This window comes from Megalopta genalis, chromosome 3, assembly GCF_051020955.1.
Source record: "Megalopta genalis isolate 19385.01 chromosome 3, iyMegGena1_principal, whole genome shotgun sequence".
Taxonomy (NCBI): domain Eukaryota; kingdom Metazoa; phylum Arthropoda; class Insecta; order Hymenoptera; family Halictidae; genus Megalopta; species Megalopta genalis.
In genome coordinates this window covers 20781427-20903322 of record NC_135015.1, presented here as the reverse complement: position 1 = coordinate 20903322, position 121896 = coordinate 20781427, and the positions used below count along the sequence as shown (strand labels likewise).

The window sequence follows — 121896 nt, the reverse complement described above, 5'->3', positions numbered from 1 at the left end:
AACGAGACCGAAACTCGCGAGATTCCGATGGTTTTAGCCGCGGCGACGTTAGCATGTTACATTGTTTTCCCTGCGTGACCTAGAAAGTGATATTCCTGTTTGAAAAGGCGACGCAAACGAGATCGGCACACGTAGGAAAGATTTCGTGATTCGACGGAGAAACCTTGAGGGCGAGCTCGTAAGTTGAAACAGTGTGTTGGCGCTTTGAATCGCTAGTACCCGGACGCCGCCGCGCGGCGGCAACACCTGCCGAGGCGTCGGCGAAATTCGCTCGTGCTACATCTATCGGCGGCAAGCTGAAGCAGCGGCCGATCAGTGCAGCACAGTATCTCTCTCGCTTCCTAGAGCGGCGCTTCGTCATTTTCGTGTCCGTGCGAGGTCCCGAACGAACGAGTGGAGAGATCCGCGTCGCCATCTTTAGGAACGGTACCGACTGCCTCCGCTACCACCGCCTGCTCCGTTCCAAACGAGCTCGAAGTCGGTTTACGCGAGTCGAACGAAACGGTCAGTGAGAGTTCGATTGCGACAGCGCATACACCTGTTCCTGCATCGCGGTGGGCGACGCGGCATTTAATCGTTCGCGATGTTCATTTAATACCATCGAGAGACACCGAGAAGAGAGCCCCGCGTATGTGCCGTGCCGCGTAAGTTTATTTCGCGGGCGACGATTATCGCGAGGGTTGAGAACGATCGGAAATCGAGACGTTTCCTTTTCTTTTTTTTTCCCCCGGTTCACTCTGCACTCTCCTTTCGTTTGACCCTCGTTTAAAACTATCGTGTCTAATTGCAGATTCTGCCGCTTGGTACGTTCCACCGTGAAACAACCAGTGTACAGTAAAACAGTGTTTTGATAAACGTCGTCGGGGAGCAAGTGGGAACGGGGGTACAGTGTCGTCTCGAGGCTACGGTAAATTACGCTCGTCGGACAGGAATTAGAAAAGAAAGAGGGAGAGGAGGAAGCGTTTGAGAGGTGGCTGTGAGCGAACGGACAGCGACGACGGGCAAGTACAATTGACAGGAAAGATGGCGCGAGGTGCGGGCGAGGATTAATGCTGACCCATTTTTCCGCGCGAAATCGTTCGTTCTTACTTCGCCGTGCGACCGATCGAAAGGGACCATTAAACTTAGATCGCAGATCGCGCGGGCCACCCTCGGTCCCTATCGAGTGCGAATCGATTCGAGTAGTACCAAGAGGGGTAACTCGGTTCGTTGCCTGCAGGAGGTTCTCTCTAGCCACTGTACGGTTCCGCGCGTGTGCCCGATTCTTGCGTAAGTGTGAGTGCCCTCCTAAACGTGTGTGGGGCTCTTGTAGGACCAGCATTGACAAATATCGTAACGGACTGGCTGCGGGAGATCGGAGACGGAACGGGGGAGGGAACGGTAGAAAACGCCGAGTACTACGCTGCGTGCGATAGAAAAACGGTGTGCGAGAATCGGTGCCGTGACACGAGTGTCCGTGGACGACGGCAAAATTTTCAACAACTATAGGTCGTCGGGGCCTTGGCAGGCTCGGCTGCGGTAGACAGCAGAGAGAGAGAGAGAGAGAGAGAGAGAGAGAGAGAGAGAGAGAGAGAGCGTCGGGGAGAAAAAGAGGTAGTGAGAGATAGATAGATAGAGAGAGAGAACTAAGACGAAGACGCGGTCTTCTGTAATCTCGTGGGCTGCGTATAGTCCTGGCTTGCTCGGGTACGAGCGCGGCTGCTAAGATGGGCAACAATGCCGCGACGTCGTATAAAAGGGTCGACGCTGCCGAGAGCGTCAAGGAGTTTCTCGACAAGGCGAAGAAGGAGTTCGAGGACAAGTGGAAGAAGAACCCGACGAATACCGCCGATCTCAACGACTTCGAGCAGATCAAGACACTCGGGACCGGCTCGTTCGGCCGTGTCATGATAGTGCAACACAAGCCGACCAAAGAGTATTACGCCATGAAGATACTCGACAAGCAAAAGGTCGTGAAACTCAAGCAGGTGGAACACACGCTGAACGAGAAGAGAATACTGCAGGCGATTAGCTTCCCGTTCCTGGTCTCGTTGCAGTTCCACTTCAAGGACAACTCGTACCTGTACATGGTGCTCGAGTACGTGCCGGGCGGCGAGATGTTCAGCCATCTGCGGAAAGTCGGCCGTTTCACGGAGCCGCATTCGCGTTTCTACGCGGCGCAGATCGTGCTCGCGTTCGAATACCTCCACTACCTCGATCTGATCTACAGGGACCTGAAGCCGGAGAATCTGTTGATCGACTCGCAGGGCTACCTGAAGGTGACGGACTTCGGCTTCGCGAAGAGGGTGCAGGGCAGAACGTGGACCCTGTGCGGCACACCGGAGTACCTGGCGCCCGAGATCATCCTGAGCAAAGGGTACAACAAGGCGGTCGACTGGTGGGCCCTCGGTGTTCTCGTTTACGAGATGGCGGCCGGTTATCCGCCGTTCTTCGCCGACCAGCCGATACTGATCTACGAGAAGATCGTCTCGGGGAAGCCGCGGTTCCCCTCGCACTTCGGCTCCGACCTGAAAGACTTGCTCCGTAACCTGCTGCAAATCGATCTGACCAAGAGGTACGGTAACCTGAAGGCCGGCGTGAACGACATCAAGGGCCACAAGTGGTTCGCCAGCACCGACTGGATCGCGGTCTTCCAGAAGAAAATCGAGGCGCCGTTCATACCGAAATGCAAGGGGCCCGGGGACACGAGCAACTTCGACGACTACGAAGAGGAGACGCTCAGGATCTCGCAGACGGAGAAGTGCGCCAAGGAGTTCGCCGAGTTCTGAATTCACCGGCGGATCGAAGATGGATACACGTGTCGCGTATTTATTCATATGCGATGGTTCGTCATACGTTGGTCGCTTTTATCGAGCGAGAGAAAAATGATGGATGAAGTAAGATGGTATACGTGCGCGGGGGGGAGGGCGGCGGCGGCGGCGGCAGCGGTGGCGGCGACGGCCAGGGCCGGGGAGGGGAGGGGGGCGTAAGAGCGAGCAAGAAAGTATACGAGAGAACGTATACGTGTGCGAGAGGGGGGAAAGAAAGGAATACGGGTATGATGGATGCGTGAGTGGTGGGCGTGTGATTGCGTGTGCGTGCATGGGGAAACCGAAACCGAAAGCGAAGGCGTGACGGATTTCGAGATTTCGGGATAACCAGAGACGCGGCGAAAGAGACAAACACGGAAAGACAGAAAAAGAGAGATGATAGGGACAGAGAGAAAAAGAGAGAGAGAGAGAGGGAGAAAGAGACAGACAGACAGGAAGGGAGAAATTGAAAGGAATTAGAGAACAGGAAAGGTTAGGATATAGCACGTTTTGAGGATTTTGCGCTTTATTATTTTGAGTCCGCGATCGTCGGAAACAGAATAGGAATGTGCGAATTGGGGCAAGGGGAAAACAACAGGAAAACGGAACAGAGACAGAGAATATAGTAGGACGGAGAGATAAGAGTTCGTGGAGGAGAGAAAGAAGTGTGTGAATGCGGTGAGAGAACGATAGAGAGGCAAACAAAAATATTAATATATTAACGAAACTTCCTTTCGGTTGTTGCATATACAAAGATCGTATACACGTACACGTACCGAGCATACGCGCACACATATACATACACACAAACACATACACGCATACATAGAGAACACACAGAGAGACATGAGCGCGCGCGCGCGCTTGCGCGTCCGCTCGATCACCATCGCGACACTACGATCCACTATAGTAGCAAAATACTTTACATGAGAGAATCTCTTTCTTTTCCAGTCAAATAATTGTCATATTGACGTGTAACGAACGACGATACATATGTATTACATACATATATATATGCGTGCTCGTAGAGGTACGCATGTATGCATGTAGCACAGTATATACGTACATGTGTGTGTTCCCTATGATGGCTTTAGTGTCCGGTTTACGGAGGAGGCGTGTGTAAAGTTTCTTCTCGATAATTCTTATGGAAAAGGTCGGTGACGTCACCGTGCCTCATAGTTATTTTGTACATAATAGTATCAACTATCTATATATGTAAATGTTCCCCCGGGATCCCTTTACACCACGCCCCTTCTTCTTCATCTCGTCCTGCCTCTTTTAGCACATACAAAAGTTTACACAGACTCGCCGTGAGGGTGAATGCGAGAGAGAAAGAGAGAGAGAGAGAGAGAGAAATTGGAGAGCGAAAGAGAGAACAAGCGCGTGAGAATGAAAGAGAGAACAAGAGAGAGAGAGAGAGAGAGAGAAAGAGATGGTCTAACACACCAATAAATCAATTGTATCACGTTGTGCATTGTTGTCTATTTGTCTACTCTGTCAGGTGAATCTTCTTCGTCATTGTTCAAAGCAAGAGGAAGAAAGAAAATGAGAGAGAATGTTCGAGAGAGAGAGAGAGAGAGAGAAATTTTGCCATAAATCAATATAGGGACCCCATTGACTGAGCCATAGCCCTTCTTTTCTCCGGAGGGAAGGGTCCTCCTTCTAAATGGGCATGCCCGGCAACCATAAATACCGTATTGCGCAGCTTCGGAGGACACTGACTCTCCATGTTCCTTCCCGTCTTTTGTTTCTTTTATACGCGCGGCTCTCACCGCCGCAAGTTCTCCAAATCTCGGATCCAAAAATCACGCAAAAGATAATACCCGTCAGAGGTTTCCCACCAGAAAGAATCTTCTTCTTTTTTTCCGCTCGAAGGGAAATTTCTTCGAGGTAGTTCCAGCCCTCGGCTCTTCCATGGCACTTTAAAGTAGACATCATCGTGTTTCTATGGGTTACAGATGAACGACGACTCTCGCAGGCGATTTCCGAGCCCTACGAGCCCTATGTAAAAAAAAAAAAAATAAAAAAAAATAAAAAAAGGAAGAACGGTATTCCGGCATCGAACGACGCGTTTTACGCATCCGCGATCCTTGTTATTGACTTCGAACAAGCTCGCGAACGCTCTCGTACGATCTTGGTACGAGGGTTAATTACTTTAATCTTTGGCTCGTCGTCTGGCTGCGCAACGGGGGGGCTTCTTTGGGTCGATAACTTCTCTAGAAGGGTCGTCTCAGCTTCGACGACGCCTTTTTCTTCTTCACCCTTTCCTACCACCGTGGTAACCGCTGTTCCCGAGGATTCTGTCCTATCCGATCGCGCGTTCTTCGAACTGCTAAGCCATGTTTCTACTTCTAAATTCGCCGGACGATATAACGCCCGATAATAACACCGTGGACCTCTGTTTCCACCGAATTTTGCCATGATACACGTGTGATTCGTATCGCTCGCTAGTCGTCACAGGTCGATTATTCCGTTCCAGGAATTATTTCTATATACGTTTTTCATCGCTCGCTCGCTGTGGAGAATACGAATGAAAAGGAGAGACAGAGAGAGAGAGAGAGAATGTGTGGGAGAGAAAGTGAAATATCTTTATTATAGTACATTGTGAATCTTATAAAAAAAAAGAAATACTCGTTATATACTGGCTACAGATGCTCGTTGTTGAATTATTGTACCTTACGTAAACGGTAGAGGCAGAAAGGGAGAGAGGGGGTCTGGAGAGGTAGAATAGAGAAAAAGAGATTAGTAGGAGAGAAAGAGATAGGCTAGAGAGAGGAGAGACGAAGTTAGAGAGAACAAACGCAGAATGGTTTTCGAAGAAGGGGGAACAAAAATACAAAAAAAAGAAGAGAGAGAGGGAGAGAGAGAAAAGTATTTATGAAGTAGGGATCGGCACGCGGGGGGTATGAGCAGGGAAGGGATTCATTTTTGGAACGTTTTTAATAGAGGACCACCGGCGTTCGTACATAGATACATATTGTAAGAGTATTCATATATTATATCGCCTTAAGTTGCTGTAAGCAAAAGAAGCAACGTTATCTTTTATATAGATCTGCACTTTTAGTACGGAATGTAAAACATACGGACAATCCTGATCGTGTAAGAGAGAAAGCGAAAGAGAGAGAGAGAGAGAGCGTCTGCGTATGTATGTCAGTGGGTGTGTTTAGAAGAGAGTAAGAGCGAGAAAGAAAGAGCGAAAGTGTGTGTGTGTGTGTGTGTGAGAGAGAGAGAGAGAGAGAGAGAGAGGAAGAAATAAGCTTAAAGTATAAAACGATGCACACACACACTCGAAACGGCCAAAATGGAAATCGTGCGTACACGTGCGAGAATCGAGATGGGAAAGGGGTAACGGAGATCACGAATCATTGAAGCGACACGGACACGACGGAACACCGTGACAGCAATAGCCAACACAGTAGCAGCGACAACGACCATTGCCAAAAATGACGCGTTTCCGATTTCGCTTCTGGAAGCTGGACGGTTCGCACGAACGCCATTATCCGATACGGAATGCTGTCCAAGGAAGATCGGCACTGAGAGCTTGCGCGCGGTTGTCGGAAGAGTCTCGAGCAGGTGGTAAGAGTTCCTATAAACAATTCTCTCTTACGCGCGTATATCGAGAACCGAGTGCTGCGACTCTAACGTTGAGTCATAGTTGCTCCGGTCGCGAATAGACTGCGGACTCTTCGCGAGCAATAAAAATTTCCATCGTCGGTTTCCAAGACAGTAAGAACCGTATAGGAATCTGTCTTTTGCATTAACAACAGTTGTTCCAATTATATGAAAAAATAGCAAGCTCTACGTTCTTCGATAGCCCTTTGACTCTCGTTGAGCGGCGACTCGAAAAATTCACGCGATATCAAAGTGATTCAATTAACCGTATTACCGAAATTAATATAATATCATTAATATTAATTAATATATTAATATATAATTAATTAATATCAATATAATAATATTAATATCGATGAAACCGAAACTGGAAAGTGAAAATTTACCATAGGAAATATTGGTTATCCGTTATTTTGCGTTCTACAAATCCTAGCAGCGTTCAGTTTGTTCGATATATTACAGTAGAAATGAATTTGTGAAGAACCCAGTGAAAAATTAGCGTCACGCAGGCACCGAACGTGTTAATGTTCTTTCTATCTTGTGCCTCGTGTTACCATTTCACTGGCAAATGCATCGAGTCCGCAGTCTAATCGCGAAGAAACTTTAATCCCTCCCCTCCGCTAAGATCTTGAGGAGGGAGAAGAGGGCCTTGTCCGGGACCGTCTCTCTCGGACGATCGATATTTTTCGGGCACAAACCGGAACGAATTGGCAATATCTGAGATACACGAAACCCGGGGAATAGTTCCCTCCGACCGGGTCGATCCTCCTCGCAGCTAAATGCGGTGTACATCCGAGAGTAAAACAACTCGATAGATAGATTGCTCTATATGTTTCGTGTACGCGGAATCCGCCGGGCCCCTTTCCCTTCCCCGCGCCTTACCCAGCCGTATGCAGAGACTCGATGCTCGAGTCGTACCACTCTCTCGGATAACTTTTCTCGCAAAATGAATCAATTTCGTACTGTTACGGAGTAGCTATCTGTGTGCAGCGGCCTTAGAGTGTGACTCCAGCCGCGGGACCCCGCGTACAGTTGGGCACGACGCGGAGAAGGGCGAGGGGCCTGGCGGGGCCCGCTTATACGAATTTATCGTGCAACGTAGAGAGCTTTAGTCCGCCTTAACTAGACACTTGTGTCCCATTTAATTGCCAAAAATTGGCTGACAAGGTTATTCGGCCATTTACGGTGCTTCTGGTCGAGCAACGAGAGTCGAAACAGGCCCTCCGTTAACGCGCTACGATTCGTCGCAGAGAAAGGTCGGCAGCCTTCTCAGGCTCGATCTTCAACTTTTCAACTCCTTCGGAAATTATCGCTTCTCTGGCAGAGCCTTCTCCGTGCATAGATCTCCCAACAGATTCGAAGACGCGTGTTAGAAACGCGCTTCGAAATTCCTGTACGAATCTAGTCGCCGAATTCAAACGGACAAATCCGCGTTTATTTTCAAATTATCGAAGAAAAATTTTCATTATTTTCTCTATCTCTCTCGTGGAGATTGGATAAAAACTTTTGAATTCTATACGCTGGAATAAAAATGGCGGTAGGTTACTTTCTCCGGATTAAATTCGAACTCGTCAATTCTTGTAAATTCTTGACATGCTCGACGCTTTTCAAGCTCGGCAGGTTCAGCGTTAACCCCTTGTCGTACCACTTTTTTTTTCACGGTTATGATGTACAGATGTTTTTCGATTATAATCATTTCTTAGAAGAAGAAGAAGATCATTTTTGTTTATCGCGTGCCTATGTTTCCTCGAATACTCGACACGTTAACCGTCGAATATCAACTCGAAAAATTCACGCGATATCAGAGTCATTTAATTGATGAACCATAGGAAATATCAATTCTATAAATCCTAGCATCATTCGAATTTGCTCGATATATTACGGTAAAAATGAATTTGAAAAACCTGATATTTATAATTATTATAGTAATAGTATTAAATATCGCGGAGAAAGGAACAGAATTTCATTTGAATTTAAAAGACCGGACTAGCATATTGTATTGGTAAATTGTTAGAAATCTTTTTGTTCTATATTATCATCATCATCTTTCTATCGTTAGAAATCTTAGAGTCGAACGGCAAGGGATTGATAATACAGTTTTATATTTCCATAGGAAATATCAATTCTATAAATCCTATCATCATTCGAACTTGCTCGATATATTACGGTAAAAATGAGTTTGAAAAACCTGATATTTATAATTATTATTATAGTAATAGTATTAAATATCGCGGAGAAAGGAACAGAATTTCATTTGAATTTAAAAGACCGGACTAGCATATTGTATTGGTAAATTGTTAGAAATCTTTTTGTTCTATATTATCATCATCATCTTTCTATCGTTAGAAATCTTAGAGTCGAACGGCTAGGGATTGATAATACAGTTCTATATTTCCATAGGAAATATCAATTCTATAAATTCTAGTATCATTCGAATTTGCTCGATATATTACGGTAAAAATGAGTTTGAAAAACCTGATATTTATAATTATTATTATAGTAATAGTATTAAATATCGCGGAGAAAGGAACAGAATTTCATTTGAATTTAAAAGACCGGACTAGCATATTGTATTGATACATTGTTAGAAATCTTTTTGTTCTATATTATCATCATCTTCCTATCGTTAGAATTCTTAGAGTCGAACGGCAAGGAGTTAATAATATAGTTTTACATTTCCATAGGAAATATCAATTCTATAAATTCCAGCATCATTCGAACTTGCTCGATATATTACGGTAAAAATGAGTTTGAAAAACCTGATATTTATAATTATTATTATAATAATAGTATTAAATATCGCGGAGAAAGGAACAGAATTTTATTTGGATTTAAAAGAATGGATTAGCATATTGTATTGATAAATTGTTAGAAATCTTTTTGTTCTATATTATCATCATCATCTTTCTATCGTTAGAAATCTTAGAGTCGAACGGCTAGGGATTGATAATATAGTTTTATATTTCCATAGGAAATATCAATTCTATAAATCCTATCATCATTCGAACTTGCTCGATATATTACGGTAAAAATGAGTTTGAAAATCCTGATATTTATAATTATTATTATAGTAATACTATTAAATATCGCGGAGAGGGGAACAGAATTTTATTTGAATTTAAAAGAATGAATTAGCATATTGTATTGATAAATTGTTAGAAATCTTTTTGTTCTATATTATCATCATATCTCTCTGTCGTTAGAAATCTTAGAGTCGAACGGCAAGGGATTGATAATACAGTTTTATATTTCCATAGGAAATATCGATTCTATAAATCCTATCATCATTCGAATTTGCTCGATATATTACGGTAAAAATGAGTTTGAAAATCCTGATATTTATAATTATTATTATAGTAATACTATTAAATATCGCGGAGAGAGGAACAGAATTTTATTTGAATTTAAAAGAATGAATTAGCATATTGTATTGATAAATTGTTAGAAATCTTTTTGTTCTATATTATCATCATCTCTCTGTCGTTAGAAATCTTAGACTCGTACGGCAAGGGGTTAATAATACAGTTCTGTATTTCCATAAATTCTAGCATCATTCGAATTTGCTCGATATATTACGGTAAAAATGAGTTTGAAAATCCTGATATTTATAATTATTATTATAGTAATACTATTAAATATCGCGGAGAGGGGAACAGAATTTTATTTGAATTTAAAAGAATGAATTAGCATATTGTATTGATAAATTGTTAGAAATCTTTTTGTTCTATATTATCATCATCTCTCTGTCGTTAGAAATCTTAGACTCGTACGGCAAGGGGTTAATAATACAGTTCTATATTTCCATAAATTCTAGCATCATTCGAATTTGCTCGATATATTACGGGAAAAATGAGTTTGAAAATCCTGATATTTATAATTATTATTATAGTAATACTATTAAATATCGCGGAGAAAGGAACAGAATTTCATTGGAATTTAAAAGACCGGACTAGCATATTGTACTGATAAATTGTTAGAAATCTTTTTGTTCCATATGATCATCATCCTTCTATCGTTAGAAATCTTAGACACGTACGGCAAGGGGTTAATAATACAGTTCCACCGTGTTACACGTACGGGTTCAATGTGTAACAAGGGCGCGGGGCGTAGGCGCGAAGCACTTCCGCCGTGCAATCGATAACGATTCCTTGGTAGAACAGTCGTTCGGCTAATTAGATTCGTTCGGATGAATGGACTCGTTAGTGAATTTTCAGTTCGGAGCATTTCCGGGAACAGGCGCCGGGCCGGCCGGCCTTCTCTGCCGCTGATTCTCAACTTCTCTCAGCGCTTTAAATTCGATTCCCAGCGTTCTCGGGGGCACTTCGGCCGCGTCGTTTCGCGGACGAAATAATCAAATTCGACGATCGCCGCGGCCCGCCGTCCGTGGAAACGTCGACGCGACGGTCTCGGAACGACGATCGCACGCGCGTCGATCGCGTGACAATAATTCGTTTAACCGCTAAATATACGCGGGACGACCCGCGCGCTCACACCGAACCGACCTATCGGATTTTTCCTTAAAAATTGAAAAGAAGATCGGCATTAGATCGGCCGATAGTTTTCCGTTTTTTGATAGAGGAAGAGACACCGTTTCGGTGGGTCGCCGTTGAAACATACAAACCAATTTCGAAACATCGTTTTCGAAGGAACCTCCGCTTCAATCGCCGTTAGCCAACAGTGAGGACAATAGGACAAATTCTTTTATCTTTTATCACAGCCTGTAAACGAAAACGGATCGTTTCGGAACATTTCCGAGTCTCTCGGCTCGTTTTTATGATTGGGGACGCTATCGGTCAACAGCTACAAGAAACGAGCCGCCTGCTTCGTCTACAGTCTATGCTGGTCTCCTTCGGGATCGTCCGTTTTTGTTTACAAGCTGAGAATTTTTCTGAACAGCTCGCAAAAAAGAATGTTATTAGTCCGTCCGATTTCTTGGAATTGTCTTTATTCGTTGTTTTTGGGTAGATCGCCTTTTCGTACAACTATAAATCTATAAATATAATAAATACACACGCGTATAGATTATATATATATATAATCTTTACGTATATTGTATTTTCACACAATAAAATCGCGTACTACATGCTCGTGCCTGGATATAAATGAATTGGCATCATCAGAACAAATTGATCAAAGAAAGGTGGCGTACACGTTCAAGGTGACTTGACTTACAATTTCATAGAATAACAGGATGTCTTGAGGAAACTAGATATTTTCTATCTTTACATAGACCACTGCACTCTGTCGCTCCACTCGTGGAGGAGTTAACCCGAATAATTTTTTATCGTTCTTTCGTCATCGCATGTCTCCTATGCCTCTTAGCGGTTCGATCACTCTCAATCCCGTGATAATGTCGTGCATGCACATCAAAGCATTACAGGCCCACTGTCCCATGTTACGACTTTGTGGACATTCGCAAGAATCCACAAATCAATACTCCCATCAAAATCGCATCGTAACATTGTCATGGAAGTATAGTCGTGTTTTGTAGGATAGACCGCTTGACACCAAACCAATAATTTTCGTTTTCCCCAATTCGTAACCGGCTGGGACAGCGAGCCTTTAAAATACACCAGGAGAGCAATCGAGCCGGCCAGAACGATTGAATGAAATCTTTTATTATCACGGTTCCCGATATCCTGAATACATCTCAATGAAAGTGTCTCACACGCATGCTTCTTTATTGAAATATATACTGCAATCTAAACCGCAAGATTTGAAGAACAGGAAGAATATTATGAATAATATATACCAATGTCATATATAAAGATATAATCTTATGGATATTTATATATCCATAGGATTATATAAATGCAGTTTTAGCACAAATACGGCTAGAGTACGACGGTTCTGGTTATTAAATGTAAGGCAACAAAGCATTAATTGTGTTCCTTTTCCTTACTCACATCGTACGTAAGGAAATGGTACCAATCCACTTTCTGGCTCGGAGGATGCATTACACACAAACAGTTCATTCTTCTCACTCTCATTTCGCACTGGAACTCCCGAATCAATCGACATGATCGGTCTTCGATTATTTCTTGAACAATTTCTGGCTCTATAACAATACTGTCGTCAGAAAGTTCTACAAATGTTTTCCTGCTCAAGCGAACGTCAGAACAAAAATTATAGGAAGTTTTAATGAATCCAAGCTTGTCATTGTTCGAGAAACAGTGAATAAGTCACGTTACATTTTCAAGTTACATTTCGTCAGAATTACACCGAGATCCCGGGGATACGAAGGTAGCGAGTTACATAGGTTCTCTCTGATGAAGTTGGTAAATTGAAGTAAGAATTCAGCAACGTGATCACGACAGAGACGAAAATCAAGATGCCGTCGAGGCAAACTGTTTGAGTACATGTGACGTTATATTATTCCTACATTGTAGTACCCTTGAGTAGGATAAGCAAAGTAGTGACGAACACGGATCATTTTAATTTCACGTGAAAACCGGTTCGCCAGTGGTAACGTATCGCGACAATGCCATTGACTCTGGTAGGTTCTTTCCGATCGCACGTCATATTTCGACTGTTTCGTGTGAAGACACACAGCTTGGGAAAGGAAAGTACAATCGTTCCAGCCTTCCGGCTTTGTTTCATAGTTATTGATTAACTATGAAACGAGCTGGAAATTCGAACGCTCGTGTCACTCCGGTCATTATTGTTTTAAAAACTATGCACCGATCAGAGACAATTTATGGCACTGTGTCTATCAGAAATGCCCGTTCGTAACATTTTGCGACCATACCCAAGCGTACCATCACAATTTTCCATCGTAACTACAAACATATGTATTCTGTTATACCACACGTAACACGCCTGTCCATGCGCAAGAACCTATCCGCAGATCTTCTCGAGTACGTATGTATCGTATTTCTCGATACAGTGTATATGAGTGCAAAGTGAAAGAAATGAAGTGTGCTGTATGCATATAGGAGAAATAAGCAGATATATATAGCATATAAACTGCAAATTTCTTACACGTGGCGGGTAATTAGCGCCGTCTAGAGTCTGAAAACAAGGATTCGTAATGGGACCCCCGTGGTGTTTATGAACGAGAGTCAAACGTCTCGAAATTATTAAAATCAGCCAACGACAGTGTTCGGGTCGATTTTTAACGTCAGAGATACTCAAACTATCATTTTCGCAGCTATAAGATTGCCGGTGTTTGTAGAAATCCCAGCAGTAATCGACAGTTTCTCTAGATATATTTTCGAAACAATTTTACACAGATTCAATTAGAGACATAGCTGTTTTCTATTCCCATGCCAAGTTTAATTGTACGCAGAGTCCTGCGACCAGCATCGAAAGGGCCGCTGTCGAAAACGCTGTTGGTGCAGCACGTAAGTTTCGTTTTGCAGTAGCAGTTATCCGGCAGTAGTCCTAGTATCATCCGAGCCGCATGATTCCACGTACAGTTAAAGAACTAATCGCGTGGTAGAGCGAGTTGTCTAGCGAGTTTCGCGTAATCGAAAGTATATGCAGAACAACTGTCGAAAGTTTGACGCACGGAAAATCATTGTAAATACAGCCGTTCATTACATTTAGTAGTCGATAATTGACAGACAAGATAGCCATTTAAACACACGTGGGGTCACAAAAGACTCGGAGGAGGAAATCTAGGGTTAACGAACAGTATTTGCGAGAACGACGATGTCTATGTCTGTTATCGCGGAAATTATAAGACGGCGTTTAGCTCGCCATCGTATCATTTTTTTCGCGACTACAGTGACTTTTTTCGAACCCGTTAATTTTTTGGAAGAAAAGCAACAAACTCGTTCGTCATTGTCGACCCGTTAAACGTTTCAATATTGCGCCGGCTAGAAATAGCAAATATCCTACTGACTTCAAACAGGAGAGATCCGTGCTCATACGTGGTAGCATTATTGTTAACAAAAATTTTTGCCGCGAGCACGGCTTGTTAAAAAAACTGTGATGGACTACCGTTTGATTAACGGATGAATCAGAAAATCGCTGCATTTTTTGGGAAAATATTTTTCTCTGAGCCTGAATCATCGTGTAAGATTTCAGCTTCGCGCCTGCATGATTGGTTCGACGAATATTTTATAGACATTACAATGGCACAGGATATCGAGAGAGAGACGCTCGTGTTTGGTTTTAAAAATAATCGAGAATATAACGGAATCGTGTACTGTAACGGATTTCTCATTTTCTTTCAATGTATCGTATAATGCATTCCACGCGCGCGGGGAGAGACAGTCTCAGATCGTCTGAACCCGGGTTATATAGTTCGCCCGGAATGTCCGATTTTTGAGTTACTCGATCGTATCGTGCATGTCGCGAACGAATGATACTGTGTGCGTCACGGCGCGACAAATTGACGGACAGAAAACAGTACGACGTCGGTCGCTTTCGTCACGTTTCGCGTTGTCCACAAGGCAACTCATTGTTACCAAAGCGAGACCACAAACGATCACATTTGAAGATCGACCTGCTGTTATACGCTAGACAGTGAATGGTGGTCATGCCGTTTCCTATTGCGCCGGGTATGCAACAATGTGACGCTCGTAGCACGATAAACGGTTATGAACCCTTCTCTACTATTTTGTCGATCGATTAGTTTGATTCCGCAGTACCGTGCATGTTTGAAGTTTCGAAACGTCCGTGTAAGATCAGCATTAAATATATGTAGGAACATAGTAATGTCCCAGTGTTGGGCTTCTCTAACACGAGTGTTTCTTTCGTACCTTCGTATCTTTTTGCAGAGGATGAATTACTTCAGAGAAAAGGAAAAGTCCTTCGAAAACTGTCGGCCGGAGTGAAAACAAATCGTATCGGACATAACGCGATATATGTTTGATGTTCATTTTAATCCGCCATTTCTATACGGCGGGGTCGGTGATCGGTACCATCCAGGTTTCCTTTTCTTCTTCATGGTTCACCTATACGCTGTCGCTTGCAGTGTGACGCTTAGACCGCGGCTCTACGCGGTACCAGTTACACCGAGCATTGGTTGTAATCGAAATTTTCTGAAACCAGGTCTTTGCACGCGTCAATCAATCATATCACGGCAAACGCACCAATGGAAAGCTCGTTCAACCGAATCAGTCTTAACGTAAATATTACCTAGCGCCGCTATTGCACGACATATGAAAACAATAACGATAATCGGTTTATTTATAATTTCTTTCTGACTACGATGCGTGCTCCAACGAAACGATTTATCAAAAAGATTATCTGAGAACCATCCTCGTGCCGTGTCAAGACACGCACGATTACTTTTACAACGTATGCTTGACCCGATACATTTTATGAAACAATATCTCGTAGAGGTATTTTCGTTGGATCAGCAATTGCAAAAGAAGATATAAGAACCGGTGATCTTGTGCTTGTTTTGTGATTTTGTTACTAAGTAGTTGGGACTCAAATTATTGGAGAATTTGAGTCTCTAATAAGTGTTCAGGATGATTGAGATAGCCCTTAACTTTCATTTGAAATTATGATAGCGGGCAAGCACATAGAAGAGAAGCACTATTGATATGCATGCTGCATTTGTTGATTTTGATTACGATCGATTATGCGACCTATCCGACGATGTAGCGAAGAATACGATCAATGGTACACAAAATATCTGAAGAACATGGAGCCACGGAGAAGTTATATCGATCGCGACTTGACATCGGATCGAAATCGTTTCCTGACATCCTATCCTGTGAATGGTCCGCGTAATTTTCTAGCAGAATTTTGCCTTTTCTGTTCGTGGTCGCGTAATTTTCATCTATGCATGTATCTATGCGTTTCGCACCATCATCTTCCTTTCCGTCGAAAAAACAGTATCGCGAAAAATTCTTTTCCGCAGCACCCGCAATCGTAGTATGAATTCTCTTATTTCTCCAGCTTAGACAACGCTGCAGCTGTTTGAATAAAGCTGCGCGTCGATTGTCTGCCACGAAAAGTGTTTATTTATCGTTGCGTTGTTCGGTTAGTCGAATGATTTAGGACATCTAGTTCGGGCAAATTTCCGCGATAAAAATTGCATCCGAAAGGACCTTCCAGGTTTACAAATTCATAGTGCGAACTCATTAAAGATGATCGTTGTTCCAAAACTCTGGGCTCGTTGAATTCGCAACTACGGTCATGATTCCGTTCAGTTTGGGAAATAAATCCAAATGTGACGGTGATAAAATCATCCGATCTTTCCTTTAAGTTAACTTCTGTGCAAGGTAAGATATATCGTTGCAGCTCCCAATACAGACAGACGACATTGTGGCGTGGGGTACGAAAATCGGCGGGCGAAAATTTTACGTATCGAATACGCCGATAACTTTTTCTACAGTTGTCGTCGTTTGATGAGATATCATTGCTTCCAAAATTATACGTTGCAGAATGAAATTTCAAAGCGTTACGTATCGCGAAAGCGAAGAGGTTACAATTGGAACAAACATTAAAAGGAAGTAGCATTTTGCGCTAGCGTTTTTTTGATGGTGAATAGATTTTTCGAAGGTCTCGACGTTCGTAATTTGTGCGATTTGGTGATGCGTTTTCAAAATTCAAGTAGAACTTTTAACGTCGGAGTTCTTGCATCAGTCGTATTAGCATGTCCTTTATTCTGGGCTTCCCAGAGTCTGTGCCGGCTACCTAATCGCTGCAAATACGAGTCGTGCGCAACATCAAAGATGATATATTCGCTCAGTTCTCACGAGAACATTCTAAACTTGACAGAAGCCGACACGTCTTACTAGTCAATGTTTGCTGTCAATTTACGCGATCTGTATCATAAGTACGGGACGAAAGAAACGTTCTTTACCGAACAGTCCTAGCAACTTCCGATCGATGTTTTCATTTTTCGTGCAGACGAGATTTTTATTTTTCGTGATCGAGTGATTTCGCTCCTTTTTTGCCTTCTTCATTGCGACATTGTATTACTTAACCCTTTGCAAATGTTCTTCCGTTTCAGCTAGCGGTACGTTCCGCGTCCAGTGCGTGAGTCGGAAAGCGGGCTTTGTGGCCACGTTATCATAGAAATCTTCCTGTTGCGTGCGCTTGCCAGTATGATTTTCCTCCTGGTTGGCCTATCCTCAGGGATCTCCGTGCAAAAAACAAAAATAATTGTTTATTAATTGAAATTGAAATTGAAGTTGAAGTTGAAGTTGAAATTGAAATCGAAGTTGAAGTTGAAGTTGAAATTGAAATCGAAGTTGACATCGAAATTGACATCGAAGTTGAAATCGAAGTCGAAATTGAAATCGAAGTTGAAGTCGAAGTCGAAGTCGAAGTCGAAATCGAAATCGAAATTGAAATCGAAATTGATATCGAAATTAAAATCGAAATTGAAATTGAAATTGAAATTGAAATTGAAATCGAAATCGAAATCGAAATTGAAATCGAAATTGAAATCGAAATTGAAATTGAAATTGAAATTGAAATTGAAATCGAAATTGAAATCGAAATTGATATCGAAATTGAAATCGAAATTGAAATCGGAATTGAAATTGAAATTGAAATTGAAATCGAAATTGAAATCGAAATTGAAATCGAAATCGAAATCGAAATTGAAATCGAAATTGAAATCGAAATTGAAATCGAAATTGAAATCGAAATTGAAATCGAAATTGAAGTCGAAGTCGAAGTCGAAATCGAAATTGAAATCGAAATTGACATCGAAGTCGAAATCGAAATCGAAATTGAAATCGAAGTTGAAGTCGAAGTCGAAGTCGAAGTCGAAGTCGAAATCGAAATTGAAATCGAAATTGAAATTGAAATTGAAATCGAAATTGAAATCGAAATCGAAATCGAAATTGAAATCGAAATTGAAATCGAAATTGAAATTGAAATTGAAATTGAAATCGAAATTGAAATCGAAATTGAAATTGAAATTGAAATCGAAATTGAAATCGAAATTGAAATAGAAATTGAAATAGAAATTGAAATTGAAATTGAAATTGAAATCGAAATTGAAATCGAAATTGAAATCGAAATTGAAATCGAAATTGAAATCGAAATTGAAATTGAAATTGAAATCGAAATCGAAATTGAAATCGAAATCGAAATTGAAATTGAAATCGAACTTGAACTTGTGAAATCGAACTTGGACTTGAACTTGAAATTGAACTTAAAATTGAACTTGAACTTGAAATTATCAATTATCAATTAAATCATTAATGATTAATTATCAATTAAAATGATGAACAATTCGAGTTAAAGAACTATAAATTTGATGAAAATATTTACCTTTCGGCAGAGTTATTTAGTTGAAACCGACGTCGCAGTGCATCTCAACTTTTCTGTCTTTGTTAGTTTTGCATTAGCCTGCTTTTCGCTTCATTTTCGTTGAAGTTGAACAGACCGCTATCTTTACATCGTCGATATTTCACCGGTGATATGGGCTTGTTCGTTTTCGCTTCTCTTTCTGTAACATATTTCCTTTTTCAGCCTGGATAATTCCTTTGGAAACACACGCGGCGGGCGCGCCGTTCGTACTCACCGTAATCGTTGCTGGTGCCCGCCTCGAATTTATATATCTTCAGGCCTTCGTGCTTGCATAATTAGATTGACATTATTTTCGATACCACTCTCGACAAGTTCGCGCCGAAAGCTGTTCGCGTATTCCTGGTCTTTTAGCTCACGCTATAGCCCTGCAATAGGGCTATATATATATCTTCTTATGCCAGTTTCATTATCGCGTCTATCTTGCTTTGGTTGTTTCCGAAACGAAATCGAATCGTTTCTTACGTATTGATACATACATACTCTTAATACTAACGGTGTAACTGATACTAATACTAATAAATATGAATTATATCAATGACAAATGAAACAGTATTTCTGATGATTACAATAAAAGTTATAACGGTAGTAACAATAATCGTGATAACAATATTGATGGTCTCTCGAATTAGCTACAAGAAGCTAATCGCATTGCAGACAGTAATGCTTCTTGAGCTCGTTTACCATATCTATTCCTCTAGTAATAAGATAAAAGTGGACCGCAGAAATTAGGTCTCCTAACGTAAGGTTTTTAATTCTCTGAAATTTTCCCCTGGACTTTCACAAAAGGGGGAATTGCGATAATGGCAATGTTTTCAATGAAAGCCTCGCACAGATTAAGAGAAAAATTCCGAAAAGGAGTACCAGTAAAGTAGTCGAAAGGATTTTTAAAACGCAGTAGAATCCCGTTTAATGCGGAGTCTGTCTGTCGGAGTTGCGGCGACATTCTCGGCACAATGAACATCAGTTGCAACGAACAAATCAATCTAGTCGCCGTTTTGTTATCATGGAATTTGACTTAAGAGCACGGTCGTCGATAGCATATGAATGATAAGGTTGGTTTTCTGGCTTGTGGATTGGATTGTTCCAGCAGATTTACTTTACAGGCGAACCAGGTGGCAAATGTTAAAGAAACGGGACTCTACTGCGATACAGGCGTCAGCTGTGCATAATCTTTGATTACATGTCCATTTGATCAGTCACTAACATGTTTAGTGCCGCGCCCTCCATATTTGTTGGAACACTAATTTGTTTCGTCAACGTTTAAAAGTAATTGTTATCGATGCAGATGGAATGAAACGAAACATTATTAGAACATTTGTAACGGTGGAAGCATGAAGTACAATCAACGATGGTAAATAATAATTTGTCGTTTCCATCTCCATTATAGGATCACTTCGATTTTGTGGGGAACTTTCCGAGAAATGTGACCTTGCGTTTAACTCGTTAAAATCGAGCAGGTCTAGAAAGTAAATTACGTTGGTTGGTAATGCTTAGTCGACATAATAATACACGTCATCCATCTAGAATGCGGCTTAGATCGCCTTTAGGCAACATTGACTCTCTGCAACGAGCTTATTATTTTGTTGTTAGCGGTTTTATATTAGATAAATCGGAATCGCTTAGTGGTAAACAGGCTAAAATCATAATTTTACATGCAAGTAATATCGTTAATTTAATCACATTTTCTCGTTTTTCTTCGCCATTGTTCATCGTAAAGTACTCTCAACTGACTCTCGTGCGATTTTTCATAAAATTTGGCACGGTCAATAACTATTGTACAAACATTTCGCTTCTCATCACAGGGTCATAAGTTCAACTCGCGAATGCGGAATGAGCCATTGATAAAGATTGCCCATCATGTTACGGGTAAAAACGCGTAATTGTTATCGTTCGGTTTTAGAAGATCACCTCTTTGGTTTGTCGATCGCGACAGGAGCATTTTCGCTAATGGATTATCTTCATTATCGAATCGTTTCCGCGTCTGTATACCATGTTCTTAGATACCTGCACCATGATAGGAGAACGTGAACGCTGTAGCTACGTTGTTTCAATAGAAAACATACCATTCGATCAGTCAGTAGTTGGATAAAAATAAGAGTATCGGTAACAGTGACGGTTTTCGGCGGTCCCGATAACAGGCAGCACAACGAGACGGCGTATAAAACCCATCGCCGTGTCATATTTTTTACGCACTCCAATTTTCATACGACGCATTCTGGTCTAGTGGCTCTCTATCTCCCAAAGAAACAACTTTTTTACGCTTGTATCGTGTTAACATCTGCTTGAATGTTCAGATATTGGTGACCGGAGAATAGAGCGCCGTTATTTACATGAACAAACGGAGCGAAGAGCGTAACTTTCGTCGTTTGAAATCATCATCGAAGAAACCGGTATGTTTAAGAACGGCGACGGGATAACGATCGCCCTGGCAAGGAACAAGAAAAAACTGTTCGCAACTGACAGAACATTTATTTTACACGCGATATGACTAAAAAAAGTTGAATAATTAAGCAATCGAGCATCTACCGAATCTCTCACGCGTTCCAAGGTAGATTGGATATTTCGGATACCAGGTCGTGGCAAAGAACGAATTTCAAAACCGTTCTAAGGTCTGCGACCGATGAGGGGAGCATTTCTTTCACGTGCCAGATCGCGGCAAGAAGTGATTAATTAAACAAGCAAATATTTCTCGATGTTCGGTACCAAATCTTCTTCGTGATTGAGCGAGCACTGGAACCGCGTTCTCAGCGTTCGAAAATCGTGGAAATTTCCGGTTTGGTGTGCTTCTGCTCTAAGGACGCTCATAGGTGGTCCAAAATCCCTCGAATCGATCGCGCGAAACGCCCGATTGTCTAGTTTTTCGATCGTATTATATTTTAGTCATCATTGTGGGCAGCTAATAGATGTCGGAACGAAGTAACACTCGGAGCGCTTTCGTGACGTTTCGCGTTGTCAAAGCCGGATATATCGTTGCATCGTTTGCCCGAAGATCGAACCAATGATAGTCTCTGAATTCTGCTGTAAAAATCAGACGTCGAACGAAACATGTTCATCGGCGGTCATCCAGTACCGAGACACTCGCTTTATCTCTATTTTATTTCTTTTATTGTAATACTCAATTCTTCTTCCACTGTCCTTTATAAAAGGTACGCCGGAATTCATTCGGGCGTAGAAGATCCAAGTGTAACAGCCTGTCCAATCCCTCGCGACATCAGATCGCGCATAGAAATGAACGTGTTGAGAAGGGGAAGCACATTTGTCCACGCTCCGCGGCTCGTTTATAGAATTACCGATTGTTCGGTAATAGTGAAATGAGACACGGAGTTTGTCTATCGCACCTCCCCTTATGCGTAACCGTTCATTTCCACGTACTATCTGGCGGCGAATTAATTATTTTCGAGCAGCAGGAAAAATGTTCAGGACGCGAACGTTTTCGCGTCTGTATTCGCTACTTTTCACTGAACGGTGGACTATGACCTACGCTGTACTAGACTCGATAAAACGAACCGAATCAGAGAATCGTTGATACATTAATGCCCCCTATTGACCACATTTTGAGCGACAATGCAAAACATACGATCCCGATTAATCTATCCAATATTCATATTTCGACGAGTATATGCCACCAACTTATCCATATCACGTCGATCCGCGATTATCATCAAAGTCATGCAATGATAAGGCTTTCGAGATATTCCGCCAGGATATCTGAACGTTCGTAACGATTGTGCTGAACAGTCACTTAAAATCTCATTTGTCGAATGGTCAGAACATTTCTGTAATTAACGCCAGCTTCACCGGCCAACCTCTCACTTTCCGAAGAATTTTGCCACGGTACGGTCAAGCTTATTTTATTTAGGTGCCAAAAGTGCCAATGACTTGAATAGTTAGAACGTTCCAGGTCATTTTCCTGGTCATGATGAAACGAAAGATATCCGCGCAAGCTATGGCCCAACGAGAGATCTGCACAAGCTACGGCGCAGTGACGTTGGTCGCATTAGGGAAGGCAAGACTTATTAAAACGCCGGTGAGAATTCATTATTCGCTGAACGACAGTTCAAGTGGAATTCTGGCCGTGTAATGCAGCGGTCGACTATGCTGCTTCCTCGTTTTACATTTCACGCGTCAGTTCGACTTCGACGTCCATTAATACCATCTCGAGACACACTCTTTTTCGAACGAACCAGTGCTTTTACCAAGTTGTTCACCCTCACCAAACAACCACTTTGTCCTGCATCTTTTCCTGCCAGAACGCGAACTGCATATTTCGAGCAGTTTTCAACGAAAAATCCATTCTGCCTTTCTCGAAAATTGCGACGGTCAAGGGGAAAATGATAACGTCGCCATAATTACCGCAATACGATCAGCGGTTCCTTGAATTTTTTAATGGTTCGTTTGTTTCCGCGTTCTATGCAAGAAAGACTTCACATTTTATTTCATCTAGCCTGCCTTTCATTGAAGTTGTCTTCCATTGGAACGTGTCTTATCCTATCTACTTCCTGTTCGATTAGTCATTTCGCATCTAGTGTATCAGGTTCTCGCCTCATCGTCCCCACGATATCGAGTACGAGTAACAACAATTTCGAAAAGTACCGGAAACAGTCTTCAGACAAGAGACAAAGCTGTCAAGCGTGATTTCCAAATTCCGTCGGAATTTCGGGGCTAGTTTCCAATCGTGAAACATTACGTTCGCTGGACTCTACGCTTACGTACTGCACGACTTTCTTCGCTTGCACATTCTTGTTAATAACTTGAACGGGATATTTGGATTTCATGCTCTCGTTATGGCTTCCGAAGATTCACGTATGCGACATATGTAGACCTCTACGTCTGTTCTCCCGAATCGATGTTAATCGATTTCTTTCATTTCAGATCATTCCATATGATAGCCTGTAACCCGTCACGGTTTTATCTCTGCAACAGGCCCGTACTCCTCGAGTCTGGAGTCTACCGTTCGCGGAAAAGAGCCCGCGATAATTTGATACAACGTCGTGACAGACGTTCGCAAGATTCCAAGCCTCGGCGATTACAACCAACGTCGACGGTAAGGAGCCATAAGAACTGGCACCGAGCCTGATGTCCTCACATGATTGACTAGTTCGCTGTAATGGATGAAATAGTTCCGCAACAAATATGGTCGCCGGTAGTGCAAACGGTGCAACGGGGATTATCAAGACAAATAAGTAAAGTGAGGACGGAGTAAAGATAGAACGAAACAGTTGATCGCCGAGGGCTTTTCTGTGTAATCTTTGTCGAAGTTCTGAAATAACAGGCGACTTCGGCAACATTATTAAATGTGTGTACATAACGCGTACATTGTCAAATGAGAATTAAAAGGTTCAAGCTACGATTGATACACTGCGAGTTACAATTGAGAGATGTACTCCGAGTCGGTATAAATTCGCCGATACACAGATCAACTGTACTGTAACAGGCCGAAGCAAAAAAGGATTCAAGACATGAAGCTGTGACACTGACACCTATATGCTAGGATACAACTCACCTAATGGGACCATGCATATAACTGATAACAATATAGCTACCATATGATGAAGTAGACCGCCAAATGCCCTGCCCGTATATATACTATGTCTGCCATCGCACCAGTGATATCAGTTTGTTATAAACGCGAGGACTGCATTATGTCAACAGCATAGACATTTTAATCCAAGCATGGCATTCTGTTGACGGCGATCCTCATCAGAGATACCGTCTAATCAGTTCGGGACCATTGCGGTGCCTATGCTATAAGTACTGTGTCCTAATGCTGATGTCTTCCGATATCTGTGCAATTGTCTGGTATCCCGAAATCGCTGTAGCAATAGAATCATAGTGCTACAAAGCAGCGATGTAATCATCCACAATTCGACTTCAGAAACAGGAGCCAGTGATCAATCCTTAAACATAGTACCCGATGGAAAATATTGTGCGTGGCAAGCAATTTCCCAAGCCACTATATTACACACGTTATCAAAATCAACGATAGATGATATCGGTGTGATCGATACACCTCAGAAATTTAGCATTTTTGGAGATCTAACGAACTTGTCGCCAATGACAATTGTCGTAATGCCATCTAACATCGTGGTGTTGTCCGCGTACTGGTTTGCAGACGGAAGCGCAGGGTTATTTCCTCTGCTCGATACATCAAGTTGGAAAACGTTATTTCGAGGCGAATCGCACCAGCGTTCTCAGACAGCCCTAATCTGTCCTCGTTATCCTCTGTGCTAAAACACATCGTTGCATAGATCGGAGTTTGAATTGTTGCTTGTTGAAGTATTTGATTGACCCCTAAATGTTGATAATGAGCATAATATCGCATTTATTCTCTCATACGAAGACTGAGATTCACTAATATATATATATATATACAGATTATGTTCATGCAACGTGATTATATTCCAAGGTCATTGCCATCGCCTTGGTCCTTTTGGTCGCAGGAGATACAACACATGCCAAGTCTAAGTCCTCGCAATGCTGCTGTATCCTTAGTCAGATGACTCGTGTACCTGCTGCTGAATTACCGATTCCGAAACGCTGAACGTTAAACAATGTTAAGCGGAAGGCGAAGTTATTAAAAATATTCTGCAAAGCTTTCCACTCATCCATGTTTACAAACGGAAGACATGTGAGAAGATAAGAAGTTGAGGCCGTTATTGCCTTATAAACATACAAGTATACAAGCAGGTATATAACGAGGTATATACACGGTGATACAACCGGGTTATGTAGCGAGATATAGATTATGGAGGTTCAAAAGAAAAATCTAAATAATTTGTGGAGATAGTTATGAGTCCGGTTGCATTAAGCTCGTATAACGGCTCGACTGCGTTTTCGATCAGCCGATGAGTGTGTGTCTGATCATGTTCAGCTCGTTTCGGAATACTCAACGGTAACATACGAAACGCGGTACATACGCCACAGATAAAACGTCAAGACCATATGTTGAAACAGCAGCATCGAGGTTAGAGTCAAGACATAAAATTAAAATGTATCCCAAGCTATACCAAAAATAATAGAATATAGTCAAGTGTACATAACGATATATTTCATCGTCGTATGAAAGCTATATAACTGAGTATAAGACCACGTTAAACTCAGTGGTACGTAATAATGTCCCAAAATAAATCGCTGGACGTAAATGATAAAAGATTGTTCGATTTACGATTTTCTTTTAGCTCGACTGTTGTGCTGAAAGTATGCTTCTTACAAATGAGCACGCACGTATAATTGCGTTTTAATGTGTTTCGGGGCACTGCGTAAGTGACGAACGTATGCCGGTATGCAATGTGCGACGGATGTCATCGAACGACGTCGACCATCTGCACATCATACAATGTCTTGTCTTCGTCTGTCCGTCAGCATTGTGCGCTTCGTCTAGCCCAGTTAAATATTTCTGTTCCTTCAGAACAATGAAAGCTCAGTCGCGTTGTCCATCGACTCGAAGAGAAAAACGGACCAGTTCGAAAAGCCGATTCCGCGACTCGACCTACGTGAGCCTATCACTTAGCACATATAAAAAACGAGTCGCGATTTCTGATCTTGTGAAAGGGCTTTTCAAGGTTTCATATCTTCCTATTGGACTTCGATTCGTAAGTTCTAACATAGACGGTGGCAGAAGTGCGTCTATGTTACCCGAAACAATACGAGATACTGAGATTTCTCTCATCGATAGAGTTTCCTCTTTACTTCGAGATGTTTGGTTGAGATCGCGACGGCATTCTGTTCAATTGCACAATCATTTGATTTCCTGGAGTGTCACGATATCGCTAAGGGATCGTTACCTCGTGTTTTCGTAGGTAGGACATGCAACCGAAGCGCGGGTCATTTACGATCTATTTCTGCGTGCCCGGTGTTCGAGCACGTGGAGACTTATAGGTCTGCTGGTTTTTGGACACATTCTGCGTTTTTGGTCAACAAGCAGTTCAGAAAAATCGTAGCTCACCCTACTTAATGAGACTCGCGGTGTATTCTAAGGTGTTGCTATCCGTTGCTCATCTAACATTTACCCTCATTATCTCCGGCTCTTAAAATCCGGATAATATTATGATTACGAATCACGCGGGGTCAGAAGTTGTCATTTATTATGCAGTCTCTACTTCCATCTTTATTTGCTGCTGCGCGTATTTTAATTGTACGGTTACCTGGCACAGTTTGGATTCATGTGCAGATTATTAGGACGGTTTGTGTGCGGATAGGCAAGAGACGCTTAGGCGCAGAGATATGCATGACGGAGTTTGTGCGGATAGACAAACCAACTTTGAGTATTTGAACATTAGATCTTTCTTGGAGAGCTTCAGTATGATTTAACATATACGAACGACCAGAATATGTCGAAATCATGAGCATATTGGTATTTATCAAATCTAAATTTTCTCCCGTAGGATCCGTATTAATAATGCTGGGAGCAATCATAAGTCATTTTTGATTCGACGCATACACCACAAAACTGGCGATAATCTATTTTCGTCACATCTGTATGATGCTATTAACACTACAATATTATTATCCATCTGATTTCGTTTTAATCTTATTACATTCAATTGCCCAATGATTGCACAGTCATCGCGAGAGACGACAACGTCGCGGGCAACATTCGCGTAATATTCTCTCGAGGAACTGGTTGATTATTGATTATTAGCGTGCATGGTACGACCAAACTTATCGTCGCGATGCTTTTGAGTTTTCCAGTAATATTATAATTGTACGCCCTTGTATTACTCAGCACATGCCTCACGGCATTTAGGAAGCGTGACTCAAAGAGCAGGTCCATATATTTGTGAACGAAACAAGAAATACTCGAGAAAAGATGTTCCGAAGTTTGTAGCGTTGGTTTGCAATTACTTTGACGAACGGTTACACGAATTCCTCGGTAAAAAGACTCGGGAAAGATTATCGAGTACATAAGAGCCTGTCACTCGATTGTCCACTGCAAAAAATAATTATGCAACAATAGTTAGTACATCGCCAAAGAACGAATGCCGTTAGCACGTCACCGAAGAACGCATTCGTCCGGGACACGAGTTAATACGTAATAAATGGGAGAAAGATAAAAATTATGAAAACAATCTTCGCTGAAACGTTTTAGGGGACCAATTGCAGTATACTGAACGTTGTATACAGCTGGCCATTGTAGTAGAAGATTGGTCGTATATCCTGGACGTAGGAAGTGGTTTTATTCGAGTCATCGTTCTGTGAGTCCACCTCCTAATAAGGGGGAGGATTGGTCTTTACTATTCTTTGACGAGCCTTGGTACGCTGATAGCGCTGGCAAAGCTGATTCCAACAGTACCTAGTTTTGGCGGCAGTCGCCTTGCAATTTTCGAGATAATCGATCCAGAAAGATTTTAAGCATGGGTCCCAAAGAACATCGAACGTCACGCAACCGGAGATAACGCGGCAGGGAAATGGGGGATGCTGCCTCGCGTACTTCGATCAGCCATACTGTGGCACGATTCCATTTGGCCTTCTGTCGGCAATCTTCGCGTTGATTATCCGAGAAACACTACAAGCCGTTCGCCACCAAAACCGGGCAGCTTTACCAGCTCCACCACCGTATCGGATCTCATCGGAAATGTGACTCTAGCTCTAGAAATATCACTCTATGAACTCTTTGCCTCCTTCACAGGATGACTTTATCGGAACGTTTCGAGAAAACCGAGGAGTTCGTTCTTAAGAAATGCTCTTACTAGAGTACAATTTCCCGATCCGAGGCTACCTACGGCTAACACTCTACCACTTACTTCGGATCCTCTAACCGTTTCTTATTGCGTTCTTGAAAAAATATTTTCGAACCGTTTCGGTATCATCGCACCGAATCACACCAGTGCTATAAATGGAATTAAGCGAGCCACTCGATAACTCCCCGACAAAACAGTTAGTATCAAGAAATACCCCATAACAATCGGTCATCGAATTTCCGAATGCCAAACGCATTTGCCACTCGGTTAACGTACGTTTTCCTCGGGCCGTGAGCTTTCTTTCCCTCCTAAGGTGTTGGTTTAATGTCAGTTTCCTGTGTTAGAAGAAGTGCGAACGGGCAACATCAAGTCGCTCCATGTTATAAGTCTCATCGGACTTCGTGTTAGAAATTTCGAATTCGATGGCAGTAAAATGTGACCCACAAGTGGCCGATCCTTATGACTCTTCCAGATCAGCCACAAATATCACACGTAGTTCGATTGTCAAGAATAACATTGATACGTTAAAACGTGATAATCCGATACGTTGCAATCTCGATTATGTTCTCCCTCTTACGTCTGTACACGGTAAGGCCGCATATATCGCAGCTGTATGTATTCGTTCAGCTAAGCCGGGCGCCTCTGTGATTAACACGTCGTATAGTTTATTACCAGGCTGTTCTTTCCCAATTTGCTTACATTTAAATGGCTCGCTAAAAGACCGTTGGATGTTGTGAGTACACCAGCAAAATGGACATCCACATTTCGAAACATCATAAAGACTTATGACCGTGGCTGGTAACGAGTTCTACTATGTACCCTTAAGGCTACATATTTTCTACTTGCTCGGTTTCATGGCGGCTTAACGCATGAATAGACATCAAAGAACAATTTTGACATGTTAACAGTTATATTTTTTTTGCTCAAGGAAAAATAAATAGGGGGACAATTTAGAGTTCACGCAAATAGATGTTTCTTTACCATATTTCTCTTCTGGTTAAGTTCGCTCGTTAATTCATGTTTTGCAATTGCGCATGAATTCGACTGTGGAAAATTTATTCAATTGGATAACAAAGAAATGCCATCTGTTAATATTTGTGATAGTATATTTAATATATTTATGTACTATATGATATTATATATATAACGTTAATAATATTAATATTACGTATATACTATTATTAATGTTAATATTATATATATACAAATAACATATAAATATATGCATAATAGATTTGCAATAAAGTCATTGATCATGTTTGACAGCTCCGATGAGAAGGTAGAAAACGACATTCGCGTACAGACTGTAAAGAAAACCTATAACGCTTCACATCAACAATCCCCCATTATTAAAATTGTCACATTCGGTGCCATTTATTATTATGATCACCGGTGTGAATTTTATAGAGTTTCATAAAATTCCAACTTGCAACAAAACATCGTGTTTTTTCCAAGCTTCCACAGTTTGTGGTCATTACGCTAGCATCATTTATCAAGCTCGTAACCTTCTGAACGATCAAATTCCTGATATTAAACATTTGTATCGAACTAATATTGATGTAAAAACGTGTATGATTAAGGACAACATTAGCAAGTAAATCCGTATTGTTTGGGTACTTAGTATTTATTATATAGCATTGTAATAGTATCATTGTTCGCTGTGGAATGCGATTCTCCGGACTATGTTTTCTCCTAGATGCTGCCTACACATACTGCATGCGCAGGTGTTTGTGCAATAATTTGAAGTGCAGGATGTGAAGGGCTGATACACGGATATCACGATGGGTCGGCATACTGGATTTTAATTTAGGATGTTAATGGAATGTCGGACTAGAATATGTTCTGGGTTTTCATTGTGTTAACATGTCGCGAAGGAATTTTGAAACTGATGTATCCAAATGTGTTCGAGTCCCTTCATTTCGCAAGAGGGTATGCGAGTCCATTTAGTCGACAGATGTGAGCAAATAAAGAAGATCGTCTGATAATTCTTAAAAATATCGATGATCGACGACGAAACGATAAATTCTAACGTTTTTGTGCTTCTCCGGGCTAGCGGAGACAATTACCATAAAATTATTACCATATTACAATGTACCATAAAATTATTGAAATGAATATTAAAAGGACGTAGTTCGACGAATTGGCCTGGTTGGTTTCAGCAAAGTGGGACTCTCTGGACTGTCTCTTTATTCTTGGCATTTGCAAAATGGAAAGGACAAAAATAACGACTGTGCACGTTGATCGCCATTTGTTGACGATTCACTCGAAAATAATTAATTTACTTAACGGCGTGAGGTGGAGGTTAACATAATTAGAAGACTCGTAATTAGAAGACGAAGACAAGTCGTGTCTGCAGTAAAAATATTGGAGATATATATTTTTGTCATATATTTTTTAAGTTAGGTTCACCTATATCGAGTAATAGATGTATTAACAAGATCATCGGTAGTGTCGAACATTTCTCTTTCACGAGAATGATTTACGAGGGCGTCACGCTTCACTACTCTTAGCGAATGGTTCACAATACTTTCATATCAATTGCGAGAAAATTTCAGGATTGATAATGAACGTTCCTCGAGCAAACTCAGTATCAGATGTTGAAGTAGAACTAATCTTCACGCGTACAAATATTGTGAATGGTACAAGACATGGTAAAGTGTATACCATGTAAATGGTATATACTTTAGACCGGTGGGTGTGGCACCTAAAACGGCACTTAATCGACAAAGTACACGACAGATCAAGGACCGTCCTTACCGCGAAACTGCAGTAAATTCCCCGAATTTTGTTTCATCTTTCGAACAGAAAGCGGCGATTTCGGAGTGACGGTCATGCAGCTTGGTTTATAAGAATGATCGTAGACGTCGAGTTGCATTCAGAAGAAGATAAAGAGAACATCTCTGAAATTCATTGTCGATCCGTCTTCGATAACCGGACGTAGTTTTTATAGATCCGACTATCTTTTTACGATCGATAACTCTAATCCCAAATTTGTTCATCACATTTCTTTCATCTTTATCAATGGCAGTCTTCACATGAATGCGCCGGTCTTCTTACACTTAGGATAGAAATGGTTATATCGTATTGTAAGTTGTCGGAACTTTACGATAATTTGACGATACTCTTACACCATTTACATGGTTTTTAAGATTAATGAAGAAACAAACAAATCCCTGTACAACGCATGTTGTACCGACGTAGGGTGGATTGAGGGGGGGGGGGAGGGTACCATTCTTCATAAACACATTTGTCGATCTACTTCAGTTAATTTTTCTCTTGTTACTGGTACGGGAACAACTTAGCTCTTTGAATTTGCGAACAACTGAACAATTCATCGAATAAAAAAAAATACTCCATGTAGGACTATAATAGATTTATTTAGATGGGTGGCTGGAGAAATTTAGGAATGACTGTTGTCATGACTTTGCTTTGCTTACAGTAGATACGAATTATAAGCCAGAATCTTACTTCTATTCGGGTCTTGAAATCAACGAGAGATTCATAATGATGGTACACGTCGATTCATTCGCGAAGCATCTATTTAAGAGAAGTAATGCATCTAACGGTGTCGCAGAGGCTTCAAATTACAAATTCGACCATATCTCGAATTTATTTTTCCTGTTCGTTTCGTGAGAAATGTTTCAAAAAATCGAATTCGATCGCATTACGGTTTACTTTGTATCCCTACTGCTGACGAATTAGATTAAGCGTCATCTATACGACGTTTTTATTTTCTGCAAATGTAGGACACGCTGACCACGGTTCTAGTAGAGGATGATTCTATTACGTTACCATCAATTTGGAGGGTTATTTGCGATACCGAGAAACCGTTCAGCTAAAAAGCGAAGGGATCTCACAAATGGAATTGAGATGAGAATATAATCAAGCAACCTGGATGAGAATATAATCAAGCAACTTCCCTTTGCCGTTGAATTTTCCCTGTTAATGAATCAATGCAGTCAATATTGTGCATATGCGTTGGGAGTAAGGAATGGGTTCATTATTTCAGAAACGCCTTTTAGATTTATTTGCGACAATCCAATTCTCAACAACAATTGAGTTCTAAACGTACGCAAAGATAGGCTCAGAGTTAAAGCCATAAAACACTGGCACAAGATACAACAAAGGAAACCTATGTCATTTTGCTTGGTTCAATGATATATACAATAGTAGTCACCTTAGCTGTAAAGTTAAATAGGCGCATTTAAAGGTTTCGTCGTACGAAATTCGCTGAATATAAAAAAGATCCAGATTAGCTTGACAAATAGAATCGCGATTTGGCAATCTCTCTCCGATAATAATTCATGCCATGCACCGGGTTTATGCTATTTCAAGTTCTTATCAGCCATGCTCGCGAAGGTATCTTTCGAGATATCTTGTTGCATTCGTGGTAGTAAATGGTCCCATCAAGTGTTCAATTCTTTCGGAACCGTTAAGATTGTTTGCTGTATTCTCTGCAAATTGGCCAATTCAATCGAAGTGCTACATCTGTTCGGGAAGCAAATTTTCTTGAAATGAATTGTAGGATTTTCATTATGCGCCAAGACACGTCTGTTAATTCTTATCTGCGGAATAGTGTTCAATTCTCTGGTATGTCAATCGACAAAATTATAATTCGATCCTGCTTATCATGTTCTAGAGCGTTCTGTCGTTCAGACTTGTAACAGTTTGTTTGGCCATTCTTTTACGATGTTCTTTCTTTATCGATTGATCGACTAGAGACTGCGGAGTATTCGGAACAAAAATGGTTATATCGTATACAGACGTAACAGATGGCTTTAGAGCCAGAAGGTACTGTTGTATTCTCCGCAAAATAATTTGAGTGGAAAACATCGCTAGAAGAAGTATCGGTGCAACGAATATCTTACGGAACAACAGGAGACTATTGACATACCGAAGAGAGAAACAATGTCATTTATTGGCCTTTCCATCGAGTCCATTACGACTACAATATACATTTATTTCAGTCTGCGAGATGGATATTCCCGCAAAATTTAAAAGCCCCGGCTGCAGGTGCAACTTTATGGCATAACCTCGGCATCCAACCTAGTATATTTGCTAATAGCATGCTGCTGTGATCGACAAAATCGTTTTCCTCCGTAGTAGGGTAACAAGAATGGACAGGAAGTGACCACGCAGTGGTACCTTCGAATTTGTATCGTTATGCCTTTTGCTATATTGATTCGGGGCATCAAGAAAAGAAAAGTGATGCTCGACGCGTACGCCAATTATCGTTTCAACCGTTCAGTAAACGCGAGAAAACTAAAGTACCGATTTCACATTGATCCGTTTCCTATTCGGATCTTCAAAAGTCGTCTCGAGGTGGAAGAAGTCGAATCTTCCACCGAAAAATTGATCCATCTGTCTGTATCGTCGATGTACAAAGCTGTATTAGTTTTTCATAAAATAATGCTCCTACGCTGATGGAACGTCAAGTGATCGTTCCTAATCCAATCTGTTGAGCAATATATATCTATTAGTGAGCAATATTTAATCCCTTTCAAATTGGCAACGAAGATATCTCACGCATTATACGGTTGTTTGATGCAGAACTATAACTGTCCGCAAACTTTGCAATCTGAAAAAATGGTGAACACGTCCGGACGGCGTGAATGACATTTAACAATCGTAGCGGCATGCTTTACGCCCCTTTCGCAGGGGGGCCACGATTAAGAAGATACAGATGATACAAGTACGTGCGTTGCCGGTTTCAATAGTAGAAACATTATTTAGAAAAAGTGCAGCTCGCGATACGGACAGTATATTTATTCATACGTTTGGGATTTGGGACAAACACGGATGAAAGATAATCGACGTATAATCGGTAAGCAGCGGTTAGCCCTTTTTGTACAAAGCTAACGACTATCATTCGGTTGCGTTCCACCGGAGCCTCTGACCTTGAACCAAAGTCGATACACAAACGAAAACGCGATTATTTTGATATTATTTCTCGAAAATTGTCGCTGTGGAGGGAAAAAAGTGGCATGTGCCCAGGAAGAAGTTCGGAATCGTCCCGCTTCGATTAATTCACGGCAGTTTCCCAGACATGTCCGATAAATGACATGTCGTTCATGATATTTTCATGATTGCTATAACATTTTTGTTTGCGGTGTACGGGCGAATGCCTCTGTGAATTTGAGATCGTGATATCGTAGGAATCCTACTGGAACATTTTTTTAATGCTCCGTTGGAATGTGCGTATCCCTTGCAGAAAATAGCCGTTGTATCTAGCATCGTGTAATTCTACCATAACATCCACTATCGGCTTAAGTAAATAGCATAATTTTTTTATTCGCCGCACTAATACGATGCTTGTTTGGAAATTGCAAGAAGTGTGAAGCCATTTGCCGTTGTTAGAATTTCAGTGGTAACGGAGCTTTTACCGGTATCGAGAATAATTAATACGTCATTTTGATTTTCATTCGTTGGCGCAGCGGTTACAACGTCATTATAACGACAGACGTTTGTAAACCGAATACATCGATTTTACTCTGAGCGAGGTACGGGGATGAAATTACAGATTCAAAGTAACCGATCCGAGACTCGGTTTGTAGGAGATATAGCTCCTATGTCGAAGACGCTTAAATTCCACGAAAAGAGTCCTCTTCTATTGTACGTATCAGAATAGTAGCAATATATCAAAATTTCAATATCGTTTCCAATGTCCCTGGATAGTGGATACCAAGCGATTAAAACATCTTTGTGCAGTTACTTTTATCCTCAATTTGCGCTCAGATTCGGCACGGAAGTCGATACTTTGGGAAGAAAGAAACACGTGCGACCGAGCCTTACGGTCCAACTTTGTAGTTGTTCATGATCGATAACTATGAAAAATGAACCACAAGACTCAACGTACCCTTAGTACTCTCTTTCCCGAATTGTCGATTTTTGTGCGGAGCCTGAGCGTGAACTGGAACTAGGAATAACTGCATCCGAGTGTAGCAAAAAGAAGTTCGACTGCAACAGTTTTATCGTTGCGATTATTGTTCCTATTCTTAACGTACAAAGTGCAATTGACACAACAGGAGGTTGAGTTGGTCTGATTCGTGAATGCAACCTGTTAATAATTCAGTATGGCGTATCCTGCTGCATAGCATTTTGACGTTGTCAGAAGAATCCGAACAAACAATACATCTTCGGTAGCCATTTCATCAAGTTTTCGCGGTGTTATATGTTTTCTCTCCGCTTTTCTTTACGAACTCACAGGTAAACGATCATCCCAACGTTGCCTCTTAGTTGAAAGCAAGGAGAACGGTATGTGTCATGTAATTAATCCTTGGCCAAAATAACGTATCTAAAAGATTATTATCGTTAGTTGCTGTATAATTTGAACAAATATGCGGTAACTGTTACGAGTTCATTCACATAGCGAAACGACTAAAAAATGCGGCCGAGGTGTGCGCTATCCCAATTGCATCGTTCGGTTCAAACAATCGAAATGATTATAACGTAATCACATCACGATGATATACGCGATATGATAGTCCGTTTTCTCGCTTCTATTAACTGCGATACTTTAAGGTGTCGTTGGCCCAACAGAAGGAGCCCGGACTACTTTGCTTATTTTATCATTCTGCTCATTGAACATGAACAACCAGATACTTCCCGTTTAATTGACCAAATTTTTAGGTTCAAAATGTTTCGCTTAATCGAGTATTTTCAGAGAAAAAAGAAGAAAATGAACACTAAATTGTCCGCGTAATCGTTACCGTCTCGAAGTCTTTCAAAAGTTTCGGTCAATTTAACCGTTGGTCATTAATCTCCGTCTAGAAAATGACACGAAAGAATTACTAAAAAAGTAACTTCAGCCCGGCCGACACGGTCATTGAAGCGACGAGTTTTGTCATTGATCTCGCCTTTTTCTCACCAATGTTTCTCATCTGTGGCTGTGTTCACCACAGATGTGCTTTTACGTTCTTTGTAAATTAATGCTCGTTCTCAGCCATATACTTAATCGTCCTATACGCTCATCATAGGAGATAGTTGCCTTACTGAAAACCTCACTGCTTCACCAATCGTGTATTGGATAATCCAGTTGGTAAATATTTGATTGCAGCTTTTCGTTTCTATTCTACCCTTGGGCCAGATAACACCGAATGGGACACTCGTCGACGTCAACGCTTTGCCATGAAGTACTCTTACAGCACCGGTGTTCACGGGCAAATTAATTAGTGTGGAGTATTCTGGAGAAAACACGCGCGTATTTGGAATCTCGCGGCAGATCTGCAGTTTCATTAGACACGCGTATTCGCACACCGTGTCTGTCGAAGGAACGAATCTGAATGTATACCGAATCAATCGTGTTGCGTTCGATTGTATATCATACGCGATTGAAATTTAGAGTGATCAGATTGTACGATTAGTAACATCACTGAAATCTGCTCGTTCCGAGCGACAGAAGAAAAAGATACCGCGAAATCGCGACGATCTTTTGCCCCAATTCTCAGAGACATGCACTCGCGGGATTATCTCTGTGCAACGTAACTTGAACAATAATCGGAATTGTAAGTCTTGTGCACACCTTTGAAGATCACCTTTGACAGCGACAGGACGGTGTCCTTATGTCTTATGCGAATTTTGCGACATCATCTCGAGCGGTTCAGAAGTTTAACGGAATCCATTGTTGAATTTCTCGATGCGCGACACCCTGCTTCGTTTATTTTAAATTGCCATCGTCTTCACCGCGTGATTACTCCATTCCTCCTGCAACTTTGTCCATCCGTGAACGTTGCGTCGCGTTTCCGCCATTTCGTTCCACAAAATGGCCATCGGCCGTTATAATAATAGGTGCTAGACCTCGGTGAACTATCGAGCTGAAAATCGGCGTTTTCGTTACCGTCCGAACTCCTTCGCATTAATCATTGTTTGAGATATGATTTTCGGTTCGAAGTTATTTTCGACATCGCTTCGCAACTATACGCGTCGACGGATCATACACTGCGCGCCATTCGTGACACGATATGCAGGGTCAGTGAAGACGCCACTATACTAATCAAAATGGCTGATGTCTTAAAATGTTTTCTCATAAAATCGCAAAGCTTCTACACGATGCTGTGACGAGTTCATTTATTGGAGAACAGATGGACTGGCATGATTTGGAAAAATTCTACAAATCTTCCTTGTCACCACAATAGAACAATGCAAAATCGCTTAGGTTACAGTGGCTCTAGTGGCATTATTAAATCGACGAAAATTTTAAATTTAACGATCAGCATATCATTGGCCCCGTTATCGTTGTCCAGAAATTTTTTCAATGATGTTCCATGAAAGGATCACCGTTGATCGACAATAGTAAGATGCAAAGAGCGAAAAATCTGACAAATCTGTTGGCTCGATAATCTCGGAGTTCGAAGTAGGGAAACTTCGGATATAATAAATTCGGATAGTTCGGGTCACTATTTATTTCTCAGGATTTCCTGTTGGTATTGGTTGCAAAAATTAACCATTTTGGGAAGAGGAGAGTCTATTGCTGTATTTCTTGTTTCGATGATCATTCGGCAATTATGAAAATGAGACGCGAGTATAATCCTCTATAATCCTTTCTCGGATCGTTCAGCTTCGCATACAATCCGGCCACAAAGTGGCTGCAAATAAATCCATGTTCTCAGATTTCTTATTGTCGAGCTTCCTCACAGGACATTTAAAAAGATTTGACTTCACTTCTTTCCGCAAGCTTAACATTTGTCTACTCGACTTTTTTATCATCAGCGTTTCCCTTCGCCACGAACGTTATCACGAAATATCAACTCGTCCGTCGCCATACTTGTGGAACAAGTTCCATTTGTTCAAGATAATGCACAGCGGCTCTTTCCATTCATTGGGCATATTTTTCTGACAGGCCGCGTGTGCGACTCTTATCTAACGTTCCTACGAGATTCTTTTTACTTTTCTTTTGTCCGCACCTGCGTGATAGAGAGCGCGAGGAAGAGACTTGGATAAACTTTGCAGGATCAACGCCGAACAATGCCAAAAACAGGTTAGTCTCCTGTGCCATGGGAGACAGAACCACAATTGAACCAGATGGAAGCACGAAGTTCCACGAAACGGGTGGTAATACGTCGCGAGTCGAATACAACGATAGCTACTTTGCCCTTGGAAGATCAACTTTTCCGTCATTATGGGTTGGACAGCGCGTTTAGTGCAGATGTTTCTGGAGTTAATGCCTGAACTTGTACGGAGAGCCAGCTGTTCATCTTAGAGTCGAACTCGTTATCGAGCAAAGCACAGCTGCTAAACATTTTCGACAAATACGTGATTATCGTAGACATTTATCACGAAGTCTTGGGAAATTATGACTGTTGTCTTCTCGGTAGTTTCAGCGCCGACAAAAATTCGAGCGGAAGATCAGAAATCGGGAGTTAGACACGAGAGAGATAACAACGGTATTATTCGTGATCTGCCAACTCGCAGGGATTAATCTATCAAACTATTAGAAAGAAGTTACTACGGTCAAAATCAAATTGTCGAAAACCTCTCTCGTGGTATAATTGCGATCGTTGACAAAGCTCATTTACAACCTGCATCTGTTAAGCGAACTTCTCTACCGTCATATTTTTCTCGTTGAAAAATCGACACTGGAGAATTCTCGACTTTATATGCCATTTGTTAACGTATCCTCATCGTGTGCTAGAACACAACAAAGAGATTGGCTTTCTTCGTGTTCTGTACCGTGCGAGATTTTTCTAAAAATATCTCTCACAGAATGATTTCTGGGAACACAAAAGTAAAAAGTAGAAATGAACCGTTTCTACGAGTTCGGTCGCTTTTCGCGTGATCACTTGCTCAAGATTCGGGGACAGTTTATCGTCTTCTCTTTGAATGGTTTACTTCTTTTCATAGTTTTCCAAACCCTTACCCTTGCGACGATTCGTTTGACGGTGCTTCGATGGAATGTGCGTTTGACCTCGAGCTGCGACATCGCGCGCGTGCAGCGCATGAAGAGACGAATTGCGCTGCGGAAACGCATCTATCCAGATTTATTGTCTGTTGAACCATCCATTATCACTGAATTTCCCGCCTTCAGTCAAAGCACAACTTGCACTTATATGGCTGCTCATTCTGTAAGCATTATGTACGTTCGTGCGTGCCGAAATTAAATCAGGTTGTATCTTCTCAGCGCCTTTTCCTTATGTCTCACCGCCGCACCCAATCTGGCCAGGGTAATCCGTAATTATCGGCGTTCTAATGTGATTGCGTGCGTGTGATAGTCGGAGGAAGTGACAACTTTTTGCAACCTGACTTTACGATCCGTTTTTGCTCGTTGACTTCGCCGTTTGACTTGCAATATCGGGTTTTTGAAATTTGACTCATTGCAATTCGGCTTGCAATTCGATCATATAGTCTGACTTGACTCTGCAACTCGACAATGTAACTTGACTCTGCATCTCGACATTGTGTTTCGAGTTTGCAGTTTAAACCTGCGATTTGACTTTGCAATTGGAATTTGTAATTCCATCTTGCAATTTGGAAATAAGAGTCTTGTTGTAAGGGTATGCAATTCGACAATGTAACTTGACTCTGCATTTCGTATTTTTTAATAATTCCGAGTTTGCACTTCGAGCTTGTGACTTGACCGAGTCGTAGGAACTTACATATCCACGTTGCGATTTACGTTTGTAATAAATAAGAATCTGCGATTCGACATTTTAATTCATTGTTCGCGTCCTTACTTCACAATCCGAGTTTGCAGTTGGAGTTGTGGTTTGACTTGGCAACTTTCGTTTGTGATTCCACTTGGCCATTTGGTGACCGTGATTAGAGTCTGCGATTCAACAATGTGACTTGACTCTGCATTTCGTATCTGTAGTCATTGGTATGTATTCGGGTCCGGCGATTTGACTTTGCAATTCGACGTCGTAATTCAGCCCGGAAATTCCGGTATCGCAATTAGGGTTTTGCGACGCGACATTGAAATTCTACCTTGCAATTTGGGAACTGTGATCGTAGTTGTAATTACATCATAAATTCGATGTTGTAATTCAACTTTGTCAAATCGGACTTGGCAATCCGATTTGATAAGCTTCCGTCCGTTGAATTCAAATTTTCAAGTTGCTGGATTTGTTATGAATTGTCTTCTGCAAGTCTCCACCGCGCGATATAACTTTGCAACTTGATTTGCAAATCAGCTTCGGTGACTTCCGCCGTGCAATTTATTTTTGCAATTCGACTAGGCAATCCATTTTGAATAATTCGCTTTGTAATTTATCTTTGCAACTCAACCTAGCAATTTGATTCACCAAAGTACCACCAGTGTAGTAATAATCCCAAGATCTGTAATACCGATTCGTTTCAATCACAATGGAGTTGACGATTCTAATAACTCCGCAGCCTTATCGACTGATTTTTTTCAAACACATTCTGTAAAGTTCGTCTTGCACGCGAGCAAATATTTCGGTCTGCTTTTATCCAATCTCCGAAGATCCAGCGGCTTAGGTGATTGAACGTTCTCTCGAACTGAAACATACATAACGTTTTATAAAACGTTTCACTACTGACCTCTGAACAAGATCAATGTACCCACATTGTTCCATAAGAATAACAAGATCGGATTTTTTTTCAAGCGTTGCGATATTTATGTCACATATCAGAATTGCTTCTACGAACAACACTATAATATAATGTCGTGAACCAGGGAAACGATAAAAGAAAAGACCAGTCATTTCGACCGTTTTTGGAGACCCCAGTTCATGCGAATTCTAACACAAGCATGGATAGCTCGCACGAGTGCCAAGAAAATTTCGCGGAGTAATTTTAGCCGATGATTTCACAAACGAGAGAAAATGATTTGCTCGTGTATGAGTTTACCGTATGTTTTTTTCAAGTCGTCTTCCTCCGTAGTTATTCCGCAAAGAGATCGCTGTGTTAGCCTAATTCAATCGATAGAGTCAACGTAACTCCACAGAGTAAGGCTGAATCATGATCTACGAATACCCAAAATGCACTTCCATTACCATAAATAATCTGATTCGTGCGTCGAATCCCGCAGCTGTTTCAATACGCGGTAAATTCGTCTTCTGATCCACCATTTTGAGACTGTATTTCCGGTCTCTAATATGTCTAACAGCGGCTCTGTTTGGGCACACCTTGCAGATCCTTGTAACACACACACCGCTAGGAAGCTTTTGACAATCATTTGTCCACTCTCCGTTGCTTGTGAGCTTAGTTTCTAGGCTTGATAACCAGGTTCTGTATTCCAGTGGTATTTGTGTAAAGGCTCGCAGTCACGCCTTGTCTACACAGAACGCGTCGCCACCCTCTGAAGCTAGTTTGCCCTTACCGTTCCTCAAGGACGCGGCGAATCGCGTCTATTTGAGCCGTCGTGCTGCCAATTATGACACATTATTCGTGATCATTTTCTCCTTCTACGTGCCCAAGATTGCACTGTTCTCCGTGAATCCAGGAAATTATTATCTGGAGCTGCTGTTTGACTTCGAGCTTTAACGCTGATTGGTGATTATTATTAGTAGATCATTATTATTATTAGTAGATGAAAATGGCTTTTTCCGCAGCGACTTTCACCCTCCGTCGCTTAGAAACAAAAATATTTCGTGCGTATCGTTTAACGTAGATCGCTACCCTCTGTTCGCTTTATACTTTTGTTGACCAACTAACACGATATTCTTCGATAACTTTATTTATTTATGATTATTCAAATTATAGATGTACGGCTATAATAAGTGACATACCACCGCCTTTACAAACAAAATATTAATTCATCACGAATTCCTTTGCCCTACGATTTAAGTTTCAAGAACGTGTGCCACGAACAAGATCGGACACTGGCCGAGTCTTTTCGTGGTTGCACGAAAAGTCGAACGCGAGCTTCTCTTACGGAATGCAAATGCAATTGTGACTCCCGTTAATGTTCGGACATTTTTTTAAATGCGATAACTTCGTCGGAATTGGAACGCACGCAAATTGAATTTCTTTTTAGACGATACAATGAACAATTTACTGGACAATAACTGGAACGCTTTTTTGAAAGGTTGCTGTTGCATAGAATGACGAAAGAAAATAAAAGCTCTTGCTTTCGAACTTATTTATCCGAGCCTTCGATCTTTTTACCACGTTTCTCGGACGTGGTAATCATTTCTGCCCCGATTATCTGACCACGTCCCTCGGACGTGGTAATCGTCTCTGGTTCGATTTTTCAACCACGTCTCTTAGACGTGGTAGTCATCCTTTTCCCGATTATCTAACTACATCTCTTGGACGTAATAATCGTCTCTGCTCCGATTTTTCGACCACGTTTCTCGGACCTGGTAATCATCTCTGTCCCAATTATCTGACCACGTCTCTCGGACGTGGCTGTAGGACAAAGGGTTATACACAGTTCCGTTGTAGCGTAACTGATCAAAATATTATATTAAGCAGTGTAAATAGCCTTGACGAACGAAAACCAACGTCCTGGTTTTCAGGGTGAATCCTGAGGGTTCAGAGAGTTCGTCGAACCCTGTAAGAGAAATCAGAACGCGGGAACGAAATCGTCGAAATCGAGAGAACGTAGAAAGTCGACAAATGAAAAGACGGGACCGAAAAGACCGAGTTTATCGAACCAAACTTTCCTAGCAAGTTGACACCCGGCATTCTATTATTATCGCGGTCCGTCTCGCGCAATACGGCAATAGCAGCCCGTATGTACTTCGGTCATTAGTATCGGCCGTGATGAGAGAATAGTGATAAACGTCCAACCACTTTGTGGGAAACTGGTGACCGTATCAGCGCGACGTCAAGCGCCACTCTACTGACCCCCGATAACCCGGTCCATCGTCGTATTGCTTGGCCAGAACCGCAGCTTCGTTTTACACCCGGAAGCTTTAATCTCAATTACACGCTGTTCAACGTCCCCCCGATATATTAATTGGAACGCCTCCGATTAAGGAACCGGGTCCGTCTATTTCTGCGCGCGCCGGGTAAATCGAATTTTCTGCGTCGCCTGTCTCCGAGCAATTGGTTACGGCGATTCCCTAATTTGCGCCGCTCGGATCACGCACCAAAATGGTAGACGGAGATTTCGATGTGCAGATGTTCAAGCTCCGCGACTCGTTTTTATAGTTGCTGATTTTGTCAACGACTATGAAAACAAGACGCGAGGTAGGAACGATCGTGTCTCGTCTTCCCGTACTGTCCATTTCCGCGCGCAATCTGGGCGCGAATTAGGGAGACATTTACTAAAAAAAAAAAAAAATGATTCAGGGGAAATAAATTTACTAGTTTCGACGGATAATTGCTTCTGGCGTTGCAAGACCGTTTCATCGGAGTGATAGGAAGGAATGTCTACGCTTTTTTAGACAATCTATTCGACAATCATTTGACAAATTACCTTCCAATCCTGCTGATCACTTTTTCTCGACTGTACCCTCGACGATGTTTATAATCGTTCAGGACTGTAGTTGGTCATTTTTCCGTACGTATTTTTCAAGATATTTCTAATCAGCCGACTAATCAGTAGACTGCGGATTATTTAACTTATTTTGAGATAGGTGCACTGAATGTTCAATAGCTAAAAGAGTTTGAAGGTACTGTTATATTCTTTGCCATTTGCTAAAGTTAATAAGGGAAGAGACAAATCTCTGTGCAATACAGATTTCTTTTTGCCCAAGAAGTGCTGCGATCAATTTATTAGTTCCCAATATATTTGTTCAAATCGTCGATAATTGAGCAATTCCATGCACGATCTCCGGGTCAATGTAAAGTATCTACCGAATTAGGGTATTTGCTAACAGGATTCAATCGATCCCATGTAGCACGATTTTTTCTTTCTTAATAGAAACCAGAAATTGCCGACGAAATACTGCCTACGAATTCTAAACTGAAATTAGCTTGGAAGATATATTTATTTGGGTTTCCAAGAAAAGAAGACATAATAATTGCTGCACAGATCAATCGTCGCTTATTAACCCCTTGGGTACAGGCTTGTTTGAACAAGTTCTTGCGTCTCAAACCTATCTGAATCGGTGTTGTAGTAGTTGTACCGTGGCAAATGCATTTATTTCATGTAATATATACAGATTAATAAAAAGTTGAACGATCAGTTTCAAATGACGAATAAGTCTCATCATCCGTAATTTAGAAAAGAAAAAATATAGCTGCACCGTGACGAGTCCCATTCGTCATATGTACTCAAGGGTTTAACCATTCGGTGGAAGGTAATGATAATGGTTTAATTGCGTTACGGCGACTTTTTGAATCGAACCGACTGAAAGACCGTTTCGTTTCAAGATCGTCTTAAAAAGAAATCGTTTAGAAAGAAAGAAAAATAAGATCGAAAATCGCCTCGAAAAAATTCTAAGATACAGCCGATAAATTCAGCAAAGAATGATTCCGTCATATTTTGGGATCATTCTATGGGAAACACGTTCACGATACCGGAATCATATTCGCGTCAAAAATGAATTGTTCCTCGTAGAAACGTAGAGTTAGATTCAGAGGTAGAATCAATCTCGAGACGTCGATACGAGGAATTGTACATAGTATATATTTTTTTGACATATTCTTGAAGGCTTTTTTCAAAGGTTTTTGTCTTTGCTTGATTAATTGAATTGCATCAGCTATGTGGGAATTTTAGCGATCGATCGTCGGTGCTGAACGCGTCGAGAGATCAACGCCGACGCGATCGTCGGAAATTTCGACAGAAAATTGTTTCGGGTCACCTTTTCGACGCGACTGGTCCGAAGCACCGAGTTGCCTTAAAGAACGGAGAAGGCCGCCGCGTGATTCCTATGCTCGCTGTTGACGAGCCTCTCGTGCTCGTTTCACCGCGTGTCCGAAGCAGTTAACCTTGACGAAGTTCGTTGCTTTTGCGTACACGATGACCCCCGAAGGCTACCTGCGTATACGTTCCAAGCATGGTGGTCGCCTACGGAACTCCTTTTCTTTATACTTTTCTTTTCTCGTCGAAAAATGGCACCGAACAGCAGGGTACAGTAATGTCTCTCTTACTGACGCTCGGATCGTCCACGAAAGTGGACAATTCGGGAAGGGAAGATACGAATATTCCAGCTTTTAGGGTCGTTTTTACGGTCGTTGATTCTCAACAATCATAAAAACGGGCTAACAAGGCTCGAATAATCGCATCTGCTCTTCGCAAATTGTTTATTTTCGTGCGCAATCTAAGCGTCAATAAGGGAGACATTGCTGTATCGAGTTCTCTGCTTCGCGGATTACGGTAATGTCCCCTTATCGACGCTCGCATTGTCCACTGAAATGGATAATTTCGGAAGAGCCTTGATTATTACGGTTATTCGAGCCTCGCGGCTTGTTTTTATAATTGTAGACAATTTATAACTATAAAAATAAACCACGAGGCTCGAGCAATCGTATTTTTCTGCGCAATCCGGGGCGTCAGTTAGAGAGACGTTACTGTTATTTGTTCATTCTACATTCATTCTTCGTTCGTTGTTTATCATTACTCATCATTATTACTATTATCTCGTTATTTGTGTGGAGAACGAGTCGCGTATGCAACGTTTTCGCGATGTATCGGACAATGTTTCTTGAACGACTCGCCGTCGAAAGTCGCATAGCGCTGCTCGCAATCATTTTGCAGAAAATCTGATCGAAAAGCGAGTTCTCGCTGTTATTTAATAACCGGTTGTTCAGCAGCTCGTCAGCCTCGCGAGCCTATCGGTCGCGATCGATAACGCTCCGTCGAACGATTTCGCTCCGAGTCGAAGACGCTCAATTACGTCCACTAACTCGAGCAATAGCTTCGCTCCTTTAATCGCAGTCGTTTCAGTCTCTTTATAATCCGTCGTATCAGCGTCGTATCTGGCCGGCAGATGCGACACACTCGGCCCCGAAAGTCACGAGCGTAATTATGATAGCTGATCGTCGACGATGTCGCGCGGTGTTTCTGTAACTGTTCGACCGACGTGATGAACTAAGAACTTTTTTTCTCTGTAACGAAGTTGAAGTTGTAATTCATTATTTGAATAACATTAGGTATGTTATTCGATGCTAATTGAATTAAATGATGCCGAATTATCCGGCACGGAGATATTTTTCGCTTCTGCGATCACTGCAATTATACTGTAAAAATGGGGACACGATATTTAGCTTTTCTTTTGTTGTTCAAATGTCGATTTAATTTCTCGTATATTAACCTTAGGCCCCGAAAGTCACGAGCGTAATTATGATGGGTTTTTCATCGTCAACGTCGCGCGGTGTTTCAGCGTCCAAAATTCTGTAACTGTTCGATCGACAGGGGTTGAAGTAACATTTCTTTTTTCTCTGTAACGGAACCGGAGTTGTAATTCATTATTTGAAATAATCTAATTGAATTAAATGATGCCGAATTATCCGGCACGGAGATATTTTTCGCTTCTGCGATCACTGCAATTATACTGTAAAAATGGGGACACAATATTTAGTTTTTCTTTGTTGTTCAAATGTCGATTTAATTTCTCGTATATTAACCTTAGGCCCCGAAAGTCACGAGCGTAATTATGATAGCTGTTGGTTGTTGTCAACGTTGCGTGGTGTTCCAACATCCAAAATTCTGTAACTGTTCGATCGACAGGGGTTGAAGTAACATTACTTTTTTCTCTGTAACGGAACCGGAATTGTAATTCATTATTTGAAATATTCATCTTCTGGAACTACACGATGCTAAATTAGCCGGCACGGAGATATTTGTCCCTTCTATAATTACTGTAATTATACTGTCAAATTAGGGGTACATTATATAGCCTTTCTTCGTTGTTAAAATTTCGTCGATTTAATGGCTCGAATATTGACCTTAGACGATCTTAAGTCGAGGAATATTCATGTGGGTATTATGTAGATATTGATATTCATGTGGACGGAAAAGCTTTGTTTAATTTTGCAGATGATAATATTGAAATTGTATATTCGTCTACTTGTACATTCGTCTCCGATCTGGTCTGATTTTTTTACAGCCCCCAAAATTGTTTCTGCTTAGGATCGCGATATGCTTCTTATAATTATGAATCAGAATTTACGATACAAAAAATAATTTTCGATTCGTTTCGCGTTTCTTTTCACTGCGGCTTCACGAAATTCCCGAATCCTCTTCGGTCGAATTTCTTTGGACCGCGTTTACGATGCAGCGGCAGATATATTGTGAGTTTGTTCGTTTGGAATTTTTATGGGAAACGTTGTCTTCGGTCGCACGAAATTCTTTCTTAGTTCCATCATGGTACAAAGATTCAAATATGCTCTTAATTTGGCAGTAAATTCCTTCAGGATCGATACTAAATGATTTCGGCAGGTTCTCATATTCAACGCTATTTCTGTTTCCGCTTCCATTTTCTATCGAATAAACTCCATTTTTATCATCGTTATATAAACACAGCACCACGAACGTGAATATACATATATATATGAAATAGCAAGATAACGTGTTTCTGTTTTGAATTCGCTGCAGTAAATTATTCTAAAATAAGCTGAATAGATTACAAACAGGCGTATATAATCGATTCAAACGGCTCTGATATTTTAGATATAGATAACAGAATACAGTGATTATCAAAATAGGAGTTATTTGTAAAAAAAAATTCGGTATCTCTCTTTATTAAACGAACGATTTTACTGTCTCGGAAATGTCGAAGAAATTGATTTTTGCTCGCTGAATCTCATTTATTTGACCGACTGTTGCGTTCCGATTGTCGCGTACCTTTCAGCCGACACTTCCCTCAGGGTGGTGGTGTGCGTGTGTTTAGAGTCCTGCGGTTGTCAAACGGCGTAAATCAATTATTATACGGCCGAGGAACAGACGTTTCTAACGGCGACCGGTCGATAGCCACTTAATTATACCGGCGCGTCTCGCGGGTCCTTGGAACACTCTTTTCATTGAAAAGCCACGGCTACTTCGAAGTCGGCGGTGTCGTTAATTCCGTACTTTTACTTTTAGTTTCTAAATTGCGAAGAAATAAACAAACGGCAACTTTTGCTGCCGACGAAATTTTCTTCCTTTTCCCTGCATATTATAACAACGATAACAATGACAGTAACAATGACGAAATTGCAAAGCAGAACTTTCTCTGCACCACGAAATTGTTTACTTTTTCCCGCATATGATACCAATAATAATAGTGTCGACGATGATAACGTTTATAATAGTAATTATGATAATGATCATAATTTCATTCGTTAGTAATAATGTAGTAATAGTCACGCAGAGAACAATTTAATCCAAAAATTTGAAATTTAAAAGAAGAACAAGGAAAGGCAGAAAGGAAGCAAAAAGGAAAAAAGAAGAAATAGAAGAACAGAAACTTGACTGTAAACGAGAAAAGACAAGAGAGAAAATCTTTAACATAAAAGTAGAAAAGAAAAAAGAGAAAAGCACCAACTTGAAATGAAAGAAAAAAAATGAAAAAGAGAGAAACGCACATAATTGAACATAAAATACTCGAAAAAGGAAACACGCATATTTTCGTTTTTCTATTACACATATATATCTGCAGATATCGATCAATTATTTGACAGCGGAGCCCGTCGTTCTGTCACACGATTGCCAACGTTCGACCGCAATGCAGACTAATAGTTCCGAATGTCCGATAACTGGGACAACCTTTGAAAAATTGGCATCCCCGGCGCAGTTATTAGCGTATCATTTTCAACAACTGCATATTTGATTTATCAGACTTCTATGGAGAACCGCGCGCAATTACAGGGATAAAAGAGAAACAGAACGATGCAAGCACTAGTTGCTTCATGGATCTGAGCGAATAGACAAACCAAGTAAATGTTCCATTATCCGAACAATTGTGTCACTTGGCTCGGAACAAATAATCGAGGTAACATCGAGTCTATGCTCCACTTAATTATCCCGAAAACGTGGTCCGAAGCAAAAGCGTCCGCTGCAATAACACCAGATCCAAAAATAGCTGCGAAACCAGTAACAAGGCCACCGTGTCAACCAAACACATCAGAGACATATAACTAGAATAACAGCGGCAATTTTGTCGAACGATTATATGCTGGCTTTGTATTCTTATCGTTGCTGCAAATCCGTGTCGCTTTTCGAATTTCAAATTCTACAGTTTATTGTTGTCTTCGCGCAATTCTCAAAGACGCTATCGTTTCTTTGTTTTGATTGCTAAAAGCTATAAGTTATAAGCAATTCTCAACGCTGTCTACCAACTCGAGAAATAGCAACCGTAACTTTGCGAGCAATTATGCTGAGCGTGTATCGCGGTTACTGCACATCCATTCGATCTCCCCGACCAATCTCAATTTTTCAAGATTCCTGAGTCGAATTGAGCGCTGCTCGCCGTCGACAAAGTAAATCCGGTGAATTGAGTGGCGGAATAAGTAATCACAATTGGGGCATTCGCAAAGTTGTTTCGTTCTAACATTTCTAAGTCGAAGGGACTACAGTTTTTTTTTATCTCGCAGCAATATTCAAAATGCCGGTGCCGTCTTGCTATTCGAGAAATGGCAACAGTAACTTTGCCGAGCAATTATGCAAACTATGCACCAATGATGCAAATTCGGTTGATTTCTACGACCGGTCCTTGACTTCTTACGTTTCTAAGTCGAAAGAAGCACTGTTTTCTTTTATCTCCTAGCAGTATTCAAAATGCCGATGCTGTCTTGCAATTTTAGAATTGGCAACAGTAACTTTGCCAAGCAATTACATTAACTTTGCATCAGTGCTGCTGCATTTCTCCATTCGATTTCATCGACCAATCCTAGAATTTCCAGTGTTCTAAGTTGAATAAAGCGTCGCGAGCACTGGTTTACAAAAAATTCTGAAAAAGCTCACACTATTTTCCAACTCGAGAAATATCAACCGTAACTTTGCGAGCAATTATGCTGAATGTGTATCGCTGCTACTGCACATCCATTCGATCTCCCCGACCAATCCTAGAGTTCTAAGATTTCTAAGTCGAAGTGAGCGCTGCTCGCCGTCGACAAAGTAAATCCGGGGAATTGAGCGGCGGAATAAGTAATTACACTTGGGACATTCGCAAAGTTGTTTCGTTCTAACATTTCTAAGTCGAAGGGACTATTGTTTTCTTTCCCTCCGCAGCAATATTCAAAATGCCGGTGCCGTCTTGCTATTCGAGAAATGGCAACAGTAACTTTGCCGAGCAATTATGCAAACTATCCACCAATGATCCAAAATGATATGATTTCTACGACCGGTCCTTGAATTCTTACGTTTCTAAGTCGAAAGAAGCACTGCTTTCTTTCATCTCCTAGCAGTATTCAAAATGCTAATGCTGTTTTGAATTCCGGGAAATGGCAACAGTAACTTTGCCAAGCAATTACATTAACTTTGCATCGATATTGCTGCATGTATCCATTCGATTTCATCGACCAATCCTAGAATTTCCAGTGTTCTAAGTTGAATAAAGCGTCGCTAGCGCTGGTTTCCAAGAAATTCTGAAAAAGCTCACACTATTTTCCAACTCGAGAAATAGCAACAATAACTTTGCCGAGCAATTACGTTAAGTGTGCATCGTTGTTACTGCAAATCCATTCGATCTCTCCGACCAATTCTAGGGTTTCAAGATTCCAAAGTCGAAGTGAGCGCTGCTCGCCGTCGACAAAGTAAATTCGGGGAATTGAGCGACGGAGTAATTGTACATAAGTGGGAGCGTTTGCAAAGTTGTTTCGTTCTTTCGCGATAAAATGAAAAACAATTTTCGTAATAATTACGATAAAATCAAACTTTTCGACATCTCATTGCTTTCGAGATCTCATTGCTTTTGCATTTGTAAAATTACTGAATCAAGTGTATTTTATTAACACTCTTACGAAATTAAATTTTTATGAAAAAGGATACAATTTTCCGAACGATCCTACAAATGGATCTCACAGCTGAGCTTTTTCGTTCTTCGAAGATCGCGATCTGTGTCTTTCTCGACTTTTCTGCGCGTATTTATCGACTCACCGAGGCCCGTCTCGGTCCGGCGATGGCGCAGAGCTGCTTTCTTCATTTTGTTCCGGTAAAGTTCCGTCACATCGATCCCGATCGTTAACGAACTTACCGATGGGAGATCTTTTCGGAGTCGCTTAACGACCGGCGCACCGCGACCACTGACGGCCCATCCAGACTTCTGTTTTTGTAATTCTTTTTCTCGAGCGCGAGTTAATTACCGATGTTTTGAGAATCGGATCTCCAGCCCCTGACTATAATTTCACGATCAGAGATCCGAAGTTGCATGCTATGCCACGGCATTGTGAGATTCCTGTTGCGCGGATTTCGATAATATATATCGGATTTATATAATATATAATATATATTATTATTGTTGATGTATTAATAATAATAATTATTATTATAATATAATCTGGTAGACATTTGCGTAGTAATCAATGGGTTAATCATTTCATGGGACAATGTGAACTGAATTTCCTCAAAAATTACCTATTATCACGCGTCGTTTGGAGAGCAAGCATTATATTTGAGGGATTTACGAGCAAAAAATATAAGAAATATTCAGCAGTCATTATTCACTGTCAATAGAACTTCGATATCCCAAAAATTCTGGAGCGGAAACTGTCTGGTACAGCTTGATAAAATGCGCGCTTAATTTGCACATTTATCATCACAGCTAACTGCAGTAATTTTATTTACTGTTCCATCGAATTGCTGACAAATGGCAGCACAATTCAACGCTGGGAATATTCGTGTCTCTTGTATCGGTTGTCCTGTATGCCGCTGAAAGTGGGTGGAAAGATGCTCCAATCCCAGTGCCTATGAAGTGATTAACCCACTAGGTGTCTACCAATGGCAAATTTTATGTAACCTCCGTCTTCCCTCGACAAAAATCTCAGCACAATCCCCTATTCCGTTTCTTTAACAGCATTTCATCATTCCTATTTGATACCGTAGATGGTAATATCCACGTTGGAAGTTCGTCAAAGATCAGTCATTAGATGAAGTTGCTTACGTTCTCCTTCTTACGGCATTTACCACAGACTCGGGTCGAAGGAAGGTTCGTAACGGCAGGAGTGCGACGTGCAGCGGATCTCCATCTGAAAAGCAAATCACAGAAAACCATAAAGAAACAGGCCTGGCCAGCTTGCGACCGGCGAGCCGCGTACGAGTTGTTCCGCTATTGCTCTGCGATCCCTAGAACGACGATGTTATACAGCACGGACACTGTAGACTATGATACTGTATTACGGACTATAGGCAGCGGCAACGTCGTCACGGTGGGGATCGCGGAGTAGTGGGGGAAGGACTCGCAAGCGGACCGCGAGCCGCAAGCTGTCCAGGCCTGATGGAACGTATACTCCGCGCGCGACAAGAAGGCACCTTCGTGCTCGCATTTCCCCCCTCCTACTAGCCGCCCGACCGCCGCAGCTGTTGGTCGCCGCTGATCGGCGGCCCTCGTCGCCGTTCCGGCCAACGGCGACCGATAGCTGCGCCGGCGGGGCAGCTGGCGGCAGGGGGGATGTTAACAGGAACGTGCTTTCTCGTCGCGTGAGGACTGTACCAAGTAGCATAGTAAGCGTAGTAATAATGTACAGCTGTATAATGTTATAATCGTTGATGTTTTTTATAACATAATGTTTTATAACATAGTGTTATATTGTCATAATCGCTTCACGCTACGTATATTTTATTATTACGCTATCATTATCGAACTATCAGTTCGTTACGAACGAATCGGCAAGATCATCGAACGCGGAGAAAGGCTTTTCCCGAGAGAAACTGTACTTTCTCCGGCAAATTATTGTTTACTAAATTGTTATTATTATTATTATTGAACAATTCAAACTCAACTTCTCAACAATTCAAACTCAACTTCTCAACAATTCAAACTCAACTTGAACGTGACGTTAATTTTCCGATTTCGATTTCGATTTCAATTCCTGTAATTCGTTTCTCCTTTCGACGGAGACACTGCTAACCGTCAAACGGAGAAGATTTCCTTTAAAACGTAGCGCGGATATTTGGCCAGGTATACATATTTCCAGTTTATAGAATGGTTCGCCGATACTCGTTAGAATAAGAGTTAAGCAATTCAAAGGCTTCGTTCAATTCGAAGGTGTGCAATGCAATCTATTACCATTCATGATTGATAAACTGCTGAAATTTTCATTCAGGCACGAGCAAATAAACTCTACGTTTCGCAAAATGTTCCGGACCGGAATATCGTCTGCTGACGAACCCTCCGTAGACGACAAACGCGCAGCTCCGTTCAGTTCGATCAACCCTTTTTTTTCACAACGTATCGTTTCATTATTATTCGATCTAGTCCGCTTGAATCTTCTCATTGCGCCCCACCGAACAGTTTCGACGACGCGAACAGACCGTCTCGAGGTTAGAACGAAATGCCCACCGAAACGCTGGGTCGAGATCGACCCGTGAGAACGATTTCCCCTGGTTCCGTGTCATTCGTTACGAGCTCGTCGCGAAACGAATGCCAACGATACGCGTCGTACGAAAATAATAAATAAATAAATAATAATAAATTAATTAATAATAACAACAACGATATCCTCGATAAATAAATAACGGGATAATACACGGGAACGCTTACCATCTCTCGACTCTTGCTCGCAATGGGAGGGAGGGGGGGGGGGGGGAGTTTCTATGAGATAGAAGAATTTTTTCTATGGCGGACAAACAACTCGCGAATCGCTCGTACAAAACGACGAATGAGAACCGACATGCCAAATTTTGATACACGATTATTCAGCCGGTTTCACGATCGGTTACATTTTCAGACATCGGGTCTAGCTTCTCCAGTCTCTACAGTATACCGTTCGTCCGTCGACAGACATAACCTTAACGTTAGAACCACCGAAATCACCGACGCGCTCCGTCGTCTCACGCGTTGCCTCGGCGAGACGGGCATTTATTTCGAAGAAATAAATTCCGCGAGGACATCGTTCCCGAAGCAGACGCAGGAAAGAAGCGTCTGTTCGCGGTGGCAACGCGTCGAGAACGCGCGAAAATGAATTTCCATTACAATCTATCAAGCAAGCCGAGAGCAGCAACGCTAGGACCAACAAGGTGTAATAAAAGCAATTGCCGTAATAAATCTTGTCTCCTCCGTTCTTACGCTGTTAAACAAGCCGACGTGATTTCGCGTGACCGTGACGAGCACCGGCGCGGCATGCGAACGTTTTAACGATCGGAAAACAAAAGATTCCATGTGGTTCTAGCGTTAACGCCGACAACGGAGCCCCGGAGCCCGACCGATGGAACCATGTGTTTGTGTCGAAAGTTTTGTGAGAAAGACTGTGAGAATGAGAAAGAAAGAGAGAAAAAGTACGAGGGAGAGAGTGAAAAGAGAGAGAGAGAGAGAGAGAAAAGAGAATGAGGGACGGGGGGGCATCGAACAGCGAAAACGGGACAGAGAAAAGTCCAAAAGACTAGTTTCTTCTCGGCGCACAATCGTCCACGAACGGACCGAAACGATCCGCGAGAATCTCGCGGTCGAGAAAACCAGCGTTACCAGGCTGCCGGCTGGACCGTGACGTCATCGACGCTCGGGTCACGTGAGACGAGGCGGAGAGCGGCGAGTGGGGGAAGGTCGACCGCTAGCGGTGACTAGCGACAGCGTCGCGGCACTGCGTTTCGTTCAACCAGAGCAGGTGCACATCTCCTCCGTCGTCGGCGGCGCGAGAATGGACCCGAAAAGCCGAACCGGCCCGAGGTAATCCGAACGCCGGCGACGTCACGGTTCGGCCGACCGCCTGGCACCGCCGCACGGGGCTCGTTTTTCTTCGCGGCTCTCGTCCGCTTCTTTGTCTGTCGCCGCGGAGAACTCGACTCGCGACGTGTTTCAAACAGTTTGCCACCGGAAAGGACAAACGTCGCAGCAAATTAGAATATACGATAAGGTGCGCGAATTTCGTCTCTCTTCGTAAAGCGAAATCCTATTTTTTTTTCGATCAGATCAGACTACCTTGAAAGCTCGAAAAGAAAAAAACGAACGACAGCAAAGTATAAAAAGAAGAGTGACGATGCATACACCAACAAAGAACCTAATTGTACAGCGTATGCTGCACGCATAGAAGCGATTATAAATAGACTGCGGATTCGATGCAATTATGAGAAAAACAGCGAGATACAAAACCGGAAGAACATAAGATAGAACGAAACAAACAAAATGTCGCGTTATTACTTTCGAATAATTCGAATCGTTTAAGAGAACAGATCCGCTTTTTTTTCCAGTACGCTCTCAAAACTTTTTCAAATCGACGGAGAACGTTCTTATTTCGCAGAAAATTCCGCAGCCTAATTATAAGAGACCATAGACGAATGAACGACCGAGTCGTTTGTTTTCGCGATCGGCGGCTCGTTGACCAGCCAACGATTCTCGTATCGTCGAGAAAGTTCGCGACCGATGGACGAAATTCGAGCACCTTGTCGGCGAGCCTCGGGTCTCGTCCGGCGTTCCGTTCCGGACCGCGGAAAGAAAGTTACGTGTTTACGCGGCGAATCGTAAATTCGTTTAGCGAGTCAACAAAAACGCAGCGGCCCGGAACGCGATACCGGATAACCGTGGTTCTATTGATTTTCTCTGGTAGCGCGCGGCGTGCACGCGTGCGATAGAGATTGCCGCGCTCGGACGGGTGGAGGGGGGACGCGGCGGTGCGTTGATACGTTATCGATAATTTGGAAATTCGCGCGCGGCGAATTCGGGGATCCGCTCGCCGGCGACCCGAGCTCGCCGCTCGGTCGGGTGGAGGGGGGACGCGGCGCGTTGACATACGCTATCGATAATTTGGAAATTCGCGCGCGGCGAATTCGGGGATCCTCGCTCGCCGGCGCGAGCCGTCGGCGACCCGAGCTCGCCGCTCGGCCGGGTGGAGGGGGGACGCGGCGCGTTGACATACGCTATCGATAATTTGGAAATTCGCGCGCGGCGAATTCGAGGATCCTCGCTCGCGACGGCGGCCGTGCTCGCAATCGGCTCGGTTAACACGTTGAATGCCACGGGGGTCACCGGTGACCGGCACTTAACTTGGCGGTGACGCCATGATGGGGGCCATCGGTGACCGGCGCGCCCAAATTGATAGAAATATATATATAATTTCAAACAAATGTGTGAATATCTAAAATTTTGTATTATTACCATCGGCAATTCAAACAGTGACAATTAACATGCATTGACAATTAACATGTCAAACATGGTTATACACTGTAACTTATCTATCGCAGATAATATTTCAACGTTATATGTATCGCATAAAAGAAAATTCATCGTGGCGCCACCGGACAATTTCTGTAAAACCGGCGTGGCATTCAACGTGTTAACCGAGGGATAACTCGGGATTCGCGACGGCCGGCGGCCGAACGTGTTTCGGTTGTCGTCTGCGTAGCTGCGAAAACGCGAACAGACAGTTTCTTTGAGATCTATAGATAGCGACGGGAACGGGCCCGCCGTGCGCTCGCGCGCGCTCGACGTTTATTTAGATGGACACGATTAATATCGACGGAACGGATTATTCAGTTCGCCGACGTTCGGACAACATTCGAGTTCTCAGTCGACTGCATAACGCGCGAGCGCGCGCGATGACAACGCGAGGGGGGTCGGGGGAACCGGCAATATATTTTCTAACGGTGAAAGAACCGCCCCGGCGACGGAAGTCAACGCAGACTGGACGGACGGTGCGTCGCCTCGGTAACTGCTAAACACAGAAATCTACTTCGCTCCCGTAATAGAACATATCCCTCGACTATCGTATAAGAACTCGCCGCGTGTATCTCCTCGAGTGCTTGAAAGCTGCGAGACAGTCGGCCCTGTCGTAGATTTCTGGCGAGACCGCGCGGTCTGCGACAGTCATCGAGGAGGCGCTGCGGTAAATTCCTCCCCCACTGAGGGAGCTCGGCTTGGACGCAGGAATGGACAATTCCGGGAGAGGAGATACGATTAATCGAGAGCCTCGCGGCTCGTCATATATTGGGTTGCCCGGAAAGTTCGTGCCGATTTTTTAGGAAAATTAAAACGCAGCTCATTTAAATATTGGAGCCAAGCTTCGCAGTACGATCGCGGATGGTTGATTTTGATTTATTTAGCATTCCTGCTAATCGACGTAATGTTGAGCGTTGGTTATTCTCGATTTTTGTTCTAATCGTATCTTCGTCTGCGGTGGACGGCCTACCTGGGCGTTCTTGATCTTCAAGGTCAAAATTTCTAGCTTTAAACTACCATAAACTACCATAAACAGCGCGTATCTTATTTGCCGCTTGTGTGGCATTTTTGCCCTTTCGGAGAAAGAAAAGCATCAAATGCCTATAATGCACTTTATTTGCCACCATATTCTAAGGCGTACGAAACTGATAAAAATTAACGAATCGTAACCAAGCTTTTTTCCAAATATGGCTGAAGTTATCTCTACGTCTATCTTCTACCTACCGAAAATCGGCACGAACTTTCCGGACAAGTTGTCGACGATCGTTGACTATAAATTCATTGCGTCTCCTCCCAAATTGTCCGTTTTCCAAGCCGAGTGGTCGTCAATTAGGGAGTATTTACTGTACTTCGATCCCCCGCGGACTTCCCACGAGGCCGGAGCTCGGTTTGGAAGCAAAAATGGACAATTCGGGAAGAGGAGATACGATTAGCCTCGCGGCTCGTTCTTATAGTTGTCGACGATCGTTCACTATAATTCATTGCACCTCCTCCCGAATTGTCCGTTTTCGCTTCCAAGCTGAATGGTCGTTAATTAGGGAGTGTTTACTGTACTTCGATCCCCCGCGGGCTTCCCGCGAGGCCGCGTCCACGTTCGTTTATCCGTGCCCTTGGTTCTTTCATTTAAATCCGACTTAGTTTAACGCTAAACCTACCGCGGTCAAAGCGACCGCTTTCTTATGTTGCAATTCTGCAATGTTCCGAGGCTCTTTCGCGGGAAACGCTTGGATGAGTTATAATTGAGCCGTTTATTTTGAAAGTGGCATAAGTCACTTCGTTTTTAAGTCGGTCACTTCTTGTTTTTAAGTCGATATATTTGCGTTTTAACACGTTTAAAAATATAGATGCTAACTTTCGAGAAGATTTGCTTGTATTCGTTATCTCAGGATACCGATATTTTTCTCAGTATAAATAATTTCGTATAAACATTAAAAAATCGCTACTTTTCATTACGGTAAAGCGACTTATGCCACTTTCTGAAAGGCGACTTTCTGTCGCCACTTTCAAAATAAACGGCTCGATTATTGGAGCAAGTCTTGTAATAAAAACTTTTACAAATTCTAAATAAATTCGCTCTTCTCGCTTTCGTGAAGCAGCGCATATGCCAGTTGTTAGTATCACCGTTTGGTAGGTTTAGCGTTAAACCGGACACCTTGTACACACGAAGAGTCGATTTTTCTTCGGCCGATCCTCCGACGGTTTAAAAAAGAAAACGGATCGTTTCGAACGCCGCCGCGGCAGCATCCGAACGGAAAAGCATCGAATTTAACCTAACCTCTATAATCGCGGCGAGAGAATCGTTGTCGGCCGGCCGATCGACCAACGCGCGAAACGCGAGGCACATTTTTTCTGGTCCCGTCCAAATCGACAACGGTGCCGCGACGCGACAACTTCGGAACGACGAGAACGATTCTGTCGCTGCACACACGGATTCTCGCAGCAGAGAAAACGGCGGCGAGAACTTTGGACACGGTTTCGCGGACCGTCCGAGAGGAGTGGGGGGAACTTTCTTTCGTCGCGGTGGCCGCCGACCGCGCTCGTGGCTCCCTCGCCCGAACACGACCGCTTCCGGGAGTCCGGGACACGGCGAATCCGGGAAACATTAGGCGGAGAGTGAGAGAACGGCGTCGGTCGAAGGGTTTGCAGAGGGGTGCAGCTTTTAAATACCGTTTCGTCCGCGACGCGCGCGCGCCCGCTTCACGCTCTCAAAGCTCTCGCTAAATACGACACGAAAGAACAACGATATTTATTGTAAATAAACGAAACAAAAATTAAAAAAAAAATATGGGGATCAACGGCAAAAGTGTATGTGCTCTCTCGCAGGCTCGTACAAAGATATTGGCGCGAACGTTGTTGTTAACGAATCCAGCCGACTTCGAAACGCTTCTCTACTTTCCAAAGATAATATACATACATACGTACATACATACATATATTGCGCGTTCATCTTGGCTCGTGCACGAACAAACGGTTCTCGCAAACTCTTCGACCGTTCTTCGGCCACGACGCCGGAGCCCCGAAGGCTCTTTTATCAACGAACCTAGCAAAGGTTTTACACAAGCGAATTTACCATTGTAACAACAAACAGCGAGAGATTCGAACGCGAGATTCAATCGCGCGAGAGATCCGATGTCGATTGTTCGACGACACCACGATTTTTATTGTAAATAAAATGTACGCTCGAGGCGTAAAAATGACGAGCGAAGAGAGAGAGAGAGGGGGCAGATCTTCGCGGCCGCAATAAAACGGAGAAAAATAGAAGCGAGAAACGAAGAATCTGAAAGAGAAGTGTCAGCCGTGTCAAAATGGTTTCGAGACTCGCCGCCTTCGCGGGGAACACGGATCCGGCATGAAAAGAGCTCTGTTGGGCTCTTCTTTTTTTTATCGGTGTGCAATGTATAACAGGACTAACTCGTGACCGCCGGCGGCGTTAAATAAACATTACCGCCGGGTTCCGACGCTGTTTCGGGACGCGCCCTGCTGCGCACCCATCGCTGTCGGGGGCACCCATCTCGAGGACGCGAACCAAGGGAAGAGAGCAGCGCGACACGGTCTCCGATTTGTTGGACCGCGTTCGCCTATGCATTCCCGTACCGCATGAATCTTTCCGAGCCCGACTGGCAGCAGAGACTCGATCGATGACACCGCAATACACAAACATACACACACACACACGCCACACGTACACGCGTACATATATATAAATATATATGTATATGTACATTTATATTGTATATGTATATCGGTCGTTGCAAGTTCACAATGCCGGAGACTCGCGACGCCGGCCATCTTCTCGACGAAGATGTAGGTAGCTAAATGGTGTTAGCGCGGAGGGTGGGGAGGGGGGGGGGACACCTATTTTCATGGATCGGCCCAGAGTCCGCATCGTTCGCGAACGCGTGCGCCGATCGAACCTCCGCGGTCGCACCTAATTAAAAAGTAGGCTAAGACTGTTCGCGCGACGATCGCGCGTGAGTCTTCCTCCTACGCATCCCGAGTGTCCTGCGAGATAGACTCTTCGGTTGATCCGGTGAGAGAGAGAGAGAGAGCGAGAGCGATAGAGAGAGAATGCGAATATGAGAACGGAATAACATTGTAAGTTATTTTCGTTTCGCGGGTCGAGAGAGCGAGAGAGAGAGAGAAATGATCGTCGGACCCGAACCGACGACGACGACGACCATGAATATTAATTGTTCGCTGATCAAATTGTTGCGCCAAAGTACGTACGAGCGAAGTATTTATCTCTATGTGTAATAGGGACACGATAGAAAAAATCCTACATGAGTTTAAGATTATATTTAATGAAAAAAAGAATCTTATAAGAAGCGGTGTGAAAGACGCGCGAGTGAATGCGAAGTATGGAAGTTGACGATAGAGAGACAGAGAATCCTGTGAAATAAAGAGCGAACGAGAGAGAGAGAGAGAGAGAGAAAGAGAGCGGGTATGGGACATGGGAGAAGGGGGAGGGGGGTGAATATTATCACTATTTTGCATCAGGAGTATTGTAAAACGAGAAGTTCTTCTCACCTTGTGATTATTATGTTTGTAAATCGTAGCCGATTACGATTCCTATAACGATGTGTATGTAGAAGAAAAACAAAAAACATGTTTGAGAACGGACTTGTATATTATTTGATCTAGTAATCGATGAGTTACGAATTTAATCGATGGACATACCAACCTCATTTTTTGTAAATATTAATTTAAAATAAATCCTATTGTAAAGATTGTATAATTTAAACGTGTCTGTGCGTCTATTGATTTCTCTCTGCGTTTCCCCGTCCCTCCCCCCCGACGTTTTCTTCGTGGACGCGCCCCGCACGGCGCGCACCACCACCGCCGGTCGATTGCCATCGAAAATACTTGGCGAAATAACGCTGCGGCTTCTTGGAGACTCCGGCTTTATCGACAGGTAAGAAAAGTTTAATGTACTTTAACGTTTATTTTCTCGCGCGCGCGTCATTTTTGTTCGGTAGCGCGACGCAACGTTCTTATCGATTTCTACTTTCTTTCTTGTTAGATACATTTTCTATTTTCTCCGATCGCAAAGCATAATTTCTTCGAATTCTTTCGCTATTACACGTTTCATTCTTTTTTTTGTTTTGTTTTGCTGTGAATCTATAAAATCCGCCGATAAATGTCGCTTGCCGAATTCTCGCTGGACGAAACGGAGGAAAGAAGATGTCCGCGCACCGTTTAGAGATCACGCGATTATTCACGGCAACCCGAAATTCGGCATTTCCGGGAGAAATTATTGAAGCTATAAAAACGAGCCGCAAGACACGAATGATTGTATTAGCATTTATGTAGCTATTAATAGATTACATAGGCGTAGCACTAGCACAGGAAAATTCACAGCAACTCGAATTTTGGCATTTCCTGGAGGAATTATTGAAACTATAAAAACGAGCCGTAAGACATGAATAATCGTATTAGCATCGACGTGGCAATAGATTACATAGGCGTAGCCCTAGCACAGTAAAATTCACAGCAACTCGAATTTTGGCATTTCCTGGAGAAATTATTGAAACTATAAAAACGAGCCACAAGACAAAAATAATCGTATTATCATCGACGTGGCAATAGATTACATAGGCGTAGCACTAGCACAGGAAAATTCACAGCAACCCGAAATTCTGCATTTCCGGGAGAAATTATTGAAACTATAAAAACGAGTCGCAAGACAAGAATAATCGTATTAGCATCGATGTGGCAATAGATTACATAGGCGTAGCACTAGCACAGGAAAATTCACGGCAACCCGAAATTCGGCATTTCCGGGAGGAATTATTGAAACTATAAAAACGAGTCACAAGACAAGAATAATCGTATTAGCATCGACGTGGCAATAAAACGAATAGGCGTAGCACTAGCACAGGAAAATTCACAGCAACTCGAAATTCGGCATTTCCGGGAGAAATTACCGTAATTGCATGCTAATTCTATTTGCATCCCGACGCTGCTGTTGACTCTTGGGTTTCACGAATTATCGTAATTGAATTGCTAAAATTGCACGTAGCTTGTCTCATCTTATTCCAACGTTCCGATTCGATTGTCGCGAGATGTTGCCGGCGTCGGTGTTTTATTTATTGATCTAACAGCCCTCCGTTGCAGTAATTTCCATGAATTGTCCTACTCGGAACGGAGAAAACTCGGACGAGAATCGAACCGTGAAAATTGCATGAAATAATTCGAACAAATAGATAGAATAACAAATGAAAAATTGTCCGAACAAATGGATGGAATAAACGTTGAAAAATTATCCGAACAAATAGATAGAATAAACGATGAAAAATTATTCGAACAAATAGGAAGAATAAAGAAATGAAGAATCATTCGAATAAATAGCTAGCAATAACAATGATCTTACAAATAATATATAATTCTTACCGAAATAAAATATTCGACTAAAAAACAATTCACCCGAGCAATTATTTTAAACAAATATTTATATATATATATAAATATTTGTTTATATATATATATATATATATATTCGCCAGCGACGCGACAATTTTCACAGAAGCTCTGCAAAATTTGTCTACCCCGATTACCAGAAATCCGAGTAAAATCGAATTTTATACTTTCTTTATCGATATATTGTTCTTCCAACTGTATAAAAAAAAAAAATAAAATAAAATAAAAAGAAACGCGTAAAATCAGCAGTCTAGAAACACGGCACAGAAAGCGATCGATACTTTTCGAGCCACGGAGACACGACCCTTTCTCTTCGGCTCTCCTTCTCCACCCCCGCAACTGTCGAGAAGGGCAATAACGGTCTAAATCGCGGGCGATCTTTCAAATTTAAAGAGCGCATAAACGACTTTTATCTGCCGTTGTTGGCAACGAACGTACAAACGGTCTTCTGCACGGCTAACGCGAATCGAAGACGAGCGAGTTCCAGCCGCATTTTCTATCCTATTTACGAGCGCCCGTTGAAACCGCCGCTGCGGATGGGGGGCTGGTTTTGATCAATGGCGATCACGCGAGTGCCTCCATAAACTGCGGTTACTATCGACGTTGGGCGTTAAGTCGCGGCCTTCCGTGATCTATGTCACTGTCGCGATTAGGCGCCGGATGGAATAACATCCATCGATCCTCGAACCGAGAACCGTGGCCGACCGCGAGCGGGGTTGACGCTCCCCGCAGCCCAGGGGTGGCCGATCCAACGCAGGTAAACGAAGAAAACGCCGAAAATCACGTTCGAAAGGTTCGAACGAAAACTACGTATAAAAATCGCTATAGTATAAAATATCTAAAAATATATGTAATATATATATATATATAAATATATATAATATAAAAAATCGCTATATATAAATAAATATCGCTATATAAAATAAAAAATAAAATAAATAAAAATAAAATAATATAAAATAAATAAAATAAATAATAATAATAAATATAATAAATATAAATAAAATAAAATAAATCGCTATAAATAAAAAATCGCTATATATAAATAAATATCGCTTCGAAAACTACGGATCTTATTCCGAAGAATTATCGCGATTTCCACGGTCTTCGAATTCTGTCTAAGCATAGCATCTCGCCTCAAAGTTCTCGCTTCAAATATTTTCCTCCGGCATCGCGATACACCGTATTATTTCGAGCGAAATTTTACAAAGAAACGGAATAGAATTTTACGCGGCGACGACTATTTAAGGGCGACCTATTTAGAAGAACAGCGTTCGCGTTTTAAGCGGGCTAGATTTACGGGCCAATCAGATAACGAAAACGGGGATGCAACGGATACGGAACTGTGAGGGAACGGAATTGAAATAGAGGAAGATAGAACTGAATTTTCGAGCAGTGAAGATGACGATATATAAAAAGAAAGCTATACCAAAAAAGAGCCAGATTTATTTCTAATTCTGAAATTGAACTGATAAATACTGTAATAATAAATCTTTCGTTTAAATTGATCCGATCTATCGGTACAACGATCGTTGCATCTTGCTGAATTAAAGTAATAATTTTAGAGACTATGACGGCCTTTTGCGACTATTTTATTTCTAAAGTCTAGAATGCTTGATTTTAGAGGGTGCAAACTAAGCACATAAAATTGGCCAACTTTGACCGACGACAACTCCGCGAAAAATCATCGTGGCTCGATGATTTCCCTCTCAAATTAAAGCTTGAAATCTCTACTTTAAAATGATCTTTCTGGATTTTAAGTTCGACGCGCCCTCGGCCCTGCGACCCTTTAAACGCGACGCCACGTTTCTCGTATTGAAAAGTGCGAGGGTTGCTTCGAAGTGCTATAACTTCGCGAAAAAAAATCGCAGCAACGTTTCTTTTATCTCCGATTGAAGGCGAAGGAACGAACCTCGTTCGGCCGTGAACGGCGTCCCCGAGAAAAATTGTACAAAGTCTGTGCGTTTCGTCGAACTTGGCTATTTTCGACGCAACGAACGTGGCAATTTTTCGATACGACAAACACGGCCTCGTTTGTAAAAGGTTACAGCGGCGAGGGTGGATCGAACTTGAAATCCAGGAACATCGTCTTGAAGTAGAGATTTCAAGCTTTAATTTGAGAGAAACGTCGTCGTTCTACGATGATTTCTCGCGGTGTTATCGTCGCTCGTAGTTGGCCAAGTTTTATCCAAGATTGTCGGAGTTACGTAAACTCTCCCTAATCGACGCTCGGATTGTACACGGAAATGGACAATTTGGGAAGAGTAGATACGATTATTTATAGCGTTTTAATAATCGTTGACCATCTGGTAGCTAAATAAAAACGTGTCGCAAGGCTCGAATAATCGTATCTCCTCTTCCCAAATGGTGCAATCTTGCGCGCAATCCGCGCGCGAATTGGGGAGAATTTACTGCGCGATGAATTTCAATGAATTTTCGTGCGCCGTGTCGTGCGAGGTGTTGACAATAACTTTAACAATATCGCCGTTTCCGCCCGCGCGAGGATGTCGAAAATCCTCGAGAATTATTTGAGAGAGTAACACGGGCTGTTAGAGTGATGCCGTTGGCACCGGCCCGCCAACGAATTTCATCGCGCATTCTTATCGCCGACAGATATACGTACATATATATACAGGGTGTCCCAGGTTTTAATGTTCAAACTTTGTCAGTATATTCTATGGCACGAAGCATGAAAAAAATGTTACGTAAACATAGGTCATGCAGAGCTTTATTAAGAAGTTATAACAAAAATTCGGCATAGGAATAGTAATGAACTAAAAAAACAAATAAAAAAATAAAAAAAAATCTTCGATCGATGTCAATCCTGTATTGTTAACAACGGTTATTAATACATTTCGAAATGTATTAATAAACACAGCTTGCATAAACACACGGCATGTGCCGATCTATTCAAGCCAATGCTCGCAGTAACAGCAAGTCGATTACTATTCCTATTCTGAATTTTTGTTATGACTTCTTAATAAAGCTCTCTGTATGACCTATGCTTACGTAACATTTTTGTCTTACTTTGCGCCATAGAATACACTGACAAAATTTGAACATTAAAACCTGGGACACCCTGTATACACACACATATATATAATATATTAATATATATAATTGATATCAATATTATTATATTGATATTATATATTATTATGTTGAATATTATTATATTATTATATATTATCGTATTGAATATTATTATATTATTATATATTATCGTATTGAATATTATTATATTATTATATATTATCGTATTGAATATTATTATATTATTATATATTATCATATTGAATATTATTATATTATTATATATTATTATGTTGTTATTATTATATTATATAATAATATTCAATATGATAATATATAATATCAATATAATAATATTGATATCAAATATATATATATATATATATATATATATATATATTAATATATTTATAATAATATATATTAATATATATATATAATTAATATTGATATCAAAAATATATATAAATAATATCAAATATAAATATATATATGAAATATATATACACATATATACATGAAATTTGTTGGCGGGCCGGTGCCAATGGCATATATATATATACATATATGTACATATATGTGTGTGTATCCGTCGCAATGTTGTAACCGTGGCTGACCCCGAAACGTCATTGAAACAATGATGCTAGGAGCGCGCGGCTCGCGCGGCGGAGCGTGGCATAAATTCAAATTGATAGCGCCGGTGTACTAGAGAGGGGTATAATGATGACTGCCGGTGCCGGGCGATAAATTTTAGAAAATCCTCGAAATAGAATGGCGGCTAAGAGGAGCGGCACCGAGCGAAAAAGCCAACGGCACGACCTTGGCTCATATGTGGATTGTTGCTGCGTCTAAATCCGTACCACTCCTCCCGTGTGTGCACATACAATCATAACATTACGGCAACGATACATCGCCGCCTGCCTGACTGCCTGCCTGCCGGCCGCACGGTCTTTCAAAATGGCCACGTGGAATTCCGATTCCACCGATACAACGGTTCAGTTTATCGCACGATTTTCTCGGACTTTAATATTTGAAAGAAAAAAAACGAAAAAAAAACGAAACGGAAATACATTGGAAAGTTCCTTTATCGAATATTTAATATCGGCGAGCGCGTCGACGGAGCGCGGCCAGAGAGATCGGCAACGAGCTATCCGGTTGATAATTTATAACGATCATAACTCGTCGGTTGGTCTAACTGATTTGTAACAATGCGGTTGTGTGTCAGTTAATTATGTGGTGCAATGATAATTGGTAAGATAGGTTAGACAGTTTTAACAGAGGTAATAACGATAAATGATTATCGTTAATTTCGTATTATTATTATTATATTATTATATTATTATAGTATTATTATTATTATATTATTATAGTATTATTATTATTATATTATTATATTATTATATATTATCATATTGAATATTATTATATTATTATATATTATTATGTTATTATTATATTATTATAGTATTATTATTATATTATTATCGCAATAATTTCATTGCGCGCGATCGACTTGTAATAACTTAATTACGTGATAAATTTATGATAACTCGATTACGTGTTTATGTATTTACAATAAAACTCGATCGTACGTCGAAATCATCGTAATCGTTCGATTATTATACTACGACTAATTTGGAGCAATTTGTTTGCACGACTAATTTAGAATAATTCCATGATACGGACTAATTTAGAATAGTTGTGATAACGGCTGTTACGGTGTTATAATCGTTTATTGTTAATCGGATATTACATTTTGCTGAACCCCGAGTGTGTAGGTACTCCGACGAATATAGACGGAGCTGACGGATTTGTGAATTATTATACCGGTGGCTCTGACGTTGAAAACGAGAATAGTTTTTCTAAAAAATTACAAAAGTTCGACAGCTTCGCTCGAACCAACGGATTTAACAGAGATTTCAGCTTCTACGAAATTAAGCGAGGGTCGCGGAAAATCGTGGAAATTTTGATAACGCGCGAAACGGAATAATAATACTAAATATGGTAATAATACTAAATAACAATAATAATAATAATATTCTATTCTATATACTATACTATACTAATATACTATATATAGTAATAATAATAATATTCTACTCTATGTACTATACTATACTAAATATACTGTATATAATAATAACAATAATATTCTATTCTCTATATATTATACTATACTAATATACTATACTATACTAAATATACTGTATACAATGATAACAATAATATTCTATTCTATATACTATACTATACTAATATACTATATATAATAATAATAATAATATTCTATTCTCTATATATTATACTATACTAATATACTATACTATACTATTCTAAATATACTGTATATAATAATAACAATAATATTCTATTCTATATACTATACTATACTAATATACTACATATAATAATAATAATAATAATATTCTATTCTATATACTACACTATACTAATATACTATATATAATAATAATAATAATAATAATAATAATAATAATATTCTATTCTATATACTACACTATACTAATATACTATATATAATAATAATAATAATAATAATAATAATAATAATAATATTCTATTCTATATACTATACTAATATATTATATATAATAATAATATTCTATACTAATACATAATAATAATAATGATAATAATAACAGTATATCATGATATATATATACTATAACAATAATGCCAAATTATTACGTTTGTTGCACGTGTAATTTGAAAATGCAGTAGTAGATCAGTATCCGTCGATAATATTCGTGTCCGTGGCATAAAATCTGATTCCGACAAGCGAGGAACACCCGATGAAAAATACTCTGATATATTATACATACATAGTCCCCCGCATGGGAGATGTTTCGAGTGCGATCGCGTATTTACGATTCGAAGACGGATTAACTTTCACGTTCGAGGCAGAGATTACGCGTTCGGGCGCGTTCATTCCGACCGCTTGAGTCATACACGGCTTTTCAGCTCGGAAATGCTCGGCTCGCGGGAGTTATTAGAGCGACGTGAATAAAAGCTTGGATAAACTTGAAACAAACGCGCCTACGATGAGAGATCGTTTTTCTTTCTTTTTTTCTTTCTCTCTGCCGGACACGCTCGCGTGACGCCATTCGTCGCGAATTTCTTCGAATTAAAATCCGCGACGGGTGGCTGGCTGCTCGTCCTTTTGCCGCGTCCCGAAATTCGAACTCGTTTGGAACGATTATTATTATCAAACTTCCCGAATTTCGTTTTCCCGATTCTATCGACACCATCGTAAATCTATTGTGTTTCGTTATTTTATTATTTATTATTATATTTATTTTACAGAAACGTTGAATATAAAGGGCTTGCAGATCGGTGCTTTCCACGAATAATTTTGGCATTTCGATTATATAATATCGATAGAGAATGATTTAGGAATAAATAATGGTCTGTAGAATATTAATAGCTGGTACATAATAAAATAATAGATTAATAATAGTGAATAGATAATGAAATAATAGCTTAGTAAATCGAGCTAGCAATTATGAAAAAATATATTAAAATAACAGCTTAATAATCGTGAATGAATATTGAAATAATAACTTTGTAAATCAAGCTATTGATTATTAAAAAATATATTAAAATAACAACTTAATAATCGTGAATGAATATTAAAATAATAACTTTATAAATCAAGCTATTGATTATTCAAAAATATATTAAAATAATAGCTTAATAATAGTGAATAAATAATAAAATAATAGCTCAATAAATTGAGCTATTGATTATTAAAAAATATATTAAAATAACAACTTAATAATCGTGAATGAATATTAAAATAATAACTTTATAAATCAAGCTATTGATTATTAAAAAAATATATTAAAATAATAGCTTAATAATAGTGAATAAATAATAAAATAATAGCTCAATAAATTGAGCTATTGATTATTAAAAAATATATTAAAATAACAACTTAATAATCGTGAATGAATATTAAAATAATAACTTTATAAATCAAGCTATTGATTATTAAAAAATATATTAAAATAATAGCTTAATAATAGTGAATAAATAATAAAATAATAGCTCAATAAATTGAGCTATTGATTATTAAAAAATATATTAAAATAACAACTTAATAATCGTGAATGAATATTAAAATAATAACTTTATAAATCAAGCTATTGATTATTAAAAAATATATTAAAATAATAGCTTAATAATAGTGAATAAATAATAAATAGCTCAATAAATTGAGCTATTAATTATTAAAAAATATATTAAAATAGCAGCTCAACGATAGCTAATAAATAATAAAATAATAGCTGCGTCAGTTCCGCCGATTGGCCGGGCCGCTTTGGGCCAGCCTCGAGGCTCGCCTCTCATTGGCCAACGTTCTTCGCGAACAACTTTCAAACGAATCCGCGGATCGCATTTCCGCCAAGGAAAACGTTACTTCGAATCACCCCCGGCAACCCCTAACTTACCGGAAGTAGCATAATTTTCGGACACCCTGTGCATCGATCAGGCTGATCAAGCAAAGAACAGACCGTCGTGAATTTCTCGCGAAAGACGAAACCAGAGGAAGTCGTGATTCATGCCGTGCGAATCTTCACGGTCGTCAACTTCGCGCGGAGTCGCGAAGGGTCGTTTTTTTTATCGTACTTCGCCGATCGAATGTCGGAGCTTCTCGGTACGCGGACACGAGACGCGTTTATCGTTTCGATTTGCATTATCAGCGCGTCCGCATTAATATTCCCGCGATGAGTCACCGTGTCCGCGGACCGGATTTTCACCGCGGCGCGGCGTCGAAACGAAATCTGACGTCCGCAGAAAATAATGTTTATTGCCTCGCGGCCGTTAACGCGGATCGACGCGGCCGCCGCAGCCGCCGCCGCGCCGTTTCGTTTATGAACGTCGTCGAACGAATTTCTCGGTTCGAATATAAAAGTGTCTCTGGATATACCCGAGCTCGAGATGCGACGAGATTCCGCCAGCATTTTTGGCTTCGGGAGACTCGAAGCGAAGTTCCCGAAGAGTCAACGATATTATTATTATTATTATTATTATATAAAGTTTATTAGTATAGTATAGTATATAGAATAGAATATTATTATTATTATTATTATTATATATAGTATATTAGTATAGTATAGTATATAGAATGGAATATTATTGTTATTATTATTATTATTATATATAGTATATTAGTATAGTATAGTATATAGAATGGAATATTATTGTTATTATTATTATTATTATATATAGTATATTAGTATAGTATAGTATATAGAATGGAATATTATTATTATTATTATTATATATAGTTTAGTATATAGAATAGAATATTATTATTATTATTATATGTAGTATATTAGTATAGTATAGTATATAGAATAGAATATTATTATTATTATTATATGTAGTATATTAGCATAGTATAGTATATAGAATAGAATATTGTTATTATTATTATATATAGTATATTACTATAGTATAGTATTATTATTATTATTAACGATTCTTAGGATTTGATTATTTGATCGGATTGTGCTCTTCTTCCATCGCTATTTTTGAGCAAGACTGCATTACTTTCTATTTCTAATTCGAAAGGAGCGCGTATTTTTATATGTTCTACGTCTCGTTAATCGGATTAACAGCTCGAGAAATATCGGCGCGATTTTTCTACGGAATTCATACTCTAAACCCCTTTGCTTTTTTTCGAATAACCGAGAACACTACCTTCGCGCGTGGCTCAAATTTCGGTTTATGCGGGCTCCGATTTAATATCGTGTAATAATTTCAGAACCGGACGCTTTAAAATATAATATATAACAATAAAATATGTATCAATATATATATATATATATATATATATATATATATATAGCAATAGAATATATATCAATAGAATATATGACAATATAATATATAACAATATAATATATATCAATATAATATATAACAATATAATATATATCAATATAATATATAACAGTATAATACATAACAATATAATATATAATATATAATAAATAAATATAATTCGAGAAGGGCGGCTATTACGTATATAATTAGCTGTAAAAATAGTCTCTGCCAAAAACGTTTCGGAAATTCGGCTTGTAAAAGCAAGCATCGCGCGCCGTCTCAACGAGGGTGCGATTTTTACGCTCGGCGACCCCGTTTCGTTCAGATCTATGTATATGTCACCGTCGACCGTCTTTTAATTCAGCGCGACTCTAAATATCTGTTAAATTCGTTCGTTTAGGAATCCTCGCCCGTTATCCGACTGTAAATATTTGAATAAACAGTTAGCCGTGTTCGACGGCGACCATCGGCTAATTAAATTGTAATTTCAGCGAAAACGAGACCGTATCCTGAGATCTCAAAATGTTTAGAATATTTTGCGGTCAGGCCGGAATAAAACGAGCAGATAAAAAATATGAATAATTATTATATTATAGTAATATATTATATATATTATATAATTATTATATTCTAATTATTATAATTCTATATATAATATATGGATAATTATATTATAATTATATATTACATATTATATATTATAATTATGTATTATATTAGTATAAGTATATACAGTATACATAGCATAAGTACATATTATGTATATGTTAATGTGAAGTGAACAAGTAAATATTAGTAATAAAACTGTTAATTTTATCAAATAAAACCGTCTTTTCGATTCAACATTTTAATAAGCGACACGAATTATAATTATCACGAGGATTAAAAGATCGCGCAATGGAACATAGTGAAATGTTTTAGAAAAGAAACGAACAGCAAAATCGAACAGCACGCGAAAATTCAAAAAATATGCTATTTTAATCATCGTTAGTCCAACTAAACCGGAAATGTTATAGAAAGAACCGTTATAGAATTTGAGTTTGTTATAAAAATAAGCGATCCGTTTCAAAAATTGTATTCCATTCGGATCTCATCGGGATTAATTAATAATAATATCGCTTTTCGCGCAGATCCCTTCGATCGCTAAACGTTTCCCAAACCTTCTTCGATGTTTTACAATTTTTCGATTACTTGAATTCGGACGGATTAACACTAAACTAACACTAAGCATATGTACTGCTTCACAAAAGTGAGAATACCGAATTTATTTAGAATTTGTAAAGTTTTTATTACAAAACTTGCTCCAATAATTATAACTTATTCAAGCGTTTCCCACGAAAAAATCTCGGAACTTTGGAGAATTGCAAAATAAGAAAGCGGTCGCTTCGACCGCGGTGGGTTTAGCGTTAATCGCCAAAAATCAATAATTTTTTAATATATATATTTTAATAATCTTTTAATAAGAAATCCTTACCTTGCCTCGTCGCGTTCTCTCGCCGCTGCAATTGTTTCCGCGTTCCGAGTCACACGGGGCCCCTTCTCGCCGCAGCTTGCACAATTCCGATTGTCGTTATAATTCGAAATTATTATTATTATTATTATTATTATTATTATTATATAATTTAATTCGAAAAATCGCTCGTATCTTCCACGCGTCGTAATCGTCTTTCCCGAAAGTTCGATGCGCGTCGTACATGGCGAAAACATTATTACTTCAAGATCGAATTTCAACTTTTAATATAACACTTTTCCTCGAATACTCGAATACTTTTACGGAATCGCGGCGTTCAAACTTATTATCTCCCGAAACGCGATCGGCGTCCACCCGGGCCCGCGACCTGTTCGGTTCTAATCAGCCGAGGCAGGTGGAGAACGGTAAATGAAATAAATTTCGCGTGCGCCCGCTTATATATATAACGATTTATTCGAATTCGTATCGGCCGCCTATTGTGTCGAATGTCATTCCAGGACTATGACACCCGTCGATCGAAACCACCCCGGGGCCTTTGACACGCGTCAACACACATGGACACACGCGTGCGTGTGTGTTTACACATTTCGTCCGTTATGCATGATCCAACGATCATGATTTTAATTGTAACGCGTGTTCGAATGAAACGTATTAAAAATAAACGCGAAGCGAACGAAAACGCGAACGTGTTGGATAAGGGAAACGAGAGACGGCGATCGTTTTTTTCCTTTTCACTTGAATTTTCACGTTCTCAGACTCGATCTCTCAGCGGTTCCTTTTCCTTCCGGCACGTCTTATTTTCATTTCAAATGATATTTGCCCGAGTCCGCTGCGCGTGGAAAGGTTATCAATTTCCGTTGGAGTTTTTATACCGTCACACGTCGATTAGGTTCGTTTCGGTCGCGAACTATTTCGGAAAGAGAATCGGGTGAAAAAAAAATATATATATATATATAAATATTATATTATATTATTATATATTATTAATATTTATATATATTATATTATATTATATTATAATATATTATTAATATTTATATATATTATATTATATTATATTATAATATATTATTAATATTTATATATATTATATTATATTATATTACAATATCTTATTAATATTTATATATATTATATTATATTATATTACAATATCTTATCAATATTTATATATATATATTATATTATATTATATTACAATATATTATTAATATTTATATATATTATATTATATTATATTACAATATATATTATATTATATATGTACATATGTACGCGCGCTGTTCGACGTTATCGAAATCTTAATTACAGCAGAGCTCGCAGATTAAAAAACAGCACAGTCGCATTAAACTTCCGCAGTACGGTGATCAATTGCTGGAGAGACCACTACTACTACATATACTACTGCTACTATATTTAATATTTCTAGATTAGAAAAAAATATATATATATATTTATATGTATATGTGTGTGTACATACACATATATACGTATATACGTGTATAGCCAGACTGCGGATTCTATGCATTCGTAACATGCACGATATCCTCCCTGCAACTGCAACCCGTCGTCACTGCGGCGAAATGTTTCATGTATAGTTTTCATTTCGTTTCGTTTCGAATCTGGCAGGATCCTCGATGCACCGGGAAACGTTGCACTCGTCGCGAAGTTCGACGGTTCGTCGCGTTTTCAATTAACCTTTTGCGCTCGATGCTGTTTCAACTGTACATCATCTGAAATAATTCTTCCGACTTATGGCATTCTCATTTTATATGATAAAGTGCATTTTATGCATATGAAATTGAGGCTTGCGACTCGCACGACAGTTACACTATCAACGATTTTTTTTAGATCTATTCTATATATATATATAAACTAAGATTAAATATAAACCTAAATGTAAAGTAAGACTAAATATAAACTTAAATATAAAGTAAGACTAAACATAGATCTAAATATAAAGTAAGACTAAATACAAACCTAAATGTAAAGTAAGACTAAATATAAACCTAAATATATAAAGTAAGACTAAATATAAATATAAATATAAAGTAAGACTAAATATAAACCTATATAAACCTAAGACTAAATATAAACCTAAATATAAACCTAAGACTAAATATAAATTTAAATATAAACCTAAGATTAAATCTAAATCTAAATATAAACCTAAATATAAACTAAGACTGAATATAAATTTAAATATAAACCTAAATATAAACTAAGACTGAATATAAACCTAAATATAAACCTAAATCTAAACTAAGACTGAATATAAACCTAAATATAAATCTAAATATAAACTAAGACTGAATATAAACCTAAGTATAAATTAAGACTGAATATAAACCTAAATATAAACTAAGACTGAATATAAATCTAAGTATAAATTAAGACTACATATAAACTAAGACTGAATATAAACCTAGATATAAACTAAGACTGAATATAAATCTAAGTATAAATTAAGACTACATATAAACTAAGACTGAATATAAACCTAAATATAAACTAAGACTGAATATAAATCTAAGTATAAATTAAGACTAAATATAAGCCTAAGTATAAACCAAGACTAAATATAAACCTATGCGCATGCAGTTACTGTAATATTTCGAGATTATGTGTCCTACCATGCATCACCGTGCATCAAAAAGATGGGACATCTTTAGTTCCACCGTGTCCCGAAGAGTTAAGACATGTATCGGACACTTTCTAATCTCGGTGGCCGCAGTGAATGTTCGTCATGCAACCCGTCGATTTACACGTCGCTTTGTTTTTTTCCTAGCGTCGATTTCCGGCCGATTCGTTGCTGCGTCGGATTCTGGAAAAATCAGGATCGACAAATGTCACCACGTGTGCGTACGCAGAGCCGATATACATACGTATACATTATACGCGTGTACGTATGCGCCGTTACAGAAAAGACTCTCTCGAGTGACAAGGGCGATACGTATTATTACGTATGCAATCGAATGGCCCGCGGCGGTGCACTTAGTGACACGTTAGACGGATTTACGACCGTTTATGGTGTGTGTAATTCAACGAAATAGATACTGAAAGTATCGGTTTCAAGGCGTTTACGGAGATACAGATCGTGGAACGGTAACCAAAGAACGGCAACATTTTATCCGAGCAACGAGTGCAATTTATATTCGAACGATTCGAATATTTATTTCGATGCAATTTTATTCGAGATAGTATATTCGAATAATATTTTATTCGAACAATTTATTCGAGAGGTTATTCGAATAATATTTTACTCGAACAGTTTATTCAAAATATTAGACGAATAAATATTGGTTCAAACAATTTATTCGAAATATTGTAGGAATACGATTTTATTCGAACAATTTATTCGAAATATTGTGGTATAGGGATAATTTTTTATTCGAACGATTTATTTGAAATATTGTACGAATAAAAATTGGTTCGTAGAATCTATTCGAAATATTACAGGAATAATTTTTTATCCGAACGATTTATTTGAAATATAATACGAATAAAAATTGATTCGAAGAATCTATTCGAAATATTATAGGAATAAAAATTGGTTCGTAGAATTTATTCGAAATATTATAGGGATAATTTTTTATTCGAACAATTTATTTGAAATATTATACGAATAAAAATTGGTTCGTAGAATCTATTCGACATATTACAGGAATAAAAATTTTATAAGAATTTATTCGAAATATTATAGGGATAATTTTTTATTCGAACAATTTATTCGAAATATTGTACGAATAAAAATTGGTTCGTAGAATCTATTCGAAATATTACAGGAATAAAAATTGATTCGTAGAATTCATTCGTAATATAATAGGAATAAAATTTTGTTCGCCGAATTTATTCGAAATATTATAGAAATAAAAATTGATTCGTAGAATCGATTTGAAATATTACAGAAATAAAATTTTATTCTACGAATTTATTCGAAATATTATAAAAATACCATAAAAATTTGTTCGAAGAGTTTATTCGAAATATTATAGAAATAATATTTTATTTGACGAATTTATTCCTGTCTAAATTCAAATCGATTAATTTTAAATCGCCAGTTGATCACCTCGTTTTTTCTGGTATCACCTGGGTCGGTGTATAAGAACTCTAGCGCGACGTTAGTTTTTATACACGATGTCGAGCTAAGCAGTTCGAATTCGACGTTGGCCCAGGTGAACGACCCATACTTGTACACATTAAACGGTCTTCTGTTTGTAACGCGGCAATGTATTTGTCGCCTGGGCCATCCTTCCAGTAATCCCAATATCAAATCCGTTACCTATTTTCCGTTTGTTTCCCATGGAGCGGTGTTCGTTAGGGCATTGCCCTCGAACGTTCAGCGCTGCTTCTTAGTCTTTCCAATATTCAAAATTCTCCACTCGTTTTCTTTTCCTACCCGATTGTCCGCGACGATATAAAGAGGCCCTCACACCGAATTTGTTCGAAACGTTATAGGAATAAAAAATTGGTTCGATTGCGAAATATTATTAACGAATTATTATTATCGAATATATTCGAAATATTATAAGAATAATATTTTATTCCAACATTTCATTCGAAATATTATAGGAATAAAATATTATTGGCAATATTATACGAATAAAAATTTTATTCGAACAATTTATTCGAAATATTATAAGAACAATATTTTATTCCAATATTTTATTCGAAATATTATAGGAATAAAATACTATTGGTAATATTATATACGAATAGAAATTGCTTCGAACAATTTATTCGAAATATTATAAGAATAATATTTTATTTCAACATTTTATTCGAAATAATATGGAAATAAAATATTATTGGCAATATTATACGAATAAAAATTGGTTCGAATAATTTATTCGAAATATTGTAGGAATAACGAATTTATTCGAGATTTTGTACAAATAAAACAATTGGTTCGAACAATTTATTTGACATATTATGCGAATAAAACATGTTTCGAAGAATCTAGACGAAATATTGCTGGAATAAAACGTGATTTGAACAATGCCGAACTCCGACGCAGAGAGAGAGAGAGAGAGAGAGAGAGAGAGAGAGAAAGAAAGAGAGAGGAAGAGAGAGAGAGAGAAAGAGAGAGAGAGAGAAAGAGAGGGAGAGAGAGAGTGAGAGAGAAAGAGAGAGAGAGAGAGAGAGAGAGAGAGAGAGAGAGAGAGAGACCCTGCTGAAAACTTGAAACGCGTTCGTCTGGCAGCAACTTTTTGTTCGATCGACGCGGACGGTTCTTGTGTTTTTTTCCCGGAACGGTTTAACGTGTTGTGAATGCATTGTCGAATGCGTCTCCGCACTTGTCACGTGTTTATACGCCGTTGATTTATTCATTTTCATTTTACTCGTTCAACGAAGTTCTTTGTCCGAAAGTTGTTCCTTCCTCGCTGTAAACGGTCAATACACTCGACAATAGAACGCTGGCTATACATATTTCACGCGTTAATCATGCGGCTCCCATACCTACATTGGCATTGTTCTCAAATTGTTGCACGAATATGAATCCGATTTATTTATTATTATTTTTTAGTTTATCGTTTAACATCGCACCGATTCTCTTAGGTTGACTGCTGCGGATCTTTATGCAAAATAAAAATTGCAAAAAGGTTGCTTGCAAGACGGAGAAATTAATTAAGTAGAACAAGACTTCTTTTAATAATCGTAATAAGCTGAAAATAATTAACAATATTCTCAAGTTCTTTCAACGATCTTACAATTTTATATTTGACCTAATCGTTTTTGTCATAAACGCATAAAATCCCCGCTCTAATTATTATCATTTATCATATAATTATTATCATTTATTTAATTTAATTAAATTTCAGGCGCACACGTTTATATGAAATGACGAAGTTCGGTGTCTTTGAAAAAGGCCGACACTTTGTCACCTGAATCTGCTGTTTGTAACGTTACCAAAAAATTTGGCGAACGTGGTTCCAATTCTTTTTTCTTAAGCCTTTGCACTCGAAGCCATTTTAACCCCGTAAATCCGAAACAATTTTGTATTCAGCGGAATTGTTTAAAATATGCTCGACAGGAACTCGTTCCTTATTCCGTATCTCGGCAAATTTTTATTTAATTCCTCCGGTGGATTCTCCGGGGCGAGTTTCCGGCACGTGTCATACTAAACTGCCATCATCCGCACCTGCGGGGAGGGATCGTTTCCGTTTGCTACAACACAACGTGGACGACTTCCTGGCGAAACGCGCGGACATGCGCAAACACAAGCTACGGTAATTAATTATTATCTGCAGCTTATTCTCGAGCATTTTATTTACCCGTAACTTTTACAGTCTAAAGTACATGGTAAAACTTTGTGCAAAATAAAAATGTTACAAGACGATCGTGAGAGACAGAAATTAAACGAAAATTAATTGCTTCGCCCGATAATCTTTGTAACCTGAAAATTGTTGTAACAGTGTTATTAAATATTTCATACGAGTTCACAATTTTATGTTTCGGCTATTCATTTTTGCCATAAATGCGTAAAGATCGCGGTCCACTTATTGTCAATAATAAATTATTATTATCAATAATGAAGTATTATTATCAACAGTGAAATAATAGTAGGTTATTGACAAGAATATTTCACAATTAATATTACTGTTAAAATAATAATATTTCAGAATTTATATTACTATTAAAATATTGTTCATTGTGTTAATTATAATACATTCGTTACTTCCTATTTTCATTCTATGAAAATATTATTATTAAATAAATAAAATAAAAAATAAATAAAAAAATAAAATGTTATATATTTCTCTATTTATTATCAATAGTAAAATATTATTATCAATAACGTACTATTATTTCACTGTTGATAATAATAGTTGATTATTGACGATAGAATGAAAATAGAAAATAACGAATGTATTATAATTAACACACACACACACACACACAATGAACAATATTTTAATAGTAATATAAATTCTCTCTAATAATAGTACGTTATTGATAATAATATTATCAATAATAAACTGTTATTATTAATAACGAATTATTATCGTCGATAATAAACTATTATTATTTACGATCACGTTGCTCCGTTCCGAATAAAATGTGATCCGTTTGAGCAGCATAATGTTGCAGAAAGTTCGCGAGATCCCGCCACAGAATCCACGTTCCGCTTGAAACGTAGGAGCAGGAAATCGTTGAACGGTGATTTATCGCGTCGCGTGCGAGTAGTAAAAGTCAATCAAAAGCCGCATAAACCCGAACGATTTACAACCTCGGTATTTTAGAAAATGCGACAATTACGCGAATGAAAATGTCGCGGGATAAAATGCGCGCGGCGGCGGCTTTCGACACGTTTCTACTCGGCCGCTGACGGATTTAATTACCGCGCGTCGGAATAAATTTCCAGGATGATCGTATCGTCGAAATTTCCCGCAGCGAGTCGATCCAGATGTAATTCGTGGAATCGTCCGCCCGGCTCTCTCTCTCTCTCTCTCCGCCCCTCTCTCTCCCTCCATCTCACTCCTTCTCTCTCGTTCTCTCTGCCTGTCTCTCTCTCTCACTCCCCCTCTCTCTCCTTCCATCTCACTCCTTCTCTCTCGTTCTCTCTGCCTGTCTCTCTCTCTCTCTCACTTCTCTCTCGTTCTCTCTGCCTCTCTCTCTCTCTCACACTTCTCTCTCGTTCTCTCTGCCTGTCTCTCTCTCTCTCTCTCTCACTTCTCTCTCGTCCTCTCTGCCTCTCTCTCGTTCTCTCTGCCTGTCTCTCTCTCTCTCTCACACACTTCTCTCTCGTTCTCTCTGTCTCTCTCTCTCTCCCCCCCCCTCTCTCTCTCTCTCTCTCTCTCGTTTTCCTTAAAATGTTCATTCTGGCATCGAGCCAAGATCGCTCGATAAGCTCGGCTCAGTGGAGGGGCAGGGGGAGGGGATGTGGCCCGGGGTGCTTCATGTGGCAGAGCAGAAGCTGGCGGGGTAAACTATAAGGGGTTAGGTCACTTTGGAATCTTGCAGAGATCGAATTCTTTTCTGTTTTTTTGGTGTTAAATGGTAGCTGGAGCTCGAAGCGTTTTTTATCTATAATATTTATAATATTTAGCTCGGCTTAGGGGAAGGGCAGGGAGGGGGGATGTGGCCCGGGGTGCTTTAGGTAGCAGAGCAGAAGCTGGCAGGGTGAACCATAAGAGGTTAACTTTGAAATCTTGGAGAGATCGAATTCTTTTCTGTTTTTTTGATGTTAAATGGTAGTTGTAACTCGAAGCCATTTTTATCTATAATATTTATAATATTAATATATACAATATCTATAAATATAAAACAATTTTTCTGACTCACAGTATTTCCGTCGATTATTGTGATACAAATTATACAATAATATCTAGCTTTTATATTAAACTATAATATAATATATAATATTTATATGATTATTAATTTATACAATATATTTATATAATTGTATAATAATATATAGTTCGAAGAAAATAATTTAATAGTAATAGTAGCCCGGTAATGGCTGATGAGAATATTAATTTAATAGTAATAGTAGCCCTATAATGGCTGATCGATCGAAGATAATATTGTTGCGTTTACATTTAACATAATATAAAATTACAATAAAATAAATCAGATTAATACAATATAAAAATATATGATAAATTATATTTAATAATATAAAGGCAATTTAACAGTGACCAGAGGGTCGAGGGTTGAAGCAGTATGCGCCCGCGAATATAACCTATGCGGGTGGTGGAGGAGCCAGTGTCGTTGTGTCGGCTCGGCGATTCTCCGAGGAATCAAATCGTTGAACCATATCCGCGAACAGGTTCGTCCGGCGCGCCGGTGTGCGCGCTTCTGTCCGTGTACGGTAATGGGAGATTCGGTTCGGTGATTTTGTTACAGCGTGCCACGTTCGGTAGCTATTTCGACAGGGAGCAGGCTCTCGCAGCGGATGCACGAATTATTGGTGAATAAGGACGTTTAACGACGGGAAATCTCCTTTCCATACGTTGTTCTCAAAAGCGTCCCCCCAGCCGGCTCCGACACAATCGACTATTCGGCAATCTCTTTAAACGCGTCGACACACGGGCGATCGATTCGCCCTGAAAACGTTTGACAACGTTCGTTGGCAACGAAGCTTCTGTCTCGTACATTCGGACACGTGTTCGCTATTGTTGCCGTCCGAAAGTTATTATCTTCAAATACGGGATTGCTGAGATGATTTGAAGCAACTTTTTCCTTTGCGAAAATGCGATCCGCGGCTTCGTTTGCGAGTTATTAGCGAAAAACCAGTGGCCAATGAGAGGCGAGCGCGCGGCTGACACGAGGCGGCCGGGCCTCGCGACCGGGCCTCGCGCGCTCGTTGGCTCGACCGCCGCGCGCTACGCGAGCTCGCCTCTCATTGGTCACTGGTTTTTCGCTAATAACTCGTAAACAAAGCCGTGGATCGCATTTTCGCAAAGGAAAAAGTTACTTCAAATCATCTCAGGAATCCTATATTTGAAGATAACTTCTCCGTTAATAACTCGTAAACGAAGCCGCTGATCGCATTTCCGCTGAGGAAAGAGTCACTTGAAATGAGCTTAGCAATCGCCTCTTTCCGTTTGTTAATATACTTACGAGACACCCTGTACAACAACAATAATAATAATAACTTCATTTATCGACGAGAGAGTAAAAATACGGCAGCAGTCGTGCGAGAACCGATCAATTAATTTAACCAATTCACAACTAATTAAATAATCCATACCGAAGCGTATTTATCCGTAACGATGTTCGTTGACATTGAAATCTAAATGAACGAATTACGAAACTGTGAACGAAAGAAGACCGTGAATTCCGTTCGAATCGGTCGGTGAACGTTTCGTTTAAGAAAATTACTGGCCGGCTGTTAAATAAATTGGATTTGTGTAAGCGAGAACACGAATCGAATGGAAAGATAGATCTGCGAGTAATTATACAAGTTAAAAGTGGAAGTGGGACACAGAGCTGAATGGACGGACGGACGGCCGGCTCGAAGTGGAGCAATAGCAAGCAAACCAATGACGGTATCGATAGAGACCCCGCGGAAACTTTCCTATCGTATTAATAAAATCGATATTGCTTCCCGTCGGAGCGCCTCCGTACGACGAGTCAATTGATTGATACAAATCCACGAATAATTCATGCCCAGGCAATTTTGAACTTCGACCGTGTTCGATTCTAAATCACCTACTAACTCCATTGAACTCCCGTTCCACGCGCATACGTAATGTCCGCTTGTGCACCACGGTAAATACGGGGTGGCGCGTTATTGCCAGGCGGGATCTATTGGATTGGCAACTAAGTAATTGCCGATTTGTTCGATGAAATAAAAAATCTTCTTTTTTACTTGGAACGAAGTTTAATCTGTAATGTAATCTACTGTAATGTAATCTAACCCCCGCAACGCGGTGGCTGTGTCAATTTTGACTCGGAGCATTCAGAATCGTTTTTACTCAATTGCCCAATTTTCGACAATTAAAACGAATAAATTGCCGTCGCATTGGGAACAGCAGAATTACGAAACATAAATTAACCCCCTTTGCACTCGAGTGTCGACTCCGAGGCACCTCGCTAAGATAATTTTTGTATTAACGAAGTTTAGATTGAAAGAATTGTTGAAAATTTCACTGTCGCGCGAGTCGCAAGACCCAATTTCGGACGAATAAAATGCGCTTTGTCGTATGAAATGAAAATATCGGGTTGCCAACTAAGTAATTGCCGATTTGTTCGATGAAATAAAAAATCTTTTTTACTTGGAACGAAGTTTAATCTGTAATGTATTTTCCATTTTGTTCGACGACCTTTTGCCATCTCTCCGACAACTTGAAAATTCCACGCTCGCAGAAAGTCTGATCCTTTTCGGCCAAAAACTGAGTTAAGTGAGATTTGACAGCGTCATCGTCGTTAAAAGTTTTACCACGAAGGGAGTTGTCCAGGGATCGAAATAAGTGGTAATCCGACGGCGCGAGATCAGGGCTATATGGTGGGTGTAACATCGATTCCCAACCAATATCCATGAATTTTTGCCGAGTGGACAAAGACGTGTGCGGCCTAGCATTGTCCTGCTGGAAAATGGCACCTTTACGATCGACCAATTCTGGTCGCTTTTCCTTGACCGCTGCATTCAATTTGTCCAGTTGCTAACATTCACGGATAATAAAAAATAACATAATAATAATAATAATAATAATTTTATAATATAACATTCACGGATATCATAAAAATGGGAGCGAGAGACATCTATAACTGAAATCGGCAATTACTTGGTTGCCAACCCAATATATTATTGGAGCAAGTTTTATAATAAAAACTTTACAAATTCTAAATAAATTCGGTCTTCTCACTTTCGTGAAGCAGTACACGCCAGTTAGTATCACTGCTTGGTAGGTTTTAGTGTTAACGCGTTCGGTGCCGCGCGAACCAAAAACACAGAATTTTTAAGCAACTTTTTGAAATTCATTTTTAATTGCAATTTATTGAACCGATCCAATTTTTCTCTGGGATTCGTAGAAAATATAAGATGACCGAACCGATATTTTTTTCAATTTTTATAAATATTCATTTTCTAGTTTTCAGTGTCGTCGATTAACCCTTAAATGCGTGATCTTTTGTTTTGAATTTTTAAAAATCGAAGCGGTACTTTTGATCCCGTACAATTGTCCACGTACGCTTCTTAGACGTTTCCATCGATCGAGATTGGCTCTCGGAATCATGGTGGCGCGTAAGTCATGGTTTTCTTTGTAGACGAGAAACGAGGAGGCTGTTTGTTTACAAACAAATGTGTATCGTTTACCGACCGAATTTATTGTCGAGATTGTTTTTAGAGTTTCAGTTGATAAATTTATTGTAACTCACTATCGTGTGCACACATTGTTTACAGAGCGAACAAGTTTTTACAGCAACGTTGAAATACGTCGATCGTAGATTGCAATTATACGTTCAAACAGCCGAAGTAAAAAACATAATTGCAACACGTGCTGTGTAAGAACAACATTTGCACGCATTTTTTGCTCGTTATTGCCGCGCACAATTTTCGATTTTCCCGAGCTTTTTATGGTACGTTAACAAATAAACGAAATTATGCGAGTTTCAACGCCGGACATTAATTCTTATATTTGAGATATTATTATGTAGAAGATTATTGTTTAGAACGTTATTATTTGGAACACGTATTATACAAAATTCATATCCTACTGAAACGGTTAAATGGTTCTGATGATTATACTCGACGTGAGAAAATTATGCCATCTTGTATTATGACGAGCATACTCGTCACGAGAAGATAATACTATTTTTTGATATGACGAGTGTACTCGTCACGAGAAGATAATACTATTTTGTGATATGACGAGTATAGTCGTCACGAGAAAATAATACTATCTTGTGATACGACGAGTATACTCGTCACGAGAAAATAATACTATCTTGTGATATGACGAGTATACTCGTCACGAGAAAGTAATACTATTTTGTGATACGACGAGTGTACTCGTCACGAGAAGATAATACTATTTTGTGATATGACGAGTATAGTCGTCACGAGAAAATAATACTATCTTGTGATACGACGAGTATACTCGTCACGAGAAAATAATACTATTTTGTGATACGACGAGTATACTCGTCACGAGAAAATAATACTATTTTATGATACGACGAGTATACTCGTCACGAGAAAATGACACTATTTTCCATTACGACGAATATACTCGTCACGAGAACGTATCACCATTTTCGATTACGACGAGTATACTCGTCACGAGAACGTGTCACCATTTCCTATTCCGACGAATATACTCGTCACAAGAACATATCACCATGTTTTATTACGACGAGTATACTCGTCGCGAGAAAGTGACACCATTTCACATCACGACGAGTATACTCGTCGGAAACAGCTAACTGGTTCATCGTCGAAGCGAACGTGTGGACGCACAATAAATACTATTCTTTCCTCCGCCAAGAAAATATTAAAATCGAACGAGTTCGAATCACGCTGAACTGCCGAAAACAATGTCATTATCAGGATGGCAGGAGCGTCGCTGGCGGTCGAGGACGTATTTCGAGTAGGTTTTCGTTCGCAGCGGAGCCAACGAATCGTTTTCCATTCAGTTCGCACGAGGTCGCATGAGTAGGCAGCGCACGTAACGACAAAAGGAAGGCAATTCGAATGCCTTGGGCATTCGTCTCGCTAGAACGAGTGTGCGTGACCTGCCAATTGCTGGCTCCAATCGTCTGGACAGCCGTTCAAGGCGTGCTTTTTGTTAATGGCGCTCGTCGAGGTTCGTTATCGGCGACCAACAGTCCCGGCCTGGTGTCGTTAAGCGTGTCGTAGACGCGCCGTTATCTCGCCGTCGACGCGACGACGTCGCTATCACTCCGAAATAATTAGTCCCCGCTTTGCCGTATCGTCGCCGCCGCGTTTTCGCACCTTTTTCCGCGTCGCGTCCTCCTTCGTCGTCGCTTTCGTCGTCGTCGTCGTCGAGCTGGACTTCTCTTCCGTGGTGTACAGCAATGTCTCCCTTACTGACGCTCGGATTGTCCACTAAAGTGGACAATTTTGGAAAAGGAGATACGATTGTTCGAGCCTTGTGGCTCGCTTTTTATGGTTATCGATTGCAAAGCAACTATAGAAACGAGTTGCAAGGCTTGAATAATTGAAAATTATCCATTTTTCTGCACAGTAATGTCACACAGTAATGTGTAATTACTGTACAGTAATGTCTCTCTTACTGACGCTCGGATTGTCCACTAAAACGGATAATTTGGGAAGAGGAGAAACGATTGTCCGAGCCTTGTGGCTCGTTCTTTATGGTTATCGATTGTTAACAACTATAAGATAGGCTCGAATAATCGTATCTCCTCTTCCTAAATTGTCCATTTGTCTGCACAATCTGAGCGTCAGTAAGAGAGACATTACCGTACACTAATGTCTCCCTTACTGACGCTCAGATTGTCCACTAAAACGGATAATTTGGGAAGAGGAAAAACAATTGTTCGAGTCTTGTGGCTCGTTTTTTATGGTTATCGATTGTCAACAACTATAGAAACGAGTTTCAAGGCTTGAATAATTGAAAATTATCCATTTTTCTGCATAGTAATGTCGCACAGTAATGTGTAATTACTGTACAGTAATGTCTCTCTTACTGACGCTCGGATTGTCCACTAAAATGGACAATTTTGGAAGAGGAGATACGATTGTCCGAGCCTTGTGGCTCGTTCTTTATGGTTGTCGATTGTCAACAACTATAAGAACGAGTTGCAAGGCTCGAATAATCGTATCTCCTCTTCCTAAATTATTCACTAAAATGGACAATTTAGGAAGAGGAGTGGACAATCTGAGCGTCAGTAAGAGAGACATTAGTGTACAGTAATGTCTCCCTTACTGACGTTCATATTGTCCACTAAAACGGATAATTTGGGAAAAGGAGATATAAATTGTGGACAATTTGTAACTATAAAAATAAACCGCAAGGCTCGAATAACCATCTCTCTTCTCCATAAATTGTCCATTTTAGTGGACAATTTAGGAAGAGGAGTGGACAATCTGAGGAGTGGACAATCTAAGCGTCAGTAAGGGAAACATTAGTGTACGGTAATGTCTTCCTTACTGACGCTTAGATTGTCCACTCCTCAGATTGTCCACTCTTCTTCCTAAATTGTCCACTAAAATGGACAATTTATGGAGAAGAGAGACGGTTTAAAATGGATAATTTGGGAACAGGAGATATAAATTGTGGACAATTTATAACTATAAAATTATTTTTACGGTTTATACCGTAAGGCTCAAATAATCGTCTCTCTTCTCCATAAATTGTCCATTTTTGTGGGCGATCTGAGCGTCAATTAGAGAGACATTACTGTATCGATTACATTAATAATAACCTTGACAATTGCTATAACAAAGGGTTTTCACGAGTCTAAGATCGGATCAGCGTTTAGCTAGAGTATCCTTTAACCCTTTACTGGTACCAAAATTCTCATTGACCCTTCGGCGTACCATTTTCATGCTGCGATTCGAAATCATTCGACTGCAATAATTTCTTAGAGGAAATTGATGTTTAAAGAAAATTGATGTTTATTGATTGTGTGCTTGAATTTACTGGAACGCTTAAATATCGATGACAGCGTCCGTTTTCGCACACCGCGCGCCGCGGTCTCGCGTTTTAGCTTCGCATCGAATGGAGTTATACATATACATATATATATATGTATGTATGTATATACGTATCGATAGTACTCACGTTCGTGTGTACGTACGGGAACGCGTAGGAGAAAAAGGATTAATCGATCGGATTGCTGAACTCGGATGATATCGGATTCCACCGGCGACGTTCCTCTACACTCTACGCTCTACGCCTACGCTATCGTAGAACACGGTGATCTACTTTTACGATCATACTGGGTGTCCTGTTACTCTCCGATCGTTCTACGATGAGATCGTTTCGAGGATAACGAGAAGAAAGTTTTTTTTTTAATTATTTATTTGGTGATATCGCCCGGGAAATCCTTCGTTACGTAAGACAGAGAAGTGGAATTTTGAAAGAATTAGCGGAATTAGAGTGAGAGCCGGTACTAAATTTAATTTGATGTTATTTAATTTGACTTAATTTTATTTAATTTAGCTGAATTTTATTTTATTTAGTCTAATTTAATTTAACCTAATTTAATTTAGCCTAATTTAATTTAATTTAGCCCAAATTAATTTAGTCTAATTTAACTTAGTCTAATTTAATTTAATTCAGTCCAAATTAATTCAGTCTAATTTAATTTAGTCCAATTTGATTTAAATTAATTTAGTTCAATTTTTCCACAAAAATTCAACGTAACAACAATAACAATAACAATAGTAGTAATAATAATGTAATAATAATAAAAATAAAAATGAAAATGAATATGAAAATTGGGAGGAATATGATTACAACATAAAAGCAACAAACACAGACTAAACATCCATATCTTCTGATAACATTATGCAGTTGATTTTTTTATAATTTATTAAAGTAATCACTGAGGAGATCGACGAAAATATCGTTAATTTTCCTCGAATAACCGACGAATCGACTTTAGCTAAACGATGCTGACCCCCGTCAAGGATGGACAATTTTTGTTTGTAAGCTTTTCACGCGGTCCTCCGTGAGAAATACGCGGATTCCCATCGAGCTTTCCGAAGTAACGATTCCGGTGAAGCGCGAACGCGAACATTAAAGGGAAATATGCGTCAATTAAAACCGGGGAACTGCTGTAATTTCGACGGCGTCGGTGTGTAGCAAGTGTAATTCGGCATCGTTCCGTGTAAAGCGAGACGCGTAATCAGCTTAAATGAAACTCCCGTTGAAGATTCTGTTTCTCTAGGAAATTCCGGTTGAAATATTGTTCGAAGTTTCATCGTGCCCGTCCGAGAAAATTTCGAAATCTCGAAACTATGTGCAGGTGCGAAATCGTCGAATCTCACAGGCTTTCACGAAACCGACGACCTTTGAACCGATCATTATTTACTTACTTATTTATTTATTTAGTTGTTCATTTATTTACTTATTTATCTACTTATTTATTCATCTACTCATTTATTTATTTATCTATTTACTTGTTTATTTAATATTTATTTACTTCTTTATTTACTTATTTATCTACTTATTTATTCATCTACTCATTTATTTATTTATCTACTTATCTGTTCATCTACTCATTTATTTATTTATCTATTTACTTGTTTATTTAGTATTTATTTACTTATTTATTTATCTACTTATTTATTCATCCACTCATTTATTTATCCACTTATTTATTCATCTACTCATTTATTTATTTATCTACTTATCTGTTCATCTACTCATTTATTTATTTATCTATTTACTTGTTTATTTAGTATTTATTTACTTATTTATTTATCTACTTATTTATTCATCCACTCATTTATTTATCCACTTATTTATTCATCTACTCATTTATTTATTTATCTACTTATCTGTTCATCTACTCATTTATTTATTTATCTATTTACTTGTTTATTTAGTATTTATTTACTTATTTATTTATCTACTTATTTATTCATCCACTCATTTATTTATCCACTTATTTATTCATTTACTCATTTATTTACTTATCTATTTACTTATTTAGCTACTTATTTATTTATCTACTTATTTGTTCATCTACTCATTTATTTACTTATCTATTTACTTGTTTATTTAGTATTTATTTACTTCTTTATTTATTGATTTATCTACGCATTTACTTATTTACTTATTTACTTATTTATGTATTTACATTTTTTTTCTTTCTTCCAATATTGAACAAATTTCTATCGGCAAAAGGAACTTTAAGATTCACCTTCAAATCCTTAAGAAATGTTATTTAAATTGCTGGAGTCGCGTTCAATAGCGAAAACTGCTAAAGACTGTTAACAGGGCACAGTAATTGGCTCCTCTACCTATTTATCCATCAGCAATTAACTCGGACCAAGTTCGAATACATTAGGTCGTCCAGTCGGTCGCGTTCGTTGTTCTTCGCGTCGACTTTTTCAGCGTAAAACAATTCCGAGCGGAAAATGGCCAATTAGCAGCGACATTCCCGTACGTAGTCGCTCGTCGATTCTTCGTCCAGATAAAGAAGCTCGCCGGTCGCCGTCGAGTAAATCACCCATCGAGCACAGTGAGCAAAAATGGCTCGCACGAGACTTCCAAACTGTGCCCCTAAATCGTCCGAACATTATCGCGAAGCTATCTCTCGCGCGTCACAGGGTGCGAAGGTGCAGTAAATTCTCCCTAATTGACGCACAGATTGCGCACAAAAATGGGCAATTTCGGGAGAGGAGACACGATTTTTTCGAGCCTTCCGGCTCGTTCGTATTTGTCGACAATCGATAACTATGAAAACGCGGGGCTCGAATAATCGTATCTGCTCCTTCCAAAGTGTCCATTTTTGTTTACAAGCTGATGGAAAATTAGGGAGAATTTACGGTACCTTTTTATGGGCTCTGCTGCTTTTGCTGTTGTTTGCTCGTTCTGCAATTAATCGCGTGCATCGAAAACGAAAATTGTACGGTAAAAAGTGTGAACGAAAATTGTAAAGTAGAAAGTGTGAACAAAAATCGTACAGTAAAAATTGTGAAAGAAAAATTGTACAGTAAAAATTGTGAAAGACAAATTGTACAGTAAAAATTGTGAAAGAAAAATTGTACAGCAAAAATTGTGAAAGAAAAATTGTACAGTAAAAATTGTGAAAGAAAAATTGTACAGTAAAAATTGTGAAAGAAAAATTGTACAGTAAAAATTGTGAAAGAAAAATTGTACAGTAAAAATTGTGAAAGAAAAATTGTACAGTAAAAATTGTGAAAGACAAATTGTACAGTAAAAATTGTGAAAGAAAAATTGTACAGCAAAAATTGTGAAAGAAAAATTGTACAGTAAAAATTGTGAAAGAAAAATTGTACAGTAAAAATTGTGAAAGAAAAATTGTACAGTAAAAATTGTGAAAGAAAAATTGTACAGTAAAAATTGTGAAAGAAAAATTGTACAGTAAAAATTGTGAAAGACAAATTGTACAGTAAAAATTGTGAAAGAAAAATTGTACAGCAAAAATTGTGAAAGAAAAATTGTACAGCAAAAATTGTGAAAGAAAAATTGTACAGTAAAAATTGTGAAAGAAAAATTGTACAGTAAAAATTGTGAAAGAAAAATTGTACAGTAAAAATTGTGAAAGAAAAATTGTACAGTAAAAATTGTGAAAGAAAAATTGTACAGTAAAAATTGTGAAAGAAAAATTGTACAGCAAAAATTGTGAAAGAAAAATTGTACAGCAAAAATTGTGAAAGAAAAATTGTACAGCAAAAATTGTGAACAAAAATTGCACAGCAAAAATTGTGAACAAAAATCGTACAGCAAAAATTGTGAACAAAAATCGTACAGTAAAAATAGTGAAACAAAAATTGTACAGTAAAAATTATGAAAGAAAAATCGTACAGTAAAAATTTTGAACAAAAATTGCACGGTAAAAATTGTGAAAGAAAAATTGCACAGTAAAAATTGCGAACGGAAAACGTAAAATAAAAATTACGAACGAAAAATTGCACGGTAAAAATTGCGAACGAAAAATGTAAAGTAAAAATTGCAAACGAAAATCGTAGGGTGAAAAGGTCCAAAATGACCCGGCGACCGCAGCGCATGGGTAACGAAGGTAGGTAACGAAGAACGCGCGCTCTTTCGCGACCGTTTCGACGAGAAACCACGAATCGAACGTCCAGCAAAGCAGACCCGGTATATTTTTGAACGGTTGCGAATTTGTTCAACAAACAGACGTAGAACGATTCCTGTTGATCAACCGCGTTGTTGACTGACTGGTAAGAATTATTCGAGCGTTGGCGACCGAAGCGTCTGAATTAGCCCGTTCCCTCGACAATGTACGGGCAAACGAAGTTTTATTGAGTAATTAGAAGGGTCATAGACACGCGACGGTTGCGGCGACACCGTGGAGGGATCGCTGAACCAGCCTTCTCACAGGATACGACAAATATTTAACCCAGTTTCGCGAAGCAATAATTCAACGGAGAAACACATCGGCCACAACATCGGTTGAACGTGTCATTAGCCCGATACGTTTCGCCATTTCCTTTCAATTCGCTGTCGCGATCGACCATGAGGCAGTACGTACGGTAATTTCTCCCAGAAATGTTCGAAGGTCGGAATCGAAACCGGCAAATCCGAGAATACTAAGCCGCGATTCTCCGGACTTCGCGGCTCGTTTTTCATAGGAATTCGGGGCAAACGGCGAGAAAGGCAGTGATCAGCGTGCCGATATACATTGATATGAACGCATAATGATGCTAGAATAAAAAGGAGGACTTAACTTTTTTATTTCTAATTTTTTGCCACGATTCGAAGGCGATTCGGAGGCCACGTGCCACGATTCGAAGGCGATTCGGAGGCCACGCGACACGATTCGAAGGCAATTCGGCGGTGAAATTCGTAAAATGATGATTCTCCACGCAAATTGAAGCTCAAAATCTCTACTTTACGACACTGTACTCGAATTTTTGATATCGCGCACCCCCAAAGGACTGTGACATCCCGAATACGAGGGTGTGTTCGCGACACCGAAAATGCGCCCAGTTTAGCGGCCACTATGGATTCGGAAATCTTTGCGAGAAAAAATCGCAGCGACCCGATTCTGCCCTCAAATAAAAGAGGAAAGTTCGAGCTTCACGATGCTCCGAACGGCATGCTCGAGAAAAATTTGTCCGGGTCCATGGACGGCGTTAAACTTTGCACTTTTGTGCACTTTGTATCACGAGCAAGGCGTTGGTTTTAGAATACTACGGTCATTGGGACGCGCGATGTTAGAAATTGAAATATGGTGTCGTAAAGTAGAGACTTCGAGCTTTAATTTGAAAAAAGAGTTATAACTTTATGACGATTTTTAACGGTGTTACAGCTGTTCGAAGACCGATTCGAAGACGATTCAGAGGCTACGCGACACGATTCGAAGGCAATTCGGCGGCGAAACTCGAAAGATTATGACTCTCCTCGCGAATTAAAGCTCGAAATCTCTACTTTACGACACTGTACTCGAATTTTTGATATCGCGCGTCCTCAAAGGACTGTGACATCCCGAATACGAGGGTGTGTTCGCGACACCTAAAATGCGCCCAGTTTAGCGGCCTCTATGGACTCGGAAATCTTTGCGAGAAAAAATCGCAGCGACTCGATTCTGCCCTTGAACGAAAGAGGAAAGTTCGAGCTTCACGATGCTCTGAACGGCATGCTCGAGAAAAATTTGTCCAGGTCCATGGACGGCGTTAAACTTTGCACTTTTGTGCACTTTGTATCACGAGTAAGGCGTTGGTTTTAGAATACTACGGTCATTGGGACGCGCGATGTTAGAAATTGAAATACGGTGTCGTAAAGTAGAGACTTCGAGCTTTAATTTGAAAAAAGAGTTATAACTTTATGACGATTTTTAACGGTGTTACAGCTGTTCGAAGACCGATTCGAAGGCGATTCGGAGGCCACGCGACACGATTCGAAGGCAATTCGGCGGCGAAACTCGTAAAATGATGATTCCCCCCACGAATTAAAGCTCGAAATCTCTACTTTACGACACTGTACTCAAATTTTTGATATCGCGCGTCCCCAAAGGTCTGTGACATCCCGAATACGAGGGTGTGTTCGCGACACCGAAAATGCGCCCAGTTTAGCGGCCCCTATGGACTCGGAAATCTTTGCGAGAAAAAATCGCAGCGACTCGATTCTGCCCTCAAATAAAAGAGGAAAGTTCGAGCTTCACGATGCTCCGAACGGCATGCTCGAGAAAAATTTATCCGGGACCATGGACGGCTTATAAATCGGCCGGGCTCGGCGGCAAGTTGTTCTGACGTTGATCAACCGCCGATGAATAATGGCGCTAAACGATGTCACGCGTTTGAATGGCGCAATTATTGTTCGAAATGTCTGCTCCGCGTCGCGTCGCGTCGCTTCGCGGAGTTTCTGCCCGTCCGTCGAATCGAAAGTAGCTGGAAATTGAGCGCCAAATAGATTTAGCTCGCGCACAAAGGAAGCCCAGCTCTCGTGCTGGAGCGCGCGCTCCGCTCCGCTCCCTGGACACGTGCGCTCGGTGCACGTCGGTCGGTCGGTGCGGTGCGGTTTTACCGCGAACTTATGGATCTATTAACCGGTAACAGAATGAAGCAGCGCGGGCGCAGTAATTGCGTTATATGTACCTACTTCGCAAACAATTAGGGACCTACGCACCGGCCCCGCCGCCGCCGAAGAAATTGTGTACGCCCGTGGTAAGAGCAAACACCGCGATTCAATTATTCCGGCCGCTTGGCAAGAAAGTAATTTTCGTTTCGAAACAGCAATTACAACGCTCTTTGTGCACGGCGACGCCAATTAATGTTCGAACCCTCTTCGTAATGCAATAACCGTCTTCGAAACTCGGAGCGAACGATTTGAGATTCCTTTTCTTTTTTTTAGGTGATGGAGGGACTACTGGTATGCTGAACGATGATTAAAGTAATTTGGTTGCTATTTTGCTATTACGGGGAACGACGAAACGGAATAGAAGACTCTCGTTTTTTATCTTTTTCATGGGAGCCTGTTATCTATGATTGTTGTATTATGATTATTATTTTTATTTTATATTATAATGTAATCTGTATATAATATTAATAATAATATTAGTAATAATAATAGTATGTATAATAATATTAATCATAACAATAATAGTAATAATAGTATGTATAATAACATTAATAATAATAATAATAATAATAATAATAATAATAATAATAATAATAATAATAATAATAATAATAATAATAATAATAATAATAATAATAATAATAATAATAATAATAATAATAATATCTATATATAATATCACTGTAGATGTGCGATTACTGTATTTGTTATTACTTCCTCTGTAACAAAGGGTTTCCCAACCCGTGTGCACGAATAAATTATCATTGTTATAATAATTCTCCAAACTTCATTTCTCCTAATCTCGTCTCATGGCACAGTTGTGAAAACGGACCGCCGCGTCCATGGGTTAGCCTTTTGCACTCGAACCCATTTCAACTGTAAATCTAAGATCATTTTTCTGACTTCATTTTACACGGCAAAGTGTATTTTATGCGCGCGAAATTGGGTCTTGCGATTCATGAAACAGCTCTACACCTTCAGCAATGTTCAAAATCTAAGCTTCGATAATATAAAAATTATCTTAGAACGTGATGTAACAATTTCAGCGGTGCCTCAGAGTCGCCGCTCGATCGCAAAGGGTTAAAATACACGTGCGCGCCTCGTAGAAAGTGTACAGCACGAATTCCAGAGGTATGCGGCGTAGAAAGCAGGACGTTACGCGGACTTCCGAAACCGTAATTACCAACTTCGCTCGTTACATCGGACTTTTCTCGCGTATCGTTCGTTGCGTTCAACGCGAGTCATATTTGACCCTTAAATGCATATATATATATACTGCACATAAGCAGTAATACGTGTGTACTGCTTCGCAAAAGTGAGAAGACCGAATTTATTTAGAATTTGTAAAGTTTTTGTTATAAAACTTGCTCCAATAATATATTGGGTTGGCAACTAAGTAATTGCCGATTTCAGTTATAGATGTCTCTCGCTCCCATTTTTATGATATCCGTAAATGTTATATTATAAAATTATTATTATTATTATTATGTTATTTTTTATTATCCGTGAATGTTAGCAACAGGACAAATTGAATGCAGCGGTCAAGGAAAAGCGACCAGAATTGGTCGATCGTAAAGGTGTCATTTTCCAGCAGGACAATGCTAGGCCGCACACGTCTTTGTCCACTCGGCAAAAATTCATGGATATTGGATGGGAATCGATGTTACACCCGCCATATAGCCCTGATCTCGCGCCGTCGGATTACCACTTATTTCGATCCCTGGACAACTCCCTTCGTGGTAAAACTTTTAACGACGATGACGCTGTCAAATCTCACTTAACTCAGTTTTTGGCCGAAAAGGATCGGACTTTCTGCGAGCGTGGAATTTTCAAGTTGTCGGAGAGATGGCAAAAGGTCGTCGAACAAAATGGAAAATACATTACAGATTAAACTTCGTTCCAAGTAAAAAAAAGATTTTTTATTTCATCGAACAAATCGGCAATTACTTAGTTGGCAACCCGATATTTTCATTTCATACGACAAAGCGCATTTTATTCGTCCGAAATTGGGTCTTGCGACTCGCGCGACAGTGAAATTTTCAACAATTCTTTCAATCTAAACTTCGTTAATACAAAAATTATCTTAGCGGGGTGCCTCGGAGTCGACACTCGAGTGCAAAGGGGGTTAATTTATGTTTCGTAATTCTGCTGTTTCCAATGCGACGGCAATTTATTCGTTTTAATTGTCGAAAATTGGGCAATTGAGTAAAAACGATTCTGAATGCTCCGAGTCAAAATTGACACAGCCACCGCGTTGCGGGGGTTAGATTACATTACAGTAGATTACATTACAGATTAAACTTCGTTCCAAGTAAAAAAGAAGATTTTTTTATTTCATCGAACAAATCGGCAATTACTTAGTTGCCAACCCAATAACTTGTTCAAGCATTTTCCACGAAAGTGTCTCGGAAAGAATTTTCAGAATTGCAAAATAAGAAAGCGGTCACTTTGACCGCGGTAGGTTCGAACACGATCGAATCATTAAAATTCGTCGTCTTTTCTTCTCGGCCATCGAATGATGCGATTTATCCTCCGGCCGGTCTCCGACGATTTAATCACGGATTGATGTACACTTAAGCGGGCGTAACGCCGCGGTACGTTAAACGGTCACGAACGTAAACACGAACGTTATAAAAAAAAATGTAACGTTTGCTCGGAGAGACAATGTCGCTGACACACACACACGCACACACACATATACGATGTTATTTATTATTCCGTTCGTTTATCGTTCGCTCGAAGTATTTCAGATTGAACGGCTATTATGGGATTAACCGTCTGCTGCGGCGATTCCGCTAATGACGCAACCGAATTATTAATAAACGCTTATACTCGCTGCGTTGTAATCGCGAGTCAACAATTCTGATTAATAAACGACGGAAAACAATCGAAGCCGACGCGATCGCGATCTACGTCCAATTAATCGACTATTAAACGCGGAACGACGACGGTCGAATCAATGAGTCGATGGTACGAACGCTGTCATCTGGTTTGCGCATAGTAATCGGCTCCAGCGATAGTTAAATGCTGTGCTCGAGAAAATTGTAGCATAGCGTAGGAATATTTTTTTTCTTGTTGGATATTTAACATTTTTGTTGGACCGTTTACGTTTGAAACTGGTGTAAGTCCAGTTTCTTTTAAAATGAGATATATAATTTGTAGCTAAAAAAATGGACTTGCACCACCTTTGAAGCATGCAAACGGTCCGTATCGAAGGAATTATTTTTGCTTACGTGTCTTTATTTATTATGTACATGATACTATATTTATATATATATGCGTTGAGCTCGTTCATGTATTGATTATATTATATTAGATTTCATCCTGCGAATTTATTTTAATACAGTGCTGTTGAGCTTGAATCACATGTAAGATCATTACTATATTGTTATATTATTATATTACTATATTATTATATTATTATATTATTATATTATTATATTACTATATTATTATATTACTATATTATTATATTTTTATATTACTATATTATACTAATATTTATATATTATTTTTATAGTTACCGATCGTCAACAACAATAAAAACGAGCCGAAGGGCTCGAATAATCGTATCTCCTCTTCCCAAATTATCCATTTTTGTGCACAATCCGACCGTCGATTGAGGAGAATTTACGTAACTCCGACAATTTTGGATAAAACTTGGCCAAATTCGAGCGACGATAACACCGCGAAAAATCATCGTAGAATGACGACGTTTCTCTCAAATTAAAGCTTGAAATCTCTACTTTAAGACGATGTTTCTAGATTTCAAGTTCGATCCACCCTCGCCGCTGTAACCTTTTACAAACGAGGCCGTGTTTGTCGTATCGAAAAATTGCCACGTTCGTTGCGTCGAAAATAGCCAAGTTCGACGAAACGCACAGACTTTGTGCAATTTTTCTCGGGGACGCCGTTCACGGCCGAACGAGGTTCGATCCTTCGCCTTCAATCGGAGATAAAAGAAACGTGGCTGCGATTTTTTTTCGCGAAGCTATAGCACTTCGAAGCAACCCTCGCACTTTTCAATACGAGAAACATGGTGTCACGTTTAAAGGGTCGCAGGGCCGAGGGCGCGTCGAACTTAAAATCCAGAAACATCGTTTTAAAGTAGAGATTTCAAGCTTCAATTTGAGAGGAAAGTCTTCGCGCCACGATGATTTTTCGCGGAGTTGTCGTCGGTCAAAGTTGGCCAATTTTTGTGCAATCGTTCTCTCGACTCTTTTACGATTTCTTCGAGCGGTATAGTTTGCACCCTCTAAAATCAAGCATCCTAGATTCGATCACGCTTCCTCTATGACGTTGAACAGTTTCCCTAAAAATAGTAGGGAAAGGTCGCCATGCTCTCCGGCTGCTAAGTGACAATGTGCACGACCGCTTTGAGTTTATAGGGCGTGTTACGCGTTCGTTACGAGGCGCAGCTCTCTCTCTCTCGTCGTAAAATCGAGAGACGCGGGGCCTGCGAACGATCGTCTCCACGTTCGACTAAGCGGCAACGCGAGCGGCGCACTCCTCCCACCTAAACTAATTCTTCAATTAAGCCAGTTCCTCCGAGCCGGGACCGCGAACATCATTAATTACTGCATCGACCGGCACGAATCGACTCGACTCGTCTCGGCTCGCTCGCTCGCCCGACGAGCAAAGCGGCGACGACGAACTCGCGGCGTATACATTTCCGTCCCGGCCGCCTATTTCCTCCAAAGGCTTCGTATCGCATGCTGCACTATCAGATAATAAATTCTATCAAACGTGGAAGATCGGAGAGAACGCCGCGCGCGATCGTTCGCCGCTCGACGAAAGATGAAGAGAGAGAGACGCGTCCGCGCGTTCTCCTTTCCTCTCGTCGCGTTTCCTTCCTTGCGCCTTTACACCATTTTTGTAAACCAAGAGCTTTCTTTACGATTATCTCCGATGTTCGCGCGACCGAGTGTGCAAGTAATTTTTCAAATTTTGTTATTTATTAACTGTTCGAGTTCCGAGCAGCGCGATCGCGCTGTTTAGATCTTGCGTCGCGATCGAACTTTAGCGACGCGCGTACATCGCACACAGCTGTTTTTTTTCATTTTTTTTCTCTTTGTTTCGTTTGTCTATCTTGACGAGCGTTATCGCGCCGCTTGGTTCTCTTCGCAATCAATTAAGACAAGCGCTGTTACGCTGCTCGCCACTTTTCGACCGTGTTCTCTGAATAACCCCTGCGACACAAATGGTTAATAATAATAATAATAATAATATTTATGGATAATAACATTCATTAATAATAACAATATTCATTGATATCGATAATAATTATTAATATTAATAATAATATTCATTAATATCGATAATAATGATTAATATTAATAATAATATTCATTAATATCAATAATAATCATTAATATTAATAATAATATTCATTAATATCGATAATAATCATTAATATTAATAATAATATTCATTAATATCGATAATAATATTTATTGATAATAATAAATCGGTTTTGGGTGACTTCCGGTTACAATTTCGTCCTGAATTATTGATAATACTTAAACTTGATCTAACGTGAACATCTAATATAAATATTCATCGATTTGTCTCCCCTTCTTTCACATATTAAAGCAAAAATAAAATATAAAACTCAAAAACAGAAATTGAAAAATACAAATAAAAATGAACATCTTCCTAAATATCAATTTAATCATTTTCTTTACAATTGCAACGGTTAGAAGTTTTCCGATCTCGCTAACTTCTTGGAAGAAAGAGAAACTTTATATTTAAAATGGACGTTCGAAGTCGATTTCGTGACACGACGCTCGATTTTGTGATATTTTTAGGTGAAACGCGAAAGGTTCTTGCGAAGATCGTGGTAAATGCTCGTAGTTGCCAAGATAGAGGCCGAAGATCTGGCTCCGGTGGATGCTGAAAAGTGTGGAACAAGAGGAAAACGAGAAAATAGAACGACGAACTTTTCATTCGATTTTTCATTATAATTTTTATCCTTTATTACAATTATTTAATGGTTTATTTAAAATGTAGAAAAAGAGGAAAACGAAGAAATAGAACGACGAACTTTTCGTTCGATTTTTCATTATAATTTTTATTCTTTATTACAATTATTTAATGGATTATTAAAAATGTAGAAAAAGAGGAAAACGAGGTAATGGAACGACGAACTTTTCATTCAATTTTTATTCTTTATTACAATTATTTAATGGTTTATTTAAAATGTAGAACAAGAGAAAAACGAGGAAATAGAACGACGAACTATTCATTGGATTTTTCATTATAATACTTACTTTTTATTACAATTATTTAAAGGCTTATTTAAAATGTAGAAAAAGAGGAAAACGAGGAAATAGAACAACGAACTTTTCATTCGATTTTTCATTATAATTTTTATCCTTTATTACAATTATTTAATGGTTGATTTAAAATGTAGAACAAGAGAGGAAAACGAAGAAATAGAACGACGAACTTTTCGTTCGATTTTTCATTACAATTTTTATTCTTTATTACAATTATTTAATGGATTATTAAAAATGTAGAAAAAGAGGAAAACGAGGTAATAGAACGACGAACTTTTCATTCAATTTTTATTCTTTATTACAATTATTTAATGGTTTATTTAAAATGTAGAACAAGAGGAAAACGAGGAAATAGAACGACGAACTATTCATTGGATTTTTCATTATAATACTTATTTTTTATTACAATTATTTAAAGGCTTATTTAAAATGTAGAAAAAGAGGAAAACGAGAAAATAGAACGACGAACTTTTCATTCGATTTTTCATTATAATTTTTATTCTTCATTACAATTATTTCATGGTCTATTTAATTCTTTCTGTATCGTGCACGGTCTATTTTCTTTTAGAGGTTACCTCACTTTAGAGGTTAGTTCGCAAAAACCGAAGGTTACTTCGCAGAAACAGAAAGCATCGTCGCAGTGTCTCGATCGTGCGAAAAAAGTTCTACGACATCGTCGCAAAAACGGTGAAACGTTTTTCCAGCGAAATGACTGGACGGAACGCGTTATTTTCTCGCCGAATTTAACTGGCCGCGACAGCCCGGGCATAGTATTCATCCAGGAACAGATCGTACGAGAAATTTATGAGCCATCCCAGTTTTTATGCCGTGCTGTACAACAATCGTTCGCCTGTCTGTACGTTCTTAGTGGCATTTCCTCGAGCTCTTCAATATTTCACTCGAACGGAAAAGCCGACGGGCAGGGCTCTGTTCCCCGAGTCGATCGCAGATAACAGTATTTTTATTCCGCTGCAAGAGTAACGCGCAGCCACGAGGTTGCACGCTTTATAATTAATCTCGATGGAACGTTTCTCTTTCAATTTTCTATGCACGACACCGAGCCACCAGGCGGTGCCTACCTTTGGTATATTCCATGGACTTCGCGAAAATAGGAATCGCGCCATTTTTTCGGCATGCGAGATGCAAAATTGCGGAATGTTGTTTCCCAAATTTTTTGGTGGGATCGTAGCTTTTGAACAGTTTTCTCGAAACAATTCCAAGCAGCTTGAATTTTGTCGAGATGATTCTGAGCAGTTCGAATTTTGTCGAAATTATTCCAACCAGTTTTGTCACAAAAATTCCAATTAGTTCTCTCGAAACAATTCTGATAAGTCTGAATTTTCTCAAAACAATTCTCTAACCAGTCTGAATTTTGTCGAGACAATTCCAACCAGTCTGAATTTTCTCAAAACAATTACGACCAGTTTGAATTTTCTTAAAATAATTCAAACCAGTTTGAATTTTGTCAAAATAATTCCAACCATTTCTCTTAAAACAATTCCAACAAATCTGGATATCCTTAAAACGATTCCAATTAATTCTCTCAAAACAATTTCCACGAGTTTGAATTTTGTCAAAATAATTCGAACCAGTCTGAATTTTCTCAAGACAATTCCAACCAGTTTGAATTTTCTCAAAACAATTCCAACCAGTTAGAATTTCCTCAAAACAATTGCAACCAGTTAGAATTTCTTCAAAACAATTCCAACCAGTTTGAATTTTCTCAAAATAATTCCAACCAGTTGGAATTTCCTCAAAACAATTGCAACCAGTTAGAATTTCTTCAAAACAATTGCAACTAGTTAGAATTTTCTCAAAACAATTCCAACCAGTCAGAATTTCCTCAAAACAATTGCAACCAGTTAGAATTTCTTCAAAACAATTGCAACCAGTTACAATTTCCTCAAAACAATTGCAACCAGTTAGAATTTCCTCAAAACAATTGCAACCAGTTAGAATTTCCTCAAAACAATTGCAACCAGTTACAATTTCTTCAAAACAATTGCAACCAGTTAGAATTTTCTCAAAACAATTCCAACCAGTTACAATTTTCTCAAAACAATTGCAACCTGTTACAATTTCCTCAAAACAATTGCAACCAGTTAGAATTTCCTCAAAACAATTGCAACCAGTTAGAATTTCCTCAAAACAATTGCAACCAGTTACAATTTCCTCAAAACAATTTCAACCTGTTAGAATTTCCTCAAAACTATTGTCGAATAAAATTCAAATAATAGAAGAAAAAGAAGTCAGTCCCCTTCGAGCAGCGTTCGAAAATCGATGCAATCTCGCAAGAAGAAATTCCGCGACTGTTGCTCATAGAATAGTTTACTAGGCGATGTGTACAAAGACCCTCGCGTGTTTTGCTTCTATTGAACCGGCATCTGTGAGCTCCCTTGTTTCCGGCTCAAACCAGATTCAATTGCGGAACATTAAATTTTTCGCGCACGTGAGCCGCTTCGCAACGCCGACGATTAGACACAATGACCGAAAGTTTTCGAACGGACGAACGCTATACGTTTACATGTATCGTATAGAGTCGGTCGCGAACGATGCGCGTGTTTCTCTGTAAATATTCAAAGCATCGAGAAACAAATTCCATCGGATTATGTGCCGGTCTTCGGGTTCGCTTTCGAACGGCACGCGTTAACCCTTTGCACTCGATTGGTGACTCTGAGGCACCGCTAAAAAATTATTATATCACGTTCCAAGATCATTTTTATATTAACACTATGGTTTACTAACGGTGGCAGCGCGCTGGTGCCATGCAAAAACTGTCTATTGTATGCCGGTGGTACCACTTTGATGCCATTTTAAAAAACTGAAATAACTATATTATTATATAATTATTATATAATATATTATTATATTATATAACTATTATGTAACTATAGCATTATGCTTATTTCACTAAGAATTAAGTACGAAAATTCTTGGATGACATATCTTAATTTTAGGAATTCGAAATTTTTTTTTATACCGGCGTCAAACAAAATAATCGTATCTAAGATCTGCGGACGGCATAGTGTTAACAAAGTTTAGGTTTAAAAAATCGTTAATAGTTGTACGAGTTGTACGAGTCACCGCAAGACTCAATTTCACATGCATAAAATGCACTTTGTCACATCAAATGGAAATACTATAAGTCAGAAAAATTAGTTTTAATTTACAATTAAAACAGCTTCGAGTGCAAAGGGTTAAAGTTGTCACCAAAAAGACTCAATTTCGCATGCATAAAATGCACTTTGTCACATCAAATGGAAATACTATAAGTCAGAAAAATTAGTTTTAATTTACAATTAAAACAGCTTCGAGTGCAAAGGATTAAAGTTGTCACCACAAGACTCAATTTCGCATGCATAAAATGCACTTTGTCACATCAAATGGAAATACTATAAATCAGAAAAATTAGTTTTAATTTACAATTAAAACAGCTTCGAGTGCAAAGGATTAAAGTTGTCACCACAAGACTCAATTTCGCATGCATAAAATGCACTTTGTCACATCAAATGGAAATACTATAAGTCAGAAAAATTAGTTTTAATTTACAATTAAAACAGCTTCGAGTGCAAAGGGTTAAAGTTGTCACCAAAAAGACTCAATTTCGCATGCATAAAATGCACTTTGTCGTATCAAATGGAAATACTATAAGTCATAAAAATTACTTTTAATTTACAATTAAAACAGCTTCGAGTGCAAAGGGTTAAAGTTGTCACCAAAAAGACTCAATTTCGCATGCATAAAATGCACTTTGTCGTATCAAATGGAAATACTATAAGTCATAAAAATTACTTTTAATTCACAGTTAAAACAGCTTCGAGTGCAAAGGGTTAAAAGCTAACGATCTTCTTAACGTGTAATTATTCAATTGCCGGTGTTTATTTCGTTTTACCGAGCCGATAACATCGTGAGAAAGCCTCTCGTCCGCAACTACGCCCGCCAACTTGTGGATACCTTTTATTCTTCTTTTTTTTTATTTGCTCCCGCGTGAGAATTTCGACGGACAGCGGCCTTGCTATCGATGATGCGCCGGCTCCGGTAGCCGGGAAGTAGTTGCGTAATGCAAACCGTTCCTGAAAAATGTGTTTCAACGTGACGCAGAATTTTGTGCACGCGAGAACTATGTTCGAGAGAGCGGCTCGTTCTGGAAACCTTGCGGACGGATCTCCGTTCGTGTTTTCATTATTTAACACTTCCACGACCGAGGCCGGAAACCTCGAAAATTTCATGGAATTAAAAATATTTCTTTCGATTAAACGAAAATTACGAAGCAAACTTATATGGATGGCATCGATTACTTCTTCGGCATTCGAACGCCTCTTGCAAATCTTAATAAAAAACGAAGCGATCATTTTTTTAATTTTTATAAATTAGATGCGGAAAATTTCACCCGTTCGGTCATCAGTCGACTGAATTTATAACCCTTTGCACTCGAAGCTATTACTATGCTATTATGCTATATTATACATTACTATGCTATTATTATATTACTATTATATTACTATTAAAAATATAAAATCATTTTTCTCACTTATAGTATTTTTTATTTTATATGATAAAATGCGTATGAAATTTATATATATATAATATTATTATATATTATATTATTATATATATTATTATATATATATTATATTTATATATTATATAATATTTATATTATGCGTGTGAACAATTTATGTTTAAAACTAAACCGAGTGATTTGAACTTTTCTTTTTCAGGTGATAGAAGAATTTTAGTCTTCTGGACGATGACTAAAATGCCTTTGTTTAATTTTGCTGTTACCTGGGACGACAAAAAGAAGAAGGAAAAAACTCTCGCTTTTTAACTTTCTTAGCAGAGGTTATGACAAAAGTTTAAGAAATGTCTTTCGTAGAAACCTAGAGATATTTGTAAATATATATATATAATGTAAATAATTACTTGTTTCTCCTTTGCTTTTTTTTTCTTTTTTTGCGAACCAACGAACTCGACTCGTTCGATAAATATTTCCTACGGTTTTACGATGTTGAAAAGTGATTTTTAGACAGCGGACCTTGATGCGAAATAAAAATGGTATATATTGTTTTTCGAAAACAGGAATTGTATAGAGAGTTCCTCCTTTTTCTAAATGATTTCAATAAGATCAATTTAACACACAGACACATTTTTGAATTCTTGCGGCATTTATTTATTTATTGCGACATTTTTTAATATACTTCATATTAAATATACCTCATATTCTTAATATAATTTATGTTCTTATTAATAATTCATATTCTTAATATATTTAATATTCTTTATATAACTTTTATGTTCTTATTAATAATTCATACTCTTAATGTAATTAATATTCTAAATCTAATTAATCTTCTTTTTTATTCTAATTCATATTTGCAATATAATTAATATTCTCAATATGATTCATATTAATATTAATATCAGAAATACATATATTCGAAATGCAATTTCCATATGTAACAACTGTTTCGTAAACAGTTGATTTGCCAAATTCTCCGCGTTACACAATAAGATAAAATTATTTATAGTCTGTTCACTATATCAACAACCCACTTTTCCCAAACTATGTACGATAAAAATTTGTTTCAAAAAGAACTCGAATATTAAACAAAAATGTTCATAAATTGTCTATCTAATTAGCCAATTCTCTGTCGATCCAAACAATATGTTTCTATTATTATAAAAACGCACGTTTACCCGTGCATATAAATAAATGAAGCGATCAATGTGCTCGAAGGAAATATAATTGTTACATTAATTATAATTATAATTACATTACATTATTATATCATATTATATTACTATATAAATATTATATAAATAACATAAATAATATATTATACAATTATTACATAATTATGTGATAATACTAAATTGTCCAAGCTCCCAAATAGTTATATAACATTATAACATTATTATATAAGTATTATATAAATAAAATGAATAATATATCATACAATTACTACATAATTATGTGATAATACCAAATTGTCCAAGCTCCCAAATTGTCATATAACATTATAACATTATTATATTATATTATTATATAAATATTATATAAATAAAATGAATAATATATCATACAATTACTACATAATTATGTGATAATACTAAATTGTCCAAGCTCCCAAATAGTCATATAACATTATAACATTATTATATAAATATTATATAAACAAAATAAATAATATATTATACAATTACTATATAATTATGTGACAGCATTAAATTATCCAGGCTCCCAAATTGTCCATTTTCGTGCACCGTGTATCCGAGCGGGGGGGGGGGGTCAATTAGGGAGAATTTAACCGCGTAGACCGCGTGCCACCCGACGGGACGCGACGCGTCGCGGCGAAGCGCGTTCCTTTAAGATCGCTCCTCTGCTCTCTTGGCGAGGTACACGTCAAATTAATTTTAGAGCTTTCCGACGAAATTGCTAGCCCGTTCGCCGTCGGGACGCGGCGTACAACGGCGGCGACTGCTGCTGCTGCTGCTGCTGCTGCTGCTCTTCGCTTGCGTAACTACGTAACGTTACGTTCGACGTACATACATAATTACATAATGGCGCGATGCGTTCTAAAGGCCAAAGTTGGATCGATATGTCTCTGCTCTCGTGTGCACAGGAGTACGCTATGTATCCGTAAGACTCTTAAGGAGCTGTGCCGCACCAGTGGAACATCTTTAGCCCTGGTTGGCCCGATCGAGTCCGTCGAGTGGCCTGCGATCGATGGACAGGCATCATGCCGGGAAGGAACGAACGCTCGTCGATTCCCAGCCCGGCGATCGACCTTGGACACCACAGCGAATTCTTCCTAATTTTCTCCTTCGGTTTGTGCCGAAAAAGAAAACTGGACGATTTGGTAAGAGACGCGATCATTCGAGTCTAGCGAGGCTCGCGTTATTAATATTATTATTATTATTATATTATATATTATATTATTATATTATATATTATATTATTATATTATATATTATATTATTATATAATATATAATTAAATCGTCGACTAAATCTTCAGCCTCGCTAGGCTCGAATAATAATAATAATAACAATAATATAATAATATAATATATATATTATATATAATAATATAATATATATATATATATATATATATATATATATATATATAATATATAATATAATATATAATATATATATTATATTATTATATATTATATTATATATTATATATATTATATTATTGTTATTATTATTATAATTCGAGCCTAGCGAGGCTGACGATTTAGTCGACGATTATAAGAGACGAGGCGCGAGGATCGAATAACCGTGTCTTCTCTTCCTGAGTTATTCATTTATGCGCGCGAACTGATGGAAAATTAGGGAGAAGCCTCCGCTTCGATCGTATGGAACGCCTTCGATCATCGACGACCATCGTCGGAGGAGTATTATATCGTTGAGTTTGTCGCCGAGTTTGTCGATGTTCAGTGATACAGTGCGTGTGTTACAGTTCGCCTAATTCCAGGGACACGGTATATTTAATATTTAATGCTATATACGCTTGTGTACTGAATATTTAATGTACATTGATCTATTTAATATTTAATCGTATATACTTGTATGTTAAATATTTAGTGTACGTTAATGTAGTTAATATTCAGTATATATTGTATCTACTTATGTATTTAATGCTTAATATCGTGTATTCTTGTATATTAAATATTTAATACATATTAATCTATTTAATATTCAATATATATTGTATATACTTATATATTTAATACTAAATATCGTATATTCTTGTATATTAAATATTTAGTACATATTAATCTATTTAATATTCAATATATATTTTATATACTTATATATTTAATACTGAATATCGTATATTCTTGTATATTAAACATTTAATACACATTAATCTATTTAATATCTAATACATATTAATACATTTAATATTTAATATCCTATATACATTGTATACTAAATATTTAATACACATTAATCTATTTAATATCTAATATATATACTTATACATTAAATATTTAATATACATACTTATACAGTAAATATTTAATATATATTAATACATTTAATATTCAATATATATCATATATACTTACATATTCAATATTTAATACCCTATATACATTGTGTATTAAATATTAACGTATCTACTTCCACCAGTGTGACCAAAAGTGACTTGTTCTTGAAATTAATAAGTCATCTAAGAAAAGAGACGTCCAATTTTACGAGCGATAATAGACTATAAACTGAACAAAAATAATAACACAACACAACAATAATTATAAAAACAAATCGCTCATAAAATTCGAGAACATCATTTTACAAGTTACAGTTATTTTAGCAGAGCACATGCCGCAGACTGATTTATCACACGTGCCACAAATATATTCTTCGTTCTATTATTAGTACAATATAACGATATTTGACACCGTTCACGTTTCATCGAGGAGAGACACGCATCCGGTTTTGCAACAGTGTGCGCGGAGATATTTCCTCCGCTTCTCTGCCGAGGATCGTCCGGTTACATCTTTATGTATGTATGTATGTACGTACGTATGTATGTATGTATGTATGTATTGTACATAGTTCGTCGAAGAAGACGGTCGCTTGCTCGACGGAAGACCTTCCGTCGCAGAGGGTCATCGAGTTTACCCGGGAAAGTAACAATCGATCGGGGAGTGGCCCGATGAATGAACAGGCGAACGCCGCGCGATGGACCCCAATCGAAGCGTCGGCAGTTTTCCGACGATTTCAGCGATGTTTCGGGAACCGGAGAGAACGCTTTTTTTTTGTATACATAACATAAATATAGGTCGTTGAATTCGTCACGGCTGCGACATACATAGTACGGGTTAAATAATATACAGGTGATCTTGATTTGTTAATACACACGTGTCGAACGTTCCGGCGAGAATGATTATTTCCTGCGACGGTTACAGAAAGATAATCAATTGTCGACACGGTGGGTTTGTTTGCCGGTCGACAGGTAGAGCAGATAGGAAAACAAGAACGGGGGCCCCGGGAAAACAGGAAAATTGGAAAATATCGATCGCGAGGCGCTCTCGTACGCTTCGGAACGCGTTGCGTGACAGAAATGAATCGATGAGATTCGAGATAATTTTGCACTTAAAATATATATATATAATTATATATAATATATATATACTTATATATTTAATATTGTATCTACTTGTATGTTAGATATTTAATATACATTAATGTATTTAATATTTAATTGTATATACTTGTATATTAAATATTTAATATACATTAATGTATTTAATGTTTAATTGTGTGTGTGTGTATATACTTGTATATTAAATATTTAATATAAATTAATGTATCTAATGTCTAATTTGTGTGTGTGTGTGTGGATATACTTGTATATTAAATATTTAACGTACATTAATATATTTAATATTTAATATTGTACATATTTGTATATTAAATATTTAATATACATTATTTAATATTTAATATTGTACATATTTGAACATTAAATATATAATATACATTATTTAATATTTAATATATATTGTATATACTCATATATTTAATATTTAATATTGTACATATTTAAACATTAAATATTTAATATATCTTATTTAATATTTAATATATATTGTATATACTCATATATTTAATATTTAATATTGTACATACTCGTATATTCAATATTAAATATACATTGATCTATTTAATATTTAATATATATACCTATACATTAAATATTTAATATACATCAATATACTTAAATGTTATACATATATGTACATATTTTTGGAACACTCGCACTCTCGCGGCGAACAGAGTGTGCAAACCTTTTCGTTAGATTTGTATTATCTTGCGAAAGAATCGGTGCAACACGTCCGGTGTAAAATGGCGAAACGCGGCCCGATAGAAACGGAGCTTGCTGTTCGCCTGCCTATCGGGCTATGGGATTTTGTACAGGACGTCGGTTGTAACATATGTGGGTCACCACGTACGGAATGAGAGTTTGATGTATGAGCGACGCGTCAAAAATAGACACGTTGCCGCGGAGAAGATAGGTATGTATTCTCTCTCAAACGGTCTTTGGGTGATGGGGGGAGGAGGGGGGAGGGGAGAAAAAGTGAAACTTCAAAGCGACGAAGCATCTTCATTAGAAGGATCTCGGGCCATTGCGTTTACGCGCGTCGAATATTTTTATGGTGAAATATTTTTGTAGTCGAATAATTTCACGGTCAAATAACTTTGTAATCGAATATTTCCGCAGTGGAATATTTTTACGGTGAAATATCTTTGTGATCGAATATATTTACGGTCGAACATTTTCGTAGTCGAATATTTTTATGGTGAAATATTTTTGCAATCGAATATTTTCACGGTCAAATATCTTTGTAATCGAATATTTCCGCAGTGGAATATTTTTACGGTGAAATATCTTTGTAATCGAATATATTTACGGTCGAACATTTTCGTAGTCGAATATTTTTATGGTGAAATATTTTTGCAATCGAATATTTTCACGGTCGAATATCTTTGTAATCGAATATTTCCGCAGTGGAATATTTTTACGGTGAAATATCTTTGTAATCGAATATATTTACGGTCGAACATTTTCGTAGTCGAATATTTTTATGGTGAAATATTTTTGCAATCGAATATTTTCACGGTCGAATATCTTTGTAATCGAATATTTCCGCAGTGGAATATTTTTACGGTGAAATATCTTTGTGATCGAATATATTTACGGTCGAACATTTTCGTAGTCGAATATTTTTATGGTGAAATATTTTTGCAATCGAATATTTTCACGGTCGAATATCTTTGTAATCGAATATTTCCGCAGTGGAATATTTTTACGGTGAAATATCTTTGTAATCGAATATATTTACGGTCAAACATCTTTGTTTTTCGAATGTTTTTATGGTGAAATATTTTCGTAGTCGAACATCCGTATGGTAAGCTATTTTCGTAATAAAATATTCAGCATCTCGTGGCTAATTGAGAAGTCCATAAAACTGGATCGTATATCGTATTTTATTATCCTTCGACGACATCTATTAGCGGTACATAAAGGTCTAATAATAATTACATTCCCACGATAAGATACAAGTTGTAGGAGCGCAAGAACTGTCCGGCCTTATTTCAACGGAGCCGGCTAACGTTCCGTTTCTTTGACGCATCAATCATCGTGACACACGCTTGGCGATCCGCGCTATTGATCATAATTAGTACACGTACGCAATTATTTTCGCCAGTATATATGATTATGATGAATTAGAACGAAACTTCCTCGTCGGGTTCGCGGTAAACGAAGAGTTCCCGGTAGATCGTTTTAATAACGAACGCGGCGAAATCATACGTTGAAGAAAAATGAAGATTTCGTATCTCCACCCTCGAATAATGTTCCCGATTCAAATATATTCACGAGGGTCGTTTCGCTTCGCAGAAAGTTTATTTTCTGCTTGTAAGGGAGTAGAAGTTTCGAGGAGAGCAAATTACAGGGGGAAAAAAGATAATGATACGATTAATACTTCAAATTCGTGACAGAATAATAAGAATTAACGAGCCCCTGAAATCGTTGTTTCATGACAAAAGCTGTTGTTAAAGTTATCAAAATTATTCTTATAAAATGAGATATCGAAGCTGCTTGCAAGGGCGAAATTTTCTTTAATAACCCATTTTATATTGGGTTGGCAAGCAGTAATACTAACTGGCGTGTACTGCTTCACGAAAGTGAGAAGACCGAATTTATTTAGAATTTGTACAGTTTTTATTATAAAGCTTGCTCCAATAATATATTGGGTTGGCAACTAAGTAATTGCCGATTTCAGTTATAGATGTCTCTCGCTCCCATTTTTATGATATCCGTAAATGTTATATTATAAAATTATTATTATTATTATTATTATTATTATGTTATTTTTTATTATCCGTGAATGTTAGCAACTGGACAAATTGAATGCAGCGGTCAAGGAAAAGCGACCAGAATTGGTCGATCGTAAAGGTGTCATTTTCCGGCAGGACAATGCTAGGCCGCACGCGTCTTTGTCCACTCGGCAAAAATTCATGGATATTGCTTGGGAATCGATGTTACACCCACCATATAGCCCTGATCTCGCGCCGTCGGATTACCACTTATTTCGAACCCTGGACAACTCCCTTCGTGGTAAAACTTTTAACGACGATGACGCTGTAAAATCTCACTTAACTCAGTTTTTGGCCGAAAAGGATCAGACTTTCTACGAGCGTGGAATTTTCAAGTTGTCAGAGAGACGGCAAAAGGGTCATCGGACAAAATGGAAAATACATTACAGATTAAACTTCGTTCCAAGTAAAAAAAATTTTTTATTTCATTGAACAAATCGGCAATTACTTAGTTGCCAACCCAATAAAAAACAATTTGAACTTTAACAGCTCTCGTCACGAAACGACGATTTCACGGTTGTTATCTCTTTTCATTTTTCTTTCTTTTTTCTTAACGTAGTTATAGTACAAAATTGGCGACGATTGGCCAATGATATCCGGGGAAAAATAGGTGTTACGTTTCGCTGTACGACGGTCGGGTCGCGTTCGGACGGTGACGGATACCGTCGTTGGCGACACGAGAAGCCATCGCGGTCGTCCTCGTCCTCGTCGTCGTCGTCGTCGTCGACGATGCCGGCGGTCGCGGTTCGTCGTTAATTTACTTGCGCCGCGGCGGTAGGCAGGTAGGTGTGTTTTTGTTAAAAATACACGGCAACTCGGGTGTAAATAGAAACGGGAATACGTTGTCGGGCCGGTCACGCTGCGGCGCCGTGGCCGTCCGTCGCGTCGACGGCCAATTATTTTGCCGCTGGCCGCTGCGACGGTTCTGCTGTTTTATCGTGACGTGACGTTAGAGAAGCGCCGGGGTGACGTCACCGGACCCACTCAGCCGATAGATGAGAGTCACCGAAGCGATAAACATATTTATTAAGTGTATTAAGAGGGGACCTTTAACGCAACCCGAGGCGTTCTTGCGCTTAAATGTTCGCGATCATTATTGCTCGCAATCCCTCCCGGATACTTTCTATCTTCGTTCCAGCCTTTTCCTTTCGCCGGGATTACCAAGATTACAGGAGCCACGCGGCAAACCTATCGCAAGCCCGGTGTCCGTTGATCGGACGCTGAATCTCGGGATATGTAACTGCAATTAAATACTGCTGTTCTCGTTTGAGAATTTTCACCGTGCACGCCTCAATATCAATATGTCCATATTGATCTACCAATATCGATATATCGATATGCCAGTATCAATATGTAAATATCAATATACCAATATTAACAGATTAGTCTCAATATGTTAACACCAATATATCAATATCAATATATTAGTATTAGTATATCAGTATCAATATACCAATATCAATATATATCAATATCAATATGTTAATATAAATATATCAATATCAATACGTTAATATCAATATGACAGTATCAATATACCAATATTAATAGATCAGTCTCAATATGTCAATATCAATATGTAAATATCAATATCAATACGTTAATATCAATATGTCAGTATCAATATACCAATATTAATAGATCAGTCTCAATATGTCAATATCAATGTATCAATATTAATATGTCAGTATCAATGTATCAATATTAATATATGTAAATATAATATATGAATATTAATATATGTAAATATAATATATGAATATTAATATATTAATATATGTAAATATCATTATCAATGTATCAATATCAATTCTTCCCGATTCTTTTCCACAGTAAAAACGTTCTTCTGTCGCCGCATAAATGCATAAAATCCGCAGTCCAATCATTCCTAACGCAGTCACTGTTGTTTTCGCATTTCGCGTGCGTACGCAATTACTGCGTCACGTTAGCAAACGTAGCATTAATACAATTGTAATATTGTAAATTTTACGCGGCGATGAATATACCACATGAATAATCGTTGCTCGCGGAGAGGTTCCAGTTACATAAACAGAAATAGAAAAGAAATGTATCGCCGATGTCACGGTATCCAAAACATTCTGCGACACGTTCGAGGACACCGCGATAGCCGGTCTTCAAGGTTTAGTACGCGTATTTTTATACGCCTGAAACGTAAATCGATTTGTAATTATCCGAGGGAGCAGAAATTTTTAGCGATCCTGGTGTTCGTCGACGGGGAACGCACGCATCGAAATGGAAAGGCGAATTAAAGGCGAATACAACGAGTACGACGAACACTGTTTTAGATTCGACGAACTAAAAAAAGAGAAAGAGAAATAAAATTGCGACCGAGCTGCCGCGTCTCCCAATCGACGCGGGGACAATTCTTATTTTTGCACAAAGTTTCGCGGGTCTGTCTATCGGCGCACAAAGAATGGTAAAAGACGCAATTTGCTGCACGAACTTCTTTCATGAAATAGGACAGGTTTCTCTCTCTCTCTCTCTCTCTCTCTCTCTCTCTCTGCTGGCGGACCGAAATTTATTGCCGCAGGTACGCGAGGAGGAAACGTCTGTTCGGCGACCCCGAAACGACACCACGGACAAGACTTATATTTGCCCCGTATCGAATTCCGTGCGTGATCATTGTTTTCCCCAGGGGAAGCTCGTTCGAAGAAAATGTCCTCGGCTCGAGTATTCTTCTCGTGCCGCAACTCAACGTCTGCTACGTGTCATTTACAAGGGTTGGCGACGATGCCGAAGGACAATCCTATATTCCGCCGGTACGTCCCGAAGCTGCATCGCCGTGCTTTTCTTCGATACGTTGTCGCCTACGTGTTGGATCTGCGGCGATCGCAAGAAAATATTCTTTGCGTTGTCTCGAATGGGCATGAATATTTTTCACACAATATCACATAGGATTATTGTGGCCGAAATCATTTTTCATTTCAGTGAATTTTCTATGCATTTTTCTAGATTTCTATAGTTATTTCTATATTTCTATATTATTTCTATATTTATTTCCATATCTCTGTATTTATTTTTATATTTATTTCTATATTTCTATATATATGTATATATATATATATATATATATATATATAGAAATAAATATAGAAACATAGAAATAATATATATATATATATATATATATATATATATATATTATTTCTATGTTTCTATATTTATTTCTATACTTATTTCTATATTATTTCTATATTTCTATATTTTTTCTATATTTCTATATTTATTTTATATTTATTTCTATATTATTTCTATATTTCTATATTTATTTCTATATTATTTCTATACTTCTATATTTTTTCTATATTTCTATATTTTATTCTGTATTTCTGTATTTATTTCTATATTATTTCTATATTTCTATATTTTTTTCTGTATTTCTGTATTTATTTCTATATTATTTCTATATTTCTATATTTATTTCTATATTCTGTATTTATTTCTATATTTCTATATTTATTTCTATATTCTGTATTTATTTCTATTTTCTGTATTTATTTCTATATTTCTATATTTATTTCTACAATTCTATATTTCCATAGTTTGTACAGTTCACATCAAACCATAGTGGCCGAAATCATTTTCAATTCAATTGAATTTATTTGTTGTGTAAACGTTGTGGAACCTTTGTTACAGAAAATACGATAACAGTAATAATAAATGTAACGACAGGTATAACAATAAAGTGTATAATATAATATATATAAATGTAAAATATAATACAGTTTAAAAGTAAGAATAATAACGAGATGACAATAACAGTGAGTAAAACAAGAATTAAAAATGGTTGCATACACAATAGCGATGGCAGAGCGTTTGAGCGGAGCAAAGGAAGTACAGGAAAAGTCGAGGAAATGGCATAATAATGATAGGTTCGTCTCATTTTTGTGATATAACGACGTGCTTTACGTAACGCGTGTGTCTTTCTGTTATTTGCAGGCGATTCGTTGCAACGCATTCGATGAAATACATAATTATTCAAATGATAAGATCTTTATCAACACGGTTGTTATATCGACATTGGACAAATTTTGTAAATTTTCTGCGAAATGCAATAGGTAGGTTTATACGGGTAATATTTTCGTATTTGTACGTATAACGAGAGAGAAATTATCATATTCGTAGGAGCCGAAGGTTTACTATTTCGGAACGACCTCCGAAATCACAACAGCCGATCGCGGTGCCCGCGATGTACGTGTGCGTGCATACGTGAGGTGTCGTGACATATGTATAAAAACATCGCTATAACATTGCTAGGACGAGCGGCGGGCGTTTCGTTTAGACGCCGGTCGAACGAAACGGTCAAATTCGTAAGAAGTCTCGTGACATTCGGCCAGGAAAAAAGGACGCGCTCGCACAGGGCACGAAGCGGAACATGACGAACGTCTTTTACTGTCTTTTTGTATTGTATTTTGCGCGCGTCATTGTTTAGGAAGAAATAGAACAGTTTCGAAAACATTCGCTACATATTTTCCCTACATATTTAGTTGATATTTTGTATTATTATTATTAGTATTAACCCTTTGCACTCGAGGCTATTTTAACTGTAAATATAAAATCATTTTTCTAACTTATAGCGTTTTTATTTCATATGGCAAAATACATTTTATGCATGTGAAATTGACTCTTGGGAGTCGCGCAACAATTACACCCTTAACAGCTTTTGAAATCTAAACTTTGTTGATATGAAAATTATCTTAAAACGTGGTGCCTCAGAGTCACCACTCGAGTGCAAAGGGTTAATATTATTAGCATTACTTTTATAACCACAAATATGCTGTTTTATGGCGCACACTGTGGCAACGTGAGACGGCGTTTGAACGTCTTTTACTGTCTTTTTTTGTATTGTATTTTGTGTGCGCGTCACTGTTTAGGAAGAATATACTATTTTATATCATATTATGATATTATATAGTATTAGTGTTAATATTATTAGTATTACTTTTATAACCACAAATATGCTGCTTTATGGCGCACACTGTGGCAACGTGAAGGCGTTTGAACATCTTTTACTGTCTTTTTGTGTGCGTCACTGTTTAGAAAGAATATACTATATAATATCATATTATGATATTATTTGTGGTTATAAAAGTAATACTAATAATATCAAAATACTAATACTATATAATATCATATTATGATATTACTTTATAGTTATATTACTATATTAGTTATACTTAGTATTACTTTTATTACTATATAATATAATATGATATTATATAGTGTTAGTATTAATATTATTAGCATTATTTTTATAACCACAAATATGCTGTTTTATACGTAAAAATCAAAGAACTATAATATATATAATATATATAATAGAAATAATATATATAATATGTATAATAATATATAATAATTTTTGTTTACGTTGAGGCAGAAATGTTGCAGAATAAGGGAGAAATACGAAGAATATATTACAAACACATTTTAATTTTAAATATTTGTGTTAAACTCGAAATACTCCAAGAAAATTGCGATTTAGCCAACAGCACCTTGCAGTTGGATTTTTTAAATGCCACGCCATACGTTATTTCTCGTAGACTTTAGCACTTTAGGATTTTGGAAAAGAAATCGGTTCGAATCAGATTTGAAAATCTGTGGCGGCGCGTCGGCGGAAAACCGGAGAAAGGGTCTCTATTGGAAGCATAATCGACGAATGTCCCACGCTAGGCCCTTTATAGCTCATTATTGCTGACACCTCGGTGCCATAAGTCTAGACCTACCCTGCACCGCAAATACTCGTCCCCTACTTATCGGCTGACCAACAGGAGCCTTTGTCCCTTGGACCCTTTGACTCAAAGACCGCCGCATTTCTCGGCGATCGGAGCCTCTGGCCACCATGCTAAATACCTGGGTCCACAGAACTGACCTACACCAACGCAACCCTTCCTTTTTCGTCACGCTTGTGCACGACGTTTTCTGTCCCGTCGTAGTGTCACCTCTGTTAATTTTTTCACGGTTCAGGCAACGTTCGCCTCTTTGCTCGTGTTTCTTGCTTCGAAAGAACGAAAGCGATCTTTCGAGGAAAGTAAACATTTAAAAAAGTATCCGTTTCGCTCGGAAAGAAAAGAAATCGCGGTTTTGGAGGTCGCGAACTTCCAATTTCTGCCAAGATCTCCGGGGGAAAAAGCGATCGTTCAATTAATATCGTGATATTAATAATAATCTTTATAGAAGAATCTCCGTGTCAAATGTATCGCCGCCGATCATTTGCGAACATAATTTTTATTTTCAAGTTTATCCTCCATCGATCTCTGTTTGCATCGTCGCCGTCTTCTCTTTGCCCGTAAACGAAGCAACGCGCGGACTTCGATGCTTCGCTATCGAAGCTGCTTTCAAGCGCTTTGTTACAACACTTCTCTATTTTTATATCGTGTTTTCCTTCTCGGCAAGGCGCCGTCTCGTCTGACCAGCGATCTACAAAATCTTAATAAAATTCTGAAGCATAAATGGTAGAAGGAAACTTTCAAGCGACTTCGTTCGTTCGAAAGACCACCAAGCTGTTACAAAGTACGATGAAAATAGATTATAGTCAGCGTCCGGAACGCGCGGATGGCATTTAATTAGCTTGTTAAAAGCAAGATGAAAGGGTTCGTCTTGCGGCGAATCAGAGCCTATGGAACTCTCGAAAAGTTGTACCGTTCGTTGAGCTGTCGACGAATATCGCGGTACTCGTTCACGAAATGTATACGAATTTTAATATTCGAATTTCGTTCTAAGCGAAACAATTTTTTTTTTGTTATTAACACTGGAATTATAAACCCGGTCAAAATGACCGATCTTTAATTTTTTCTTTTACCGTTCTTGACATTATAAAAATGTTTCTGAGTTACAAAAACTACTCTCTAATCAAGTATATATTTATTATAATATAATTTATATTTATTATAATATAATCCTTAATATAACAATAATAATAATTATATTATAATATAATGCCATTGTTATATATGAGAATATAATATATTGGTCGCGTTTAGAGCTCGCCAGTTTTAATTCCAACTTAATTAAAACAGAAGTATGTAACAGGGTAGTCTCATTGAACTCGGAGAACCTTGCATAATTTTATTAAAATCAAAAAAAGGAATCAACTATTAATAAAAATCCTCAATTTCGATTTATGATAGTAATGGAATTGTTTCATCGAGAACCGTGAAAAATAACAGTTCCAGCGGGGGACACGTTAAGGGTGGAAACTAATTTTCAATAAAGAGGGTGCCTTCTCTATCTATATACATACATATATGTTTTATGCAGATAATACATACGCATGCACAGTAGAAAATGATCTACGGGAAAACAAGGAAACAACGCAATAACGTGGCAAAACACGATGCCTCGGGGTTGCGGACAAGGGGTTTTATGGCAGTAATTTAATATTCTAGAAATGTCCCCACGGAGTGCCTTTCTTGGAACGCGCGTATTACAATATTACAGCGGGGGTCGCGTTAGGTGTTACATTGTCTCGCAACTTATTGGGGATAGCGACAAAATATCGTCGTGATATTTTAGGACCGTCGGAGAGAGAACATGCCGCGACAAATACGGCTCCTCTGCCGGTTGAACGTAACTCCAGAGATTACTGTCATCTCTCATCGTTTCATCACAGTGGATCGCTCGTATCTTGCAAATCTGTACTTCGTGCCGCGCGACGCCGCGCACCAAGAAGAGACAACGTTCGCGGTCTATCATCAACAGTGTGTAAAATGCCGAAGCTATTTTCCTCGCATATATATATATATAGATCAGTGCGCCGATTTCAGTTCATTAAATTTGTACAGTTTTCGAAATTGTGCAATTTCTATGTTTCTATAATTTGGACAATTTCTATATTTCTATCATTTGGACAATCTTTATACTCTGTATTTTTATATTTCTATTATTCTATATTTTTATTATTCTATATTTCTATTATTCTATATTTTTATTATTCTATATTTCTATATTTCTATATTTCTATTATTCTATATTTCCCTATTTTTCTATTTCTATATTTCTATATTTCTCTATTTATATTATTCTATATTTTTATTATTCTATTATTCTATATTTCCCTATTTTTCTATTTCTATATTTCTATATTTCTCTATTTATATTATTCTATATTTCTATATATCTCTATTTCTCTATTTCTCTATTTCTCTATTTTTCTATTTCTTTATTTCTATTATTCTATATTTCTATATTTCTCTATTTATATTATTCTATATTTCTACATTTCTATAATATAATATATTGTTTAAATAAATATAATAATAATAAATATTATATAGTTTTATTATCTCCGTAATATTTTCTTTATCCGTTTCCCCAGCATTTTCATCGCTCCGCGTGTTCCAAGCGAAAAGTATAAAAAAAGTAAGAAACGAGAGGATAAAATCGAAAATAAAAATATAATTTCAACGAAAATCGAACGAAGTAAAATTCGCGCGAATTACGTAACATAAAATAAAACGAATTCAATCGAAATAAAATCGAGAGTAAGAGAAAAAAAAAGGGGAAAAACATGACCAATTACCAATTTAAAGATAACCATCCGCGTTTAAAGGAATATCGAAAACCGATAAAAATAATAATCACGGTTGAATGTGGACGAAGAATCGTGAAACAGAATCGCCGAGATTTCCGAACAACGCGCGCGCGCGCGCGCTTGCACGCACAGACAAATCCACAATGGAATACATGTTCCTCGTGTTTCTCGGTAATGTTGTTTTTTTTTCGTTTGAACAGGCAACATTCAATTCCGGAGCAGCGCGCGCGCGCCGCAGAGAATACATACCGAGAGCACGTCGGGTAATATTTATTCATAAGAGTCTGACTCGAATTTTACTATACCGTACCGTAGCTGGAGGAGATAAAGATC

At 38.8% G+C, this 121896-nt stretch overlaps 1 protein-coding gene and 3 long non-coding RNA genes across 5 annotated transcripts in view; 3 read left to right on the top strand and 1 right to left on the bottom strand.

The window, feature by feature from the left end:
- The first annotated feature begins 321 nt into the window (after positions 1 to 321).
- On the top strand, positions 322 to 61129 carry Pka-C1 (Protein kinase, cAMP-dependent, catalytic subunit 1). Of its 2 annotated transcripts, none has more exons than XM_033478392.2 (2): positions 322 to 504; positions 791 to 61129. In XM_033478392.2, the coding sequence occupies exon 2, from the start codon at positions 1707 to 1709 to the stop codon at positions 2766 to 2768; it is 1062 nt and encodes a 353-aa protein (XP_033334283.1). In that variant the 5' UTR covers positions 322 to 504; positions 791 to 1706; the 3' UTR covers positions 2769 to 61129. The 2 variants fall into 2 exon arrangements, with proteins under 2 accessions (XP_033334283.1, XP_033334282.1); XM_033478391.2 differs by having other exon boundaries at positions 322 to 644.
- Positions 61130 to 107747: 46618 nt separating this feature from the next.
- The window catches only part of LOC143259169 (uncharacterized), a 44405-nt gene continuing 30256 nt past the window's right edge, over positions 107748 to 121896 (top strand). Inside the window, exon 1 of the long non-coding RNA XR_013032989.1 lies at positions 107748 to 107968. This is a non-coding gene — a long non-coding RNA (uncharacterized LOC143259169). The remainder of the gene's footprint in view (positions 107969 to 121896) is intronic.
- On the top strand, positions 116547 to 117486 carry LOC117225015 (uncharacterized). The gene is made up of 2 exons (XR_013033076.1): positions 116547 to 117088; positions 117156 to 117486. It is a non-coding gene; the product is annotated as an uncharacterized LOC117225015 (long non-coding RNA).
- LOC143259170 (uncharacterized) overlaps positions 121211 to 121896 on the bottom strand; it is a 16999-nt gene continuing 16313 nt past the window's right edge. The window contains exon 3 of the long non-coding RNA XR_013032990.1: positions 121211 to 121896. This exon is cut by the window's right edge and continues 441 nt beyond it. This is a non-coding gene — a long non-coding RNA (uncharacterized LOC143259170).

What these genes read in the sequence shown, in the direction of transcription:
- Pka-C1 (XM_033478392.2), top strand. Translation starts at nt 1,707, where the DNA reads ATGGGCAACAATGCCGCGACGTCGTATAAAAGGGTCGACGCTGCCGAG.